The sequence below is a fragment of the Leucopleurus acutus genome (assembly GCF_964270905.1).
Source record: "Leucopleurus acutus genome assembly, chromosome: 8".
In the NCBI taxonomy this organism is placed as follows: domain Eukaryota; kingdom Metazoa; phylum Chordata; class Mammalia; order Artiodactyla; family Delphinidae; genus Leucopleurus; species Leucopleurus acutus.
In genome coordinates, this window is record NC_139151.1 from 40,944,868 (window position 1) to 41,069,661 (window position 124,794).

The 124,794-nt window shown below is 42.0% G+C and overlaps 1 protein-coding gene across 1 annotated transcript; it reads right to left on the reverse strand.

The window, feature by feature from the left end:
* Positions 1-57,865: 57,865 nt before the first annotated feature.
* On the reverse strand, positions 57,866-118,760 carry MTNR1B (melatonin receptor 1B; the record flags this gene model as incomplete). Its single annotated transcript, XM_082844061.1, is given in 8 exon segments — positions 57,866-58,024; positions 58,225-58,568; positions 58,571-58,612; positions 58,615-58,974; positions 70,809-71,154; positions 71,304-71,390; positions 85,909-85,948; positions 118,627-118,760. Coding segments are annotated over 8 exon segments (1,512 nt in total).
* Between the last annotated feature and the right edge of the window lie 6,034 nt (positions 118,761-124,794).

Consider the following 124,794-nt stretch of genomic DNA (forward strand, 5'->3'; position numbering starts at 1 on the left):
GTTTGTGGTACTTTGTTATGGCAGCCCTAGTAAACCAGGCAAAGAAATGAAATATATTTTGCCTTCCATCCACTTTTCAAATAGGTATTTCTTCTTTCCTCAGCTAAACTATAAGCTCCTTGAAGACGGGAACCTTGTATCCGCCCAGTGTCTATCACACAGTAGTGGCTCTTATCATTCTTGCCTGTGTGAGGGTTTAATTGGGTCCAACGGCAGCAGAAGAGTGGCTGGAGCCCTTTATAGAAAGCAGAAAAACTGCTGAGAACATCAAGATCTTTGTTCCATGCAAAACAGCTCTCAGGCATTCACATCATCCCCTGCCAGTGTGCTTGTGTTATAGGAATACTGGAACGTCTTATATGTGCACTGAATTTCTTTCACACATCATCTTTCCCCCCAGTCACCCACCTGCAAGATAGGCAAAGTGTGTATTTTTACCACCATTCTACAGCAGAGAAAGCAGGCCCAGAGAGAGGCAGAGACTAGCTTAAGGCAGGTCTGGGGCAAGGTCAGGGATTTAATTCAGGTTTCCTATATCCCTGCCTGAGTTCTTGGTAAAAAGGCTGATCCCTCAAGGGAACTCCAGGATCCGAGAAAGTATCACATTAAAAGTGTCTTCAAGAGTATAGGACAAAGAATTCTCCAGAGAACAAATAGCACATAAACCAAGGAAGGAAGAAACAATCTTTGTACCAAAGTCAGAAGTAAACAAGTTTGTATTATGCGTTATTCAGAAAAGACATTCCCTATCATGACCCAGAGTGTCATTTCACTTTACTAGGCTGGGAATTGATCATTTTAATAATAGACTCAGGGGTTCCAGAGGCAGGAACACTTCCTGTATTTGTAAATACAACCTAATTTCCTTTCTTCTAGAAATGACCAAAATGCAGGCTTTGGGTACCAACAAGGAAATTAATATAATTTGCTCATAATATGTTTCTCCAAGGACAAACCTAGAATACATATTCTGACACTCCTTCTAACTCATAATCTCTCCAGACTCTTCAAAGACTGGAGGCAGACGGATCTGTAGCACAATTATCTAGCATAAGTTGCTTTTTCATCTTTGTCTTTGCACAGGATGTAATCCTTACACAGCTGAAAAGCTTGCAAGTGCATATTTGCCCTGCCAACAAGTCCTCCAAGTGTCAGTGGTCCATTTCACAGGAAAGAACACCTAGCTACCTGCAAGCCACAGTTGGAAATTTTCTGCACATAAAACTGGTTGGACCATTTTAGAAAGAACTGACTGGTGCATTTACCTTTTTGCTTAGTGTTGTTTTTATTTTTATTTATTTATTAAAAATCCACATTAAGTTTAGTTTCATTTACTTGCAGCCAGATGCATCCCAAGAACAAACATAATTTGTAAATGTCTTCAGTCTTTTAGTCTATTACTTACGTCCATAACATGCTACTTTTTTCCCATATTTTCCATTTTGTATTGTGATAAAACACAACATAAAATTTACTATCTTAATCATTTTTAAGTGTACAGTTCGGTGGTATTAAGTGCATTCATATTGTTATGCAGCCATCACCACCCATTTATATACATTGTGTATTTTTATATTTTAAAAATATATTTTTATATTTCTAAAAATCATCAAATCAATCTCTTAATCAGAAAGTCACATCTGTGATCCACATAACAATCTATACACATCACAGACACAAGAAGGCAGGAAGAAGAAGCTGTCAGAGGGGAGCTGTTGGATGGGGAGAAAGTGGACTAGTGAAGGGATTAGAGTTCCCTGGGAGGCCTAGGAGTGTTTTGAGGAGGGAGGTAAAAAGAGAATGAGAAGGTCATAAATTGTGTTCAATTAGGAAGAGAATGTAGTTTGATACAACACAGAGGGAAGATTTCAGGAGAAAGTGGAGGCATGGAACTGAGGAAGTCAGGCAGCAAGTTGAAAAGATAGAAAAATGCTGACCTATCTGCTTTGGGTGAGTCATGGAGATGCGCCCCCACCCCCCCGCCGCAACCTTGTAGAGAAGCCCTTCCTAGGGTCCAGACTCAAAGCTCTATCAACGGGCCAGTTGCATCCATTCACTTGTGGTGATTAAAGGGCCAGTTGCATCCATTGACTTGTAGCCTTAAATCAGCAAACAATGCTCAGATTGCTAGTCCCACCAAGTGGTACCTCAGCTGTCCTTTTGGCTGAGCTCTGCTGAGTCGCCAGGAAGATGCAAGGTCTGGTGGAATCTTGATAAAAATGGCTCAAAGTGTAAAGAATTCATGTTTACATGCAATCAAGACACATGCTGCATCACATAGCGATTCCTGTAACAGTAGCAAGTACACCTAGTCTGAGGAGTCAGGGATCTTCCTCTGAGGAAATGACACTTAGGCTGATATCTGAAGGAAGAGTAGGTACTGAGTGTACCTGATGATGAACATTTGTACCCTTTTCAGTTTGGGGAAATATGAGAGTTCCAGTTGCTTTATATTCTCACCAACACTTGGGACTCTCAGACTTTTTAGTTTTAGTTATTGTGGTCAATGTTGTACCTTATCACGTTTAATTTGCATTTCTCAGAAAAGTCATGAGGCTGAGTCTCTTTTCATGTTTATCAGTTATTTGGATATCCTCTTCTTTGAAGAGCTTATGTCTTTGCCCTTTTTTTAATATTGAGTTCTTTGTCTTTTCCTTATTGACTTGGAGGAGTTCTTTCTGTATTCTGGTTGAGTCTTTTGTTGGATATTATTATTGCAAATATCTTCTCCAATAAATGGCTTGCCTTTTCACTTTAATGGTATTTTTTTAAGGAACAGAAGTTCTTAATTTTAATGAAGTTCTGTTAATAAATCTTTTTTTATGCTTAGTACTCTGAAGTATTATTTAAGAAAAATTCTTCTACCCTAAGGTCATGAAGATATTTACTTCCAAAATTTTCATTGTTTTACCTTTAGTATTTAGGACTATGATCCTTATGAAATTAATTTTTGTGTATAGTGTGAAGCATAGATCAAATTTTTTTGAAAAAAACATATGAATATGCAATTGCTCCAAAAACATTTATTTAAAAGACCATTCTTTCTCCTGAATTGTAGTAGTGCCTTTATTATAAAGTGACTATAAGTATAGATTTGTTTTTGAAGTCTCTATTCTATTTCATTGGTCTATTTGTCTACCCTTACAACAATATAAATTGTTTTGATTTTTATAGCTTTAAAATAAGTTTTGAAACCTGGTAGTTCAGTCCTTTATCTTTGTTTTTCTTTAAAGAATTCTTGGCAATTCTACATCTTTGAATTTCCATAAATATTTAAAAATCAACGTTTAAATTTCCAACAAAAAACCTGCTGGGATTTTGATTGAGACTGTATTGATTGAGACTGTATAGATCAATTTGAAGGTAATTGACATCTTAAAAATATTGAATTGTCCAACCCCTTAATACAGTTTATCTCTCCACTATTTAGAAATGTAGATTTCTCTCAGTATTGTTCAATAGTTTTCAGTACAGTGGTATTGCATATCTTTTGTTAGATTTACTTAATTATTTGGTGGTGTTTGACACTATTGTAAATTGCATTTTCATTTTCCAATTGTTCATTCCTAGTACATAGAAAAACAATTCATTTTTATATACTGTCCTATGATGATCATGCTAAAATCAGTATTTAATTTTAATCATTCATCTAATTAGATGTTAATTTTGGATTTTTTAATAAACAATTATTCCATCTGTGAATATGAAAGTTTTACTTTCTGCTTTCTGATATTTACAACTTTTATTTATTTTCCTTGCCTTATCCCACTGGCTAGGACTCCCAGGTCAATGCTGAATGGACAAACTTGTCTTTTTCTCATTTTCATTGTTTAGATGCACCTGTACCTCCTGAGACATGGGAATACTCAGGAGAAACAAATGGTTTTTTAAAAAGAGGACAAGAATTGGAAGCTGTAGCAAGGTTAAAGAGGACTTGTGTTGATTTGGGATGACTTCATGAAACTTCAGTGATGACTGGGACAAGGATGGAGATGAAGCTTCCCAGGCTTATTTTGAAAGGCTGTATCTCTTTTGAAAGAAATGTTGATATTTTTAGACCTTACATGAGGACAGTTATGAAGTATGACTGTGAGGGTGTTGAGGAATGTTAAAAGACTGTTCAGAAAAAATATGGTCAAAAAGTGGATGAGACTTCTACAGAATGTAAGAGGAAACTTAGAAGAGAACTTTCTAAAAAGTAAAAACTCAAACAACAATGCATTCATGGAAGGAAAAGGTGACAGTAAGAATTCCCACAGAGAACCATACCATCACTCCATAGATTTTTCTCAGAATGTTTTACACACACACACACACACACACTCACACACACAGACACAATAGTGACAATGGCTTTTAAATACATATTAAACACAGTAAATACATAGCTCAATGAATGAACCAAGTCACAGGGACCTTTTTGAGACAGCACACACATATATATATATACACTATGAAAAAAACTTCTGTGACAGGTTACACCTCCAGGAATATCTGATTCCCCCCTGCTTGAACTATATATAACTAGTAATGATGAAGGTTTATCTGCAATGAATATCTGTTCTTCCTGTCTTGTAAAATTAGAATAGAGGAGCTTCTGTGGACTAGTCAATAACCCCATCTCTTAATTAAATGTGAGTCTGATAGATCAGCCAAAGCAATTTACTATCCTTAAGGGACCTTTATTGAGTTGTCACTTAATAATAGTGATCATATATGACCAAGTCTGTTGAAGCACTGCTGGGGAGAGTGACACGAATGTCAATTTCTTCTATTTTTAATTTGTTAAGACTCTTGAAGTATTGAGATTTGATACAGCAGTTAAAACTTCAAGGTTAGTCCTTTTAAAAAAGTAAAACTTTAAGTTAACTTAAAAGAGAAAATGAAACCAGTGAAATTAATTTTAATAGGTTTCATTTAACTCATTCCCAAAATATTATCACTTAACATGTAATCAATATGAGATATTTTACACTCTACCATCTCCTACGAAGTCTTCAAAATTCAGTATATTACCTTATAGCACATCTCAATTCAGACGAGCCTCATTTCAGCTGCTCAACAGCCACATGTGCCTAATATGGGATACTATAGTTCTAGGCTTGATTGGATATAAACATTTTGGGCAAGAATACTTCATAGACAATGTTGTACACTTCATATCAGGAGGCCTAGGATGTCATGGTGTCTCACGATTAGTGATGTAAATTTTATCGTTTGATTAAGGGGGTGATCATCAGATTCCTTCATGACAAAGGTATACTTTCATTCGTACATCAGTGAGAAATCTGTAGGCTGATACTTTGGCACCATGCAAATATCCTGTTCCCCAATCAAATTTCACCTACAGATTTTAGCAACCAGTGCTGTTGTTTGCCTTACCGTAACAGAGGCTGGAATCTCCTGACTCTAGTTCCATTATTCTTTTATACTCATTAACTTTACATTTGTAAAGAAGAGCTTTATCTCATCCTTTCCCCCTTTTTCGAGGATCACTATGGCTTGTGGATTTTTATTTACTTGGTATGTTATGATTAAATCAGGTTTTAAAATATTCAAATTATTGTAAATTTTGGGGCCTTAAAGCTTATTTCTGTAAAGCAACTGGTAAATTTGTCTTTACTTAGACACTTGACTAAATAGTAGTTTTCCAAAAAACCTTATAATCTACTTCAAGGTAAAATACTGATAACATTTCAGAAGAGGAATATTCCATAGTCTGTAACATGGCTACATCACAGCTGTTTTTAAAGGTTCATGTCTTATACTAAAAGTGGCAGGGATTATCTGTTAGTCAGAATGTAAAAATGTATTCCACCATACTCTGTCTAAACAATGGGGTTATTTATTTTATAAATAAAACAACTGGTGCTGAGGCAATCATAGACTGCTACTGCTAATCTTTCACTCTCCACAGACGTGCATCTCCCGACAGGTGTTCCATCAATCGTGGTGATAAAGATTATGATGTCATTCATAAGCTGACTCGTGGTATTTTGTTTATTTTGTGTTACCTTATGGGTGATTTTTCACTCTTTCCCCAAACTCATACCTTCCCCCACGCTAATAAACTAAGAAATTTATTTCACATCATTTTAAAAGAACAAAAGCAGGAATCCTAAAAACTCTCTTTCCTTTTATAAAGTAAGCCAGGCTTTTCCTGTATGAGCAACTATCCTCATTCAACATCAGGATCATCTGTAGTTCCCCAGATTCACCAGACAAGCATGTTTGGGAAGCTGCACATCCTTCTATGCCTTCATGTTTCTTCAAGATAAACAGTGGAATTTGTCGTACGCTGAAGCGGTGATGGAAACATCCCTCCCTTGGGCTGGTGCTTCCCTGTGCCAGGTTGCATGGCAAAGTAGTCCAGGTTAGTAATAATACACAAAACATTACTCACTTACTTTTACTCCTATAGCCCTCTTCTGACCTCACGGCTACTTGCTTATGTTACTTCATCTTATTCAGCAGAAGTGCTGGATTTTCTCTGCAGCATCAATTCGCATTGTCCAATATTTCTGCATGTGGAATATGAGTTTGGTGCAGGGATGGTTCATTGACCCTCAGGAAAGACATGTCTAAGCATCTCTTCTTTTTGAACACACTCTTGGACCAGAGCTAGTATAGAGCACAGCTGCAGTCTTTGTCTTCCCCAGTCTATTTAATCAGAGCTGGATGAAAATTTGTCATTAGTACTGTCCAGTAAAAATATAACATAAGCTACAAATGCAAGCAAACTATGTGATTTAAAATTTGCTGAGGGGCTTCCCTGGTGGCGCAGTGGTTGAGAGTCCGCCTGCCGATGCAGGGGACACGGGTTCGTGCCCTGGCCTGGGAAGATCCCACATGCCGCGGAGCAGCTGGGCCTGTGAGCCATGGCCGCTGAGCCTGCACGTCCGGAGCCTGTGCTCCGCAACGGGAGAGGCCACAACAGTGAGAGGCCCGTGTACCGCAAAAATAAAATAAAATAAAATAAAATTTTCTGAGAGCCATATAGTAAAGGTATAATGAATAGGTGAAATTAAGTGCAATGATATAGTTTAATTAATACATGCACAAAAAATCATTTGAAGAGATAATAAATATTTTAAAAAATCATTAATGGAATTTTTACACTTTTTAGAAATGATACCTTTGAAATTTGGTGTGTATTTTATACTTACATCACATCTCACTTTGGGCCAGTCACACCTCAAGTGCTCAGTGACCCTGTGTGGCTAATGACTGCATTGAACAGCACAGGTCTAACCATATTTTCCTCTGAAAAGGAAATAAAAGCATATTCTTCATTTGTTCCATCTGATGACAGCTCACCAGATAAAACTTCTTGTTATATTCTGCTAACAACTGGTCAGAAGTCTCAGAACCAGAAAGATAACAGAACACGCTAGCATTTGAGGAATTTGACTGTCTCGACTACACTTTGCAGTGCAGATCTGGTTTGGGTGGATAGAGGGATTTTACCCTTAAGGGTATCAAGGGCCATTTCCGTGATGATAGGAAATAGATTGCAGTTTTGCTGTGTTTGGAGGATGCTCACGTAAGTAATTCCAACAGGCTCAGATTCCTTAGCCTGCCGTCAGACACTGCCAAGTCTGCATGGTGCAGAAGCATGCGGCCGGATTGCTGGAGGATTACCTTCCTTTCAGCCTCCCAGAATGAGCATTTCCTTGAGACACTCAGAAGCAGCTGATTGGGCGCAAAGACACCTGCTTTCAGCGGGAGTTCATCAGGGAGCCAAAACGTTGAGGAGCTTCCAGTGCATTTAATTTACCCAGAGGTCTCTGCAGGGACAACTAGGTGGCACTGTGGAGGGCTTCCAGGAGGAAGCACACATGGATGGAGTACATCTTTCTAGCCTATGTAGTTATCTGTAATTTGCCTTAGGCAGGTGCTAAAAATTTTGTGATTATATTGACAGCATGGTTTCCCTTGCCCTGGTCAGAACATATTTAGAATAAGGTTAAGGACCGTAATGGTAGCATGACATGCTTGGTGAGGCATTTAATGACTTTCCCTATTGCCCATACCAACAAGCTTACAGAGCTACCATTCTGCATCACTCAGTATTGCAGGAAGTTTCCATAGACCAGATGTGTGGGAGACAGTACTCTTCCTCACTGTGTAAAGACTACCAGCACCGGACAATTTCCTAAGAAACTTCTGATAACATTTTATCTCCATTTCCCACTAGTTTTGTCCCCTCTCATCCCACCCCCCACCCCCGACACACCCTCACATGCGTACACAAGTTTTTCCCAGAATTAAAGGGCCTGGCTCATATCACTGTCTGTCAAGGGATTCAGCAGCCATAAAGGCATGCTTTAAAGTCCTTAATAATCACACGCATAAGGTCCCCTTGCAGAGTTTCTTTTCCACATTTTCTTTATCCTTCACAGTCCTCCTTACAAATGATGGCCTACTGCTGCTTGACGACACTCGAGGGTTCATTTTCCCTTTTGGCAATAATCAAACCTGGGGTCCTTTAAGCCGTCAAAATTAACTTTGGCCACTCTACCCAGCATTCAGTGTGGATCATTATTTTGAGCACCGTCGTGTTTTAGAGCTATAATACTTGGGGTCTGCAGAAATAAATCCTCAATGTGATACCCAAGTGGTAATTCACTAGAATGTTCACCTAGATAATTACCTAGAGATGGGTTCCAGTCCTCCTCTGTGATGCTGAAAATCTCAGGGTCACACGTGCCAAAGACACCTGCTCTGTAATGCATGCTGTAGTAAAGTAGCCTCTGATGATGTCTGCTCTGGTCCACGTGGGGCCTTTGGCATCCTTCCAACCAAACAAAGCCATGTCAGCACCTCTGAGTTTTCAAGAGGACATATCCGAAGAAGATGAAGACTGACGGTTGCAAGCTCCCACGCTTCTCACTAAAGTGGTATTGGAGAGATTGGACCATACTTCAAATTTATTCCTCCAGCAGCAATCTCATTAATATGCTGGGGGTTCAAAGTAAACACTCTCTAAAGCAACTGTCCTCAATACAGGACCGCTGATGACCGCACCCCAGCTGGGAAAGTAATGCTTCCTGCTTATGACAAAGGTGATGAACAAAATCACCCAGAGGACTTTAAAACGCCAAGCTTCACACATCTCAGGAACATTATCTGTCACTTCCAGCACTGCATTTACTCCTACAGTACCCTACAGAATACCAAGTCACTGCTGTGGCTTTATATGCCTAGAGGGATGGGTTAGCTGATCTCAGCCTGGGTGCAGTAGAGCACAAATATTAGCTTTCCATCCATCCTGAGAACAGAGCAGAAAAACATGCCCATTAGCGTGAATACAATCGGGCCCTTTTCCAGATCAAAATGATGGTTTTCAGTATCTCAAAGGTATCATAATTAATCTGTGGGTGTATTTCATCTTACCCTGAAAGTGATATAAACTTACGCTATCAGAATGGCAGAATGGAGTGCCATCTCACCCGTCTTTGAACAGTGGTGTAAGCAGATAGCGTTCATTCAAACTCCTCTCCCCCAAAGGGATCCCTGGGTTGCAGAGGCAGGGGTCGACCGTGCAGCTTTCGAAAGCCCATCCTGAAGAGAGACCCTCTAGAGAAGGCAGTTGACCAGGGACCTAGAGGATGTCACCTCACAGGTTGCTCTAATCACAGCACTGCGCTCACTCCTCTGAAGCAGGTGAGGCAGCCAGAGAAGAAAACAAGCACTAAATTCACTGAACACTGACTCCAAGGATCGCTGCTCCCATCGCAGCAGGCGGGCCACGTGGAGATGTCCTACAGTACACTGGATACCCTAGCACTCGACAGCTAACCAGGATGGAAGGACCGTCCCACCCAGAGGTGGCCATCGGGGAGTCACCAAGTCAGCATGCGTGTATTGACAGTTGAGGCTGCTCAGCCATGCACACAGAATAGAGAGCGTCATGTCCACTGCACACATATTCGAAAAGATAGATTTGTCTGAGTACTATCTTTGCAGTATACCAGCCGTGATCAGAACCTGTACATTCTTCTTCCAGCAATGCCATCACTCTCTCTACGGATCAAACAACTTATTCTCTTCGTTCCACTGTAAAAGCTCTTCTCTGTCAACTGGTATCATCTGGCTGACCTCTAATATTTCAGAGCTCTCATGGACCTACATATTTTCGATTCTGAAGCATTTTTGTAAAATGGGGGTGTTGTCCCATATTCCCCAGGAAGCCCAAGGCTCAGAGTGGTCTCTTCCCAAGTGATCGTCTGCTGTGATGCACTCACGCTAAGTCTTGAATTGTGGGTGATAAACAGTCTCAAAGATCAGCACTGGGGCTTCCCTGGTGGCGCAGTGGTTGAGAGTCCGCCTGCCGATGCAGGGGACACGGGTTCGTGCCCCAGTCCAGGAAGATCCCACGTGACGCGGAGCTGCTCGGCCCGTGAGCCACTGGGCCTGCGCAGCCACAACAGTGAGAGGCCCGAGTACCGCAAAAAAAAAAAGATCAGCACTGATAAATTTGTTTAAACATTATTAAAATTGGTTCTCAAGTTCTCCCTTTAACTTATTCTGAACATGTGTGCTACATAATTTAATATGAGTTGTGTAGCCTGGGTTCTTATATATATTCTAAGTATTTTGGGGATCCAAAAACACATAGATATTTACCCTTCATAAAAGTCCTCCACTTATGCCATAGCAGAGCCTCACATTCATATTTCTTTGAGGAAACACATCAAAACTCTGACCATTCAGTGTCTTTCTTGAAAGTTAATCTGTGTGGTAGTGTCTTTCCGTTGTGCCATTCTGAAAGCTTAGGAGGCGAGGAGCGGGGAATGCGGTGTGGAATAATTCTCATGCTATGATGATAGACAGCTGTGAGAAAAATATGTGTGCAGTTGCGTTGGTGTTTATTCTTACAAGTTACATGGCATTGGCCACAGATGTGAGTCAACCCAGAAACATCCTATTTGTCATTCTGTTATAACAATCAGAGTACAAATGTATAAAAACAAATTGGGGGCATCACTGACCCCCCAGAAACAAGATGTTCCCATTCACCATGGTCACATATTAGCCACATTTAAATGTTCCTCAAACAATTCCCCACCTCTCTGCTGTGTCATTGTTTGAAAGGAAGACCCCCAGGCCTTATGAAGCACCCCTACCTGGGGCACCAGCAGCATCTTGCTTTTCTCTGGGAATTGCATCAGAGCAGCAGCAAAAAATAGGAGTGAGCCTCCAAGGGATTAAAACTCACAAGGTGTGAACATTATAATGAATCCACCTGAGTACAAAGAACAGATTTTAAATTTCTCTGTGCCCTTCCCTCTGATTATTTACCACCATCATGTTATCCTCCTCAATCTCTCATCAATAAGCTTGCTTTACTCTGCAACAAGGAAGCCCACAGCCTGCTGGACTCACATGAGGCCCAGGGCTATTCACACTTCTCTTGATTATCGGAGATTATCATTATTAACCTCGAGGTCCACCTCTTCCAATGAGTCTCTGCAAACTCTCGATGGCTTCTATAAATTATAGTGTCTGGTTTCCATTCCCAAAATGGAATTTGTGGTCATAGTCAATACTATGAAAATTTCACATAGAAATTCTCAGTTTCTTTAAAAAAAATCTTTTTGACCTCCCCATTGTGGCCTCTCCCCTTGCGGAGCACAGGCTCCGGACGCGCAGGCTCAGCGGCCATGGCTCACGGGCTCAGCCTCTCCGCGGCATGTGGGATCTTCCCGGATCAGGGCACGAACCCCTGTCCCCTGCATCGGCAGGCAGCCTCTCAATCACTGCGTCACCAGGGAAGCCCCTGCCATATTCTTAATAATCTGTGTTTCTAACTTCAATTCCGTTATTGTAAGCAGCTAAGCATTTCCATCAAGATGGATGAGAGCTTGCTATTTTAACCCCACAGTGGTTTATTTGCTTCCAGCCAGACTACATAATATTATAATCTATATACATACAAAATATATGTATATATTATATATACATATTTGTAATATTAAAATTTTCAATAGCACACACCTGTGTCACAATTTCCAACTCTTAGCAGACTTATCACTGGCACGTTTTTGTGCATCCAGGGGAGGGCTAGGGGTGGTATTTGAAACTGTTTTCAAATACCACCATTTTTATTGCAGCTTCTCTCATATTCATATAACAAAAGCCATCACCATTATATAGAAGACGGAATATGTGTTCAAAAAAAGCCACACATTTCCTTAAAAAAAAAGTTATATACAACCAATTTTAAACATACTTTCCTACTAACCCTCAAAAAGGAAATGTTTTCACTTACCTTGTGTTGTAGGTATAACTGGACACATGAGGTGAAAAGGTATCAATACAACAAACCAGCCTCCCACCATTTGCCACCATAATTTATTCAAATGGGTAAGAACTGCCCCATATTCACTCCCAAAATGTTTGCTTCAAATTACTGGCAGGTGAGATTCAGGGATCAATCAAAGTGACTTGGTGGGATTAGCAGGTGGGCACGCAGCCTCTAACGTGGAGAGAAAAGAGTGGGCTCAGATTACCCCTTTATTTTTGTTCATGAAGGCAAAAATACAGCACAAATTGAGAGGAACATCTTTCCTTCCAAAAACCAGGTTAGTTACTACACAGACCGTCTATATTTTTGAGTCTTTTCTAGATTGTCAGGAAAGGACTCTTTCCACAGCCTGAGGAATAAAGAGGCATTTGAGCCATTTCAAGTCAACAAAGTGTCCTTTTTTCTAATGTCCCCAAATAAGATCACCAGCCCCACTCCAGGGATTTGTTTGCTTCAGATGTCTTTCTGGAGACTTGAATCCTCCTGGAGTTACATGGTTGGTCCAGAGATAGCCCACTCACAAAACTTCTTTCTTAAATACTGCTGGGGAGATCAACATTATACCATCTGACAGGAAAATTTATGATCCTGATGACAAGATCATGCCCTTACTAAGTGGTTAATGAGACATACTTTTGGAACTACTCCATCCATGTTGGTGCTGGCAAACCTTTATCCATTATTTTTCAAATGAAAGGATGCTATGCTCATATGCAGACAAGATACCTCTACATATCATTGACAAAATGTGTCAATAAAATTACTACTCATTTCTACAAAAAGTTATAAAAATACTACTTAAAGTAGCAGAAATGAGTCTTTTGGGAATTATTTTAGCCCCTCCCACAGTAACCTTGGGAGTTGATGGAGTGCCAGGATCTATAGATCCAAGTCCTTTCATTCCAAAGTCATGTCTAAAATGAGTGATATGCATGTCGATGGAATGTTTTGTTTTAGGTCTCATTGTCTCTTTTTTGGAAACATTTAAGTTTTCAGTGCTATAGGAATAGGGGAGTGTGTTTTTGTATTGCTAGCAATTGCCAGAATCATCAAAGGTCAATGGTGAGAATTTTTGAGTCTGACTTTGTGAGAATTTTATACTTTTAGAAAATATGATCTATTTTCTATATAGTAATTTATTTAAAAATACTTTAGTAGTAAAAGTGTGGTATAAATCCCTGTTCAGGTTAACCTTATATTATTCAGAAAGATTTGTTTAACTGAGAGTGTCACTCCCCCACACCAGCCCTGCCCACCCCCCGGGAGAACATTTTCAGAAACCCTAGCCAAAGAGTGAAGTTGATTCCCTCTCTCAGACACACAGCATCGCTGGTTGCTGGTTTACACGTCTTCTGGTGTTTGAAGGCAGCTGTTCTCATTAGTACTCTCTAGCTGTGAATGGGAGTTAGAGACCACCACTTCACCTGTTTGCTCACGCCCCGGGAATAAAAGAGGAGTGGCTTCATGTTTCCAAAGGAGAGAGGTACCTTCCAGTATGCTTCATAGGGCAACAAGAAGCATTTTTCAGAATAGGTCACTCTGTCACCATTACATAGGACTGGAACAGCACAGGTGGGCTGTGCACATGGACTCTGTGCTCAGAGAGAAGAGAAACGTTCAGCTGCTTTGTGGGCCTTTCCATTCACCAAGGGCTTTAATTACCTTTAGAATAATGGCAGCTCCAGATCTATTCTCTCCAGCCAGGAATTCTTACCTGAGCTCCAGATAGACAGATCCATCCAGCTGTCCACTGGCTCTAGTGTCCCACACATGATCATTATTCTCTCTCCAAAACCTGTCCCTTGCTGCTGTTCCTCCTCTGTATCTATGCCACCCAGTGTGTCCTCACATCACCCGCCATCCAGAACCCTGTGTGTGTGTCCATAGTTCTGAAAGGTGAACAGCTTAATTCAATAGAATTTTGCTTTTCATTCATGGTGGGGGAGTCTGTCTCCTTTCTGTCCAGCTGAAAGATGCCATTTTCATGTGTGGTTCCCAAGGTCACTCTGGACAAGGACACCCAGGCATATGACAAGGGCAGAGAGAGTACATTTGGCCTGCAGCCTGTAGTTTGCTGACCCTTGATTGAGAATGTCAGCTCCATAGAACCAGGAGCCTTGCCTGTCTCATTTATATTTCCCGTGTGCTCAAACATATTTGACCTTCTTGGGGAAGAATCTTCATATTGTGTTTGAACTGAAATCTGCTGGGGTGCTCTTTAGTTCAAGCAGGATGCAGAGGGAAAAATCTTTACTAGATTCTGATGTTTTCTCGCTAATGAAAGAAAGCACTCAGCATATATAAAATAATGTGTTAATTAAGAGTAGACTTGATGTGTGCATTTAAGGCTTGTGAGCAAAATCAGTTTCCTTTAACAAGTGTATTTGACCATCTAAATGAACAAATAAAGTTTCCTAGAATAAATGTTAAACAAGTTTTGTGGTTCTAACAAATGTATGGCTAAAATTTACAGTGCTGTGAAAGTAAATGAAGTTTTTGTAGTTAAATAACTGAATATCTTGGAGAACTGTCAACTTGCTTTTCAACACCCTGGAATTATTGGTGGGAGAGAAAGAGAAATTTTAATCAAGAGAGAGATATGTAACCAAGATTCATTGGATATCAGTAGGCACTGAAAAAGGGAACATAATACAGACAGGGATTACTTGGGCCAACTTTCCTCCTGAAAACAACTGCAAATACTATATTTAAAAAATACCTCCTCTGTCTGACTTATTTCACTTTATATGATAATCTCTAGGTCCATCCATGTTGCTGTAAATGGCGTTATTTCATTCTTTTTTTATGACTAATATTCTATTGTGTATATATACCACATTTTCTTTATCATATAAAATATTATATGATATCACTTATATGTGGAATCTATTGATTTAAAATGGTACAAATGAACTTATTTACAAAACAGAAATAGACTCAGACATAGACTACAAACTTATGGTTGCCAAAGGCGAAAGAGGGCAGGAATAAATTAGGAGTTTGGGATTAACAGATACACACTGCTATATATAAAATAGATAACCAACAAGGACCTACTGTATAGCACAAGGAACTATATGTAATGTCTTTTAATAACCTATAATGGAAAAGAATCTGAAAAAGCTGAATCACTCTGCTGACACCTGAAATTGACACAACATTGTAAATCAAGGATACTTCAATTAAAAAAAAAAAACCTCCTTAAAAACATTGAAGAGTTGACAAGTATGCTAGTTATCAGGGATGTTTAGCACTATTTCAAGTTCTCTTCCTGCCCATAGTAGCTTTGCACTTCCCTACCCTCTTGAAGCTGATGCAGCCTTGTGACTTGCTTTGGACAGTGAAATATGAGCAGAGGTAAAAGATTTGTACTCCTCTTGGCAGACCTTCAAGATCAATGTGTGATTCACCATGACACCTTCCTCCCACCATGACAGCCAACAACACTGCAGACGATCATGCCTCTGTCAGCCCGCATGGATCCGTGAGAAGGGAAAGTGTGGAACACACCACTGCAAACTTGACACAGAGATGTATGTAATCAAGAATACCTCTGTGTTGTTTTAAGTCACTGATATTAGGGGGCTTTGTACTGCAGCATACATTAGTTTATTCTGACTTATGTATTAAGATTGTAAGAAATTACCAGACTAAATTGTAAGGGAGAATGTGAACCCAGATGGCTTAAGCAGGAATAGAGCACATAGAAGCTGCTTTTACCTTGGAGACACTTGCTGATCTGGTAAAATTTGAACTTGGTTTTGATGGTCTTGTGGTGCTGGGGATAGAGGTCAAAGTCCAGGGACTGTCAAAGGAGACCCCTATCATTTTATCCTCGAATCCTAAAGGAACTACACATTAGGGTAAGGTTGAGTCAGAAGGAAACTCACTCTCTGCGCAAGAGACTTCAAAGAAAGTTACCTTAGCATAGAGTACAGCCAGGAAGGGATTAAAAACAAAAACCAAAACTCATCCTTGCAAAATTGAAACCAAAATCTAGCCCTGTAATGGATTTATAGTCCAAATTCTCATCACATCACCTGGTGGCACTAGCCTGGAAATGCCTCCTTAGATGCTTTACAGAAGAAAACACAAATTCTTCCTACAGGAAGGATCTTTTATCCTAGACCTAAAAGAACACCACAAGTAATATTTCCAGGACAGTGATCGGTGGTATACAGTAAGATCAACTTTACTAAGTACACAAGGAAGCAAAGCACTACAAGTGAGAGCCAGCAAAAAACAAGAATTAGCAGACAGAGAATTATGAGGACTTCAGATATTAGAATCATCAGAAGCATTTTTGGTTTTGCTTTTAAAGAGGTTTATTTTGTTTAAATAGAGACAAACGTGAAAATAACTGCAGGGAAGAATGCAGTGATGTAGAAGATTACAAAATTAATCAAATAGAACTTCTAAACATGAAAAATGCATTTCCCTATTGCAGAATATTAATGACCTACCAGACAGTTTTAAAAGCCAATTAGACAATAGATGAAAAGAGAGAGCTAAAAGAGAGGCCAGCAAAAAAGTCATATGCAGCACAGACAGGTAAAATAATAGAAAACATGGAAGTGAGGTTAAGAGATTGAAGGACACAGTGAGACCTTCTAATATATGTTTAATCTGAGTGCTAGAAGGAAGAAGGAATGGATGGGGCAGAGGCAATATTTGGTTAGATAATGGTTGAGAGTCTCCCAGAACTGATGGAAAAATACCAATTCACAGATCTGAAATTATGATTCCCAAGTAGGATAAGCATAAAGAAATCCCATCCAATACACCATAGTAAAAGTGCATACAGTTTTGCATGCAAAGAATAAATCTTAAAAGCAGCAAGGGAAAAAAAAAGGTAGTTTCCTTTCAAAGGAGCAATTTAGTTAGATCACCAGCTGACTGCTGAAGATCTTCTGTGGGAGTGTCAGGAGACAGGAAAGCATTATCTTCAATGAGCTGAGAGAATGTAAACTTCCCTTCTCAAATCTATAAAAATAATTTTTTAAATGAGAGTAAAATTGACGTTTTTTCCAGACAAACCGACACAGAGAGAGTTCACCAAAATCAGTCCTGATTAGAATGAAATTCTATGGATGTACTTTAAGTACAGGTGGAAGTCTGAGGTACCAGATGGAAGGAAGAGCTAAGAAATGGTAGATCTGTGGGTAATTCGAAATGGACGTGGACTGTATAAAACAATATCAATGGTTTGTAGGATTTTAAAAATAGAATGAAACCAATAATCTAGGAATTATTAGAGGTGTAAATGAAGTAAGTGCTCTAATGTCCCTGTATGATCCAGAAGGAGGGTATAAGATTTGATTAACTCCAGAGGTCTGTTAAATATGCATGTTTAATTTCTAGGGTAACCACTAAAAGAAAAGAAGCTTCCAAACTACTGGAATTAAAAGGAAATTACCAAAAAAAAATTGAGCCCACCCCCCAAATAAAACCAGCAAGAAAGAAGAGACAAGGAATATAGAATAAGCAGGACAAATAGAAAGTACAGAATGTATACTGGTAGACTTAAACCCGAGTAAGTCAGTAATCATATTAAATATAAATGGATTAAATGTCTCAGCTAAACAATTAAAAATTGAGAAACCAGGGGATTGATCTTGCTTAAATGAGGACAGAAAAAGTTGAAATTAAGAAAATAGAAAGATACACAATGCAAATATTAACCAAAAGAAATATAACTACGTTAATATCAGTTAAAATAGCTTTAGAGGGTTTCCCTGGTGGCGCAGTGGTTGAGAGTCCGCCTGCCAATGCAGGGGACACGAGTTCGTGCCCCGGTCCGGGAAGATCCCACTTGCTGCGGAGCGGCTGGGCCCGTGAGCCATGGCCGCTGAGCCTGCGCGTCTAAGCCTGCGCGTCCAGAGCCTGTGCTCCGTCCGCAATGGGAGAGGCCACAACAGTGAGAGGCCCGCATACTGAAAAAGAAAAAGAAAAAAAAAAAAAGCTTTAGAGCAAAAAGCCTTAATTAATGATAAAAAGATCATTTTTAATGATAAAGCATTAATTTACCAGGAAACATAACAATTATAAAATCCTATTCACCAATAATGTCACCTCAAAATGTATAAATCAAAAATTTATAATACAAGGATAAATAAATCTAAAATATGGCAACAGATTGTAACATAATTCTGTTAGTAATTTGTAGAAGAAGCAGAAAAATGATTTCTAACCATATACAAAATTTTAACAAGTTAACAATCCTGAATTAATAGATGTATACATGCTCTATCTGACAAATGCAGAATACATACTATTTTCAAGACTACATAGAATGTTTTTATAAATTGACCAAAATAGGTCCATAGTGTATGACCAATGTATTTCAAAGGTTTGCACTCATTCAGAGCATATTCCCTGACCACAATGAAATAAAACTAAAAATATAACTAGAACATATCTATATTTTGGAGATCATAAATACTTTACATAACTCATGAATCAAAGAAGAAATTATAACCGAACTTAGAAAACATTTTACACTAAAATTAACAAACTATGACATATCAAACTTGAGATGCAGCTAAAGACAGACTCAAAGGAAAATTTATCTTTTCAGTGTGCATAATAGAAAAGAAGGGAAGTTAAAAAATTAAAGAGCTAAGCATTCAAACAGCAAAATGAATGCAATGAAATTTTTAAATGAGACAATAAAAATTAAAAAAGAAAACAAACATAGAACAGAAACGTTCTTTGTAAAATTAAGAAAACTAACAAATTCTTAGCAAGATTCGTAAAGTAAGAGAGAGAATTTACAAAAGAGAGAAATCTCTCATTTGCAGCAACACGAATGTACCTTGAGGACATTATGCTAAGTGAAATAAGTCAGACAGAGAGAGACAAAAACATATGATCTCATTTACATGTGTAATCTAAAAAAAAAAAACTGAACCCTTAGATGCAGAGAACAGATTGGTGATTGTGGGGGTAGGGGGCGGGGCATGGGAGAAATGGGAAAGAGTGTTCAAAGGTACAAACTTCCAGTTCTAAAATAAGTGTGTCATGGAGATATAATGTACAGCTTGGTGACTATAGTTAATAATATTGTATTACATATTTGAAAGTTGTTAAGAGAGTAGATCTTAAAAGTTCTCATCACAAGGAAAACATTGTAACTGTGTGGTGTGTTGTGATGATGGATGTTGACTAGAATTATTGTGGTGATCATTTCACAGTTTATATAAATATTGAATTATTATCTAGTACACCTAAACTAATATGTCAATTATATTCAATTAAGAAAGAGAGAGAAGGTACAAATAATCAATGATAGAAATATAAAGAAATATTACTACAGATGTTGCAGATATTAAAATATAGTATTATTATAAACAATTTTAGGGCAAAATCTTTAAAAATTTATATGAAATAGACAAATTTATAAAGAAATGCAATTTATCAAAACTGACAAGGAGAAATAAAAACTTTGAATCAGGTGAAAATCATCTAACAAATTGAAATCAGGTAGCAAAGAACTTCCCACACAGAATACAAGCCCAGCTTATTCCAAATGCAAATTCTATATATTTTTTAAAGAAAAAGGAGAAAAGGGAGGAAGGGAAGAGAAAGGAGGAAGATGCGAGAAAGGAGAGAGAGAGTATAAATATTGGAAAGGAAGAAATAAACATCATTATATGAAGATAATGCATATATTTATTTAAAATCTAAATGAAATCTATTGAAATTGATAAAAGAATTTAGCAGGGTTGCCACATTTTAAAAAATCAATATACAAGAGTGAGCTATATTTCTACATATTAACAAGAAAATTCTAGAAATGACATTTTAAAAAGTATTCCATTTACAATAGGATCAGCATTGTTAGTTGCAAACAATGGAACTGACTCCAGCGATTGGGTAGCTCATGTTGATGCTAAGCTTCTAGGAACAATGGTTTAAAATCACACAGCAGAACTGCCCTGAAAAGGAGAGGAATTCAACGACTCCTGCCCTGACTGATGCCTTCTCTGCTCTGGAACTCAACCTTGTGACTGCCCTTCAAAGCTGAATAATTCTGTCAGAGTCCTCACCTGTGAAGACTTTCCCACAGGGGGACGCCTTCCTCAAGTTGCTCACTTCTAAATTGAAATCTCATGTGGGTGAACCTGGTTGGTAAAACAGGTGCAAAGGACACTGTGGAACAGAACTTTCTGGGTTCACTTACTTTAAAAATATGAAGTATCTTGAAAAACATCTAATAAAATGTGTTCAAGAACTTACAGAGAAATTTATTGGGCTTCCCTGGTGGCGCAGTGGTTAAGAATCTTCCTGCCAATGCAGGGACATGGGTTCAAGCCCTGGTCCAAGAAGATCCCATATGCTGCGGAGCAGCTAAGCCCGTGCACCACAACTACTGAGCCTGCGCTCTAGGGCCCGCGAGCCACAGCTATGGAGCCCACATGCCACAACTACTGAAGCCTGTGCACCTAGAGCCCCTGCTCTGCAACAAGAGAAGCCACCACAATGAGAAGCCTGTCGACACAACTAGAGAAAGTCCATGTGCAGCAACGAAGACAGAACACAGCCAAAAATAAATAAATAAATAAAAAGAACTTACAGAGAAATTTATAAATGTTACTGAAATAAATTAAAACAGGCCTAGATAAATTGAGTAGTATACTACAATCATAGAATCAAAGACTCAATATTGTTAAAATGTAAATTTTTCCCCAAATTTATGTACAGATTTTTATAATTCCAATCAAAATCCTAACTTTTCTGTGGATTCAACAAGATGATTCTAAGATTTTTTTTAATAGAAATTGCAAGAATGGCGTAGAGATTTTGGTCTACAGGAAATCAAGTCTCATTTAAAAGTTACAGTAATTAAGAACATGTGGCTTAGTTCAGGGATAGATAAATAGATCAACGAAACAAAGTAAAGAGTCCTGGAATAAATCGATTAATATATAGGCTGAGACACATGATAGAAGTGGCACTGCAGAATAATGGAGCAAGGTCAGTCTTTACGTAACAGGGAAGAACAAATCTGACTCCATATTAGATTTTTTTCCTGCACTTTAACCTTTGCATTCTATTGCTTTTGCTACCAGTTAATCACTAAAGTGATGTTGCCTACAGTTTAAAATATACATAATGGCCTATCCCCTGGAACCCTGCCTCCCATGCCTGAGTTGAAGCTAAAATACGTTTGTTTAGCTCACAGGAAACGTCCTGACCAGGCCCACCTGTGAGTGGCTGCAGGAAAGAAGAAATTAACACATCTCTTCAGGAGTCTGGCTGGAACCAGGAAATATTTGCAACGACTTATCAGCTTTTTTACTTTACTTCCACACCCCCTCTCTTTGCTCCGTAAAAGAAACCAGCATCCAAACCTGAGCAAGATGATTCTTTGCGACATTAGTCTACCATCTTCTTTGTCTGCTGGACTTCTGAAAAAATTCGCTATTCCTTGCCCCAATAACTTGTTTCTTGGTTGATTAGGCTGTTTTATGGTGAGCAGTATGAACTTGGACTCAGTAATTTTACCAGAAGTGGTGCTGAGACAAGTGGATATGGGTATGGATAAAAATGGAATTGCATTCCTACCTTATACCATACACAAAGTCAAGTCCATGTGGAAGGCCAGATTATAAAGGATAGAGGATGATTCTTTCAAATGGTAAAAGGTTAAAAAAAAAAGAAGAGAAAGAGTAGTAACAGAGGAAAAGTTTGATATGTTGGACCACACCAAAAAAATTATAAAGAGAATAAAAAGGTAAGGCACAGAGAGGGAAAAGGTATTCATATCACATAAAACCAACAAAATACTAGAATCCAGAATACAAAGCAAACTCCTACAAGTCAATAAGATAGAGATTAACCCAGTAGAAAAATAGACAAAAATTCTTGAACTGTGTACTTCACAAAAGAAGAGATCCAAATGCACAATAAACATATGAAATAGTGTTCAACATACCAGTCATCAAGGAAATGCAAATTAAGGAGATAACATTGCTTGTCCTCCTGACTGGCAAAATTTAAAACATCTTGTGCTACCCAACGGTGCCCAGGAAACGGAGTCTTAATAGGCACCATCACTCTGAAAAACAATTGGGTGTGTTAGTAAATTTGAAGATGCCCCACTCCTAGGAGTGTTCTCTAGCAAAACATGTGCACCAGGATACATGGCTGTTCATGGCATAAAAGAACACACACTGTATGATTCCTTTATACCAAATTCAAAAACAAGCAAAACTGACTGATGTTATTTAGGTCATAAAGTGATAAAGAAAAGCAAGGAAATGATTATGACTCAATTCAGGGCAGTGATTAACCCTTTGGGTGGAGAGGTTTGTGATGGGGAAGGGGTACAAAGGGGCTTCTGGGGTGTTGACAATATTCTCTTGCTTGACTACAGTGGTAGATATGTTAGTATTTGCTTTATAATTATCACTAAATAATCCTTACATACTATACATTATACACTATTTGCATGTGTTACATTTCACAATGAGAAAAGAAGCAGTGTTTTATTTTATTATTTGTTTGCTTTTAATTATTCTGTATTGTTTATAACATTATAAAGTTTCATGCATATAATATGATATTCTGACTTCTGTATACTCTACAGCCTGCTCACCACCAAAAGTTTAATTTCCATCCATCACCATTCTGTTCGTCCCCTTTACCAATTTTGTTCTCCCCCCACTCCCTTTCCCTCTGGTTACCACTACTCTGTTCTCTGTATCTATGTGTTTTTGTTTGTTTTATTCATATATTTTTTGTTTTTATTTATATTCCAAATATGAGTGAAATCATATGGTATTTTTTAAAAGTAAGACCTTTGTTTTACTTGCCTAATCCCCTGATGATGCTCCTTTTTCATTGTGCTCCTGTGATCATAAGAGTGCAAATATTCCCTGACTTTCTCTTTCTCATTTGCTGAGAATCCAACAGTTGGATTCTCCAAATACTTCCTTCAACAAAATTATTTTGTCTATGAAATATCATAGTAACATCGTTTCTTTTAATACTTGCGAAGTCTGATTTAAGTTTAAGCTTATCCTTGAATTCCACGTACAGTAGGTGCTTAAATTTGTCAAATGAATGCATATCCCATCCATACAATCCTTTTCAGTATAAAGAGTCTATCTCTTTTTTTCTCCTAGGAAATATCGCTTGATTTTAATTATAGTTGCACTGGAAGCCTCTGTGGGGACTTGTAAACTTGTTGAAAGTACTAGAAACCAGAGTTGAATTAATTCCATTTTGCGTAAAGAAGAAGAAAGCGGATTTTGCAAGTCTCTGACAGGTCAGGATGAGGTCAATTCAAAGCAAGATTCTGGGAAGGGTTGATTGTGATCATATAGATTTGATTTTAGCACTCTTAATAAAACAGGATGTGAACATTTTCTTGTAGAACTAAATAGCAGACAAAGCTTTTTTCCTGCTAGTAACCAGCGTGAATTTTTTTTCAATTTCGATAAGAATTATGTAGTGTACTGTCTCAAATTTTACTGTAAGCTCCTAGGAAATAGCTTTAGGCTCTACATATCAACTATGAAAACCTCTACAGTCTGCACAATTGCATTCTCTTTTCTGCCCTTGGTCAGTCTTCCTATTCTGATTTAGAGCTCCTTGGTCCTGCTTTATCTTGCTTATTTGTGCTCTACCATTACAATGTATGTTTTCCGTATAAGACACTTTCAAATCCTTAGTAAAACAACATAAAGGCAGCAGGAAGAGAGAGGAGGTGAGAAAGGAGGCCAGGGAATGTAAACCTGGTAGAGAAAACCATGACCGTAGGTTCCAGCATGGTTTCTTTGAGCAACAAATCATGGTGGACAAATCTAATTTCCTTCTTTAATAATAAAGAATTAGATTGGACAAATAGATAAGGAAGGTAGGGAGCATAGGCACCTCTGTTTGGGCAAGGTCTTACCTGAAGTGTCATGATACCCTTCTGGTCGGCGTGGAGAAATCTATAACAGAAAAGCACCAGGGAAATTTAGAACACTTGCCCTCAAGTCAAGAAGGTGACACAGAGGGAGTTTCTGAGTGGCAAGACTTGTGCTTGGACCCAGGCCCTGGCCACAGGCTCAGTATCTTCACCAGTGACTTGGGTACAGACCTAAACAGCATCCTCATCAAAGTTGCTAACATAGTAGATCACAATTGGGACCATGCATGGAATGCAGTATATCAAAACTGAACGAGGCACGGAGTAGGAGTGAAAAGATGCTGGTTTCAGATTCTACCTCTGCCCACCTATTAGGGTGTCATCTTGGGCAAGTCATTGATGAGCCTTTCTTTCATAACCTTTAAAATGGGAATGTTAATAATATTTACCTTGAGGCTTGTTATGAAAATTAAAAGCAGTATATACAGCACCTGGCATAGAGTAGCTACTCAATAAATGTCGAATATATTTGATTGCATAATTAGGATCAGAAAATATTCGGCAGACTGGAGACATGAATCAAATCTAATGAAATAACACGAGATGGTTTTATTTTATAATTCAGATTTGGTCAAAAACAAACAAATAAGAAAATACATCAAAACAGCTTGCAAAAGTTCAGGAAGAGAAAGCTGCGGGCATAGCTCTCTCTACAAAACTGTCTGCACTGGACTCTGACCGGGTCGCTTTGTGCAAACCTTTCAGCCAGAGCAGATCTTGTAAAGAAACTGGGAGCTTTTAGTCAAAAAGCAAAATCCCCGTATGTCAGTTGTGCGATCTGGTACCACTCCGACAACTAAAGCTGGTGGTTATTCTGCCCTAGGAGTCTGCATGGCAACCTTCCAATGATGGAGACCATAGATCCCACCACAGTCATTTACAGCCCCCAGGGCAGCACATGGAAAGCATTTGCTAAATTGCATCTCCCTCACTCTGCTTTTCCTAAATCCATCTCGTCCCTGCTTTGAGCACATTCCAGGAAAGCTCTGGCCCTCCTTAGAATTCAGAGGTAGGACTTATTCTTGGTAAGGACCAGAGATATATTGGATTAATATTTTATCTAGACAGATTCTTGACAGCTTCCAACTCATAGAGAATAAAAATAATCTCTTGAACTTCTTTATGCCTGAAAAGACCAGGAGGCTTAAGAGTTTCGCACAAATCCCCTTCACCAGGTCTGAGGAGAAATGTAAATCTGGCCTTTGTTTTTTGGCCCCATTTATTCAACAGAATTTGGTGTGTAGCCACCATGTGTCAGACACCACATTAGAAACATAAAAATTGTCCACCGAAATAATCAATGCCAATTTATGATAGAAATAGAAGAGTCTTATGTGAGCCAAACTGAGGAATATAGCCTGGGAGACACAGATTCAAGAAACACTTGAATTGTGTTCCGCCAGACTGCAAAATGGGGAAGTCTTATAAAGGTAAAACCCACAAAATTATCAATACCTAAGTTGTTTGTCAAGAATTATAACTGGAGGGGCAAGAAGTAAGGGTGCTTGTTAAACAAGGATTGATTGGGGTCTGAAATGGTCACATAGTTACAAGGGGAGACCTTGAGACCATAAGGTTGCAGTTGGCATCTGCTAACAGACACTGTTTTGAGAACAGGCTGGTGGCATCCTTGAATCTGATACAGTTCAGAAAGTTCAAGTTCTCAGTGATACAGGAACGTGCCTGAAACCATGTCCACGATGGCCTCTCAACTCTATATTAAATGAACCACAGTTATTCCATTTTCATTTTTTAAATGCATTCTTTTCTTTAATGGGTAAAGCAGATGTATAATGCAGGCTTAATAGGCCATAAACAGGCTGTTCTGGTTGGCCTAAAGTTCAAGTTAAATCATGTGTAAGCCAGAATGACTTCCCCATAACTCAATATGTGAAACTTTTCTTCGGTCAAAAAGAATAACACTGTCTCGTGTTGGTCCCTTAACTGGCCATGCCCAATCATGCCAGTGGTCATGGACACCCCGTGGAAAAGCAATAAGCTCATCCCTCAATTCTGGCTCAACTCCTCCAAGCTCGTACACCCTCCACCCACTGTGACAGTCAGTTCTCTGAAATCCCCAACCTGCTTGCTTGTTTAACACCTCATCTATTCTCATTTGACTTACACACTGGACTCAGACTCTTACCTTGGCTCTGGCCCAAAGTCCACCCCGGGCTGCATCCAGTGACAGCCTCCACATCCCACACCCTGTGCCACAGGCAAGTCGAGCCCAGGCCTGGGTCGCTGTAGGTTCGCCGGCAGCCTCCCCTGCTCCTTAACCACCCAGGAAGGGAGAAACAGCAAACTTCAGCGGATCTGTCAACTCACAAGGCCCTCCATACCTGCCTGTCCAACCCACGGCCAGCACAGCTTGAAGGCTTCCTCACAGACCCCCCCAGGCCCCCAAGTGCAGACCAGGTGGGCTCTCTGTATTCTCCTTGGGAAATAATCCATGCAAATGCACAGGTATTTAATACTGGTATTCACAGGGCTCCCAGGACCTGGAAGGGATAGCCAACCTGTTGGGTCTCTGCTTACCTTTAGCTGTTGCCTCACTGATGACAAGCCTGCACCTGCTTCAAAGCCAGCCGAGCCTCTGCTCTTGACATCCCACAGCTGATCTGCACAGCTAACTAATGGCCCGCACAGCTGGGTGCCCGGCTTCCAGGTGACTTCTGCCATGAGCAAATCTCAGCAGCATATGCTCATGCTAGAATCAAGGAGCCTTTCATCGGAACTCAAACTGTGGCAGCATTTCACAGGCAGGAACTCTTCTTTTCTGCCATTAACCTATCTCATCAAAAATGAATGTTATTCCCCAGGCTTGAAGGAGCTGGAATGTTTCTATTAAGAGAAATTGCACAGTGTAGCCAGAAGAAATCTGGACTAAGTAGAGAAAACTAAAATTTATTAAGCACCTACTATTTTCCAATACTTTAATCTTCATCACAGTTCAATTTGCTAAATATTTTTACCTCCACTCTACTGATAAGGAAACTTTGAGACTCAGGAAACTTCGAGACTTTGGAAAACGTGCCCAGTACCATGTGGTTGGTAAGTGGCAAGGTCAGAATTTGCACCCAGGTCTACCTGGAAAGCTTATCCACCTGCTCCACCACCAGCCTCCTTCAAGCCAGGAGCACTGGGGGGCCATCTTGGATGGTGGCTATCACATACCACATGGACCAGCCTCTTTCACTCACTTGCTGAGCCCACTGTCTCCTCTCTCAAAGGGGAATGGCCGACCTCACAGTACTTGTGATAATCAAATGTGAAGGCATTTTAACAACTCTGAAGCCCTGAGGCCTGAACTACACCCTTGAAGTAACAGCTGTTGACACCAGGGAATCTGCATGCGCCCTCAGTGGCTGGGACCTTAGGCCACAATTTAGAATGGAAAGGCAAGTTCCCCCGGGGTAGGCAAAGTGAGGGACACAGTCAGAAGATTCAGATGTCCCACTTCACTCGCCCTTGGACGTATCTCTACATGGGGACTGGAAGGCTGTGACTTAGAGTCCATCTTGTCTCAGCTCCTGGGCTAAAAACCTGGGTGATACCTAGTGCGATCCAGGTATAAGTATGAGTCTTAGGGAAAATGTGGGGTTTCTTCTTTCTGAGTAAGGGGGGAAAGAGGGTCCTGTAATCACTGAGAGTGAAAGCTAGTGGTATTAACAAGGCCAATGGGCAAGACCCAGAGGAGCCTCCTGCCTTCATGAGTGGGGATTACAGTTATTCAAGAGAGGCAACACCAGGATGAGGGCCTTCCAGGAGCAGCTACAGAGAGTGTGAGAGTAGGGGAAACCAAGGAATCCTCATAGGGACTCTCAGAAGGGGACCTTTGCCTCAGGCATCTGGGGCAAAGGGACAGGATGGATTATAGGGTCACCTTTGTATTGGACTGTCCAAATTAACCACAGAAAAGAAATTCAACTCCTTACGGTTGGTTAGGATACATCTGTATGTTAAGTTGTTGGGGAAACAGTGGATCTTTCCAACCTGACCAAGAGTCATATCATCTCTACAATTCATGCCTTCTACATGAAAGAGGTTAATCTGATTTTTCTTGCGAGGGTACCAGCCAATTTGCATATAAGTGTATGACACTAAAATGAAGGAGCATCTCCATCATTTTAAATCAGTGATAACATTTTCTCTCCCTTATATTCATGGAAGAAAATTAAAAGATGCAGACAAGTGAAAAGAAGGAAAAAATACCCATTCTCCTGTGACACAGAGATGGCCCCTTGGGGGAATCTCTTGAGGGATTACCCTTCCACATGCATTTTTACACAAATATTTTCTAGAAGTAAGGTCATGCTATCCCTGCTGATTTATGTGTCTTTTATTCACTCAACAATACGTTTTTAAAATATCAATAACTATTCGTCTTCAACATCATTTTTGATGATGGCATACTATTCCACAGCATTGATGTAACTTGATGATTCTTCTACTGGTTGAATATGTAGATAGTTGACAATTGAATTTTTAAATTTTGGGTGGCATATTTATTTATTTTTAAACATCTTTATTGGAGTATAATTGCTTTACAATGTTGTGTTAGTTTCTGCTGTATAACAAAGTGAATCAGCTACATGTATACATATATCCCCGTATCCCCTCCATCTTGCGTCTCCCTCCCACCCTCCCTATCCAACCATTCAAGGTGGTCACAAAGCACTGGGCTGATCTCCCTGTGTTATGCAGCTGCTTCCCACTAGGTATCTACTTTACATTTGGTAGTGTACATATGTCAATACTACTCTCTCACTTTGTCCCAGCTTCCCCTTCCCCTTCCCTGTGTCCTCAAGTCTATTTTCTATGTCTGTGTCTTTATTCCTGCCTTACCCCTAGGCTCATCAGAACCATTTTTTTTTTTAGATTCTATATATGTGTGTTAGTATATGGTATTTGATTTTCTCTTTCTGACTTACTTTACTCTGTATGACAGACTCTAGGTCCATCCACCTCACTACAAATAGCTCAACTTCATTTTTTATGGCTGAGTAATATTCCACTGTATATATGTACCACATCTTCTTTATCCATTCATCTGTCATTGGGCACTTAGGTTTCTTCCATGTTCTGGCTATTGTAAACAGTGCTGCAGTGAACATTGTGGTACATGACTCTTTTTGAATTATGGTTTTCTCAGGGTATATGCCCAGTAGTGGGATTGTTGGGTAGTATGGTAGTTCTATTTTTAGGTTTTTAAGGAACCTCCATACTGTTCTTCATAGAGGCTGTATCAGTTTACATTCCCACCAACAGTGTAAGAGGGTTCCCTTTTCTCCACACCCTCTCCAGTGTTTATTGTTTGTAGATTTTTTGATGATGGCCATTCTGACCGGTGTGAGATGATATCTCACTGTAGTTTTGATTTGCATTTCTCTAATGATTAGTGACTTTGACCATCCTTTAATGTGTTTGTTGGCAATCTGTATATCTTCTTTAGAGAAATGTCTATTTAGGTCTTCTGCCCATTTTTGGATTGGGTTTTTTGTTTTATTGATATTGAGCTGGATGAACTGCTTATATATTTTGGAGATTAACCCTTTGTCCGTTGCTTCATTTGCAAATAGTTTCTCCCATTGTGAGGGTTGTCTTTTCTTCTCATTTATGGTTTCCATTGCTGTGCAAAAGCTTTTAAGTTTCATTAGGTCCCATTTGTTTATTTTTGTTTTTATTTCCATTTCTCTAGGAAGTAGGTCAAAAAGGATCTTGCTGTGATTTGCAGCATAGAGTGTTCTGCCTATGTTTTCCTATAAGAGTTTTATAGTGTCTGGCCTTATATTTAGGTATTTAATCCATTCTGAGTTTATTTTTGTGTATGGTGTTAGGGAGTGTTCTAATTTCATTCTTTTACATGTAGCTGCCAGTTTCCCCAGCACCACTTCTTGATGAGACTGTCTTTTCTCCATTGTATATTCTTACCTCCTTTATCAAAGATAAGGTGACCATATGTGTGTGGGTTTATCTCTGGACTTTCTATCCTGTTCCATTGATCTATATTTCTGTTTTTGTGCCAGTACCATACTGTCTTGATTACTGTAGCTTTGTAGTATAGTCTGAAGTCAGGGAGCCTGATTCCTCAAGCTCTGTTTTTCTATCTCAAGATTGTTTTAGCTATTCGAGGTCTTTTGTTTTACCATACAAATTGTGAAATTTTTTGTTTTGGTTCTGTGAAAAATGCCATTGGTAGTTTGATAGGGATTGCATTGAATCTGTAGATTGCTTTGGGTAGTATAGTCATTTTCACGATGTTGATTCTTCCAGTCCAAGAACGTGGTATATCTCATCATCTGTTTGTATCGTCTTTAATTTCTTTCATCAGTGTCTTATAATTTTCTGCATACAGGTCTTTTGTCTCCTTAGGTAGGTTTATTCCTAGGTATTTTATTCCTTTTGTTGCAGTGGTAAATGGGAGTGTTTCCTTAATTTCTCTTTCAGATATTTCATCATCAGTGTATAGGAATACAAGAGATTTCTGTGCATTAATTTTGTATCTTGCTACTTTACCAGATTCATTGATTAGCTCTAGTAGTTTTCTGGTAACATCTTTAGGATTCTCTATGTATAATATCATGTCATCTGCAAACAGTGACAGTTTTTCTTCTTCTTTTCTGATTTGGATTTCTTTCATTTCTTTTTCTTCTTTGATTGCCATGGCTAAAACTTCCAAAACTATGTTAAATAATAGTGGTGAGAGTGGGCAATCTTGTCTTTTTCCTGATTTTAGAGGAAATGGTTTCAGTTTTTTATCATTGAGAACAATGTTGGCTGTGAGTTTGTCATATATGGCCTTTATTATGTTGAGGTAGGTTCCCTCTATGCCCACTTTCTGGAGAGTTTTTATCATAAATGGGTGTTGAATTTTGTCAAAAGCTTTTTCTGAATCTATTGAGTTGACCATATGGTTTTTATCCTTCAGTTTGTTAATATGGTGTATCACATTGATTGATCTGTGTATATTGAAGAATCCTTGCATTCCTGGAATAAACCACACTTGATCATGGTGTATGATCCTTTTAATGTGCTATTGGATGCTGTTTGCTAGTATTTTGTTGAGGATTTTAGTATGTACGTTAATCAGTGATATTGGCCTGTTGTTTTCTTTTTTTGTGACATCTTTGTCTCGTTTTGATATCAGGCTGATGGTGGCCTCGTAGAATGAGCTTGGGAGTGTTCCTCCCTCTGCTATATTTTGGAAGAGTTTGAGAAGGGTAGGTGTTAGCTCTTCTCTAAATATTTGATAGAATTCTCCTGTGAAGCCATCTGGTCTGGGCTTTTGTTTGTTGGAAGATTTTTTGTTTTAATAAATTTATTCATTTATGTATTTATTTTTGGCTGTGTTGGGTCTTTGTTGTTGCACGCGGGCTTTCTCTAGTTGTGGCAAGTGGGGACTACTTTGCTGTGGTGTGCAGTCTTCTCATTGCGGTGGCTTATCTTGTTGTGGAGCACAGCTCTAGGCGTGTGGGCTTCAGTACTTGTGGCATGCGGGCTCAGTAGTTGTGGCTCACAGGCTCTAGAGCGCAGGCTCAGTTGTTGTGGCACACGGGCTTAGTTGCTCTGCGGCATGTGGGATCTTTCCGGACCAGGGATCAAAGCCGTGTCCCCTGCATTGGCAGGTGGATTCTTAACCACTGTGCAACCAGGGAAGTCCCTGTTGGAAGATTTTAAATCATAGTTTCAATTTCAGTGCTTGTGATTGGTCTGTTTAAATTTTCTATTTCTTCCTCGTTCAGTCTTGGAAGGTTGTGCTTTTCTACGAATTTGTCCATTTCTTCCAAGGTGTCCATTTTATTGGCATACAGTTGCTTTTAACAATCTCTCATGATCCTTTGTATTTCTGCAGTGTCAGTTATTACTTCTCCTTTTCCATTTCTAATTCTGTTGATTTGTGTCTTCTCCCTTTTTTTCTTGATGAGTCTGACTAAAGGTTCAATTTTGTTTATCTTCTCAAAGAACCAACTTTTAGTTTTATTGATCTTTGCTCTTGTTTCCTTCATTTCTTTTTCATTTATTTGTGATCTGATCTTTATGATTTCTTTCCTTCTGCTAACTTGGGGGTTTTTTGCTCTTCCTTCTCTAATTGCTTTAGGTGTAAAGTTAGATTGTTTATTGGAACTTTTTCTTGTTTCTTTAGTTAGGATTGTATTGTTATAAACTTTCCTCTTAGAGCATCCCTTAGGATGTTCTAAGCATCCCTTTGGTTTGAGGTTGTCATGTTTTCATTGTCATGTGTTTCTAGGTATGTTTTGATTTCCTCTTTGATTTCTTCATTATTCTCTTGGTTATTTAGAAGTGTATTGTTTAGCCTCCATGTGGTTGTATTTTTTACCGTTTTTTTCCTGTAATTGATATCTATCTAGTCTCATAGCATTGTGGTTGGAAAAAATACTTGATATGCTTTCAATCTTCTTAAATTTACCAAGGCTTGATTTGTGACCCAAGATATGATCTATCCTGGAGCATGTTCCATGAGCATTTGAGGAGAAAATGTATTCTTTTGTTTTTGGATAGAATGTCCTATAAATATCAATTAAGTCTATCTTGTCTAATGTGTCATTTAAAGCTTGTGTTTCTTTACTTACTTTCATTTTTGATGATATGTCCATTGGTGAAAGTGGAGTGTTAAAGTCCCCTATTATTGTGTTACTGTCGATTTCCCCTTTTATGGCTGTTAGCATTTGCCTTATATATTGAGGTGCTCCTACGTTGGGTGCATAAATATTTACAATTGTTATATCTTCTTGTTGGATTGATCCCTTGATCACTATGTAGTGTCCTTCTTTTCTCTTGTAATAGTCTTTATTTTAAAGTCTATTTTCTCTGATATGAGAATTGCTACTCCAGCTTTCTTTTGATTTCTATTTGCATGGAATATCTTTTTCCATCCCGTCACTTTCAGTCTGTATGTGTCCCTAGGTCTGAAGTGTGTCCTGTAGACAGCATATATATGGGTCTTGTTTTTGTGTCCTTCAGCCAGTCTATGTCTTTTGGTTGGAGCATTTACATTTAAGGTAATTATCAGTGTGTATGTTCCTGTTACCAGTTTCTTAATTGTTTTGGGTTTGTTTTTGTAGGTCTTTTCCTTTTCTTGTGTTTCCTGCCTAGAGAAGTTCCTTTAGCATTTGTTGTAAAGCTGCTTTGGTGGTGCTGAATTCTCTTAACTTTTGCTTGTCTGTAAAGGTTTTAATTTCTCTGTTGAATCTTAATGAGATCCTTGCTGGGTAGAGTAATCTTGGTTGTAGGTTTTCCCCTTTCATCACTTTAAATATGTCCTGTCACTCCCTTCTGGCTTGCAGAGTTTCTGCTGAAGTTCACCTGTTAACCTTATGGGGATTCCCTTGTATGTTATTTGTTGCTTTTACCTTGCTGCTTTTAATAATTTTTCTTTGAATTTAATTTTTGATAGTTTGATTAATATGTGTCTTGCCATGTTTCTCCTTGGATTTATCCTGTATGGGACTCTCTGTGCTTCCTGGACTTGATTGACTATTTCCTTTCCCATATTAGGGAATTTTTCAACTATAATCTCTTCAAGTATTTTCTCAGACACTTTCTTTTTCTCTTCTTCTTCTGGGACCCCTATAGTTCGAATGTTTGTGCATTTAATGTTGTCCCAGAGGTGTCTGAGACTGTCCTCAATTCTTTTCATTCTTTTTTCTTTATTGTGTGGTAGTTATTTCCACTATTTTATCTTCCAGGTCACTTATCCATTCTTCTGCCTCAGTCATTCTGCTATTGATTCCTTCTAGAGAGTTTTTAATTTCATTAATTTTGTTGTTCATCATTATTTGTTTGCTCTTTAGTTCTTCTAGGTCCTTGTCAAAAATTTCTTTTATTTTCTCCATTCTATTTCCAAGATTTTGGATCATTTTCACTATATTACTCTGAATTCTTTTTCAGGTAGACTGCCTATTTCCTCTTCATTTGTTTGGTCTGGTGGGTTTTACCTTGCTCCTTCATCTGCTGCATATTTCTCTGGCTTCTCATTTTGTTTAACTTACGTTGTTTGGGGTCTCTTTTTCACAGGCTGCACTTTCATAGCTCCTGTTTTTTTTCGTGTCTGCCCCTAGCGGGTGAGGCTCATTCAATGGCTTGTGTAGGCTTCCTGGTAGAGGGGAGTGGTGCCTGTGTTCTGGTAGATGGGGCTGGATCTTGTCTTTCTGGTGGGCAGAGCCACATCTTGTGGTGTGTTTTGGGGTGTCTGTGAACTTAGTATGATTTTAGGTAGCCTCTCTGCTAATGGGTGAGGCAGTGTTCCTGTCTTGCTAGTTGTTGGCATGGGGTGTCCATTGCTGTTGCTTGCTGGCCGTTGGGTGGAGCTGGGTCTTTGTGTTGAGATGGAGATCTCTGGGAGAGCTCTCGCCAATTGATATTACGAGGTTTTGGGAGGTCTCTTGTGGTCCAATGTCCTGAACTCAGCTCTTCCACCTCAGAGGTTCAGGCCTGACACCAGGCAGAAGCACCAAGACCCTGTCAGCCATAAAGCTCAGAAGAAAAGGAAGAAAAAAAGAAAGAAAAAAGTTATTAAAATAAAAAAATAATATTTAAAAAAAAGAGGAGAGCAACCAAACCAATAAACAAATCCATCATTGATAACAAGCACTAAAAACAGTAGTACTAAGATAAACATAAATATCAGAAACTCTTCTGTCGCACACAGTAAACCCCAAGTCTACAGTTACTCCCAAAGTCCACTGCCTCAATTTTGTTGTCTATTCAGGTATTCCACAGATGCAGGGTACATCAAGTTGATTGTGGGAATTTAATCCACTGCTCCTGAGGCTTCACGGAGAAATTTCCCTTTCTCTTCTTTATTCGCACAGCTCCTGCAGTTCAGCTTTGGTTTGGGCCCCTCTGCATGTAGGTTGCCCATAGGCATCTGTTTCCCGCCCAGACAGGAGGGGGTTAAAGCAGCACCTGATTAGGGATCTCTTGCTCACTAATGCCAGGGAGAGGGAGGGGTACAGTAGTCGTAATTGGAACACGGGGCAAGCCTGCGGTGGCAGAGCCCAGGGTGATGTTACAACAGCCTGAGGCACACCGTGCGTTCTTCCAGGGAAGTTGTCCCTGGATCATGGTACCGTGGCAGTGGCGGGCTGCACAGGCTCCCAGGGGGGTGTGGATAGTGACCTGAGCTTGCACACAGGATTTTTGGTGACAGCGGCCAGAGCGTTAGCATTTCATGCCCATCTCTGGGGTCCGAGCTGATAGTTGCGGCTGTTGCCCATCTCTGGAGCTCACTTAGGCGGTGCTCTGCCTTCTGTGGGCATACGGTGAAGGAATCCCCTTTCCTTGCACACCCCGAAACAATGGTCTCTTGCCTCTTCGGCAGTTCCAGACTTTCCCGGATTCCCTCCCAGCTGGCTGTGGCGCGCTAGCCTCCTTCAGGCTGTGTTCACACAGTCAACCGCAGTTCTCTCCCTGGGATCTGACCTCCAAAGCCCGAGCCTCAGCTCCCAGCCCCCACCTTCCCTAGCGGGTGAGCAGACAAGCCTCTCAGGCTGGTGAGTGCTGGTCGGCAGCGATCCTCTGTGCAGGAATGTCTCCGCTTTGCCCTCTGCACCCCTGTTGCTGCATTCTCCTCCATGGCTCCAAAGCTTCCCCCCTGCACCTCCTGTCTCCGCCACTGAAGGGGCTTCCTAGTGTGTGGAAACTTTTCCTCCTTCACAGTTCCCTCCCAGAGATGCAGGTCCTGTCCCTATTCTTTTGTCTCTGTTTCTTTTTCTTTTTTGTTTTACCCTAGCTAGGTACATGGGGAGTTTTTTGCCTTTTGGGAAATCTGAGGTCTTCTGCCAGCATTCAGTAGGTGTCCTGTAGGAGTTGTTCCACACATAGATGTATTTCTGATGCATATGTGAGGAGGAAGGTGATCTCTACATCTTACTCCTCCACTATCTTGAAGGTCCCCCTGGAGCATATTTAAAATAGACCTAACAATATTTTAAAAATTGCACAAAAATATCCATGTGAAAATTGCATTTTGACTACTATAAAATAGATCAAAATTCTTGTAGTTAAATCTTTGTGCTTATCTTTAATTACATCACTAGTATAAATTCTTGGAAGTTAACTACTGTCTCAAGTTGTGTGCACATTTTCTCCCAAATTTTTATTTTTAAAATATTCAAGTGTAGAGAAAAAACAAAAGAATAGTACAATAAACATATAACTTTCACCAAATTCATTTCACCACATTTGCTTTATCTCTCCCTATAATTTTATTTTGGAAAGTATTAAATACTACAAACATGACGTTTCACCCTTGTCTACTCTAGTTCACATCTCCTAAGAACAAAAGTCACTAACCCTTTAACCACAACACTAGTAGCATGCCCCAACTTTTGACATTGATTCAGAAATGTTACCCAAATTTCCCCAATTATCCTCCAAATTCCTGTTAGCTGTCACCCGCATTTCCAGGATTCAATGACAAGTTATGTGTTACATTTGGTTGCCATGTTCTTTTTGTCTCCTTTAATTTGGAATAATTCCTTTGCTTTTTATTTTCTTTCACAATGTATTCGTTATCTACTGCTATATAATAAATTACCCCAAACGTAGTGATTTAACTCTAAACACTTGTTAACTCACATTTTCTGTGTGTTAGGAATTTGAGAATGACTTAGCCATGCAGTTCTGATTTGGGGTTGGTCATGAGACTGCAGTCATAAGTCACTTGAGGATGCAGTCATCTGAAGGCTTGAGGCTGGGGGCTCACTTCCAAGGTGGCTTATTCACATGGTGGACAAGATGGTCTGGCTGTTGGCAAGAGGTCTCAGTTCCTCCCTACATGGACCTCTCCACAGGACTATTTAGGTGTCTTTCACATGACATGGTGATTACTTTCCTCCAGAACAACTAAGAATATACAAGGCAGAAGCCACGAAGTCTTTTATGACCTAGCTTTGGAAGCCTTACATAGTCAATTCTGCAATACCCTATTATTTACACAAGTCAGCCCTAGTCAGTGTGAGAGGAGACTATACAAGGGCATGGATACCAAAAACCTAGGATCACTGTGGAGGGGGGGGCATCTTAGATTGTGGCTATCACACATGACACTGACATTTTGAAAAGTCCATGCCAACTGTCTTATAGGATAGCACACGTTCTAGAGCTGTCTGATTGTTTTCTTCTAACTAGATTCAGATAATGTGTATTTCCCATTGTATTACATCTGGAGATGCATAATGCAGTTTGTTCTCTTACCGGTCATGCTAAGTTTGGCTACATAGTCGAGATATGCACACTAAGTTTTTGACTCACTATTACCTTCTTGACCATCTCTCTTGGCAAAGCATCAAAATCACACATGCCAATGTCTGGGTTGATTTCTCCACCAAAAAATGGAAAGTTTCCTTGTATTTTGGTTACTGAACCAAACTTTGGTCTGCTTACCCAAGCAGCACAGAAAAGCCAATCTACTGACACTGGGTTGTGGTGAAGGAAAGTAAAGCATTTATTACAAGGTACCAAGCAAGGAGCATGGGCAGCAAATGCTCAAAAGGCCCAAACTCCTGAATGGCTTTTGGGGAAGGGTTTTTAAAGGCAAGATGAGGGAGAGGGTTGCAGGGTGCCTGATCAGCTCATGGATATTGCTTCTTCTAATTGGTTGGTGGTGAGGTCACTAGATGGTATTTGGGGAATCTTAATTATCAACCTTCTAAACTGGTCTGGGATCTATGGTGGGCAGCAGTTAAGTTCTTCCACCTGGTGGGGCTTTTTAGTATATGCAACACAACTCAAGGATATGGCTCAGGATTTTACCCATAGCTCATGAGGAGGAACTAAATGTCCTTGACTTTGTTTTATGGCTAAACAATTATTATTTTGTCTTGACTGTTTTCCTTTGTTTCTGCATTTTCTCACTTCTCTGATTAAATTTGTCTTTGGAACTTGGGGGAGGCCTAGGAGGCTAAAGTTTTTCTACAAAGAAGAAGCAGGGGAAAGGGGTGGGGGAGGGAATGTCTGTCCCCAGGAAGTTCCCACAGGGTCATGCTCAGTTTCATTTTTACACTACTTATCTTTTAGTTAGCAACAAGCTGTGTGTGTGTGTGTGTGTGTGTGTGTGTGTGTGTGCGCTGTGGGGAGTAGGGTGTTTGATGTTGATATCGATGGACATTCTGAACTGAAGAATGCCATTTCAGTAGGGAAGAGGTGAAGGGGCACACCAAGGAGTGAACTTTGTTTTATTTTTCCTTGTATTCTGATTGCCTTATACAATGTTAGACAAATAAGGTAATAGGCACTTAACAAACATGTGTTGAATAAATGCAAAAACAAACAAGAAAGGAAAGAAACCAGGAGAAGTAGAAAGGCACTTTCTAATTTATAAAATTGTAGAAACCAAAATATTACTTTCCACCAAAATAAATGATTCAGTCCCTCAGAAGTGCAGCCCCTCCCATTCCCATCTCAGGGTGGTTTCAGTCTTCCGTCCCTCCTGTCCTCAGGCCCCTGCCATCATGAGGGCTCTGACTTCTGACAGTCCAGGTCTACAGTCTCCATGCTTCATTAGAAAGCACACTACATTCATCATAATAAAATAACTTTAAATGAGAAAAAAAAAAGAATACATATGTGTATTTGCACAAAGCATTTCTGGAAAGAAAGAAGAAAAACTTCATACCAGTTACCTATAGGATGGAGCTGCTAACATATCACTGTGTGCTCTTTTGTGCTCTTCATATTCTTTAGCATGTGTCTGCTTTCCTCTTGTTTAAATAAATGGCCAAAAGAAAAAATAAAAAAGCACACTACATTCTAAAGCCACTTTTCCTTTTCTGTACCATGATGACAAACTGCTCGCATTGCATCTTGAGTCTTGCCTGACCACTTAGTCACCCCAGGAAGGAAGTAAAGTACTGAGTAATGATATTTTCCTAATGGTGAGAGCCACGGTAAATGGAATTGCCTGAGCTAATCTGAATGCACTTCTGTGTTCAGAATTACCCTCTCACATTCAATTCCATTTTCAATTCATTTTCTCTGTGCCATATTGATTCATGAGACCTTTCTGTTAGTTGCATAAAACTGTAGTAATGTGTCCCATGCTGAACAAAATAATTAAAATGGAAGGTCTCAGTTTGTAACAGCCTTTTCTATTATAGAAAAAGAACATGGAAAAGCACTAGGTACCATGGAGTTAAATGCCCCCTCTTCAAGCCTACCTCATTCAATTCCCTATTACCAAGCTAAGCTGGGTCAGTGGAGGATGACCTTCTCAAACATTTTCTTTCTCTGATCCATTTATATAAATGCAAGAACTGAGAAGCCAGAACATAGCAGAAAGAAGAAAGGAAAGGAAGGAAGGAGAGATTTACCCAGACTACTGTGTCCAGGCACCATCACACAAGCTATTAACACCTCACTTGAGAGATGAGGGCTGAAGGGCATTAATAACTTGCTCAAGGCCACAGGTAGTCAGGAAGTGTCAGGTGGAATTCCAAAACTAGGTTCTCTCTGCTGCCAAAGCCAGTGCCCTGAACATCACACCATCACACTATTATGCCTTTTTCACAATTGGGATAAAAAACCCTACACCTCCAACTTTTGGGGGCTTATCTCCCATACCTCCACCCGCCCAACACAGTCATACACATCCTGAACTTCAGTCATAGTAGACGATTCTCTAAATACACGATACACTTTAAAGTTATCTAAGGGTGTATATATCCAAAGGAAATGAAATGAGGATCTCAAAGAGATATCTGTGTTCCCATGTTCATCACAGCATTATTCACAATAGCCAAGATATGGAAACAACCTACCTGTCTGTTGACAGGTGAATGGATAAAGAAAATGTTGTATACGTGCACAATGGAATATTATCTAGCATTTAAAAAGAAGGAAGCCTTGACATTTGCAACAACAAGGATGAACCTGGAAAGCATTGTGCTAAGTGAAATAAGTCAGGCATAGAAAGACAATATTGCATATCTCACTTATATGTAATTAACCTAAATGTCAAATTCATAGTAGCAGAGAATAGAATGGTGATTACCAGGGCTTGTGGGGAAGAAGGAATGGGGAGATGTTGGTCAAAGGGTATAAAGTTTCAGTTATGCTAGAAAACTATGTTCTGGAGATTTAGTGTACAGCAAGGTGACTACAGTAAACAACACTGTAATTTATACTTGAAATTTGCCAAGAAGGTACATTATAAGTGTTCTCACTACAAAAATAAAAATGGTAACTATGTGAGATGACAGATATGTTATTTAGTTTGATTGTGGTGATTATTTTTTACATTATATATATCTATGTCAAAATATCAAATTGTACACCTAAATTGTATGCAATTTTATCTGTCAATTACAGTTCATTAAAACTGGGGAAAATTTATCTGACGATGTTTGACAGGTAATATGGTTACATTCAAAAAGTATATCATGAACATCCTCCTGTCCACTTCTGCACCCCACCTCCCAGTTTCCCTCCTCTGAGTCTACACATTTCGTTTCTTGTTCCTTTTCAGAGACATCTTATGCATACATTGCTGAATACTTCTGTTTATTCTTTATTCTATTTTGTCCACTTTATTTACATAAATAGTGGTCTTCCCTACCTGCTGTTCTGCACCTTGTGCTTTTCCTTTATACTATATCTTGGAGATCATCCCATATCGAATTATAAGGAGACTTGTCATTCTTTTATGGTGCCATACTGTTGCATTGTAGGACTACACTGATGTTTCTTTTCACAGTCCCCTGTGACATACATTTAAATTGTTTCCAATCTTTTGCAACTACAAGCAATGTTGCAATAATTAACCTAGTATGTTTTGCACAAGGATGAGTGTGTCTCTAGGACAACTCCCTAGAAGAGGAATTGCTAGATGACACGTCAGTGCCTTTGTAATCATGAGAGATCTGCCAAACTGTCCTCAGTAGGGCTCAGCCCAGCTTACGCTGCAACCAGCAACACACAAGAGGGTTTTTTTCCAGCACTGCTGATCGCACGGTAGCATACACATTTTTTAATCACTGGCAATCTGATAGGTAAAGAAATCAGACTATACATCTCAGGCATCTGTGCCATTGCTTTCGTAGTTTCCTCTGCCTCTCACACCCAGCGCTCTCTGACCGGTGGCCTATCTACTCTGAGCAAGGCCCAAAGGCCAGTCTCTATAAATCCCACAAGCAGAGGACATGTTCCCACAGCACGTTGTCCTTTCTGTTATTACATGTTCTACATTATTTGTTTAGGTGTCTATCTTCCTGACTATTAATTTCTCTAAGACAGGAGCCTTAATCACCTTGGGGTCCTCAGCACCCAACACCAGGCCTAGCCCATATGTACTTGTTTAATGAACACTAAAAATATTTTGGTTGCATGTGAGTTGGTGACAAAATTAGCACACTAGATTTTCGTAGTTTGAAGTACTTTCTCCTCTCTGATATACTTGGGTGATGCCCTGCCATACTGGAGCCTTTCTGCGTCAGGAGCCTCCCCTGCTTTGCCTCTTAGTACCCATTCCGTGCAGACAACATGGAGATGGTGACTGGAAAAGAACTGTAGAGTCCATCATCAGACCTGACTCCATACTTCCTGGAAATGGTCTGGCTTTGACTTCTGAATGCATGTGAGCAAATCTGGAAAAATACTAAATCCTTTCTGCTGTCATGAGTGCCAGGCTTCAAGGGAACTCACCCCATCCAAGACTTAACTAGAAAGGTGTTATAGCTTTAATATTTCAGCCATGGAAAATTTCTTCCAATTTTCCTTGCAAATGTTCATCACTTAAATAAAGGGTTATGTTATTGCCAGATAGAACAAGGCAGATTTCTTTTAACTGCAACCGTGGAACTAGTTTATACACTAAATATGAATGTGAGGTTCATGAGAACCACTCCTGACTACCCTGAAAAGGAAATGAATGTGACTTTATCACCAACTGTGCCCATTTTTCTCATTATGCAATGTGTCTTCCTCCTAGCCTACTTCTAAGCTAGGTTAAATGAAGAGAAATGATGATGTATCACATCTATTTCCCTTAATTTCATTGTTTCTCATCATAAGCCATTTGTATGAGAACTGACATTAATTAATTCCACCTTCATCTATCATGTAGTTCAACATTTAATCTAGTCCCATGTATCAGATAAAAATATAGTATTTTAATTCTGGAGTTTTTATCTTGAGTGAAACAGGAGGTCATAAATCTAAGACAGCACTTGTGTCTCTTCCTTTTGCCTGCCACTCCATCAACTGTAAGTAGCTACTGGCTTCAGGAAAGTTCAGGAGACAGAGCCATCAAGATTGATGGACTTAATGTGGAGGTGTGTATTACTGTGACCAGACTCTCAGTTCCTAATGATTCTCAAAATATGAAGTCTATTCTGAGGAATATTATCAGCAATTCTAGAAGCCTTCACTTTGAGTCAATTCTATTTCTAATATTTCTTTATTGTTGTGGATTCCTTTTTTTGAGCCGCAGTCCAGACCCAGCACATTCTGACTCTACAGCTTTGGAGAGCCAACCAAGAGGTTAAGGTCTACAGCACTTTCTCAATCACCTGGAATGGCACCAACATCTGCCCATGTTCCCTCCCTACAGCCTTCTTACCCAGAGCTCAGAACATTTGACCCTCAAGTGTAGGCTTGGACCTACCCCTCACACTGCTCAGTGGTCATGTTATAAGTGAGTGGATCTCTTATCTCTGTTCTAAAACTGGGCTCTGACTCTTCCTTTACAGGTCCATGGCTGTGGCCCTGTCATTCTCCCTGACTCAAGTTTATGTGTCCTCTGAAGGTTCTCATTTGCTCTTGTCACCTCCCTCTGCTCCACCCTAAGGGCTGAGACCCTTCCCTTGCACTTGAAGCTTTGGCTAGTCCTCTGATTTCTGCTGCCAAGCACATTCCAGCCTACACTCCTAGCTAGCCACCCAGGGGTAAGGATATCCTGTACATCTCTGAGACCACAGAAACTGGCGGTTTGCCTCAACCTGTTACCTCTCACCATTGTCCTTGAATACCTGATTCTAGGTGTTGGATGTGCTTCTTCCCAGTCTTATCAATGCAACAACATCTCCCTCACCCCATTGCTCTGTTAGTACATGCAGATCCAAAGAGTTCATCCAGACCCTGCTCTGTCTGTCCTCTTTTGCTGTGGTTAAGCTATCCTTGCCCAGTGATATCATGATAGATGACAAGTCCTAGCCATGTAGTAGACTTAAAAATATTTTTGGGGAATTTCCTGGTGGTCCAGCGGTTAGGACTCTGTGCTTCCACTGCAGCGGGCACTGGTTTGATCCCTGGTCAGGGAACTAAGATCCTGCATGTCGTGCAGCATGCCCCCCCCCTCAAAAAAGTTTTTAAATCTTTAATTGTTATTAAATAAGACAGCCTCACATTGAAAAAACCAATAAAGAAGTAAAGTGTAAACTGAGGGTCCCTCTCCTTCAACCACAGTCCATCCTTTTCTCCAAAGGTAAAAATTTGGTAAATATATCTCGAGACTTTTTATTGTGTGAAACACATTATAAGCAGATGAACACACATAAAAAAGATATATTTGAGGGGGGGAAATGATACCATACTATACATGATTATCTTCAATTTGTTGTTGTTTTTCATAATGGACACAATTCCATGTTGGTATGTAAATCGATCCTTGAACACCTACATAGTATTCCATAGTTTTTATGTACTATTTTCTAGTTAACCATAATTCTGTTGATATAGAATCCAATTTTTCAGCGCTACAAATAATGAGGTGATATACATTCTCATACCAAATGGTACAAATCGTCCCACAAGTTAAATTGTTAAGTACGTACATTTACAAGAGAAAGAGACAATGGAGCAGCTGATCATGCAGTTGGAGAGAAAGGCAAGGAAAAAATCATGAAGAGCTTGTGAAATTCATAAATGTGAAGACATACAAGAATGATTTTCATAGGAGGATGAAATAACCATTTGTACATTTTGGAAAAATCACTTTGGTTGGATTATGAAAAACAGATTAGAAGGGAGTGAGATTAGAGCCACAGCAATATTAAAAGATTGTTGCCACATAACATCCAGGCTATTGTGATATGTATATACGTGGAGGAGGGGTTGTTCACACATCATTCAATAGGTTAAATAGCCTTTCAAGCTACATTAATAATGATTCATCATTTTAAAAGGCAAAATAATGAATTCACAAATACACTGCTAGCATATTGATTTTTATCGGTAATGAGGTAAAGCAGTCAACAAAGTATGTACATAAACAGGAAACTGGGCAATAAAAGTTGCCTACAAATAAGCTCCTAGAAAGATTTTTCTGAGTCACCAAAATAAAGGAGACTTAATCTCAGGCTACATTTTAAATTCCATCCAACCTAATCTTCTCCCTGGATGAAATTTTGAGAGGGGACATCGATCTTTTTGAGGTCTAAAACACGACTTTAGATCCAATCAGTTCTAAACAATGATTCTGGCTATGGTATTGGGATAACTGGTGAGGCAGGCAGTACCCTTCAAGGGCTCTTGAAAGGGGCTCCAATCAGATTGGGGTAGGGGGTGTTCCCCACTTAAGCAGCAGGGATCTGAAAGCCAATATGCTTAGAAAATAGTTCATCTCCACTTGGCCCTCAGGATAGAGCCCATTGTCCCTCTGCATTTTCTTACAGACTAAGAAAGAACACGGGCATTTCCTTTTGCGTTAGAAATGTTCACCATTGTCTTTACCCACAGTTTTATTTTATATTCATTTAATATCAATCGATCAGTTAATATTTGGCGAGAATCAAAGAAACACCCCTGAACTGGTTCTAACCTCCAGCTGGAAAGTTTTCAGTAACTCATGAGCAGATATCATCTATCTCAAGACACTAAAAGCTCAAGGGAAGAGAATTAGACAGGAAATCTGAGGCTGAACAAAACGGGAGTCATCGGGCAGGTTTGCATCGTCTATCTTTCCTGATAATGGTTCTGCTACTTGTCATAGGATGTGGTTGTTATAGTGACAGCATAGAGGAGTGGGGGGAGTAGAGAGGGCAAACTTGGACAGCAGAGTGAAATGTAGCAAGGTAAAAGAGCTGTGGGCATATTTGCTTCTTCTCATTTAACCTTTGCTCAAGTCTTAAGACATCCATAGCCTGCTGACATGATGAGGCCAAGAAGACCTTGGATTGGCTCCTTTATCCTCCCTGACACTGACATGCAGGCATTCATGCGGGTTGTGTCCCACTGCGCCTGACGCCTTCCACTCAGTTTTGATGATTTTTCTGTCATTCCCCCCACCCGTGCTATCTTGCTTCCATCACAACAACTTCAGCAGTACATCAACCCTTGTCTGTTTATGTTTAAGCTTTCATTAGAAACAATGGGTCTAGATACTGTGTGATGTGCTGTCACCTGTTTTCCCCCAGCAGCATATCCGAACCTGAGCTCCATTCAGGCAGGATCCCCACTACATAAGGCGCCCAACACAGTGCCTGGGACACATTTCAAGGGAGATTTATAATAAGGGGAAGAAGTAGATAAATGTTTCAACACACTAAACCAAAGGTACAAAAGATAGAAAAGAGAAAGACAGCTATAACAACAGTACAGGACTATCCCAGGATACCTAAGCTGATGAGCTTTGGTGTGTGGATTTTGTGTGTGTGTGTGTGTGTGTGTGTGTGTGTGTGTGTGTAAAGAATACAAAACAGACTAAAAAAGAATCACCAAAGACTTTGAAAAGAACTGGAAGAAGCCAATCTGGTAAAGCCAAATGCAATTCTGAATTTTAACAGAGGTCTAGCTTTTATACTTTTTGCCTAAAAGGAAAAAACTAAGGATTTTACATTCCCTTTGACTTATTCTCCTTAAACATTTTGGAAATCTTTCAAAGCACTTTTAGAATGAGCTTGTTGTGCCCTGGTCATGTGCAAGGCCCAATGTTGGCATCTTCAATTGAAATACAGGTGGCACTGCAGACAGTGACAAAATAAATATATAAACAGCTCTAATATGAGGCAAAGTAAAGGAGGTAACAGCAAGAATGTGTGTGTCCAGGGGGACGGCATTTCAGAGAAGGGAGAGCCTCGGAGCTCGAGGGAAACATGCATAACCATGTGTGATCATGGTCTCTGAGAAAGACAGGATTCAAGCAGGCAGTGCGGGCAAAACACAGGGAATCCTGTCTAGTGGTGGACCTCGGATGGCTGGGTTTGGCTTGATGCTTGTCAACTCGGCAGAAGATCACCAGAAAGCCTCTTGGTCAAAGCTAAGTTCATGCAGCTGGCTGCAGGAAGGGAGAACACCACATTGATGGACTTAGTAGTATCTCAGAAGGGGGAGGCCAGGGAGGGCATTTGTAAGGTTTGCGGGGGGGTCTGCGTTTAAGTGGTTTAAGGTGAGTCTTTCACGGTGGGTAATTAATTTGAGGTAACAAGTTTTGTGACATAATAGTTTAGGAATAGCAAGTCTTGATAAGTAAACTGTTGCCTACTAGGAAGCTTTCTAAGGGGCTCAATATATTAAAAAATAATACCCTAGTTTCAGGAAAAGGTTTGTAAAGCACGTGAGTTTTCTCTCACTCATGCTTACCGTCGTTTCTCCTGCATTATATATGAAGTTCTAGGGATGGGACAACTACTTTGCTGAACAAACTGGTGCCAGGCCCTTGACTACATGCAGTCATCAATTCTCCCCGTGAGCGTTGCAGGCGGTTATTAACCTCCACATTTCACAGATTAGGAGCCTGAGGACCCTCTGACGCAGGTCAGAGAATTTAGACAATGAGTAAGTTCTCACTGCTGGTAAATGGCAGGTCAGTATTGAATTCCACATCTGTTTGATCGCCAGCCCATGCTGCCTTTCAGAGGCTCAGTGCACAAACCCAAAGTGCAAAGGGTCCCTCGGCACCTCCACCTCCAGAGCAACGTGGCTTCATCCTTCTGCTGCTTCCTCAAGGGACAGGCTGCTCCTGGTGGCCAGCTAAGTCCCCCCATTGGAGAGGCCTCTGCCCACACCTCTTCTCTTGCAGCACAACGATCCTGCTCTTTATTGCTGTTACTGTCACAACCCCTGACACTCTCCGCCCACTCTCCACCACCACCTTTGGCTACCTTCATGAGCACTTTCTCTGGATCAGGCTTGTCTAAGCGCTCTGCAAACATTGTTACGTTGGGTTCTCACAGAAAGCCTTGCAGGGGGATGGGGAGTGAGGCATTTAAAGGACTATTTCAATTTAAACCTTTAATGGGTTGAATTCTTCCATTTCTCTTGCAAGCATTTGACTTCAGGTGGACAGAAGCTAGCATGACTGGTTCTGACAGATCCACCGTATCAGTTTTCTTGCAGTTTTCCCTTGTATCAGTGGATTTTCTCTAAACCTAGAGACCATAGTTTCCACGTTACCCGGGATAGTCTGATTTGGACATATTGTCTTTACAGAATCATTAACAGTTCCTCTTTCATTTCCAAAAGCATTTGGTCATCCTACCTAAATCTGCCTTTGCACCTAAGGAGAAAGAGTACATGTTTTGCAAGGCTGTATGGCTCACTGCAGTCTGTAAGTTCGCACTGGTCTCAGAAAGCCTTGCCCAGTGGCAGCATCTTCGCAACCAGCAGGTACATCCCAGCTGTTTTCTTCTCCTGGCCCAGGCCAGGCTTTGTTCAGATGAGTGATGCTGACTGTGTGTGCACGGTGGCTATCTCCGCACCGGATGGGTCACGTTAGCCCAGGAGTGGGCTAGAATTCCTCTTCGCATGATGAAGATGAAAATGACGTGATTTGCAATCCATGCTAAGGAAAACAGATAGCCAAGGAAACACGAGGGCTGGGGAATTTTCATGCCCCGCATCAAGACGGATTTCCCGGTTTCTTTAGAATGCATTCATCATCAACAGCGGTGTACGGGCTCAGGCTGTGGGCTGTTGGCGGTACAGAGCCTGATTTGGAAATTGCAACTTGGTCCAACGTTAAAGTTCTGCTTTTTTAAACTTCCGTACACAATCAGAAAAATGTGTTACCATAGCTATTAAAGAGAATTTAGCCCCTGAGAAGGGGGTTATTGGGAACAAGGAGCCCCCTCAGAGATACTGTGGATAATGAAGCAAAGTTAAGAATACTTTGAAGAAAAAAGATGCTTGCTTAGAGATAATCTAAATTGACACCTGTGTCAGTGTGCCTGCCAAACAAATAGGTACCTTATGAGATATTTACACAGTGGGGCTTTCCATGATATGGACCTTATTTTCAGCAATCACATGACATGTCTAACTAGTCTAGTCTTACATTACTCCTGTGGTGGTGGGCAGAAGTGATTGTCCGGTTTTATAGATGGGGAGACTGAGGCTTGGAGAGTGCCCTGGATTCTTCCATGTGAACTGACACCTCCTGCTGGGGTCCACCTCCTCCATCCCCCCCCTTTACTGCCCCTCTCTACCACAGAGGTGTGGAGACCAAAAGAGTCAGGGGTTTAGAAGGAAAGCCTAGAAGAGTTTTCTCCTTGCTTTTGAAGTCCCTCCCATAGAACTGTGAGCTGCTCAGAGGGACGAGACCATCTGCACCTCCTTCTGCTGACCAAACAGTGCCAAGCACAGGTAAGGCAGTCCACAGGTAAGAATCACTGAGTGCAGCTGACTTGGCATGTGGCAAATCAACGCCACCATCCCTCTCTCACACCAGGCATGTCTGGCGGTGCACAGCGGCCATCTGAAGCAGGTTATCGACAAATTGCTTCATTCCACTAGGCCCTTTGGGTTTTTAAATTTAATTTAATTTTATTATTTTTTAAATTAAAAAGAATTTTTATTTTATATTGGAGTATAGCTGATTAACCATGTTGTGTTAGTTTCAGGTGTACAGCAAAATGATTCAGTTATACATATACATGTATCTATTTGGCCCTTTGCTGACCTAGCTTCAGGGTGGGGTCCGCTGGCAAGCAGATGTGGGCCTCGTCTGTGAGCATTGCAGGTGGCTTGCTGACCTCCAAGCTTCCACCTTACTACCATAAAAGAAATGGCACTGCTGCTCTATGAGTGTACTCAGAGCTGATCATAACTTGTCAGCATGGGATTTTCTAAAGAGAAGAAATAGAGAACTGTATTACTACTTGTAATCTTTTTCATTGCCCCAAACTGAAAAAACAAAGAATAGTGTTACTTAGTTTACCCTAGTAAAACAAAAATGCGTTTTGGAAAATTTTACGTTTAACCGTTTGAATTTATTCGCTAAGGGCATTAGGCCAGTCAATAGATCTTTCACATTTAGTCTCCCTCCATTGGGTCGTTGGGTCTTAAAGAGGCAAAATATGTGTTTGAAAACACACTAAGATTCATACATCCAAATGTGTGTTGTTCTTCACGACGGTCCTCTTGGGGCATTGTACACATGTTCCTACAGTGCTGTGGTCCCAGGGGACGTGTGGAAATTCCTCTTTGGGAACCACCTTTAGATGTCAGTCTATAAACTGCACAAGAAAATCGAGCTCAGCTTCCAGGTGTAGTTTCCAACGCTGGCTGCACTTTAGACTCACCTCATGGGGCTTTAAACAAGACTCATGACCGGCCTCCCATAAGCCAATAAGTTAGAATAGCTGAGCATTCTTGATTATTTCAAACTTCTCCAACCATTCTAATGTGCAGCAAGGACTGAGAATTACTCCTCTTTCTTTAACAGATACACCCAATTTCTCTTTGAATGATTTTTGACTGCTTGCAAATTTTAAATCTATCATCAAAAGGCAGGAATGTAGGGCTTCCCTGGTGGCGCAGTGGTTGAGAGTCCGCCTGCCGATGCAGGGGACGCGGGCTCGTGCCCCACTCCGGGAAGATCCCACATGCCGCGGAGCGGCTGGGCCCGTGAGCCATGGCCGCTGAGCCTGCGCGTCCGGAGCCTGTGCTCCGCAACGGGAGAGGCCACGGCAGTGAGAGGCCCTCCTACCGCAAAAAAAAAAAAAAAAATATATATATATATATATATGCTATAGAAATGGAATTATACAGTACGTAACCTTCAGGGATTTTTTTTCACTTAGCAAAAATCTCTGGAGAGTTTTCCAAGTTCTTTGTATCAATAGTTTGTTCCTGTTTACTGTTAGTAGTATTACATGGTCTAGATGTACCACAGCGTGCTTAAGCATTTACTCACTGAGAGACATTTGGGTTGTTTTCAGGCTTTTCACTATTATGAATAAAGCTACTATGATCATTTGTGTACAGGCTTTTGTGTGACATTAGTTTGCATTTCTCTGGGATAAATGCCCAGGAGTACAATTATTGGGTCATATGATAACAGCATGGTTAGTTTATAAGGAACTGCAAACTGTTTTCCAGAATGGTGGTACCATTTTACATTCCCACCAGCAATGTATACATGATCCAGTTTCTCTGCACACTAACCAACATTCGGTGCTAACTATTTTTTATTTTAACCATTCTAATAGGTATGTGGTGGTATATCACTGTGGTTTTAATTTCATTTCTCTAATGGCTAATAATCTTGAACATATTTTCATGTGCTTATTTGCCATCTATATATCCTCTTTGGTGAGATTTCTGGGTTTTTTTCCACATCCTAATTAAAATGTTTAGTGTTTTGCTGTTGAGTTTTGAAAATTCTTTATATATGCTCTAAATACTAGTCCTCTGTCAGATATGTCATTTGCAAATATTTTCTCCCAGTCTATAGCTTGTCCTTTTATCCTCTTAACAGGGTCTTTCATGGAGCAAAACTTTTCATTTTGATGAGGTCTAATTTACCTATTTTTTCTTTTATGTATTGTGCTTTTAGTGTCAAGTCTAAGAACTCTTTGCCTAGCCCCAAATCTCAAAAATTTTCTCCTATTTTTTCCTAAAACTTTTATAGTTTTATATTTTACATTTAAATCTGTGTTCAATTTTGACTTGATTTTTCTATAAAGAATGAGATTTATGTCGATTCATTATTTTTTTTTGTCCATTTTTAATTGGACTGTTTGTCTTTTTATGTTGAATAGTAGGTGTTCTTTATTATTCTATATTATTTATTCTTTATTATGTATATAATCTCTCTGTCAGGTATATGTATTTTAAATATAAAAATATATAAAAATATATATATATATTTATTTTAATATATATAATATATATTAATAAATATATATTATATATAAATATATATTTAATATATTTATAAATATTAAATATATTTTTTAAATTAAATATATTTATTATTTATTATTATTTATTTATATATTTATTATTATATATATTATTTATTTATTATTAAAATATATTAATTAAATATATTTATTAAAAATAAATATATTTATTAAAAATATTAAATATATTTATAAATATATATAATATATATTAATAAATATATATATTTAATATATACATAATATATATTTATATATATTATATTATATATATATTTTTATATATCTTTATATATATTTATAAAATATATAAATATATTTTTAAATATATTTTTAAATATATTTTAAATATTTTTCCCAATCTATTTATTTTCTTAATAGTATCTTTTGATAAGCAGACATTTTTAATTTTGATAAAGTCTGATGTATTGTAATGAAGACTATAGTTAGTTCTTTTATGTCTTGGCTAAGAAAACTTTGCCTACCCCAAAGGCATAAAGATATTCTCCTGTGTAGTGTTCTAGAATCTTTATCATTATATCTTTTACAGTTCAGGCTCTAATCTATCTTGAATTATTTTTGTGTACTGAGTAAGGGAGAGATTGAAGTTTTGTTTGCTCTTTCCTTACTAATAATATCCAGTTGTTCTGTCACCATTTGTTAAAAAGAGTCTACTTTCCTATTGAACAGACTTGGTGGTTTGGTTGAAAATCAATTGACCATGTATGGATGAGTTTATTTCTTGATTCTATTCTGTTCTGTTGATCTATTTGCTTATCGTATGCCAAAACCACACTGAATTTATTAATGTCGCTTTATAACACAACTTGAAATTGGATAATGTTAGTTGATTGTTTTGGTTATTCTACATCATCTGCATTTAAATATAAATTTTAGAATCAGATTGCTAATATTTTCCAAAAATCTTGCTAGGATTTAGATTGGGATTTCATTGAATCTGTAGAAGAATTTTTTAAATAGGTATTTTAACAATATTTTTCTAATCCAAGAACATGGTATATCTCTCCATTGATTTAGGTCTTCCTTACTTTTGCTCTGCAGTATTTTGTAGTGCTGTATAGAGGCTTTGTACATATTTTGTTTGATGAATTCTGTTTATTTTTGTGTTATTACAAATAGTATTGTTTTAAAATTTTATTTTAAATTTATCATTGGTAGTCTACAGAAAAACTATAGATTTAAAAAATATTTACCCTGTATCATGTGACCTTACTAAATTCACTTACTAATTATGGTAGCTTTTTTTTTTTTAAGTTTCCATAGGGTTTTCGACATATACAATTATGTAATCTGAGAATAAAGACAGTTTTACTTCTTTTTACAATATGTGTGACTTTTCTTTTTCTTGACTTATTGTAATGTTAGGACTTCCAGCAAAACAATGAAAGAGTAGATATCCTTGTTCTGTCTTAGGGGAAAAACATTCATGGTTTCACCACAAAGTATGCTATTAGTTGTAGGCTTTTCAAAGATACCCTTTACCAGATTGAGGAAATTCCCTTCTACTCCTAGTTTTCCAAAAGTTGTTATCATGAATGAAGGTTGAATGGTGTAAAATGAATTTTTGCATCTTTTGAGATAATTTTCTCTTTTGTTCTATTAATATTATAAATTATCAATAGTTTGATTTTCAAATGTAAAAATCAACTTTATATTCCTGGAGAACCCCACCACCACCACCACGATCATGATGTATTATCTTTTTTTGTATATGTTTGGAATCAATTTGCTAATATATTATTATGGATTTTTGCATCTTTGTTTATGCAGGATATAATTTTTCTTTTCTTCACGTAATTTTTTCTCTTTTTCTAATGACATTGTATGCTATAAGGGTTATGATGGTTTCACAATATACATTGGGAAACGCTTTCTCTTCCACTATTTTATGTGTGTGTAAGGTTAGTATTATTTCTTTCTTAAATGTTTGATAGAATTCACAGATTAAATTATGTGGGCCAGTAGTTTTCTATGTGGGAAGATTTTTTTAATTGCAAATTCAATTTCTTTAATAGATGCAGAGCTTTTCAAATTTTCTATTCCATTATTTATCAGTTTTGGTAATCTGTGGCTTTCATTGAATTTATCCATTATTTCTAAGCTGTTAAATCTATTGGCATAATATTATTCATAATTGCCTTAATATCTTTTAATGTCTTTAGAATGTATAGTAATTCTCGCTCTTTTGTTCTTGATATTTGTAACTTGTTTATTTCTCTGTCCTCTTTCACTCTCTTTTTCTTAATAGGTCTCACTAAGGGTGAAAACTCAGGTTATTGATTTCGTATCTTTTTTCTTTTATGATATAGGCCTTTAAAGTCGCAATCACTCTAAGTGTTGCTTTAGCTTCATTCCACAAATTCTGTTACGTTACTTTCTACATTACCATTCAGTTCAAAATACTTTATTTCCCTTGTGATTTTTCTTTGGCCTATGGTTTTTTAGACGTATGTGCTTAATTTGCAATTAGGGAATGTGCAGAAAAGAGTTAACATAGCAGGTCTGAGACTGTCATCCTTAGAAAGGTCTGTTTGTGAGGTTGGCCCTTGACCCCCATCTGGGAACTTGGATTCCGAGAGGGTTCTCACCATTTGATAATTGAAAGAGTGGCTCATTGTACTGAAATTGTTTATACAAATAATGTTTCTAGTGATGAACACCAGCTTCCTTTTGGGGAATCTGGAGTTTTGGTCCATGCTAAGCACAGGGTGCCTATGTGCCTGAGCTCCAATAAAAACCCTGAACACCTTAGCTCAGGCAAGGTTCCCTGGGAGACAACGCTTCATGTGTGTTATAATAAGTTTTTTTTTTTTTGGCCGTGTCATGTGGCATGCAGGATCTTAGTTCCCCCACCAGGGATTGAACCTGTGCTCCCTGCAGTGGAAGCACAGAGTCTTAACCACTGGACCACCAGGGAAGTCCTGTGTTATAGTAACTTGTTGCTGGAATAATTGTTTCCTGTGTGGTTCTACCGGGAGAGGACTCCTGGAAGACAGCACCTGTTCTCCTCCAGATTTCCCTCAGGTCCCCTTTTCCTTTGCCAGTTTTGCTTTGTTTCCTTTACTCTGCTCTGTCCAGTTCTCTGTTAAACCCTTCAAATAAACTTTTCGTACCTGTTATCACCGTTTTTATTTCAACATTCCATTTTTAAACATAATTTTCATTTCTGTGCTAAAATTCCCCTTCACACATGTTGTCCACCTTTTCTACTACATCCTTTAACATACTTTTTACAGTTATTTTCAAGTTTTTATCTTCCAATCCCAACATTTGCACCATCTCTGGGTTTCCTTCTATGGGTGATTCTTCTCTCGTCCAGGGGTTGAATTTTCTTTCCTCTTTGCGTGTCTCATATTTTTTTGGTTTGTGGTATGCCAGCTATTTTGTGAAAAGAGCAGTTAAAACTGGAATAAAAACAACTTATTCCCAGAAAAGGGCACATCTGTTCTGTCAGGCTTCTGGTATGTGTGTGCATGTGGCGGGGGCAGTGGTGGGGGGGCGGGTCCTGCCTCAGTCTAACCTGTAGTTACCCAGGTCTAGTCTTGCAGCTTTAGTTAGATTCTGTTCAACACTAGCCTCAAACATTCTGAGGGTAGGAACAGGGTTTTCTTGGGATTAAGCCACCTGCTCTGTGGTACTTCCTCATGCTAGCCCCAGCAAACTAACACAGATGGGAAGGAAGGTTGCAAGGTGGTATCTTTGACAAGATTGTCCAGCATCAAAGAGGTAGAGGATGAACAGAGTTCCCACACTATTGCAGCAAAATTGTCTTTATTTAAAATCAGAGTCCACAGTGTGAAGCCATTCCGCGTGAGTACGTACGTGCCCGATGCCATGGGTTTTCCGTATGCCCCTTCATTCTCTCGGCTCCTGGACCATCACCACCGAAACCTATGGAAATGAGAAAAGGTCTCAGTTAGTGGACTGTCAGTGCTGAGCCCTGGCAAACCAGGTGACAGCTGCAGGCCCAGCAAACTGAAGCGAGTTTTTGTTCCTTCAATTGTATTCATTGATCCTGTGCCATACACTCAACCTGGAGCTAAAAGATAGGGCTAAGGGGAGCAGCTGGGGGACACCTCATTGCCTCCATGTCAGGAGTGATGGGCCAACCCCTGTAGTTGGTGCCAGGGGGTAGGAGACTGGGAGAACAGAGAGCAAACCCATGCCAGACCCGGTCAGCCCAGGCTCCACCCAGAGACAAGAAAAGTGGCTGCAGCCCAGGGAGAAGCCTTAGGCTCTTGGTTTTTCTCTCAGCCTGAGGTCTGAAGTGGGAGGCCTCCTTGGACGGGGCTCTCCACACCAGGTAGATGGATCCCAACCTGCAGGTAACCAGGGCTGGAACACCTACATTCCTAACAGTCTGGTTGAAGACCACCAGGGTCAGAATCAGATTCCCAGACCCTTCCCAAGATCTCCGCAGTCGACACGTTTTGGGTGGAGCCCGGAGCATATTCCTGTTTAACAAGCTCCTAGGTGGTGACCCAGTGACTAGGCACAGCCCCCATCCTAATTCCTCACATTATAAGGGGAGTGAGAACATCTAGCCTGACACTGAGGTCAGCATTCTGGGCTCTTCGTCTGCAAAGCAGCGGCTGCCTGAGGCAACTTTTCTGTCTCCCTGGATGCCCCAGTTACCTCCTCCATTTGGGCACTTAGCCCACTCTGCTTTGCTCCTGCCACACATTCTGAGGTGTGTGTCTGGGGGGTCAGGCAGAAGGGGGTGCTACTGCCAGACAGACCGGGGCTCCACACCTACCTTTGAACTCAATAGCTCTGAACTCGGGAAATCACGTCACTTCTTTAAGGTTCAGTTTCTTAGTATAAACATGGATAATATCTTTTCAAAGAGTTTTGTAAGAACTAAATGAGGTAATGCATATCCAGCACTTACTACCCCGCCTGATACAAGCAAACACCCCATGAATGTTAGCTGACCTGAAAACCTTCGCAAACACTGACCATGCAGAGGGCGGCCAACAGGCCTTTTGCTCCCCACTCTGGGCCTGCCAGCAAAGGGCACTCAGTTCATGCTTTGTGGAATTGAAGAAGGAGGCTAAATCCACTGGTGCCAAATGAGGACCTGAGATGTCTACAGATAGAAAGTCTGATTGCTGAGCACCTGAAACTAACACAACATTGTAAATCCACTATACTTCAATAAAAATAAGTAAGTAAATTAAAGAAAATGAAGAAAAGAAGGCGTTAGAAAAGATAAGCAATCACCCTCGCGATGTTTTGCTTCTCTACCAATCTCAATTTTTCACTTGAAAAGTGAGCATCTACCTGGTATCCCAGATGTGTGCTTTACTGACTGCTAGAACAATCTAGCAGCTACAATGAAGACTAACTGTCCCTCCTCCGAAATGTCAGATGTTTAAATATGATTACTGAATGTTTAATAATAATATTCCAATGTTATTAAGTTTTGGAAAAAGAAAAAGAAAACCCGGGAGTACACAGCCTGAGGAAGGAACTGGGATGCAGCCGCTCCCACCTCCACACGCACCTTCCCATCCTCTTCCCTCCCTCCCTGTCTTTGGGTGTCACTTCTCCTCTCCTTCAAGGTTACCTTTCATTTTAAGTAGTTAGGATAATAATAAGAGGGAATGATAACTGAGTGCCAGCCACGGTCCTCAGCTCTTAAACAGTATCATCGCAGCGACTCCTCACACAACCCCAGGAGGCAGGCAGCAGCATGGTCTCCGTTTTAAGGGCTGTAAACTGAGGAAAACAGAGGTTAGGGGACCTCTCCCAGTCACACAGCTTGAACAGGGTGGAACCAAGAAAGGGAGCCTGGCAGACTCCAGATGCCTGAGGAGTGTGTGTGTGTGTGTGTGTGTGTGTGTGTGTGTCTGTGTGTCTGTGTGTGTGTGTGTGTGTGTGTGTGTGCTTACAGGGTGACACGGGGTGGTGTGTAGACTGTGTAGAGCGTGTGTGGTGTGTGTGTAGAGTGTGATGTGGGTGGTGTGTACAGTGCATATAGGGTGGTAGGTGCGTGTGTGCGTGTGTACATGCCTACACGTGCGCACACACGTATATGTAGGGAAGGTCAGCGGCGGAGAGTGCACGGCGCTTACCCTCTGCACCACGCCAGCCCCCAGAGGCCCTGCAGAGCTACCCACCTTCCAGCACTGCAGAGCTTGATCTTCTGTCCTTGCTAACAGAGGAGATACCCACTGTCAGGGGAAAGGGCAAAAGCAGCAAGGAGGCCAAAGCAGGAGGACAAGAGGGCAGTCCGTGGGGAGGAACTGGCCTCTTCCACCCCAGGCCCCTCCGCATTCAGTTCCTTCCTTGGCCGTTGTCTGTGCTAAGCCCCAGCACACCCGGGAGAGCGGGTCTGCCAGGTCCATAGCTGTGCTTGCTGGGACATGGCCCCCAGTACCTGCAGGTGTCTCTGACCAACCTGAACCAAGGGTGTTGAAGGGCTTCTTGTCCACAGGATGAAGTTCCACAAACCGTGTGCTGTCCCGTGAATGGCTGGCATGGTCCAGGAGGCCGTCCGATCTCACCCTTGGAGCAGATTCACTCCCATCATTTCATGAGTTTGTCGCCCGGCCGGGGATCAGGCAAGAGAGCATCTGCCTGGACAGGGGGCTGGATGTTAACCACTGTGGGAGCTTGGCTTTCTGGCCCCTCTGCCTGGCTGCCCTTGGAGGAGTCCTGCCATGGGTTCCAGAGGGCAGAAACCATCTTCTTTTTTTTTTTTTTTGCGGTACGCGGGCCTCTCACTGTTGCGGCCTCTCCCGTTGCGGAGCACAGGCTCCGGATGCACAGGCTCAGTGGCCATGGCTCACGGGCCCAGCCGCTCCGCGGCATGTGGGATCTTCCCGGACCGGGGCACGAACCCGTGTCCCCTGCATCGGCAGGCAGACTCTCAACCACTGCGCCACTAGGGAAGCCCCAGAGACGATCTTCTTGTATTCCCTGCAGAAGTTCTGGTTCAGGATCCCATAGATGATGGCATTAAGGCAGCTGTTGAAATAAGCCAGGAAGTAGCTAGTGACAAAGAGGCCCTCTGGGACCTGGGGAGCCACTTCTGGGTCAATGGCCACAGCAAGGCTGATGCAGTTCAGTGGTGCCCAGCAGATGGCGAAGATCACAAACACCACGAACGTGGTCAGAAAGCTCCAGATGTTACTGGACCACAGGCATGGATTGCTCTCCGACTTGACCTTCCTGCAGGCCCAGAGCACCAGCACCCAGGTGCGCAGGTGACAGAAGCACACAACAGCCATGGGAGGAGGAAGTGGACGACCACCACTGCCACCGTGTACCGGCACTGGCCGTCTGGATGAAGGTGCAGGAGTAGATGCATGGGTCATACTCCAGGAACCCCACGAAGAAGCTGGGTACCAGGGCCAGCAGGGTGAGGAGACAGACAAGGCAGATGTAGAAGGGGGTGTGCCAGTGGCAGCAGGTGTGGTGGAAGGTCACGCTGTGGCAGACGTAGCAGTAGCGGTTAATGGTGACAGCGGTGATGTCGAAGACGGAGCTGATGACGCTCAGGCCCATCACAAAGGCGCTGGCCTTGCAGCGCGCCTCCCCCAGGGCCCAGCCGTCGTGGAAGATGGCCAAGAGGATTAGCGGGTAGGGGCACAAGGCCAGGTCAGCCGATGCCAGACTCACCAAGAACAAATTACCTGGAGCGGGGAAACAGGAAGCAAGAGTCGTCAGGACGAAACCCCACGATCTCTATTCTGCAGAATATTCTAGCCTTTGTCCCTCACAGGAGGGACTCTCCCAGGACACTGATGCGCCACCGTCACCACCACCATACGTCTGTGGGTACTCTGCGGAGGCTGCTGTGACCACCTCAGGGGTCCAAAGCGTCAGGCAGAGGGAAGGGATCCAGAAGACACAGCAACCAGAAAACTCACGCTGTGGTCTGGCTTCAAGGGGGTTTGGAAAAAGGGAGCTTCAGAGCCACTCAGCGGGGAGTTCCCCTGAGTCAGTCCCTCAGGTGAAGCAGACTCTGTACTTGCAGCTACATGCAAACCCACAAGGTAGAGAAAGGGCGTTCCCAGCCCTCTCTGTCCTGACACACAGTCTCAACCCATCTCAGGGAAGACTCCATAGGACGTGCCTGGGAAGCTGGAAGACCCACAAGCAGCCTTCTTGAAGTGCCCATTTTGGCCTCAGATGCTTGGGGTAACTCCACTTAGAACTGACCGAAAAGACATCTGTTAGCTCCCTGGGAGTTCTCAGGACCCAACTGCTCCTGAGTCCAGAGCTAGTTTAGGGCCCGAGGGAGACAGGATGTAACTGAATAGAAAGGAGATGATTTGGATACTTAAAGTGCTTTCCAGGTAGTGAGCTTCCCTGTCTCTCGAGGTATTCAAGTACAAGTTGGATGGTAAAGGAGAAGCCTGCCTCAGATTGAACTGTGAGATTCCTTCCTATTCTACTATCTCAGGGATCTATTTACTTAATGGGAGAAAAGCCCCCTCAAATTCTGTATGGTTGGTACTACAAGGCAAGAAACATACATCTTAGTACCTGCTTGGGATGTGGGGGAGTCTCCTTCTTGTTCATTTAATTCTCAGCCTTGTTCTCTGTCTCCACTGGTGGATTTCAGGTTTTGACTCCACTACTGAGAACTTACTTGGTCTCAAGAAAGAGAGAGACTTCCTCTCTCGAATTTCTTGTTTTCAGCTGAATCAGGAGCCCTTGTCTCTTTCTAGAATTTTAAGTGTTCTTTTTGGTTAATTAAAGTATAGCTGGTTTACAATATTGTATTAGTTTCAGGTGTACAACATAGTGATTCAGTATTATTGTTTTCATTCAACAAACATTTATTGATTAACTGGGAGGAAAGTGATACAGACACAAGACATAATTCCTGCCTTCAAAAAGCTGCAGAGACAGAAAAAGCAGATGAAAAATCAGATAGTATTAATGAAAGCACAGAGGTGACTCAGTGTTTTTATAGATTATACTCCATTTAAGGTTATTATAAAATATTGGCTATATTCCCTTGCAGTACTTGTAGTTTATTTATTTTGTACATAGTATTTTGTCTCTCTAAATCCCTTATCACTATGTTGCCCCTCTGCCTTCCCTCTCCCCACTGATAACTGCTAGTTTGTTCTCTATATCTGTGAATCTGCTACTTTTTTGTTATATTCACTAGTTTGTTGTAGTTTTTAGATTTCACATATAAGTGATAACATACAGTATTTGCCTTTCTCTGTCTGACTTATTCTACCAGGCATAATACCCTCCAGGTCCATCCATGTTGTTGCAAATGGCAAAATGTCATTCTTTGTTATGGCTGAGTAATATTCCAGTGTGTGTGTGTGTGTGTGTGTGTGTGTGTGTGTGTGTGTATACACCACATCTTTTTTATCCTTTCATCTGTTGATAGACACATAGGTTACTTCCATACCTTGGTAACTGTAAATAAGGCTGCTATGAACATTGAGGTGCATGTATCTTTTTAAATTAGTGTTTTCTTTTCGGGGGGATATATACCCAGCAGTGGAACTGCTGGATCTTACGGGCAGCCTACTGAATGGGAGAAAATTATTTGCAAATGATATGTCCGATAAGGGGTTAATATCCAAAATATAAATAGCTCATGCAACTCAATATCAAAAAAACAAACAGCCTGATCAAAAAATGGGCAGAAGACCTGAATAGACGTTTTTCCAAAGAAGACATCCAAATGGCCAACAGGCACATGAAAAGATGCTCAACATCACTAACCATCAGGGAAATGCAAATCAAAACCACAATGAGATATCACCTCACACTTGTCAGAATGGCTATGATTAAAAAGAACACAAATAGCAAATGCTGGCGAGGGCGTGGAGAAAAGGGAACTCTCGTACACTGTTGGTGGGAATGTGAACTGAAGCAGTCATTGTGGAAAACAGTATGGAGACTTCTCAAAAAAAAATTAGGGCTTCCCTGGTGGCGCAGTGGTTGAGAGTCCGCCTGCCGATGCAGGGGACACGGGTTCGTGCCCCGGTCCGTGAAGATCCCACATGCCGCGGAGCGGCTGGGCCCGTGAGCCATGGCCGCTGAGCCTGCACGTCCGGAGCCTGTGCTCCGCAACGGGAGAGGCCGCAACAGTGAGAGGCCCGCGTACAGTAAAAAAAAAAAAAAAATTAAATGTTGTTTTGACATTGGGAAGTGGTGCTGGAAGTTGGAGTGATCTGGGGTAATCTCAGTCCTGCCACTTTGAACTTGACCTAGTCACTGAACTTCTTTTCTCTGTGACTATTGTTTCTTCCGTTCCCTTCTTTTCTTTTGGAGCCCTCCTTCCCCCTCCTCACACACTCCACATGATTCTTTCTGTGAAGAAAATCCCTTCTTTCCCATGTGGGAATACTGGTCTCTGCAGCGCCCACTGGCTTCCTGGCTGAGTGGCAAAGAAGGTTTTGGCCCTTGCAAGCACATGTGGAGAGAGTCAAGAGCGGCTGTGGGCGGGTGCTAGCTCAGCCAGCTGTTCCCGGGAAAGCAAGTCAAGCTCTGCCGTGTTCATGTGGCTCGTCCCCTAATAATGCCCCAGAAGCTGGCAAACAGCTAGTGGGAAGAACACATTCAACTCCACGGGGAAAGTGTTTCAATTACTCTCCCCCGTTACTCCTGGGGTTCCTGGAGTAACGGTAGATCCATCTGCCCTCAGACGTCATACCATCTCCCGACATTCTTGACACAATTCCAACTTAGACGAATAAAATTCTTGCTTTGTCTCCCATCTGTAAGAAGCCAGACCCTGTCTAGATGACAGTCAAAGGGAGAGCGAGTTCTCTATTCATGTTTTCTCCAGACAGGTGAGAAATCAACCAGGACACACAGCACTGCTTAACATCGGTGCACAGGTTTCTAATGAATATTTATATCACGAGTCTTGGCGTGACTTATTTCCATCTGCCTCTATCAGACAGGGCGTATTAGTGGAGACAGACCTCAACAACAAGGTTTTGTACTAATATGGAACTCCCTTCCCTTTGCATTCGTATACAAAGCACGTCCCTTCACACATACAGCCACCATAATCCCCTCCCCCCGGCCCACTTTCTCCTTCTCTTTGGGAAATCTAGTCCTTAATGGGAATCTGGAAATCTGAGAAGGAGCCAGCAGATGTTCAGCTATCTAGTTTTCATCAGATAGGAGAATTCTGGAAGATAAAGCTCTTCCCTGTACCCACCCTATTTTCCTAGAGGAATTTCTTGGTTTTAAATTGTCTCTGGCCATTGAGCTAAAATTGGCAATGTAGAAATAGATAGTCATTGAGTCATTTGCTCAACAAATACTGCAGAGTGTTTACTAGGTATTGGCTCTGGCCTATGCTGGGGCATGGTGAGCGAGAGAGACACATCCCCTCCTCTTACAAAGCTCGTGGTCTCATAGAAGAGACAATTCAATAAAATCAAGACGTGATGAGGGTTACGATAGGGAAGTAAACAGATGATCTATCATTTCTAACAGGGTTAAACTTTCCATGCCTTGAGGTCCTCTTCCATCCTCCATTTGTTCAAACGTGTAATATATTTATTGAGCACCTATCACACCTGGGTAGGGTGCAGTGATGGGTGAAAGACACGCCCCTGCCATTGAGATGCTGACAGTGCTGTTGGGGAAAGAGACACAGAAACAGTGGCTCTTCAGTGTGGTGAGAGTGGGTTGGAGGCTAGCACGAGGTGGTGGGAACAGTGGGGAAGAACTAAGTCGTCTTGGGGCTGAGGGCAGTAATGGAGGATGGGGCTGGTTAAGCAGGACAATTCAGCAAGGGGCCGGACAAAACCACAAAGGCCTGCCTCCATCCCAGGATGGCTGTTCACCTCAAATGGGATCCTGCATGGGAAAAAATTTAAGACATAATAACAGTCTCCAAACGAATGTGAGATATTCTTGTTAGTTATATTCTGGGATAGTCATTTGAAATAACTGAACAGATAATTTATTAAAAATGTAACTTCCTCACAAATACTAAAACAATGCACTTTTATATTCACATAAGCTCCTAATTAGATTCCCAAATTCTTTGAGGGTGGAGATTGTTTTCTTCCCAAATCACATTGTTTGTGAAAACCCTGGAGCGTGTGGATGACTCATACAAGGGCTGAGTTGAAATCTAACATCACGTTAATTTAAAAAGAAAAGGATTACTAAGCAAGCTAATCATATAAAAAAATAGGATGGGGGTATTTTAACCACTTAAAAGAATAAAATATATTTAAGAGCATATGCACCCATTTCAATAATTAACTGAGACGCTTATTACAAAATCATATTCCATAACCATCGAGGCATTGCTTGGAAACTCTTATGGAGTCATTTTATTACTTTAATTATAACAACAACAAAAAAACCACCACAATTGGTCTAGTACCTTGACGTTTATAATGTGCATTTACGTAAACGGACTCAATTGTTTGTCACAAGAATCCTTTAAGGTTGATTGCATGATTTCCATTTTACAGATCAAGAAACCAACACCCAGAATATGTGAACAGAGAAAGAGGGAGAAAAAGCAAAAAGAGGCACAAGAGGAAACCAGGAAAAAGAAATGTCAAAGGGATTAAGGGTGTAGAGTGTTTGGTCATCCACAAGAATGAGAAAAAGCAGAAAAGTGCCCATGTCACCTGCCAGTTAGGAGATCAGCAGTGATGTTAGCAAGGGTGAATTCTGTTGAGTGTTGGAGGATAAACTTTTGCACTGGAGGCTGCCCTCCCAACCAGCTTTGCCTTCAAGAGAAATGGAGAGAAATGGATGGTACTTGGAAAGGGCTATCCTTGGATGGAGAGATTGTGTAAGATATTTCTTTTCTCTTCTCTTTCTCTCTCTTTTAAATGAGAGAGGCTTGTATCTGACGCATAATAAGCACATAGCAATCTTTTTCTCATTGGAGTATAGTTGATTTACAATGTTGTGTTAATGTCTGCTATACAGCAAAGCGATTCAGTTATACATCTATATACGTCCTTTTTTATATTCTTTTCTATTATGGTTTAATCACAGGATATTGAATATAGTTCCCTGTGCTATACAGTAGGACCTTGTTGTTGATCCATTCTATATATAATAGTCTGCATCTGCTAACCCTACACATAACAATCGTAGCTATTATTTATTATTGTAATTTTTATATTATCAGCTGCATTATTATTTATATTATTATTAGTTTTTATATTATTATAATTATATACAATTATAACAGTTTTATATTATTATTACAAAGAACAAGAAAGAGGCTCAGAAGGTTGGACTAAGCTCCCTGGGAGATAAGACGTGAGAAGTCCTATAGGGTGAGGACGATGAAGAAATTAGGACATTGCATCTAGAGTGTAAATACCCTCAGAACTGCAACTTTACTTCCCAACCCCCTAACTTTTCCTCTTTCAGCCGTAAGTATTTTAAACTGTAAGACCTCACAGCAGCATCAGGATCTTCTGAGTTTTGCCGCATATCATGCTAAATACAGACTCCGACTTTGTGCGGGGGGAGGAAAAAGGCAGCCTAACATGAAAGTGCTCACACGCGGGGCTGCTAAGGACTCTATGGGAGGAATTATCGAGGATTATGAGCTTTCCTGATTATTTGGCTAAAGACATAATTAAGAGGTTTAAAATGCTTTCATTTTTGCCTGGTAAAGAGAAAATAAGTATTCAGAGCCGAAATGTGAAGTTGGAAAGTTCAGGCAATACCAGGGACAGAGTCCAATGGAGCCCAGTTTGGTTTTCAGCTGATAAGAAGCCCTCCGAACCCCAAAAGCTCAGCAGGTTAAAAGACGCCTGTCACCAAGGGGCATCTCCAGGCGTATTCAGTGGTAGGATAGAGCCTGGATGAAGTGGGCTCCACCTTACCTTGTAACACCTGAAGGGCAGGGGCTGTGGGTCTATTAAATATTTCCTCCAGGCCTTTCAAGAGCTTTTGCCTAGGGCCAGCCTGCTTATTCGATCATCCTTTACCTCCTCGATCAACAAGTGGGAGGAAAAGGGGCCGCATGGCAGGTTCCGCTCTAATGTAACTGGGGATGCCAACACGTGCCAGGCTGAAAAGCCCCATCAGGAAGTCTGCAATGCAGTCACCGGTTCTGGATACGAGATGATGCAGACTCTACGCATCGCTGGGCATCCAGAGGACAGAGTGGATTCCGGACAAGGACCTGGGTGTTCGGCAAGCAAATCCTCCATATTTTCTTTTTTTTTTTCTGTACGCGGGCCTCTCACTGTTGTGGCCTCTCGCGTTGCAGAGCACGGGCTCCAGACGCGCAGGCTCAGCGGCCATGGCTCACGGGCCCAGCCGCTCCGCGGCATGTGGGATCCTCCCGGACCGGGGCACAAACCCGTGTCCCCTGCATCGGCAGGCGGACTCTCAACCACTGCGCCACCAGGGAAGCCCCAAATCCTCCATGTTTTCCTGTCAAATAGTCCACATCCTTTTTCCTTACAAATCACAGGGATGTCCTAGGTATGGCTATGCCTCCGCTCGCTAATAACACCTCTCCGACAGCCTCTTAATCCATCTGCGGTACAAAAATCCAGTGTCCGACCATGGCTCTTATCGTCACCAGGGAAGTTAGGGTCCCTGTGCTGATGGGCCAAGGATCATGAACGCTGTTGTGTTCTCCCCTTGCTGATGGAGACTATCTCGATGTTACAGTAAGGACACGTTTCTCTCAGCTCTCTTCTGTGTGGCTGACAGTCAGGATGGCGCAGGTAAGGGCAGGAGGCTCGATTTTACAGGCAGTTTAAAGCGGGCAGCCTCCAGCCAGACGGGCAAGAGGCATATACACACTACTATATATAAAATAGATAACTAGTAAGAACCTGCTGTATAGCACAGGGAACTCTACTCAATACTCTGTGATGACCTATATGGGAAAAATCTTAAAAAAAAAAGAGTGGAGATATATATATATATATATATATATATATATATATATATATATATATATATGTATAACTAATGCACTTTGCTGTATACCTGAAACTAACACAACATTGTAAATCAACTCTACTGCAATCAAAATTGAAAAAAAAGACAAACTCCCTAAGGAGTCACTGGGGCACAATTTTACGGAGCCCACTGGCCACACAGGAACAGCAGGGATCAAGATACACCCTAGTGCAGGTGCCACTCAGTGTCTGAGGACAAGAGTCAGGTGTATTTTGGGCTTTCAGTGCTCAGAGCAATTCAGTTCCATGAGAATTGTACTGATGGCGTGAGCGGTGCTGAGTAGACCTCACCTCATGAAGCAAAATGAATAGCTTCTGTCTCACGGCCTTCCTGGCATCTTGTCCACTTCAATTTGTTTCAGCAAGTCTATATTCAGTTTTAGAAATGGAATAAAAGTCTCTGCTCTCAAGGATCTCACAGTCCAGTGGGGAGAGAAAAAAAACTAAGAGCAATACAGTGAGGGAGGTGTTGTATGGGGAGGGCATGCAGGATCCTGGGCTGGGCTGGGGAGGGGGAAGACAGTAACCACACCTTTTATGCTATTAATGATAAAATCAACAACCCGCAGGGGAGCTGAGGAAGGGGTTTGAAAGAGATATTCGATAGCTGAAAAGAGGCAGAGAGCTTCCCAAGATGATAGAGCATCAACCTAGGTGGGTGGGATGGCGGGGGGCAGGGAGGTCCAAGAGGGAGGGGATATATGCATAAATATAGCTGATTCACTTCATTGTGCAGCAGAAACTGACACAACATTGTAAAACTATACCCCAATTTAAAAAAAGAAGAAGAACACAGACCGTGTGGGAGAGACAGCAGCTCATGTCGCATTGAGTGGGAGAAGTGAGACAAGTTTGTGACATTGAGGGGGTTAGGCAAGTCCCAGAGGCTTGTCCCAGCCATGTTCTGGAGCTGGACACCGTTCTGTAGATGGAAGGTGATCCCTGGAGGCAGGGGTGACCCTGGCCGTGGTAACAGGGAGGGTAGAGGAGGGGGAAAGCTGTCTGGTGGCTGTGGACATGGTTTGCTCAAGGAAGGATGAGGGTGTAAATTGGGGCAGTAGGAGTAGGGGGGCAGGAAAGGGGGAAATGGGGAGATGCTATGAGACAAAAGTCAGGAGGGCTTGGGGAATGAAGGAACCAAAGAGGACTCCCAGGGGTCAGGTGCCCGAGAGAGGAAGAGAGGAAGGAGGTCCAAAAACTAGCATCGGGTAAGCCGAGGGAATGGAAGGTCTCAAGGAGGGAGTGGCCCTCAGTGTCACACACAGCACAGAGGGGCATTTTCCACGAGGGAAGACCCCAGGGGGCTGAGGAGGAAATGGGAAGCAATGAGGTGATTAATGGATGCAAACTGTTATATTAAGATGTCTGGCTGAAAAGAGGAGAAAGGTAGCCCCGAAGTTAGAAGGAGACATAAGACCAAGGAAGGATTTTTTTCTCTTAAACAAAGGAGCCCCTTGTGTGTGTGTGTGTGTGTGTGTGTGTGTGTGTGTGTAAGCTAAAGGGAAAGAGACAGAAATGGAAAATACAGAAGAGAGAGAAGGAACTTGATGGAGGAAAGTTCTGTGAGAGCAGGAGAGGAAGAGAGAGAAAATACACGGATGAACATTGGTGAGGTCTGGGCTGGGGATGAGTGACAGGGGCGGGCACAAGGAGAAGTCCTCAGAGCCTGAAGTGTGGCGGGCCCCAGAAAGCACACACCGAGAAATATGAAATGCCACCAGTGCCACGCAATGTGTGAGGCTCTGGAAACATAGCAAAGAGTGTAACACACACCTGGCCTTACCTTCTAAGTTGGGGCAGTGCGCTGAATCTGCCCCCCATCTTCCCTCCATCCCTTCCTGTCTGCCCTGCTCTAGCGCCATCTCTAAAAACGTCAACCCAAAGCACGAGCAACAGAACCTGAAGACAGGGGAGTCCCTCCCTCAAAAAGGACAGTTAATCTAACCACCTACCCCACTGTCAGGAACATCTCTGTTATGAATGATGAGAATCTGCTGCACAGAGAAACTGGGTTTGTAATAGTCAAGTAGAGGATACTGACACCTGCTAAGAATGCTGCTGTGACTTTAATATGGGCTGTGTGCCTTAGTCATTGGAAATACACACGTTCTCATTGTCACAGCCCTATTTTCTTAATAACGATGAATCAAGGAACCAGACTCAATTACAGAAAGTTCTAAGATAAATGTTTCTTAAAGTAAGTCCATACCCTTCAGTAAGAGAAGACCTGATTAATAGTGGAATGGGTGCTAACTATTCAAACTGCTGTAGGTTTTCAGGCATCTTCTGAAATCTCAATCTGCCAAAGTTATTTAGTTTACATTAATACTATGATTTTTCATAGTATGTATAACGATCATCAATAAAGCCATGGGTCAAATAAAAATTGGTTGTGTGACCGGAACAGCCTTTAATGAATGTGTCAGGAATTAATATCATTTAGATAAAGTGTGAAAATTTTTTCTGGTGCCGGGCTGTAGCAGACTGAAAGGGAGTTAGGAAGGATAGGACATACGGCGTGCCAGCAACTTAACATGCTCATTACCCACCGAGGCCAAATCAATAAGGTTTCCATGAACTTCGCTAGGACAGCAGAAGAGGCCAGCCCTCCTCGGGACGGAGGAGGGGAGAATAAGCTTGTCTCCTTCAGGCAAAAGGAAGAAGCACCCTCAACCTTCAGCCACCCCGCCCGTCGTAGGCAGCCCACCGGGTCTCCTCTAAACACCCTGCTAGTCAGGAAGAGAGGCCCTGCCTCCTCCTTGCCTCCCTGGGCAGGAAATGAATTCCTGTGGCTGCTACAAAAGGGCGATAGGATGGAAATACTAAATACAGCTTTCTGAGAGTAACCTGCTCTTTCCTAGGAGATAAGCCTCTACTCAAAGGACACAATCCTATCTTGAAAAAGTTACTGCAGATAATACGAGCATCCACTACTGAAATGACTGAGTTAGAAAGCTTACTTTTTCCTTCCAGTTTTATTGAGATATAACTGACATCCAGCTCTGTATAAGCTTAAGGTGCACAGCATGATGATCTGACTCATATACACCATGAAATGATTACTGCGGTAAGTTTAGTGAACATCCGTCATCTCATATAGATACAAAAAGAAATAGAAAAAAAGACATTTTTCCTTGTCATGAGATCTTGGATCTACTCTCTTAACAAGTTTCATACGTAACACGCAGCCGAGTGAGTTATATGTGGCCTGTTGTACATTACATCCCTAGTACTTAGTTATCTTGTAAGCGGAAGTTTGCGCCTTTTGACTGCCTTCTCTCAGCTCCCTCTCCCCTCAGCTCCTGCCTCTGGTAACCACAAATCCACTCTTTGTCTATGAGTTTCTTTCTTTGTTTTTGAAGTATAATTAACCTATAACAATATGTTAGTTCCTAGGGCACAATACAGGGATTCGATTCTTCTTAACATTTCAAAATGATCGCTATGATAAGTCTAGCAACCATCTGTCACCATACAGTTACTTCTTCTTAATAATATGAAGTTTCCAATATTATGCACAGAAGCTCACATTTTAATTTTTTGTTTGTTCTTTAGATAAAAATCATGGAGTCACAGGGCCACATAAAATATATATAACAATTTGTTTAAAATAGCCTTTCTGAATGGTCAGCCTCCTTAGAAAAGCATGTTTAAGCTATATAGTTGGCTTTCTGCTATCTTTTCATTTTAATTCACTCTAATATTTGAGTTGCCTCCAAGACCCAAACTGGGCAATGACAAATTGACAAACAGGTCATTGAGCTTCTCCCCAAGCTGGAATGGTCAGTGTGCTCCAGTGACCCTCAGGGCCAGAGTTTAGAGACTCCCTCCCTCTGGTTTTGTTCCCTGGCACACCTGAATATGGGAAACTTGAAATGAGAGTGGACTGAAAGGGGAAAAATATTCTCAGGATTGCAACACTATTTTGCCAAATCACTATTTTAATCTTCGTTTAGTCCTACGAATTCCCTGTCTTCATTAAAGACCACGGTTATCACAAAACAATTTAGTTCCATCCAAGTAGAGGCTGCAGATGTCTGCTTTTGGCACTCTCTTGTTTGGAACCAAGATGAGGAGATAAGTCTAGGACGAAAATTCACTGGAGCGTTTCCATTCATTCACTCATTGTCTCAGCAAATATTTCCTAAGCACCTGCTGTGTGAACCACAGTGCTTGGCAGGCGATGGAGGTGTTGAAGATGGTGAGATTTCTGTGGCCAGGGAGGGGCACCATGGGGACCCGCACACATTGGAGCGCCTTGGAGAGCTATGGCTTCCAGCTGCTTGGATTTCCACAGCGCCCCGGTCTGCCAAAAAGTGCGCAAGAAAAACTTCGCGCGATTCACGCTGGCACTGATGCACCAAGTGCTTCCTGGTCCACTTGCTAGAGCCGCAAGTCGGGGAAAGGCAGCAACTCACCCTAACTTTTGAGTTCAAGACCAAACTCGGGGACTGGTGAGAGAGAAGGGAACGCGGCGCGGGGCCCTGACGAGGGACAGGATCAGGGTCAGGGGCAAGACCAGACACCAGAGAGGGGCCCGACGCAGCAGCGGGCGTGGCGCTCACCTGCGTTCCGGAGCTTGCGGTTCCCGAGCACCGAGGGGATGACCAGGAGGTTGCCCACGATGGCCACCGCGGTGGTGACAATGAGCCCGGCGGACAGCGCGGGCGCCACCCAGGGCGGCCGGGGGGTCCCAGAGGGCCGCGCGCCTCCTGCCCCAGTCCAGACCCGGCTCTCCGCTCGGCCGCCCGCCTCGCAGCAGTTGGCGAAGGAGCCCGCCTCGCAGCAGTTGGCGAAGGAGCCGTTCTCGGGTATCGTGGATCCTCCCGCACCGCGCCAGCCACCACGCACCCGGTCTCTCCTCAGGCTGGGTGCGCAGTGCCAAGTCCGGCGCTCCTGCCGCCCCCTTCCCTACCCAGGTCGCGCGGGCCAGGGAGAAGGCCGGTGGGGAGGGGCCTGGAAGAGATAAACATGGGCAACGGACAGAGAAAAAACGTAGGGACGGGAGGAGGATTTGGGGTGCAGGCGTTGCCCAAGGAGCGCGTCCCCCGCCCCCCCACCGCTAGTTCAGGAGCAGCTGCGGCGGCGCCGCCCCGCACTGCCACCCGGAGCCCAGCACATGCCTGGCCCAGTTCGGGCCTCAGTGCCTGAGCGCACCGTCAGAGAAGCTGTGTTTAGGGACACCCATATTTTCGGACTAGAAAAGGTGCAGTTCGTCGGGGACCTGCTGATTGGTTGTCAGAAGGAAACCATAAACAAGACCAAAAGACAACCCTCAGAATGGGAGAAAATATTTGCAAATGAAGCAACTGACAAAGGATTAATCTCCAAAATTTACAAGCAGCTCATGCAGCTCAATAACAAAAAAACAAAAAACCCAATCCAAAAATGGGCAGAAGACCTAAATAGACATTTCTCCAAAGAAGATATACAGATTGCCAACAAACACATGAAAGGATGCTCAACATCATTAATTGTTAGAGAAATGCAAATCAAAACTACTATGAGAAATCATCTTACACCCGTCAGAATGGCCATCATCAAAAAGGCTAGAAACAGTAAATGTTGGAGGGGGTGTGGAGAAAAGGGAACCCTCTTGCATTGCTGGTGGGAATGTAAATTGATACAGCCACTATGGAAAACAGTATGGGGTTCCTTAAAAAAACTACAAATACAATTACCATATGACCCAGCAATCCCACTACTGGGCATATACCCTGAGAAAACCATAATTCAAAAAGAGTCATGTACCAAAATGTTCATTGCAGCTCTATTTACAATAGCCAGGAGATGGAAGCAACCTAAGTGTCCATCATCAGATGAATGGATAAAGATGTGGCACATATATATAATGGAATATTACTCAGCCATAAAAAGAAACGAAATTGAGTTATTTGTAGTGAGGTGGATGGACCTACAGTCTGTCATACAGAGTGAAGTAAGTCAGAAAGAGAAAAATAAAACAAAGTGAGGTAAGTCAGAAAGAGAAAAACAGACCTACTAGAGAATGGACCTGAGGATATGGGGAGGGGGAAGGGTGAGCTGTGACAAAGTGAGAGGGTGGCATGGACATATATACACTACCAAACGTAAAATAGATAGCTAGTGGGAAGCAGCCGCATGGCTCAGGGAGATCAGCTCGGTACTTTGTGACCACCTAGAGGGGTGGGATAGGGAGGGTGGGAGGGAGGGAGACGCAAGAGGGAAGAGATATGGGAACATATGTATATGTATAACTGATTCACTTTGTTATAAAGCAGAAACTAACACACCATTGTAAAGCAATTATACTCCAATAATGATGTTAAAAAAAAAAAAAAAAAGAAGGGCAGGGTTTGAGGTCCCCATGGGGCTGTACAGCCCCAAAGAGGTGGTGACTCCAGGCTATGGGGACAGATCCCAGAGCAAAATAAGGGAGAGGGTTACACTCTAGGCAGCTGCAGGAGAAAGACGAACCTGTGCTATTTATTGAGCACTTGCTGTTTATGTGGGAAGTATTGGTGACGTCTCTGCCCCGTCCTCCTTAAAAAGCCATGACAATACTTAAATAAATTTAGGAACATCTATTTAAACATAATAATACTTAAATAGATGTATGGTCAATACTGGGGGTTATTATAATGTGGTTTTTGGAGGGGTTAGAACAAGAAGAAGAGTGCACTATGGTTATAGGAAAGAAGGAACTTAGATGCCCTTCCTTTAAAATGCTTGAACACTTTTACTCTGATAATAACAACTGCTCATCTCTCTTGAGGGTAAATTTATGCCAAGCACTGTCTTAAGCTCTGTTTGCATCACTAGAATCAAAATGACTGATTATCTATCCGGCGAAGAAGTAAAGTACCTGGAGCTCTCATACATCGCTTTTATGAGAATGCAGAATGGTACAGCCACTTTAAAGTGCTTGGTAGTTTGATAGAATTCTTAATTTGTTTTATAGAATTAAAACATAATTTTTATGTTTTCATGTTTTAAGACATATAGAATCTATGTCTTATAGAATTAAACATATACCATCCTATGACCAGAAATGAAAAGAAAATGAAATATATGCCCACAAAAAGATCTGTGCACGAATTATCCAGAGCAGCCTTACTTACAGTAACCCAGACATGGAAACAGCCCAAAGGTCCCTTGAGAGATGAACGGGTAAACAAATTGTGGTAATTGTGAATACCACCCAGCAATAAAAACTACTGATATACACAACAACATGGATTAATCTAAAAAAAATTTTATTGAGCAAAAGAAGCCAGATACGAAAGGGTACATTCTATACAATTCCAACTATAGAATGGCCAAAAGGAGGAACGTATCATCTATGGTCATAGTAATCAGAGCAATGGTTGCCCATGGGGGTGAGGATTGACTGGAACAGAACATGAAATGAATTTCTGGGATGTTATTTGTATGTATGTTATTCTATGTAAATTATACTCTCCCACCGCCCCCTCCCCCAGATAAAAACAAAAACAAAAAAGAATGCAGTGGAGAGGAGGGACTCTAATGGCATGATGATGCGGGAGAAGATCATAATTAAAGCAATAAACTCCTTGAGAGGTGAGCCCATCCGGAGCCCAAGGAAGGTAGATTATTGTTAGGAGAGAGAGGCTTTCTTCCCTACAGTAGAAATGAAGCAGAAGCCAGTACAAATTCAGAAGTGTTTCTAGATTGGCATGAGATGAGGGAGTTCCTCTCCGGCTGCTGTATTCTCAGGGTGTTCGACGCTACCTCATTAGATTCAGGGGAAAAGAGTGTGGAAGATTTGAAGACAGGAGAAGGTCTGAAATGTCATTACAGAAAAGAGAAACTTTAACTAGGAAAGCATGGCAGGTGTGTCAGGAGAGCATGCGCCACTGTACAGCTTAAGATGATGGTTTGAATGAAGCCAGTCAGCCTTGCTGTATTAAGCAGTAACTTGGAGCCGCTCAGGATAGACACAGAGAAGGCAGAGTGAACTTCGCCCAGGATTTCGATTTTCCGGTGAGGAGTAACTAACAAAAGGAAGTGTGAGGGTGTGATGGGAAGATGGACCCTAGGAGGACATTAGACAAGAGAAGTTGAGAAAATGGGGCGGTGGGGGGGGGCTGGTGGGTCATGGGAAAGAGGCGGGATCAAGGGATGGGAGGGGTTGAATTCAAAGAGTTGTGGTGGATGAATCGGAAAACATAAATTGTGGGATTGAGAGAGTGACTTGTTTGAAACTGACGTTTCTGAGTGTGGATTTTATTGATATGAGGGCTCTGAGGTGCTGATGGGAGTGGGTTGCTGGACGAAGCTTGTTTGAAATGAGAAGGTCGAGGACCCAAGTCACGGGCTGAATGTTATGCTGGTGAGAGTAAAGGAAACCCATGATTTGGGGGCGAATCCCCAATGAACAAGGAGGAATGAGCAGCCAGTGTGTAGGAGAGCAACAGGAATGAGGAAGAGACACAGTTGGATGGTGTCTAGGGCCATTTTCAAAGAAGGGACAGCCATGCTCTCCCTGTTCTTACAAGTGCACATGTAGCAAACATAGAGTAGCACTTCTCTGGCTGTCAGTGGCCCTCAGAGCAATAGGTAAGTTAAATACAATATATGTTGTCCCAGTTCAGACACACCAATAACACACAATTGGTTAACTGTGTATGAAACACAGGGTATTTGCCCTGTGCTGCCCTGGTCTGGGATCATGCACATAGCCACAACTACCTCAAGACCTTTGGACATTGGAATTGGGGTGCTTGCCGCCAAGAAGTCCATGCTGTCTCCTGGCACAGCTGACCAGGCTGTGCCTTAAAAGGTCAGAAGAATGGTATAGCCAATTTGAAAGACAGTTTGGGACTTCTCTGGCGGCGCAGTGGTTAAGAATCCGCCTGCCAATGCAGGGGACACGGGTTTGATCCCTGGTCTGGGAAGATCCCACATGCCGCGGAGCAACTAAGCCTGTGTGCCACAACTACTGAGCCTGCACTCTAGAGCCCATGAGCCACAACTACTGAAGCCCACGCTCTGCAACAAGAGAAGCCACTGCAATGAGAAGCTGACACACCGCAACCAGAGTAGGCCCCGCTTGACGCAACTAGAGAAAGCCCGCACACAGCAACGAAGAACGCAGCCAAAAAATAAATAAATAACAAATAAATTTTTTAAAAAAGACAATTCAGCCGTTTCTAACAAAACTAAACACACGCTTATCACATGATCCATAAATTGTACTCCTTGACATTTCTCCAAAGAAGTTGAAAACTCATCTCCACACAAAAGCCTCCACAAGGATGTTTATAGCAGCTTTATTCATAATTTCCCAGAACTGGAAACTACCAAGATGACCGTCAATAGGTAAATGGATAAATAAACTGTGGTACATTCGTACAATGAAATGTTTTCCAGCACTAATAAGAAATGAGATATTAAGTCATTAAAGGACATGGAAGAACCTTAAATGCATATTACTAAGTGAAAGAAGCCAATCTGAAAAGGCTAGTATGTTTCCAAATATATGACATTCTAGAAAAGGCAAAACTATGCAGGCACTAAAAAGATCAGTGGTTGCCCGGGGTTAGGGGAGAAAGAGAGATGAATAAACAGAGCACAGAGGATTTTTAGGGCAGTGAAACTACTCTGTGTGATACCACAATGGTGTATACATTTCATTACATTTGTCCAAACCCATAGAACATACAACACCAAAAGTGAGCTCTAACGTAAACTATGGACTTTGGGTGATTCATACATCTTCTGGCAAAACAGAATCCACCCTACTATCAACAAGACAAACTAAAGCAAATCTAGGGAGAGAAGTCATGACGATGGGGAGATTGGAGCTATGACATCCAAGGTGATGGACAGGAGTGCCCAGATTTAAGAGAGAGGGTATCACATTCAAGGAACTGAAAAGACATCCCGAAAGAAGTAAGTTCAGGCCTGAGAATCAGGCTAGAGAATAGGGCAGGAACTGGTCCAGGGAGGCCTCAAGTTCACCTTGAGGACTCTGGACTTGATCCCAAGCACAGTAGAATCTGTTGAAGGGTTTGCTGGGCATCTGCATCCTGCCCCACTCCGGCAGCTTTCCCTTCCAATGCAGAGAGGATGTCTGCCACAGAAAGCAATTCCCATGTTGACGTCCAAGTGTAGAACGGTGGTGACTGCTTCCAGTGTTCCAGGCTCATGGTCTCTTAACATAAGAGGATTCTTTTCATCATAGGTGAGACCAACAGTGACTGCCAACAGTGAAATTAAATTATATGGGAAGAAAATTCAAACCCGAGAGAAGGGAAAGGAGAGAGCCAAAGGAGAGAGGTTCAAGATTCTTAGATGGTTTCTTTAACAAGTAAATCAACATTTTGAACACCTATGGAGTGTCCTCGGGCTACAAAAATGAGCAGTACTGGCGTTCTTTATGCCTGACCCCCAAGTTCAAACGCAAATCAAAATATGCTCACAGAAGCTCAGCTTCCCACATCCCAACAATAATATCTTTCACTCTGAATTGTACTTGAAACCTTTTCCAAACCGCTTTTACCCAGGCCATCTTGTATCTCCTTTCAACAGCTCTGTGAGGCCTGGGGGGGCAGGTATGATTGGCCCAGCTGGAAAAGAAAGGAACAGACTCTTGGAGATAAATAATGTGCCAAGGTTGGTGGCTGATGAATGGCCAAGATGAGTCTGTAACCCAGCTGTCTAACAAAATCCAATTCTTCTTCTTTTTTTTGAATAATTAATTAATTAGGTGGCACCAGGTCTTAGTTGCAGCGGGTGGGCTCCTTAGTTGCAGCTCGCGGGTTGCTGAGTTGCAGCTTGCTGGCTTCTGTTGTGGCATATGAACTCATAGTTGCAGCATGCATGCCGGCCCCATGCGTTGGGAGCACAGAGTTTTAACCACTGAGCCACCAGGGAAGTCCCAGAATCCAATTCTTTGATTGAATGTATAATGGCTTATATTCCCCCATATGAAATATACAAAGCATATAATCAAAACTTGCTTTAGGTAATCAGTTTGCAACATGGTTGAAAGAGCCACTTGCCCTTTTAGTAATACCAGAAGAAATAATCATAGCAGCCCCAGCTAACAATGAGTGTTTTCTGTGTGCTAGGAGACATATGGATACTTTCATTTAACCCTCCCATCTCTATGGGATGGGTAGGATTACTGTCTACTGTGAAGAAACTGAGATTCAGCTGGTAGGTCTCAGAGCTAGGATGAGTCCAAAACCTGGTACACTTTTTCCCTTGCATCGGGGAATATTAAAACCTCTGGGCTCTTTTTCACCTCAAGAGAAGGGGAGCTCGATGATGTTGGGCAGGTTGAACCCTGGAAGAAAAAGCTTGTGTGAGTTTTGAAAACGATGGCTTTTATTTAGATAACTTAGAAGATATACCACTGCTTAGCATCGAGAAGCTGCCCTAATCTTTTCCTGAGGTGTAATCTGGAAAGAGGGATATTGTACGAGAAAGGAGTGAAAACAAGACAAAACAACGAAAACAACAAAAGCCCCACCTCTGGACAGTCTTCCTCCTGTTGCCCAGCACGTGCTCATGGCAGAAACCAGCAGAGTGATCCAGGGACCCAGCTGGGCCAGGCAAGGTCAGAGCAGCAAATTCTCTCCGCTGCTGGTTGCATGATCTTTACCTTTTCTGACTTTTCTTTCCCTTCAGAGGAGGCATCAGCCTAAGAGTTACTGTCCTGGTTACTTCAGATTTGAATCAAATCTAACAGCTCAATGTTCAAGCAGCAGGGCTTGACCCTTGCCTTGGAATCCAGTGAACTCCAGATCAGTGTTTATTATCCCACACTATCTAGGATGAATTATTTAGCATATATGTATCTTTTATGTATTTATCTAAATAATTTAAATTGTTTAATTCTTGCTTTATTGGAAGATTTTTTTGTTTATAGTTTACAATTAACCAGAACAGTATGTTTTCCTAGTAAAAATAAATTGAAGCAGAAAATCGTAAGCAACAAGATTCCAGTGAAAGGGCTACACCAAATGTGGGAGGGTTTTGACTTCTGCAGAAGGAAGTTTATCTTGGAATCTTAATGCTTTCCAGTCACAGGGAAATTTCCCAGTCACAGGGAAATTCATTCAAGGGACAAGCTGTTAGGGAAGAGAGGTCTCCGAGCTATTAGGGAAGTATCATCCAAAGGCTAATGTGGATTCTATTTCCGGGGACAGAGGGTGCTGGTGTACCCTCCTGGAGCCTCAGCTGGGTGGGGTGTGTAACCACCCTCCCGTCTCGTGGGGGCATGTTTATTTTAGGAGAATACCCCTGTGTTCCTGCAGAGATGCTGTTAGCAGACCAGGCCTCTTCCCCAGAGACTGGCTCTTATCAGCCCCCAAGGGCCTCAGTCAGTAGTGTCCTACCTTTGCCTCCAAGGCCAGTGAATGGGACACTCAGCCTGGGGCAGAATTTTAAACATGAGTGACTTGCTCTATGTTCTCCCTGTGATTGCTTAATTCATGCTATTATTTTCCAGCCAAGTTAATTTGCCAAGGCCTGGCCTGGTCCCCAAACTAATATCCACAGCCAGCTGAAGCCTTCTAGGTTATAGAGAGTTGAGTCTGTGCCTGTATTTGGAGAAGCAGCCCTCCATAATGCATGGCAGTGCCTGTATCTTTGGCCTAAAAGTCACCTAGACCAGACAAGCCTGGTTGTCATTAAAGAACATATGGATTAAACATGGAAAACCAGCTTGTTTGGAAGGGCCTGTCATCACCTGTGCTACCAGACAGGGGGCAGAGTACTGCCAGCCACCACTTGATTGACTTCCTGTGATCTGTTGTTGAGGACATGAATGATTTGATCTGGAAAGTGGCCTGTCCTAAGAGGAGACTGGATTCTTCATCCTGTGCCCAGGAACATCATGGGAATAGATGGGCACTTGGCTGAGGTTCCTGGGAATTCACTGTCCACTGTTCCACCCAGCACACACCTATCCCCACTTTTGGTCCCCACCTCCACTCCCTATACACAGGATCCTCTGGCATTCAGGATATACCTTCATCAACAGGAGAAAGCAAAATAAGCTTGGTCCTCTTGTGGGGTCTATATCCCCCGGCCTCTCATTGTCACCCTTTACTCCTACACCTCTTCTTTTTACTTCTGCACCTACATTCCCTAGCCAGGGCTGCATCTAGTAATAATAGTTGTTTATCGAGCATATTTAGATAATGTGTTACCACTTCCTGTGCATTACTAAACAACAACTCTCTGATGTAGGTAAGTTTATTATCCATGTTTTACAGATGAGGAAACTGAGGCACAGAGACATTAACTAATTTTACCAAGGCCATGGAGCTAAGAACTGGCAGGCCCAGGCTTGTCTGATTCCAAAGCCACTTGTCTTCTTGGTTAATAGTATCTCTGAGTTATAGAGTGTAGTAGTTAACCCTAGAGCCAGACCACTAGCTGTGTGACCCTGGACAAGCTGTTTAACCTCTCTGTGCCTTAGTTTCTTCATGTAATATATAAAAATGAAAAATATATAAAATGTAAAATCTTCACACGCAGATCCAGAAATGTCCTCATTTGACATTGAAGTCCTGGAGGATTTTGCAGCTGGTGGGGAAGCCAGGCCAGAGGCACCTTCTGGATCCCTGCGCTGGACCTCTCCTCTCTCACTCTGTAAGCATACTGAGACAGGTGGCCCAACCCGGGTTCGAAGACATCTCCTCAGTAGCCAACCTCGTGAGTTTGCTGTGTGCAGGCTCACACAGACAACTGACTCAGCAGAACTGGCTAGTTCTGAATGTCTAGACCCAGATCCTACAGGCAGGAAAAAATATAACCGGTGAAGTTACAAGTGCCCATTGCACGCATACAAATGTTTCTAAGATCCGAACCTTGGAGTGACTGTCTGACAGCCTGGTCTCTAAGGATGTGATGTTGAGGGTCTTACCTACAGTCCTTCGACGCTCTGAGGGTAAGGGAGCAAAGCTTGGAGCCTCGACTAAATTAAAGCTAACCTACAGCTGATGATGACTCAGGCCCCACCCTCCTAACATGAAAATGAGACATATCCTGGGCATAAGGCTTCTGCTTACCCCCATCCTCAGGATGCACCAGGCACCTCTTCACCTCCCCTGCCCTCTGCTTTCATATCTTCCCTTTTTAACGAGCCTTCTTTTTTGGTTACCATAGCCAATCCTAGAACCTCGACTCTTTATGACATTCCTTTATGGTCAAATATCTCATTCTGTTGTCAGACCTTGGGTTCCTCCCATTCTTGGTTGGAAAATGCAGGCAGCACACTTTTGTCACCTTTAGTCATGACCACTCTTTGTGGCACGGGCTTAGGTAACCCTGGCTGTGTTTCATTCTCATCTCAGAGAAAACGCAAGTAGGACTACAAACGCATTGAAGAGGACCGTAGATTATTTTTTAAATGTCTTGGGTGTACAGGGGATTATGTACATACCACACGGCAAAATATGTCAAGGTCCCTTTAAGCTTTGCCTTTTCTTTTCCTGAAGTTGTTTTCCCTTCATCAGCTGGATCTCTTTGCTGCTGCTTACTGTCCCCCTTTGCCCCAGCCTTTCTCTTCCTCTCCAGATTCTCCGGCCCTGAGTCCATTCTAGAGAAATATAGGTCTCTACTAACCTCCTTAACCCGTCACCCTCGTTAGCAAAACAAACTCTCAGTGTTTCTTTTCTTGCCCACTTTCCGTCTCCAACTGGAGGAAGGGATTTCACCCTTCTTAGAAAGCAGTAGGAAAGATATGAAAAAATATTGTTTCATAATGAGAAAGAGGAAGAGGTTGAACATATATCACGCAACCATTATATGCCAGAGATATTCTCATTTCCTGCCCAAGTTAGTATGTGTTATTCATCCAGGGATACAGCAACTTGCTTAAGGACAGAGTCCATTTCTTCAGGGAGTGAAACCGGGTTGGCTTGGCCACAGAATTATGGCTCCAAAGGTGTTTTCTAAATATTTTAAGTAGATGCCAACCATTAGAAATAAGATCTGGAGCTTCCCTGGTGGCGCAGTGCTTGGGAGTCCGCCTGCCGATGCAGGGGACACGGGTTCGTGCCTCGGTCTGGAAGGATCCCACATGCCGCGGAGCGGCTGGGCCCGTGAGCTATGACCGTTGAGCCTACGCGTCCGGAGCCTGTGCTCCGCAACGGGAGAGGCCGCAACAGTGAGAGGCCCGCGTACTGCAAAAAAATAAATAAATAAGATCTGAGCCAAAAAAAATGACATCTGGCTTCGCTTGAAAAATTGGAGTTTTGGCATGCCTGGCCTGACTATAGTCGAGCTTCATTGGAGCTGCCACTCCCACCTTCCTTAGCTGGGGCCTGCATGCCACAGGGAGCCGCCACTCTCTACTGTGGTCTTCATACCAAAGGAGAATCCACTGCCATCTATCAGCATGCTTGTACTATTTCCTTATGGTAAATAGTTAAAGTTAAACATAGGTACATAAGAGGTCTCGGGGGTTGTGCCCCTTGCTCCTACCCACTAGTTCACTGACCTCACCTGCCTGGCTCCTGCAAGCACTCAAGGTTGGGAGCCTACATAACCAAGTGCTTCTTTCCTAGCTTCTCGTGGTTCTGGTGCCGATGTGTGGCAGACATCCCACAATTCTCGATGGACTGAATGACCAGATTAAGTCCCACAGGCCAGGGGACAGCCTCGCTGTCTAATGTCTGCTCTCCTGCATCCTCCCTCCCTCTTTCCTGCTGCTGCCCAAGAGAAGTAGCCCCTCCTCGGTCCCTTGACAAACCTTGGAGTGCCCTTTTGGGCCAGCTAGTCCAAAATCTTCTGAAACACCTATGGCTATGTAAGCAGGAGAAATATTTCAAAAATATCTTAGCAGCACGATATCAGTAAACCATGGCAGGGAGTTCCCAATTGCTGGGTTGTTACAAGCCAAGTCTAAGTTAGATATAAATAGCTCACAGTTTTATGAATCAGCCAATTTAGTCCAGAGATTGATTTATAATCTATTAAATCACTCAGCTTAGGCTCCCTTTCTCAAAGAGAATTGGCCAAGTAGGGGTGGGGTGGGCAGGAGAGACACTGACAAAGCAACAAATAATATTATAGGGCATCTGTTCTAGATTTTCCAGTACCCCTAATTATGCCTTTTTAAATAAGGATAATCTATTAATTGGGCAATCAAATGTGATCTAATTCTTATGCCTTTATAAATATTTTCATATAAATAATTTTAATAATTAGGGAGAAAAAGTCATTGTCACACTATCTGTCTAGATTTTATATGATAGTTAAACTATACAGTTCCTTTCCCAATAAAACTGATACTTGCTGAGGAAACACAAAGAATTCTGAGGCTAAGGTCACCGGGTGACGTTAGGGCTGGGGAAATAAGATATGTATTCCTCAAGCATCCTCGGAAAAATGATGATTTTATTTCTTATTTGTGCCTACCTCTCTCTCTAGTCTACTTCACCTTTATTTTATACCCCATTTAACTCCCTACTGGTTTCTAATAAATGTACCCGCTCCCTCTCATTAGACCAGAGCAATCTGAGGATGGAGTGTACCTTCTTTTCCTTTTTTAGCCCCATTAGTTCCTCACGTGGTACGCAACATGCAATAAGCTGAAAATTGCTCCGCGAATGAATGAAAATATTTTTCTGCTGAGTAGAAACTCTCACATGTTCCGTCACTGTCCCCTCTCACAGCTATTCCTCACTGCTCCCTCCTCATGTGGAGGGAGACCCTGAGTGGGGTGGGGACACTGGAAGAAAGAAGCCAGAACCAAACCCACCTGCAGTTTTTCCCACTTCTGAAGGAAGTGAGGTATGCAGGAGCATCATGACTGTGATGCTCGTGTGAGCTGGGGGTATGGGCTCACAGGAAGGGGTGGCCAGCTGGACACCTGGTCCCTCACTGCTGTGCGCCCACTGTGAGGACTAACCCAGCTATTTTAATGGATGCCCTCAAATAGCCTCATGCCTTCCTCAAACTAGTCCACTGGCATCTTATCCTTAATGCTTTAAAAATGAAGTTACCACAGCCATCCCCAAACCTGATGGTTCTCTTTCATCTCCTTGTAAGAAGACCTCCCATATTCATCCAATTCTTTCCATTCGCTGCCACCATTCTATAGGTGTTACTGAACTCAGGTTCTGCTGCTCAACAATCTAATACTGAGAGACAAGTGTTGCGTAAAAGGAAAGATAGTTTTATTGAGGAAGCCAGCAATCTTGGGAAGAAGGTGGACTCATGTCCCAAAGAACCAACTCCCCACTGCCCAGGTTTTTTTCAGAGATAATAGAGTAAGTCCTCTACATACGAACAATTTCTGTTGCGAGAGCGCGTTCATAAGTCCAATTTGTTTGTGAGTCCAACAAAGTTAGCCTAGGTACCCAACTAACACAATCGGCTATATAGTACTGTACTGTAATAGGTTTATAATACTTTTCACACAAATAATACATAAAAAACAAACAAACACAAAAAATAAAGAAAACATTTTTAATCTTACAGTATAGTACCTTGTAAAGTACAGTAGTGCAGTACAACAGCTGGCACACAGGGGCTGGCATCTAGTGAACAGGCAAGAAGTGTTACTGACTGGAGGAGGGAGAGGAGGTGGGAGATGGTAGAGCTGAAGGATCGTCAGCAACAGGAGACGGAGGCCAGGCTGCAAGTTCACTCCTGCCTGACATTGATGGTACAGGTTCTGGTTCCTTGCTGGATTCAACTCTATCTCCCCTCTTGAAAAAACGATCCAGTGATGTCTGGGTAGTAGCTCTTCCTTCCTCATCATAGGTGACACGGTAGCACTGGATTGCTTCTGAACGGCTGCTGCAACCTTTGTGTACCATTCTATGTTTGGGTCCTGTGCCTCAAAAACCAACAGTGTCTCCTCAAATAAAGAAAATCCCCTTGCCATTTCCAGCTACATCACTGCTGCTTTTACTCTTGCTTCCAGACATCCTGGGCTTGAAATAAAGTTACTGTACTACTGTACTCTGTACAGTACTGTGCAGTACAGTACACAAAAACACAACCACTTGTAGAGGATGCACGCACATGACAATGTACGGCAGGCACGTGAACTAACTTATGTGATTAGACATGTGAATGCATGTTCGCATCTTTGGAAGTTGCCAACTAGAAGGTTCATATGTAGGGGACTTACTGTATAGGGAAAAGAGGAAAATGACTACTCACTGAGGAGAGGGGTGAGGGGTGAGTGATTGGCTTGAGGACATTCTTCTGATTGGTTGGTGGTGAGGTAACCAGGAGTCAACATCATCACCCTTTTGGTTCTAACTGGTCTGGGGTCTACATGCATATAGTAGACTTGGTGGGAGTTTCAGTATCTGCAAAACAGCTCAAAGGATGTGGCTCAGAATATTATCTAGAGGAGGAATCAAAGGTCCTTGACTTTGTTTAATGGCTAAACTATTATTATTTTTTCTTGTCTATTTTCCCATGTTTTTGCATTTTCTCACTTACCGATTAAATTTATTCTTTGGAACTCAGGAAAGGCTTAGGAGGCTAAATGTTTTCTATAAACAAGAGGCAGGCAGAAGACTTGGAGGGGATCTGTCCAGGGGAGGCCCCACTGGATCCTGCTCGGTGACAATAAGGATAGGGTGACAACTCAAGAGCCCCAGATTAGTCAGTCTCTCTACTCCTACCTTGCCTGTCTCCAACCCTTTTTCCATTTAGTAGGCAGGACTATTTTGTTTTTTAATGTAAATCAGCTAATTCCCCAGCTCAGTACCCTTCAATGGTTTCCTCTCACACTTAGAATGAAAACTCCAGGCTCCTTCCCCTGGTTGCATGATTTGACCTCATTTGCTACCAGTGTCCCCTTCTCCCCATCATTCTAGCCTCCTGGCCTCCTCATGGGCAGGGTCTCTGCTCTCTCTGCACCTTCTCTCTGAAATGATTCCCTTTCACCCTGTCTTTGGAGACTCCTTCCTAAGAGACGAAGCCCCCTTGCCACCCCCAAGCACCACCACACTGCCCTGCTTCATTTTCCTCCTGGCACTTAGTATTAACTGCAATTATCTATTCCACTTATTTCTTTACTTGTTTATTACAAACCTCCTCCATGTTGCAAGATGTTAACAGCACACAGATTTTCAAAGACATTGTTTGGGGTCTTGCCTTGCCTTTGGTGAGAGGATTCCTGAAACTGTAGTTGCATACATGAACTCGTTCATTTTAGTCAGCAAAAAGATTAAAGAATTATTGCTAACTTTTTCAAGGAATGACAATGGTATTGTGATCATATATCTAAAAAGTCTTGATCTTTCAGAAATATATATTAAAATATTTAATACTTATATACTGACATGAGATAATGTCTGAGAATTGCTTTAAAATACATCAGAACAGGGCAATGGGGGATGGAAATGGATAGGAGTGTTGATGAATTGGCTGTAAGTTGATAATTACGAAAGTTGAGTAATACATGCATGGGAGTTCATTACACTAGTCTTTCTACTTTTGTATATGTTTGAAATGTTTCAAAATGAAAAGTAAGAAAGAAAAAAATTCTTACAACATTTTCTGAAACCTGTCATAGACGTAAAGGCTCTTTCATTTAGACAGAGACACACTGTCTGCACTTCAGATCATGCCAACTCAAGTTCATCCTTGGATTGGGCTATGCACATCTCATTTTAACAGCTGGCAGAGGTCCACGGTGCACTTCCAGAATGTAAGCCCTGAGAACAGGGAACTTACATGGTGCTCCTGGATGTACTCCAAGCCTCCGGACCGGTGCCTGGAAAAAAACAGGCACTCAGTAAACATTGTTAAACACATAAATAAAGTACCCGTCTCAGTTCATGTCATCCTTATCTTCCCAGTCACTCAGATGACAACTTCGAAATCACCACTGCCTTCCTTCTCTGAACCGCCTCTCTCACATGCGGCCCTTTGGTTCATCACAGTGTCAATGTCCTTCATCACCACTCACCTCCACCATTGCAACAGTCCAAACTGGTCTCTTTATTCCAGCCCTTCCCCTCTCGAGAGCATGCTTTGAATGTTACCAGAGAGTTCTTTCTGAAGCACATTGAAAAATCTACTTGAAAACTTTCCCTGGTTCCCCAATCTGGCCCCTTATTAGTAATAAATATATTTTATATTCTCACAATGTCTTATAGATGGCAAAGCTCTCTCACATGTCTTTTGATTGAATCCTCATGGTCCTCTGAGGCAGAAATCTCTCTCCCCATTTTACAGATGAAGAAACTGAGACTCAAAGACTCAAAATTAAACAGTGATGGAGTATAGACAAGAATTCAGTGCTCTACAGAATAAGGAGTTAATGGGAAGGAATGTGACTTTGTTGTGGGTTGGAGCAGGATGTAGACAGGGTGTATTGTTAGGTTGTTCACATCTTTTGTGGATTCTTGTAGTGTGTGTGTGTGTGTGTGTTTTATTATAATGAAGTAGAAATTTTCACTTGAGTTTACTTGTGAACAAGGAGGGCTTGTTCTTTTAGCAAAGCTGCCAGGTAGGAGGTGAAGCACACTTTCCTACAGGTGGGCTGGCAGGGCTGAAAGAGGCTGGGAGGGAGAGCTTTCTAGCAGTGGCTGAGCGTGGACCTCTCAGCCGGGAGTTGTGTCTACACAGGCCCTCCAGAGGCTTGCTGTGTGGTATGCTAAGCTAAGGTAGTTCTCTCATGGCTCCTTCAAAGAACCTGCAGTGAAGACTAGCGGGTCACAAACTGGGGGCTGTGAGCCAGGTGCTAGTGGCAGCTGTGATTTTTCAGAAGTGTAAAAAAATTTCTGAGCCAACATTTACAGATGCCCAGAGGCTACGTGGCTTAAAAAGCAGAAGATCTGGTGTCCGAGGCCCGTCTTCCAGCACACCCGCCCTGGGCTGAGCCACGTGACAGCTGCCCTCTGAGGAAGAGCTGAGTCTCAAGCCCAGACTAAGCTGGTCAACTTTTCCATCATGCCTTCCGGCTCCTGCAAGCATCTGAGTTTGGGACCCTAAAGCTTCATTAGCTTTAAGACGTTTGGAGCAAATGCTACCCTCACGTTAGGTGCGGCCAGAAGGTTGCAGAGGTCTTTGGGTTATTGCATCTTTTCAATGAGAGTATATTATCTGTATGTAAAATCCACGTGGATAAAGAGAGAAATAATCGTCAAGTACTCTTCCTGCCAGTCCACAGCTGCCTAACTCATACTTCTACCTTATGATCCGGCACACTTCCCTGTGACTCAGGCATTCGGGGTGTGCCCATCTACCCGGGTCCCTGTCTCTGAGCTCATGCTGTCAACAGGAACATCCTTCCTGCGTCCTGGAAGCCCATGTCAGATTCATCTTTATATCCTTCAAGTCATTTTCTACTCATTTGCGAACATATCCATATGTGATTCTTTTTAACCTAAACGAGGTCATACTTTAAACACTGATCTTCAACTAGAATGCAAACTCTTGAGGACAGGAGTTTTGCCCGAATTGTTCATTGTTATATCTCATGTACCTATATCACTGCTCGACATATAAGTGCTAAATAAATATTTGTTCCATGAGTAAAGTGAAAAAGTAAACTTGTTTTCTTGCTCATAATGTCTGAGAGATCTTTCCATGCCAGTAGATATACGGATCTATTGAATTCTTCTGAATGGCTGCATACCAGTCCATGTTATCAGTTACTGTAAATAAACACCTTGGTGGCATTTATATTCTTTCCGAATTTTCATTATTTTTAATGGAATTGGGAATGATTGTTTCTCCTTATGCATAATATGACTTGCGCAAGTAATTTTTGTAGAAATAATTCCTGGAAGTGAACTTTTGGGGTCAAATTGTAAACTTTTCGGGTCAAAATTTAAAAATTTTGAAATATAGCCACTTGATGCTCTTAAAAGGCCAGGCCAATCTATAGTTCCATCGGCAGAGTATGAAAAGTGTCTTCTTCTCTATTGCCTTGCTAACCCTAATTATTACCTATCTGCTTTATTTGGCCAAATGGATTTTAGCACCTTTATTTTCCAGGGGAAGAAAAGGAGGGAAGACAGAAGGAAAGTGGGAAAAGAGGAAATGAGGTGGGTGCATGTGAAGGAAGTGAAAATGTGCCTTGTTGGATTCCATTGACAAGAGGTATTTCATTTTGATTCTATAAATTTTATAAAATTAATGCTAAATCTGGAATATATTATTGGCCATTGGTGCTTATCTCTGAAATACTTCTGGGAAAGTTGTCAGAACATAGGAAATTGTCGTCAAGAAAAAAAGAAAGAAGGAAAATTATAATTAGATCTCTATAAACATTGCAAGGTTATCACCATACACGTGAGGAACAAAATTGTTTTCAAGGAAATTTTAGCTATTTTGCTGTATATGATATTCACAAGAACGTGTAGGTGTGTTTCTCCATTTTTATTGATTCTCTGAAGCACAGAAAATCCAAGCGATTAGCCTAGCATCACTCAGTCAAAGGCAAAGACAAGACTTAGAACCCTGCTTCTGACTCTCAGCCCAGTTCTCTTTCCTCTATGGTCTGTACAGTGATTAAACCACCTTTCAGTCAAATGTGGTCCACAGAAGCACATCAGAGATGTTTTTCAGCTCTTGCAACGTGACACCTTCAACATATTGTTTAGAGCTGGTCAGTGCTGACATGATATCGTGGCTCTGAGACGGAGAAAATGGTGAGTTACTAAGAACTTCTGTGTGTGTGCTTAACTCAAATCTATTATATCCCAAATGGTGTAGAGCCTCTGGAATGATCATTGCGCTCAATAAAATTAATACACGTAGCTTTCAGATGCAAGGACTCCTCAACTTGGGGTCCAGTTTTAAAACAAAAAATATAAATACACAAACAAACAAAATACTTGACTAGATTATGTTCTCGAGGGCCAAAATGATTTTATTCACCTTTGTCTTGCCAAGCATGAGCTTGGCATACAGAAGGAGTTCAAATATCTGTTGGATAGTTACAATAATAGCATGCCCATATTTAAAAACATGTAAAGGAATAACTTCTCTGGAGTTGCTGAAGAGGAAGACAAACAGTTGCATAAAGATTCTTGCATATGTGCAGAGTCTCTGCATTCTCTGAGATGTGTGGATGTATTAATATAATAATTAAGAGCAGAGGCTTTAAAGCCCAGACTTCTACAAAACTTCTGTTCAAGGCCATTTAGGATTTCTCTAACCCTCTCCTCAAAATCCTCCCAGCCTCCTTCCACTGCCTGCACTCCTACATTTTTAGATACTTATTTCAGCCACACTTCGTTTCCAGGTACCAAAATCTATATTAGTTACCTGTTGCTGCCTAATAATTTATCATAAAATTAGCCCCTTAAAATAACAAACGTTTACTGTCTCGCAGGTTCTGTGTGTCTGGAAACTGGTGTGATGAGCTGGGTGTCTCACACTCAGGGTTTCTCACAAGGATGCAGTCAAGATGTTGGTTGGAGCTGCAGTCGTGAAGGCTCACAGGGATGACCCGCTTCCAAGCTCACCCACTTGACTGTTGGCAGAAATCAGGCCTTCTCAAGTTGTTGACCAGACATCAAGACCTTGCCACACCATCCTCTTGATGGAGCAGCTCACAACTTGGAAGCTGGCTTCCCTCAGAGCCAGAGGCAGAGAGCAAGAAGGATGCTCAAGACAGAAGTGACAGCCTTTTCGTTACCTAATCTTGGCAGTGACACTCTACCACACTTGCCATATTCTGTTTATTAGAAGTGAGTCACTAGGACCAGCCCACACTCAGGGGAGGGTCACACAAGGGCACGGATACTGGAAGATGGAGTCACTGGGGGCCATCTGCCACTTATACCGGCTTAACATATGTACCTTCCATTCTTTCCTTCCCTCCTTTTCCCATCCTCCCTCGTTTCCTCTCTACTTTCTTCCAGCACTTGCTGTGAGTCTACCACCTCCAAGGAGCTACACCAGGCTCTGGGAACACAAAGCCTGAGAACATGGAGGTGCCCAGCCTAGAAAGAGCCAACAAAAATAACCATTTCCCAAGCTCAGTCCCTCACTCATTTGGCCATACACATGGACGTCCTAAACCTTTTCTTGCTTTCTTTCTTTTTTCAAATTGAAGTATAGTTGAGTCACAATATTGTGTTAGTTTCAGATGTACAGCAAAGTTTTTCAGTTACATAATACATATTTTTTTCAGATTATTTTCCATTATAGGTTATTACAAGATATTGAATATTGTTCTCTGTGTTATACGGTAAGTTCTTGTTGCTTATCTGTTTTACATATTGTAGTTTGTATCTGTTAATCCCATACTCCTAATTTATCCCTCCCCTCCTTCTCTTTCCCCTTTGTGGAATCTAAAAAGTATTACAAATGAATCTATGTACAAAACAGAAACAGACTCACAGACATAGAAAACAAACCTACGGTTACCTAAACATTTTCTTATTCAATGTTTTCTTTAAGTTGATTCGCCTCTAAACTCTGACCTCATCTAAGACAGTTCTTAACACTGGCTGTCCTTTAGCAACGCATCAGGGGGCTATTTAGCCTATGGGTGAAGGAGATGTGGTCCACATGGGGCAATTCTTCCCATCACCCCACAGCTGCTTTACCACCCACTTACTCCCACCTCACCCCGAGGGGTCACCAGCGGGGAGGTGGCGGCTTCCCTGGGAGGAGGCTGCTCTCCTGCCCTGCAGCTCCAAGCTCCGCCCCTCTTATTGCCCCTCCCCACCCGCTCTGTCCCCGCACTTGCCCCTTTCATCAGTGAAGGGGCAAAAGGACCTTGCTGCAGCCACACACAGCTCTCATTTACAAAAAAGAAACTCCTTTGCTTTCTTAGAAAGAGATGGAGCATTACTGTGGGCGCTTGTGCCCCCCGGTGGTAGAGAAGGGAAAATGCAAGCAGTGGAGTCTAGGAGGCTGGAAGGTCGCATCTGTCGCCTATGTCCTGGAGTCTCCACTGACACTGTGCACAACGGTGTCCACAGAGGGTGAAAGCAACACACACACAACGATGAAACACCCTGCCTTTCACCTCGTGTTAAGCAGCTTTATTCACTTCTAAGCAATCAGCACCTCCACTAGTACAAAAACGTCCAGAAGATACAAATGCCCCTATTGTATCTGCATTTTTGTCCCCAGTATTTTGGAGCAAGGTGTTGGAGGAGCTTCTCAAACTTCCCAGATACCCTACTGGCCAGGAGGACTAATCTATATCTCTGGGGGCCTGGGGGGATAGTCCTAAGCTGCAGTAGCCAAACGAAAATTGTTTTGTTTTTGTTTTTGTTTTGCGGTACGCGGGCCTCTCACTGTTGTGGCCTCTCCCGTTGCGGAGCACAGGGTCCAGACGTGCAGGCCCAGCGGCCATGGCTCACGGGCACAGCTGCTCCGCGGCATGTGGGATCCTCCCAGACCAGAGCACGAACCCGTGTCCCCTACATTGGCAGGCGGACTCTCAACCACTGCGCCACCAGGGAAGCCCCCAAAATTGTTTTGAAGTTTCATGATTTATTATAAAAAAAACTCATGTGAATGCTGCATTCCAATGCACTAATATATCACTATATTTAACATAAAATGATATTTTACCCAACTCTCTGAATAAAATCAACTCTGTAGAAGGATTCATCATCTTTATGCAAAGCACCTTACCCATGACCCATGGGCCTAAGGGTCCCCAGTGTGAAGGGCATAGAGGTCATGGTCCTCAAGGAGCCAGACTCCTCTGCGTCCAATCCCAGCTCTCCTGTTTCCTGTCCATGTCACGCTGGCAAAGTAACTCCGTGCTCTGAAACACAGTTTTCTTATCTGTAAGAGCCATGTGAAGCTCTGAGCTCTGGAGAGAGCCAGAACTGCCGAGAATGGTGATACCATTATCCATACAGTGTTTTACAAGTTACCAAGCATTTCCGTGTGTTACCTTATTTAGATCAGGCACCTCGATGTGGAAGGAAGCCAGAAACCTAGGCTTGTGCCCGCAGGGACTCTGTGCTCCCCGACAAGTGATTTAACACTTGAGAGCATCTATAGCCTCACGCATGAATGACCTGCGATAATGATGTTGCAGGTTCTTGGGATAATTAAGCATAATTTCCCCCCTACCCCTTCATGAGTTCTTTTGGCTGGCCTAATGATTAAACTGACACAAGACAGCTTAACGGGAGAAAAGAAAAACAGCACATTTAATTCATATGCACAGAGGCCTTATAGAAATAGGACAATAGGAAATGACCAAAGTATCATTTTCGGACAAAGAAACTGTTTGTGAAGATTTGACAGAACAAAGGGGCTTGTGCTTGGGGCAGCAGACTAAGGAAGAAGTAACAAAGTCTCTCTATACAGCTTTCTTAGCCTTGAATTCCCTGACTCTGGTGATAAGGTTGCTTTTTATCTTCCTGGTATGGGGAGGACACCTTTACACAGGAGATTTATTTCCTGCACTTGGGGGAAAGAGAGGGGTCAGGTGTTTTGGGTTTTGTTTTTTGTTTTTTGTTTTTGCGGTACACGGGCCTCTCACTGTTGTGGCCTCTCCCGTTGTGGAGCACAGGCTCTGGACGCGCAGGCCCAGCGGCCATGGCTCACGGGCCCAGCCGCTCCACAGCACGTGGGATCCTCCCGGACCAGGACACGAACCCGCGTCCCCTGCACCGGCAGGCGACTCTCAACCACTGCGCCACCAGGGAAGCCCTGGGTTTTGTTTTTTTAATCTCATTTTTTCCCCCACAGGCTCTTTCTCAAGTAACTTTAGTTCGAAATAATCAATATGACATTGAGGCATATTTGAGGGCAGCCTGCCCTGGGACCCAACAACATCTGTAACGTGGGCAAATCTCAGTAAGCAGTCAGTTTCCCTGGTGCCTGGAAGCAGCTGCAGAGTGTGGGTAAGCACACCAGCTCTGCAGCCAGAATGGCTCAGCTCCTACTAGCTGGGTGACCTTGGGCAAGTTACTTAACCTCTTCTGGTCTCAGTTTCCTCATCTGTCGGAGAAGTATGAGAACAGCATCCTCTCAGAGGGTTGCGAAGATAAATGGCTTGATAGAAGACACACTCACAATAGTGGCTGGCCCATAGAATGTTAAGGACTCCAGTAGGTATTTGTGTGTAGTTGATTGGCCATAGGGACACAGAGGCTCAGAGAGGTTCCCCTCAAAATCAACATGCCTTCCTTTCCCCAAGTGGAAGATACAGGATTTCAATCCAGATAAAGATGCCAGATCTAGTCATATTTCTGCTGTTCTCCAACAGGGTCTCCTGGGAGTAGGGGCTGTGCACTCTACATCAATTTATCCTCCACTGGAAGCCTCAACTCCCTGGAGTGGGCCCATGGAAGCCAGGGTTCACCCAGTATTCCCTAATATAAACAGCAAAGCTTCTCAGGCTAATTACTTCTAGTTCATGAAATAATGCATTATTGCTTCCTGGAGAGGTTGGAAGATAGACAAAAGCCCTGTGTTTAATGGAATTTCTTTCTGAGACTAAGCAGCCTTCCCAGTTACCTTAAGATACTATAGGGAGCCAACACCACTGTTCTGATACCTAATACCTGCCTGGGCTCAAAAGAGTTATAAAACGTAAAAGTAGAAAGAGACTGTAGGTCATTTCCTCCAAATATAGAAGGGGATTGGGGTCCATCGAACGTAGAGCCCTGACCCACACTCTTATATCTGTTTTGATCTATTCTATGTAATAACCAGAGACTTCCTCATCTGGGCTCCACCAAACACTTTCCCCCACCTATTAACGCTGCCTACACCCACCCTCTGTCATTCTGTGTCCAAATGTCTTCTCATTTCCCTGAAAGACTCCAAATCTCCCTCTGACCTTCCTTCTACTTACTACAGAGAGAAAGTAGAAGCCATGAGGGGAAATGCCTGTAACTTCCACGGATGCACCAGCCACTCCTTGCCTGTCCCTGGAGAAGAGGGGTCTCTTCCAGTGCAGTGTCTGGGTACCATGCCATCCTGCCTTCTTAAGGAACTTATACCATATTGGTTTCCTCGCTTTCTCATAAATCTCCCACATCGCCCTCTGCTGGTTCCTTCTACAGTAAGTCCCCTACATACGAACGAGTTCTGTTCCAAGAGCACGTTCGTAAATCCAATTTGTTCGTTAAGTCCAACAAAGTTAACCTAGGTACCCAACTAACACAATCGGCTATATAGTACTGTACTGTAATAGGTTTATAATACTTTTCACACAAATAATACATAAAAACAAACAAACACAAAAAACAAAGAAAATGTTTTTAATCTTACAGTACAGTACCTTGAAAAGTACAGTAGTACGGCACAACAGCTGTCATACAGAGGCCGGCATCGAGTGAACAGGCAAGAAGAGTTACTGACTGGAGGAGGGAGAGGAGGTGGGAGATGGTAGAGCTGAAGCATCGTCAGCAACAGGAGACGGAGGCCAGGCTGCAATTTCAGTCATGCCTGATGTTGTTGACACAGGTTCTGGTTCCTTGCTGGATTCAAGTCTATCTCCCCTTTTCAATTGAAAAAGCGATCCAGTGATGTATGGGTAGTAGCTCTTTTTCCTTGTCATAGATGACACAGTAACACTGGATTGTATTCTGAATGGCTGCTGCAATCTTTGTGTACTAACTGACGTGATTGGACATGCAAACGTTCGCATCTTTGGAAGTTCACAACTAGAAGATTTATATGTAGGGGACTTACTGTAATCAAAATTTGCACATGGTTCTGCCTCTCCCATCTTTAAGAACCAATGAAAATCTTCATTGATCTCACACCTCCCTCCAGCCACTTCCTCATCTTTCTCCTCTCCAGGTTTCAGCCAGTTTTCTCCAGGTTGTCCAAGCTCATGGCACTCCATTTCTTCACCTCTCATCCTTCACAAACCCCTCAGTCAGCCTCACACCCTCACTGCACAGCCAACAGGGCCATCACCAAGGTCACCAACAGATGACCGCTATGTCAATTTATTCATGAATTCAAAGTATGTATTTGAATATCTGCTGTGCTGTGGACACTGTCCCAGGCACTGAGAATACACTGTAAGCAAATAGCAAAGACCCCTGTCCTCATGTGGCTCACCAGTTGGTCATGTAGGAGTGCAAAGGTCACATTTCAGTCTTCATTTTCTTACCAAAACTCAGGTCTGGCTGCTCACCACTCGAAAGCCCATACTCGAGAGGCAAGTATTGGTAGAAAGGAAAGTCTGCTTTATTTTGGAGGCCGGCAACAGTGGGAGAGGCGGACTCATGTCCAGAAGCCAACTCCCCACAGTGGGCAGCCAAGATTGCCCACTGATCTTTTAAAAATGATCAAACTCTCTTTTAAAAGAGAGTTTCAGGAGCGTATAGGAAGAGGGAGGGGGCTACATGCAGAAACAGTAGAGTCAGCTCCGACAGACATCTTGAAGTTAATCATACAGTGGTCTGGTCAGTGTCGTCTTGATTGTTTTCGGTACAGTTAATCTTCTGTTCCATTTCTTTGGGGCCAGTTCTCAGAACAGTGTCAGCTTATGTAATGGTTACAATCTGGTCATCATGGAGTTAACTTCCACCTGGTGGGGGTTTCAGTATCTACCGAAGAGTTCAAAGGATATGGCTCAGAATATTATCTGTAGTGCTTGAGAGGAACTGAAGGTCGTTGACTTTGTTTAATGACTAAACTATTATTATTTTGTCCTGTTTGACTGCTTTTCTTTTGTTTCTGCATTTTCTCACTTCTCCGATTAAATTTATTCTTTGACTAAAGTTTTTCTACAGACAAAGGGCAGGCAGAGGACATGCAGGGGTGGTTCTGTTCTGGGAAGGCCCCATAGGGTCCTGCTCTGTTTCAATTTTACTTCATCTTCAATGGAATCTAATCCCTCACTTATTATTTTTTTTAATGTCTTGTGCTGGACATCACTTCTCTTAAATGGCTGATATAGCTCAGATTCCTTATCATCCTACCTGATTTTAAATTTTTTCATTCAACACACTTTTATTGACTACCAAGTATGTGCCAAGCACTCTTTCTGGGGCTGAGAAACAGCAGTGAACAATAGAAAGACGAAAATCTCAGCCTTCATGAGGCTTATGGTTTAGTGGGAAGGTAGAAGGAGAGTGCCAGGTGCAAGTGGGGCTAAATAGGGTGATCAGTGTCACTTCACTGATAAAGTGACATGGAACTAAGGAGACAAGCTATGCAGCATCTGAGGGAAAAGCATTCCAGGCAGAGGGAACAGCCAGTACAAATGCCCTAGTGCAGAGTAAGAGGGTGAAGAGCTGACAATAAGGTCAGAGAGGAAATCAGGTGGGGGAGTGTGTGTGTTCAATTGTGCAGGGCCTTGTGGTCCACCACCCTGAGTGAGCTGAGGGCTATTGGCGGGTTTTGTGCCAAGGAGAGAAATGATCTGACATGTGTTCTAAAAGGAACACCCTGACTGCCTTGTGGGGAACAGGGATGATGGTGGCTTGGACGAGAGTGATGGTGGTATAAGGGTGAGAAGTTATGGAATCCAACAGGGCACTGTGGAGCTCCGCAGGGCTCTTCTCCCTGAGGAGAACCCTGACCTTTTCTCCCTGAGGAGAAGAACCATGACTGCTTCTCCCTGAAGAGAAGAACCATGACCTTTTCCCCCTGAGGAGAGAGCCCTGTAGTGAGATGCCACTTGGGTGACCCCATCTCCTTCCACAGCTCCAACTGCCTTCTGCTCAATGACAGGTCCTACCCAGGCATCTTCTCTGAGCTTCTTCTCGGTGTTTCTATCTGGTTCTTAAAGTCACCTCCAAGTCTGCATGTCTTGCCCCTCTTAGACATGCCACCATCCACCCAGTTGCTAAGCCAGACATTTGGAAATTCACCTTTGATACCTCCCCCTGCTTCACCTCCACATTCACTTAGCTCCATGCCTTGGAGTCATCACTTCTCTCCACATCTTCTCTAGGCCACCATTGTGTTGGCGCTAGCCTCCCAACTGGACTCACAATGTCCATGCCTGTGCCTCCAACCCCCACCCCTTCCCTAAGCTGAGGCAAAGAGAACTTTTAAAAATACAGATTTCAACAGATCATACCCCTGCTTAAAATCCTTAAGTTCCTTCCCATGGCTCCTAGATAAATCCTTACTGAACAAAATCCTCACAAAACAAAATTCCAAACATACCCTGAAGCACCTCAACCCTTCCTGCGTCTCCAATCTTTCCCCATACCCTCTCCACCCTTCTCTGTACTCCAGACGTGTTAACCTTCTTCGGTTGCTTCCCACTTTAGGGCCTTTGCATGTGATGTTTCTCCTGCCTGGAAGACTCTCTCTCACCCTCTTTACTTTCTATAGCCTCTAGGTCTCAGCTCATGTAGCTTTCCCAGGAAGTCCTCCCACAAACCCTAGGTGATGTCAGAGCTCTCTCTCCATATACTCACAACACCTTGGATTTCTCTTTCACAGCATCATCACAATTGGAGGAAATTATTTAAGTAGCTGTTTAATGCTTATTCATATGCTATGCTCTGTATCCTGTCTGTCTTCTCATCATGGTATCTCCCAGGTCAAGGACAGTGTGGGCAACAAAGTAAAGGCCCTTAGACATAAGCAAGAAGGTCCCTGCCTGACTCCTGCTCCTGCCCTGCTCCAGTGATACCTCTTCTCATGGCACAGGGAGTCTACAGGACCAAGGGAATTGTCTATTCAAGGCTCTGGATGCCCAGGGCCCTGGAATTATTTACCTCAAAGGCCTGGGATCCACTTAGATTGCCCCCATAAACACCTCTTACCTGAGTTTCCCCTCACAATGGTAGATGATGCCATCAGAGGGAGCCCACCCCTAGGCCTGGGGTGGGTGAATCTGCACAGTGCAGTTGGGACACGCAAGCTAGAGCACCCATATGCCCGTGTGCAAGGACACAGTGTGCAGACCGAGCTGGGATGGGAAGAGAAGGTGTCAGGCCATGGGCGGGGTCGAGGTCAGCAGTCCTGCCACATTTGGGCACAGAACTCTGAGAATTCCAAGAATTCTAAATTCAAACCAGGCTTTCCAGGTCAGCTTGAAAGCAAATAAACCATTTTATGTAATGACTCGTTACCTCGATTTAGAATTGTTGAATGGACACATGCTATGCGGATCTCTATTTGTATTCTAGCCCAGAGCCTGATAATAAGTTCTGTTAAATGAATAGATTTTATCCCTGGATCTCAGCTCAGCTCATGGAGTGACTAGATGAAAAAATGGACGGACGGTTCATGCAAATCAGTCCCCTCAATAGCAAATGCATTTTATTTATTTAAAGTGAAGATCCGAGTATGATCCGAGCTGCCGCGTATGATCTGTCTACCGTGGGTGAGATACTTTTCTCGGCGCAGCTCTGACTTGGATGTGTCCTTTCCATGATTCAATGGCAAGCATGATTAATCACAATAGCTATCATGTATTGGGCCCTTATGTTCAGGCACTGTTTTAAGCTCTTTACATGAACTGATTCATTTAATAGTCACAATCCTATGCAATAGGTACTATTATCATCCTCTTTTTACAGATGAAAAATTGAGATTCAGAAATGTTAAGCGACTTGCCTAAGGTCACACAGCTAGTAAGTAGCAAAGCTAGAGTTAAGTTCCCAGCAGCCTGGGCTACGTATGTGCAGAAGCCCAAGTCTTCCTGTGCCTCTCCCTTGTTATGAATCCCTGGGAGCTCTTGGAGTCTAAGCCCGAATCTAAAGGTGTTAGGGCCGCACTCCCTAATGCTGAGCTGCCTTTGCAATGTGTGAGAAATAATAAGGGATTAAATATGGAGGTTAATTAGCCAGATGTCTAGTACCACCCCGACGAGGGAAGCATTCGGCACAATCTCTACATTCAGTCTCCTCTTGTAGCCTTATAGGAATGCAGAGGTAGAACGAAGAGCATCTCATTAGTTTTTAATAAAGTTATTGGATTTTCTTTTAATAATCGTGACATCAAGGGGCCTGGATGGGGGAAAAATCATAGTTCCTTAAAGGTGAATTTTTTACAGGCTGTAAACTTTAATTAGCAAATATACTGACTCCCTGAAAATGCTCTAGTCTCACCTGAGTGGGTATTTATTGTTAGGCTGGGAAAACCCAAATCCCAAAGTGAAAACAGAGAAACCCCTTCCTGTTCTCAGGCAATAGGATCACTGGTAGTAGCTCCAAGGACCCCCAGGGGTGGTCTAAGCTTCAGGGCTGGAGTAAGAGAAGTAGGATGGGGGAAAGAGAAGGGAGGCAGGACATAGACTCAAAGCTGTGGATCCTTCAGAGAATTATGTCCCCAGCTACATATTTTCAAAAGATGCTCACATTCTCTCCTGTGTGTTGAGGGGAATAGGGGAGAATGAGACCATTACCAAGGTCAGGCTCAGTATCAGATTGATATACGCCCTGCTCTCAGGGACATTAAGAAGCCCCTAGAGAAAATATAGGGGAGCTTCAGACAATGTCAATATTAATCAACAATTTAGATATTTTGCGTGACAAAAATGTTTTTATTTTAATGTTATTCTCTGCAGCGTTATTCATAACAGCAAAAAAATGAAAACACCTTTTGAACTCTGGGATTGGTGCTCAACGCATATCAATTCTCTTCCTCTTCACCTCTCATCCTGACCTTCCACTTCCAATTTTACAAACCTGTGTTTCACAGAGTCGTTCGTTATGAGAATAAAATGAAACAAAACCTTGCTTTGCTCAACACAATTGCCATTTACTAGTAACCATGATTTGTTGAAATGATGTAATGTAAAATTTCCTAACACATGGTAAACATTGAACACATTTGCTAAACAAAACAAAAATGGTTAGAAAATGGCTAGACTTAAAATGACAATGCTCTCCCCTTCCAAGCTTCTGTGGATACGTCCCAAACCAGAGTGATGGAAATAAACCAGACTGCAAGCTTGGGATGGTCCCAGTGATTTCAAAGCAGGTAACAAAATCCAGGCTTTGGCAGCAGTGTTCCTGAAATAAACTGCACATACTTCTCAGAGGAGAGTTACTTCTGGTCCAGAAATTGGTTACCTTCTCAAATGGTCATTCAGAACGTACATTTGTCTTGCACCAGCAAGCACTGGCTGTCTCCATGACTGAATCCAATCTACTCCTTTACACAGTCACCTCGTCTTCCCCTCTGCTTGGTCTCCCACCCTGCTACACAGACGGTTCTTCCCTTCTTGTCACACAGCCTGTTTTGGTAGGTAGATCGCACGGGCCTGGACTTGGGAAGCCTGGAAGTAGATTCTGGTCTTGTCCTGACCCTGCTTTAGCAATTGACCCTCAGCAAGCTGTCAGCCTCTCTCTGCTTCAGTATCTACATCTGCAAAATAGTAATGGTCTGGGACTTCCCTGACGGTCCAGTGGTTAAGACTCCACACTTCCACGGCAGGGAGCGTGCAGGTTCTATCTCTGGTCTGGGAACTAAGATCCCATGTGCCACATGCCACGCACAGCGCATCCGAGAAAAGAGTAACAGTCTGGTCACTGTGTGACTGTCATGTTTGAGAATCTCTCTCCTGAAACGTTTACTGAACCCTCCCACTCTCTCGCCTCCGGTCTGCGCTACCCTAGCTGTGTGTTACCTCTCTGTTAAAGCACTGTGGATGCTTTGGTTTCATCTTTCTTTTTCTGCATCCCTGGATCTCAGTCTCCTTAGTGCCTGGACAGAGCGATGCTCAAGAACGTTTGATGAATGGAAGAATGAATGAATGGGAAAACGCTAAAAAGCACAATGCTCTAAATGAGGCAAACTTATTTATAAAAGTCCAGAGTTTACAGCTCAGACTCTGTGGGTCTGTTGCAACCACTCAGTCGGCTGGTGTGTCCCAAAGCAGCCATTGACGTAGGTAAATGAATGGATGTGACTGTACTCCAATTGAATTTTATTTATGGACACTGAAATTGGAATGTCTGTCATCTGATTTTCACATACCATAAATCATCCTTCTTTTCTTTTTTACTCAATCATTTTAGAATGTAAAAGTCATTCTTTACACACGGACCACACAAAAGCTGGTGCAGGCCAGATTTGGCCCACGGGTCATAGTTGGTCAAGTTCTGCTCTAAAGTAATAGTAGATATTGTTTTTATTACAGGTGATGCTGAGACTGCCCATGGGTCCCTTTCCTTTCATGTGGATAGATACTGAGATCCGCCGAGTGTGTGACATCAGGCCTGTGTCTCCCCACCATCCGTAGGGAGGATCCTCCTGTCACCTGCTGCTTTTTCATCCTGAGGGTCTGACCAGCTACCTTTCTCCCTTCACTCTGTCCCTTCAAAGGATCTGTGACCCTCCTACCCCTGGGGTACCTGGGCTGGTTTTCAGCACACAAGTCGTCTTCCCAGCAGTGCGTCATATGTGAGCAGAACGAGGGTTATGGGGGTTCTGACATTCTTTGCACATGCAATTTGGTTAAGAATTGGGGTGAATTCACCTCTATCCTTGCTTATTCATTGTGCAATTATAAATAATGATTCATACTACAATTTTAAATAATGATTCATATTACTTTCTTATTCATTGTGCAATTATAAATAATGATTCATACTACAACACCCTTTATTTATTGAGCACTTACTATGTGCTCAGTCAACGCTGTGCTAAGGGATTTTTCACGTTGTACCTCATTTATAAAATGATTTCAAAGTAGAATTGGTTTCTTCATCACCACGATGGGCTTCTCTCTCTTTGAGGACCTATTTAACAGAGGAAGGTTGGTAGGAACCAGCTTTGGAAGTGTAACAGATTTGTTGAGAAGGGAGGCATAATAAAACTGTCAGTTACTGAGAGTCTAATATATACCAGGCACCATTCTATAGATCCTCCCATGAGAGGATCAAAGCAAATGTAAGAGGGTAGATAATATCATTATTTCAATTTTATGGTGCGAACCAAGGCTTACGAAGGTTTAACTGGTTGACAGTCATTTATCTATAGGAAGTAGTAGAGTGAGGTTTGGCCCAAGTGGTCTGACTCCAGATCCTCCTAACTTCTAACAGTTCTGCCGACAACCTTAAAGTCATAAGTGTATCTCATCATTTTCCACCATCAGCATAAAGTATTGGCAAAGTCCCCTCATCTCCTTCCTTTAAGTTATTTTTATATCATTCCATATTCTTTTAAAATATCCTGTTTCTTCCACCATCACCATTGTTTTCCCTATCTCTTGTTATGACCTTGAACTTGAAATCATTCTATCAATTCGGTGCCACGACTTGAAAAAGGTATTGGAGGGGAGAGGACCCTTCAGAAGCTTTCAAAAATGACCTAGTGACCTTTATTTCAAGCTCAAAGGATCATTTAAATCTCCTTTTGGTTAAGGTCCCAGCCTATTCATTATGATTGAAAATATCCAGTGTGCTCCCATAGGCCTACATGAAATGCCACTTCTACCATAAAGACCTGAGAATAACAAAATATACTTGCATTATATCAGGAAAGCAATATTCCAACGGGTTTTCTGTATCTCAGCAGCTGCAGCTGTAAAACAGGGATTGTAATAGTGTCCAGCTCATAGGGTTATAGTGAGGATGAGATGATGCAATGCATGAAGAGTGCTCAAAACCGTGTCAGAAGGTCAATACATACTCTTTTTTTAAAAGAATTTTGTTTATTTATTTTTGGCTGTGTTGGGTCTTCCTTGCGGTGCGCGGGCTTCTCATTGTGGTGGCTTCCCTTGTTGTGGAGCACGGCCTCTAGGCGCGTGGCCTTCAGTAGTTGTGGCTCGCAGGCTCTAGAGCGCAGACTCAGTAGCTGTTGTGCATGGGCTTAGTTGCTCCGCGACATGTGGGATATGCCCAGACCAGAGCTTGAACCCATGTCCCCTGCACTGGCAGGTGGATTCCCACCACTGCGCCACTAGGAAGGCCTGTACATACTCTTAATGATTCTTGTTATTTTACAGGTAACCCAGTCTTTGGGGTGACAAGTCTACTGGTGATCTTTGCAGTTTACAGTCAGGCTCTTGCTTTGTTCAACAATCATCAAAACAGGCTGGAGGTATGAGTCTTTTATCTTCCCAGTCCAGACCCAAGATGGGGATCTACGTGGATGCAATGGTCAGAGACAGGGCACTGTTTTGTGTTTTAATGGTGTGAAAAAAGGACAGAAATAGCTTACATTAAAAAAAACTTTATTCCCACATTTACAGAATCAATAGGGTTTGAAGGGGTCATTTCAATGTCCCAGTTATATTCATACTACATTACACAGAGGAAATGATAAGCATATATCCTATACGTACATACATTATATGTAGTATTCAGAAGTCTGAGGATTCAAGGTTTGGGGACATCTCTTGTGATTGTTAAGTGCCAAAGATGAACAGGAATGTGATTGTTTCTTTATATAAGAAATATGACCTCCATGGGGACTGCTCTTCTGTACTATTTTTCTAGGCTCTAAACCATTATTTTCCAAACTGTATTCCTTAGTACATTAGTTCCATGAGTGGTTAATTGTGTACCTCTAAAAAAGGGTTCCCCAATCAAATACATGGAGTGAACTTTAAAATGAGTTTTCTTTCAATGAAACAGGGTTCCTATAGAATCTAAAGCATGGATTGCTCTGTTCTCATCACTGATGAGGCTGCTGCTCTACCCTGTGCTAATGAAGACACAGTTCTCCCGCCACTACATTTTTATTGGCTTCTCAGGTACTTAAATTGTACAGATTTTTTTTTTGTTGTTTTTTTGAGTTTTTTTGCGGTATGCAGGCCTCTCACTGTTGTGGCCTCTCCCGTTGCGGAGCACAGGCTCCGGACATGCAGGCTCAGAGGCCATGGCTCACGGGCCCAGCCACTCCGCGGCATGTGGGATCTTCCCGGACCGGGGCACGAACCCGTGTCCCCCGCATCGGCAGGCGGATTCTCAATCACTGCGCCACCAGGGAAGCCCTGTACGGATTATTGTTCAGCTGGGGCACTTCTCCAGAACATTAACTTCACCAATTACTAATGAATTTTCTCATTGTTTCTTCTTTTTCAGTTTCATTTTCTGAGGGTTAGAAAAATAGATTTCCTCCGTATGCTGACAATAGCCTCAACTCACCTGCCTAACCTTACCCTCATTCTTTCTGTTTTCATTCCTTCTGTTCTTGCCAAGTCTTTCGACTACTTCCGTGCTTCACCAAAGGTGGCAACCTTGACCTTTTCTACTTCATGACATCCCCCTCTGCACCCTCATTCTTTGCATGAAGGCTACAAATGTTTATGGCCTTGTTAAAGTAACTCCTCATTCATTCGTTCACTTGTTAAACATTAAGGACCTACTATGCGCTGGGCAGTGTTGTAGGATCTGATTGAAAGGATCAATAAATGAATGGATTTCCTCCTGCTGGAATTTGGGAAGTTCTGTTAAGTAATGCATGGCTAGGTTATGTTTATCTTTTCGGGAGAAAAGTGCTCTATAAATCAGGGAACTATTATAACATTTACATATTGGTCCCATGAAAAATGATTTAAGCAGTTTCCCTATAATACACATCCTGATCATTTGCATTTATATAGCACATTATTGGCAAAACAACAACTTTGTCCCTCTGAGTAGCTTCACTTAAAGTGGCTTTCCTTTAATTATCTCTCACAGAGCAACTATAAAATGATTGTAAAACAATAGGCAAGTATGCGTGTTATCCATAAAGGCTAAATAACAGTTAAATTATAAACACTGTGCAGTGAACCTGACATTCCTCAGGATAATATTTTAGATGTTCACCTGATGTACTGTCAATTCTGGAGCATTAACATCTGGATTAGGACAGATGTGCATCTGGGGAGGTAAGGAAGAGAGTGTGTTTGCCTTAGGAGCAACCCAGAGGAAGGAGAACCTTGCTTTACCCTCTAATTTTTTTTTTGTCTGTATCTTACTGTCTCTCAGTAGACCAAATGAAATGATTTCCAAAGGAGACCAAGGTAGTCATAAAACATGTATGTGTTCAGGGGCTAACAGCATGATTTCAGATTTATAAGATGCTTTAAATATTAACTAACGAATCGACACAATAGATATCTGAGTACTCCCTTTGATCCTTCATTAGTGGACTCTATGCAAATCACTGTGAATGGCATCTTGGAGACAGCAATGAATAAGTTCGTCATGATCCCTGAGCACCCATCAAAAAAAGGAAGCGTCTGATGATATTTACATAATCACTTTTCTCCTCCAGTGCTCTGGAAGTAACATCTATTTTTTGCCAGCATTGCAGAATTAAGTTTAAAGTCCTCAATCTCTACTCACTTTGAGTACAGTTGCTCTGTGGATCCCTCATGGACCCTACAGTGTCACTACCAACCCATTGGCTGATTCTCTTAAGGACTGGTGGAGGGAAAAGCAGGAATGTGTATCAGTCCTATTCTATAGGTGAAGAGCCTGCGATTCAGAGTGTCAATAGCTCATGCCAATTCACACTGATAAATGAGAGAAAGAACCTGAACTTAGATTTCTAGAATCAAGGGAGGGAAGGGTGGTCACATATATGGGATATCCACAAAATGATTTTCCCTACCGCATGTGCTTCACAATGAAAAAAGTTAGAATTGGAAACATGTACTTTCACATTGCTACATGAATGGATGAAAGAATGAACGAATGGGCAGTTCTATGCTGACATCTTCCACTGACTTCTCAGACTCTTGCTGGCTTCAAAAGGAAATCCCCCGGGACATTAACTTTCCCTGTGTCTGTAGCATCTCTCTTCTAGCCATGCCACCACCACCCCTACCTCATCCTATTTCCTTCTCCATCCCTGTTGAACCACAGATGAAAGGAGCCCCTCCTTTGCCCCAGTTCTTCCTCTGGGACACTTCTCTGAGCAGGGCATGGGGCTGGAGAAGGGGGAGCCTTGAACAGTTTCAGTCTCCATCCTGTGCTGCCTCTGGGCTGAAGTTCAGAATTCACTTGCTTTTGGATTTATACTTCTATCTGGCTTATGACGCAAAGTGAGTAGAGATTGGGAGACTCCAAATTAACTGCAGTCTTGGCAGAGAGATGTCACCCCTAGAACATTGGGGAGGAAAAGCAATTATGTAAATAAATATGATGGGGAGCTTCCTTTGTTGGATGAATGTTCAATAGAGGCACCTGTGATCAAGTCTGTCAGCAGGGTCTACTGAAGGCTTCTGCTCCCACTGCCTGTGTACAGACCTCTGTATTGTGATAGCCTACTGTGTGTGGGTGTGAGTGCGTCACCCTAGCTGCCTGGGACTGTCACATTAGCTGCCCTGGGAATTCCTAGAGGTGCGGATCCTTCTTGAACCACACCTGACACGTAAATGTTTACGTATTCAAATCAGATTGAATAGGACTTGCCTGAGACTCAGTTTTTACATCTAGGATGAGGTGCTGCACTAGAATGATGCCTAGGGGACTTCCAGGAGGTAGCATGTCCTGACTGCGGTAAGTATGTTGTTTTTAGAAAGGAACATGTCTTGATTAAAATTCCACCCCTACTCCTGCCTACATGCTGGTTGTGTGGTCTGGACAACTCATTTTACTTTTCTGAGCCATATGTGAAATGGAGGTTAGGCAAAAACAGCTTTGGGGTGGGGATGCAGTAACACAAAATGCTCCGGAAATATTTGTTGAATGACTGATGCTCAGAGAGCTCATAGGAAAAGCTTTCCATTTTAATAGGGCTTGACTAGATCTTCCCACACTGCCCTTTCCCCTTAAAGTTGTCAAGTTCTGGAACTTGAAGGCCCTCTCCCTTTGTCTCTGTGTAAGGAGTTGTTGGAGTAGAAAATCACTAAGTTAGAGTCACTCCAATATCCAGTTCTTTGTCTCCTCCGGTGCTTGGACTCCAGCTCCTGGAGTGTGGGCTGGATGAGCCTGGTCTCGCTTCCCTCTCGCGCTGTTGAGTCAGGGAGAGCGGATATCCTAGTCTGCCTCATGCTTCAAGACCACCACGGGAAAGATGCTCTGTAAGTATTTGTGCAAAGAAATAACTCCTTCTTTCTTAGGATTTGATTTCCTATTTTTGCAGGTCTGCAAACTGGATATCTCCTTATTCAGGTGATCAGACCCTGGGAAAGTCAGCTTTCCCTTCTTCTCATACACACACTTGAAATTGGATTGAACTAAGTCAAAACATTTCTTTTTTAAAATTAATTAATTTTTAAATTAAAATACAATTTGTTTACAATGTTGTATTAACTTCTGCTGTACAGCAAAGCGATTTCAGTTATACATGTATCTACATTCTTTTTCATAGTCTTTTCCACTATAGTTTATCACAGGATATTGAATATGGTTCCCTGTGCTATATAGTGGGACCTTGTTCTTTATCCATTCTATATATAATAGTTTGCATCTGCTAACCCCAAACTCCCACTTCATCCCTCCCCCCACCTCTTCTCCCCGTTGGCAACCCTCAAGTCTGTTCTCTATGTCTGTGCATCTGTTTCTGTTTCATAGATAAGTTTACTTGTGTTGTATTTTAGATTCCACATATAAGTTTCAGGTGTACAGCACAGTGATTCAGATATATATATAAATATAACTGAAATATACATATTATTTTTCATATTCTTTTCCCTTTTAGGTTATTACAAAATGTTGAGTTCAGTTCCCTGTGCTATACGGTAGGTCCTTGTTGTTTATTTTATATATAGTAGTGTGTATCTGTTAATCTCAAACTTGTAATTTATTCCCCCCCTTTCCCCTTTAGTAACCATAAGTTTGTTTTCTACATCTGTGGGTCTATTTCTGTTTCGTAAACAAGATCATTTGTATCTTTTTTTTTTAGATTCCACATATAAGCAATATCATATAATATTTGTCTTTTGGCTGGCTTACTTTACTTAGAATGATAATCTCTAGGTCCATCTATGTTGTTGAAAATGGCATTATTTCATTCTTTTTTATGGCTGAGTAATATTCCATTGTATATATATATACCACATCTTCTTTATCCATTCCTCTGTCGATGGACATTTAGGTTGCTTCCATGTCCTGGCTATTGTATCAGTATTAGGTGTTGAACCTTTACCTTTAAAGTTCCCCATGACAAACTCCAGTTTGTTTCACTTTGTGGGTTTCTTCTAAAATTTACTGGTACTGTTGTGCAGACTTAGTCTATGTCTGCGATGGGTTCTGTCTCTAGAAACCTGAATAAACTGAGGAGATCTCATAGCTACACCTCTGCTCACTAACTCTAAAGACCAAGAGGCTTTGGTTAATAGTTACGTAGATAAATTAATTAATAGGTGTATTTAGTTCATATGCCAATATTGGTCACATTGTCTAGTTTTTTATGAATCAACCCTCTCTGGAGTAACTTTTCACTACAAAGTCACCTCTTCTTGTATTTATGCAGTTGCCCAACAAGCACATCTTGATCTTATAACTACATTTGTCTCAGTGAATTCTCATTGCACTCTGCTTGTCATTCTAAATGATTTTATTTCATCCCAACTCCTCTGAAGCCTGCATTACAGTCACTATAGATTCACTTCTAATTCTTAACTGTCCCAGTCCAGAAACCCTGATGACTTTCTGTTTATATATTGTAAATACTATTTCTAATAAAATGAAAATGAATTGCCAGGACCCTTCGAATTTTTAAATAATGGGAATATTTCCCTAGTGGCCGCCATTTACACTAGGCTGGGAAAGTCGTTCTATCAGGAGTACTTACCCTTCAGCTGATTCCAATGTCAGAAAACCTCTTCATTCTGATTATTCTTTCAGTTCTGAGTCAGCCAGGCCACAGAGATGTAATGTAAATGGCTTAAATGGAAGAAGTATAATAATAATAATTCTTAATGAGGAGACAGTCTGGCTCAGCAGAAGCCTGGAAACCCCGAGACTAAGGGGTATCCTCCTGTTTCTTCATTTATGTGTACCGTGACCTTGGGCAAATTGTTCGGTCTGTATGTGAGCACTTCACCTCTCAGTGAGTGGAGTCTGGCAGCACAAGACAGGGAAAGGAAGACAGGACCATAGTAGATACTGGTTACGGATCACTGGCCACGTGCCAGGCACTGTGCAGGATGATCAAGTTCAACCTCAAGCGAAGCAGGAGGTAAGTATTATCCCCATTTTACAGATGAGGCAACGGAAGCTCAGAGATAGAAAATTCACATAACTGGGAAGTAGAAGAGGCAGGATTTAGACTCAGGTCTACCTGGTTCCGAAGTGCAATTGTCTTACATTCTGAATTTGCCTTTGTGCTATTTCAAAGAGGCCAAAACGAGATGGTACTATAGTCTCATTGTAAGACTAGGGAATTTCAGATCCAGACCAGGGAGAGATCAGCTCAACTGCACCAGGTGGAAGTGCTGCAGAGTCAGGAAGGAGTCTAGACTCTGACCCTTTAGAATTCACTGCAGGGTCCTCTGGGTACTCTTTCAGGGGCTTGAGCTCGACTTTGGGATGAGGGAGAAGATGTTGACAAAGTCGTGTGTTCCTTATCTTGATGACACGGGGTCCCCCACTCTTTTCTGACCCCCCTCTATTTATGTGGCATACACGTCAGCTGCACCCCTCGGCTGAGGCCCCATTCCCCACTGCCAGGACTCCTGTGGTGGCCTCCTAAGGGGCTCCCTGCCTATAGCCTCAGTCTCTCTGAGCTTCTCATCACTGAAGGAAGAGTCATTTTTCCCCCGAGGGCAATAAAGGGTAATCAAGAGATTGAAGCAGGGGGATTACATAATTAGACTTACAGTTTAGGAAAACTAAACTCTGAGGAATTAATGCATAATGATATTCCCCCTTCATCTCTTTAGCCATTGTTTTCTTCCATCCACTTCCTGTCCTCCAGGCAAATTGAGTACAGAATTGTGTTCAACTGATTATTCTACCTGACCAGCGCCTCCCTCCTCTATGGACCTTGAGATGCCATGGTCTTGAAGACCTGTTAAAACTTCTCTGTGAAGAGGTCCTCATCACCCTACACACTTGGGAACTGTCCAAAGGAGCCTCCTTCTCAGCCCTCATGATGCACTCATTACATGGAAATAGTTTCTTTGTGGTCTGTCTCCCTTACTAAAGTGTGAACCCCTCAAAGACAGGGGGCTGCATCACTCGCATTGAATCCACAGCTCCCAAAGCAGAGCTAAGCAGTGGTCCCTCTTACGTGTTAGTGGAATGAATCAGTGGGCTCCGTAGCTCTGCTTCTTCTCTTCTAGAAAGTGACTGGGTGAGGGAAGTTGTTAATAGTGGGGGACCAAGGAGTTGCAGAACCTTTGGATAATCCTTTGAATATCTTAGACCTTGATTCTTCTATAAAATTGGGGAAGGGAAGGGAAGGGACAGATGTTTCCTGAGGACCCCACTTCTCTGATATTCTAGCTTTTTGGTTCTTTAGGGGTAAAGGTGGGGATGATGATTTAAGAATGAGACATGGGCAATGCTCAAGGAGGTGGGCCTCAATGGGATGGGGAACACTGAAAGTCTAGAGTGTTGGCCTCTTGCCATCCTGGGTCCAAGCTTGCGCTGGGGAGAGGGGCTGGAGAAACTCAGCGTTGACCGTGTGTGAGTGATGGAGCTCTGCTGAGAACTTTCCCCGGGAGGGAAGAGGACATGCTCAGCCTCGAAGAAAACTCCAAATAACCACAGCCAGCCTCAAAGCAGTCCCACAAGCTCTCCCTCAGCAATCCCAGACTGCTGACTTGACGGAGCCCCAGCTGGGATTGCTGTCCGTCATGCAGCCTGAGAGCTTTCCCGAAGTCAGGCCATGACTGCTTCCTAATTCGGAAGCCTCAGCCTCCGGCAGAGTGTTGAGCACTATACTTCTCAATAAACTGCTCAATGAATGAATGAATGGCCACAACCTCTCAGCACCTTAGTCTTGGAAAGTCGCATGCAAAGTCTGGCGCCATGCAGCATTCATTCCCGCCAAAATTATTTATTTCTCTTTCTTTCTATTTTTTTCCTATTTCCAAAATCTCCCCTTCCCCCACTCCACCCACACACCTTCTCACCCACCCTCTCTTCACCCCTATATTCAATCAGTCCAAGAAGTAGTCTGTGCAACTGGGCTTGGGGGTAGGGAGAGGCATTACTTAACCAGTTCCAGCTCTGGTATCAGATTTGGGTGGAACCAGAGGAGGGTCCAGTGCTAGGTTTAGAAAATCAGGAGGCACAGCTGCTGCAGCTCTTGCTGGATTAACTTTGTTTCTTTTACTCTGGAGGTAGGGACTTGCATGGGGCAGGAGAGAAGTTGCAAACTATGGCGTGTTGGGGTTTCTTGTACAGGTTTCTTGTTGGGGTTTCTTGTACAGAGTATCACCTCATGGCACTTAATAAGCTAAATTACATGCTCATTCATCATATACTGGGAATCAGGCCCCCGAGGTCTGCCTGTGGTGTATTCATCCATCCATCCATCAAATATTGGCAGAATTTGTGCCAGATGTTAGTGTGACCCCTTAGACGTACTTAGTGTGTAGAGACAAGTAAATATCAGGTGGTGATAAATGCATAAAGCAAGGGAGCAGTGAGAACGGTAGAGGTGGAAAGTGGACCATGAAAGATGAAAGGCAGTGAAGATTTCCAGTCACCCAAGCAAGATGGCAACTTGGACCAGGAGGATAGTCATGATGGAGATAAGCAGTGAGAAGTGCTGACTATATTTAGAAACTGACAAATATCTAAAAATTGGATGTGAGATATAAGGAAAGGGGGTTAAAGGTGACATTTACGTTCTTGGCCTGAGGAATTAGAAGGATGGAGCTTCTATGATGAGAGGTGGGGGTGGATCGCTAACTAAAAGAGATGCTGTTCTGGAGAGGGGAGAGGTCCAGGCTGAGATAATCAGGGGCGTAATTAAAACACGGAAGTTTGATCCCTTGCCCAGAAGCATCTGCTAGGAGGTGCTAGGACATGCACATACACCCAGCCTTCCTGGAAGTAAGTTAATCAGCTGCATGATAATTGCAATCAGTTCTCTATTGGAAAAGTCATTCATCTTCAAACACTGAGAATGCTATTAAAAAGTATCAAGGCCTAAGAGGGCTGTTGGAGTCATTTCTGTAGCCATGTTGGGAATGGGCAGGAAGTGATATTCCCAATCACTTTGGGACTTTGATGTCCAAGATTTAGACCAAGTGTGCAGTGATCTATTTTTTTTTCACTGATCAATAACATTACCTGTTCCTGCCTGTCAAGTTGGCTTCCTTTCATGTGCAAATCCCCAGGGAAACCCCACACCCAGCACAGACCTAGAAATAATAGTGGGATGACACATCAGAGCTGTCACTGTGCCAGGTATCAAAAAGCTCACCTGTCTCCAGTGCCTTGAAGCCCGTCAAATTCCAGCTGCTGTCAGCATGACTCTGCCTAATGGAACCTGGACCAGCTTTGGAGCACCTCAAGCCTGTCAATGTCAAAGGCTACCCAGACCCAGGCCAGTGCAGGAGCTGTGGCTGGGATAGAGTGCAAATTGCTCACCTGTTGGATTCCTCATGCCTCCTGGGGTCTGTGGAAAATGGCTAGTCCTTTTTGTCCTCAGAACACTTTATTTAAAATCCTCAAAATCATAACCACAGCTTTGCTTAAAATGATTGAGGAACTAAACTTCCAACTTAGATGTGTCCTTAATATATACTTGAAAAACGTTTGTTGATTCATGAGTGAACGTCAACCTACTTCTGTTGAAATAAGTGAATGTTTGAGTGCCAATTTACTCAATTTTCAAGAACACTCACGGCCTTGACCTCGTTTCTTAAAGATTCCTTAAATTCAATTTGAAAAGAAAATTTAAAAGTGTCATGGTTAATCCTCTAAGTACCATATTCTCTACTGAGTAATTCCACACTGGGTGGGAGTAATTCCACTGCTGGTAAGTGAGCGAATCTCATCTGATTAGAAACTCCAAGAGCCTATCTGGGCAGCACAGCAAAGAGCCACCAGAGTTTGGCACCAAACCGTGGCTATGGCAGTTCAGGCTTGTAGCGAGAGCTCCGGCATTTTACCTGAGAAGTCGTGTGTGCTGGCCCAGGCCCCCTCCTTTAGTCCTTAACATGATGTTGCAAATGGACCTAAGGCACCCTGTTCGTTCACAGTGATTAGGTTCTTGGTGGGCAGGTATTGGAGGCCTCTACTCGTTAGATATCACGCCCACCCCTGAGGCCAGTTAGTACAATGAACTGAGTCTCAGACAATTCCTTCACATATGCTTCTATTAGCAGGCATAAAACAATCACGTGTCTGTTGTAGAGTCTGATGAAGTCTCTGAGCCACCAGAGACCTTTCAGTCTCTGATGAGCACCTGGTATGCAGGTGGATGACATCCCAGCAGTAGGTTTCAGCTGGCCTTCTAGTGGAGGACAGAACCCCCTGAAAATGATTCAACACAGGATAGAATCCTTAGGTTCCGGCTGCCACTTCAAAGGGTCAAGGCCCCTAGGTTCACCTGTTCATCCAGGAAGATGCCCGTACAATAGTTCTAGTCAACCCACGTGTCAACTCTGCTCACTTCATCAGTGAACACTCTTTACTAATACCCATGACAACAAACAACACACCCTCCGGTGCTGATTGGAGATAAATACGGTTGAGACGTGTGATTATGCTGTCCCCTACACCTCTGAGGTCAGAGGGGCTTCTGATTACTCTTTCAAATGCTAAATAACCATCTCTAGAGTCTGTTGTCCCACTTAGGGAACTTCAAATATTAAACAACCACCCCTACTGTACAGAATAAAACTACCCTACCCTGTCACAACACGCCACCTTGGGCCCACTCTTTCCTGAGAGGTCATGTTGCCCCAACCCAGCCTCCTCTCTCACTTCCCGGGAGGCTTGACTCACTTTCCGGGCAGCTGTTTCCCTTCCAATCATGGATGGATGCTGGGGGAGCTTCCCTGCTGTCACTGGATCACCCAAAAGCCTCAGACCCAAAAGGAAGCACCCTGGCTCTGAAATTTCAGTCTGTGCCTGTGTCAGACTCCAGGGCTCTAAAAAGCTTCCTGTCAGGTCATCTGTAAGCTCGTCTCCTCAGGTCAAATAAGGAGGCTCTGCAGCTCCCAACTCACTCCTTGGGGTGGTTTGTGCTTTCGTGAAGGGAGCTCGTTCTGCACTGACACACAGCTCTCACCGGGTCCCAGCCACTCAGCACACCAGGCTGCAGCTGACAGCCCCCAATCCTGAAGACTCACTGCGGATGCCCTGCTTCCTCCACCTGAGTGAGGCCAGGAAGACACAAAGTCACTTATTCTTTCATTCATGCATCCCCTCTTTCACCAGATGTTCATTGATGGCAAATGGGGTTGAACTGGATTGTACACTTCATCCTGTTCACTGAGATCCCACCGTCTGGCAAGGGAGACAGACAAGTGAATAGAAAAGTATAACATGATATAAGAAATGCTGTGACAGGGCTAACTTCAGGATGCTATGGAGAACACAGGAGGAGCAACAAGAAAGCTTGAGGAATCAGAGAAAACTTACTGGAAATGTTGACCTCTTAAAAAAATACACGTACAAAGGCCCGGAGGGAGCCGAAGCCCGGAGGTCAGGATGGGGGGCCTGCGGATTGGAAATGTCAAGAATGAGCAGGTCTTTGAAGGGCTGTGATGTCAAGCTGGGGCGTCTGGACTTGGTGGTGAAGGCAGTGAGAAGCCAAGCTCAGATGAATAGTCTTTCTCTGCATGAGAAGTGTAAGCTTTGAGCCGCCTCGGAAACTTGTCTTGGGCTCTAATGCAAAGAGGACATGGTGACTAGATCTGATTTGACACTCCCCTCTTCTACTAGGGGGTCAGGGTACCCCTCTGCCCACTTTCATCAGGCCTGAGAGGGCCTACTAGTGAGGGCATCCATGTCATTGGCATGGAAATAAAGGAGCAAATCTACCAGACTGAGATAGTCCCTTCCCAGGGCAGAAGCTAAATTGGAATTCTAAAATGACTCTCTTGTCATTTGTCTGAATACAATGGATTTCTTCTTGTTATACTAAACCAAGTCCCAGATTCCAGAAACACAAATCCAAGCCGCCATTGCCCATTCATATAAACAATTGGTATTTTGGCCATGTAGGGAGATGCACCAGCTCATGTTTACAGAGTGGTTTGCATTTAATGATGACAACGTAACACAACTGAGAAAAGCCACCCTATGGAAAATCTGTTTTCCTTCTGCTCTGAAAAGAAAAATCCCACCACATCAGACAGAACAAACATGTCCAGCATTCACAGATAGCAGTAGACGAAGACCCTCAAAGAGAAATCTGCCCCCCTCCTCTTTACTTATAGGTCAACTTGAAGTTGGAAATATTTCCAGAGAAAAACTTCATACCTTACTCACTCACATTCCCGTAATTAGCCAAGCCCTAATTATTCCCTGTATTGTCTTTGGCACATTTCTTTTATGAGACAATGCCGTGTAAGACAATGGTTCATAACTCAAACACAGGGCCAATCTAAATGAGAAACTGGGGGAGGGCTCATGGGACGATTACATTATTCATGAAAAGACATCAGAACAATTGGAGGATAACATTAGGTTTTAAATCACAGCGGCAATTACAAGACAATTATCCAAAATGGTGTAATTGCCACAGCTACAGGGTGTGTGGCAGAACCTACACAGCGTTTGTGCCACTCTCTTTTAACACCATGATTAAAACTGGTCTGTTTATTGTAAGAGGAAATTCTACAGAAGCAAACATTTGTATTCCCTCCTTCTATGCCCCATAGAGCTGGCAACCTGAGCCTAAGTGAAAAATGGAACCAGAGGCCACGCTCAAGTCTTTCAGGCCCCCCTGCTTTGCTTACTCCAAAATGTGCCGCTCTCAGTTACTCTACCTTGTCCTTGAAGTTCAATCCAAGTATAGAACCTGAATTCCACTTTTTCTAGATGATTTCCCTCAGCCAAGGACACCCCATGTGGGGCAGTGGGAAGTCACTTACTTAGCAGGCAGCAAACTGGGGTGTACTCACTGTTTCAATACTTACTGACAACCCAATTTAGTATCTGCTCTTATAAAGGCAGCTACCATGCACTGAGTGCATACAACATGCAATATGCTTTTCATATCTTTTTATTTATTTATTTATATTGAGGTATAGTTGATTTACAATGTTGTGTTAGCTTCCGGTGTACAGCAAAGCGATTCACTTATATATACATACACACACACACACACATATATATATATATATTTTTAGATTCTTTTACATTATATGTTATTATAAGATGTTGAATAGAGTTTTCTGTGCTATACAGTAGGTCCTTGTTTTTTATCTATAGTAGCACTATTTACAACAGCCAAGACATGGAAGCTACCTAAGTGTCCATCAACAGATGATGGATAAAGATGTGAGATACACACACACACACACACACACACACACACACACACACACACTGGAATTTACTCAGCCATATAAAAGGATGAAATAATGTCATTTGCAGCAACATGGATGGACCTAGAGATTATCATACTAATTGAAATAAGACAGAGAAAGATAAATATTATATGACATCACTTATATGTGAAATCTAAAAAAAAAACGAACTTATTTACAAAACAGACTCACAGATGTAGAAAACAAACTTATGGTTAAGGGGGGAAGGGAAGGGATAAATTAGGAGTTTGGGATTAACAGATACACACTACTACATATCTTTTCTTATTTAACTTAACCTCCGTGGGTCTTGGTTTTCTTTGCATTATTTATTCAACAAGTATTTCTCTATCTAGGCTCTTCTTTTTAATCAGGCTCTGCTTTGTTTTTTGGGTTTATTTTTGCGGTACACGGGCCTCTCACTGTTGTGGCCTCTCCCATTGCGAAGCACAGGCTCCGGACGCGCAGGCTCAGCGGCCATGGCTCACGGGCTTAGGCGCTCCGCGGCATGTGGGATCTTCCCGGACCGGGGCACGAACCCCTGTCCCCTGCATCGGCAGGCGGACTCTCAACCACTGCGTCATCAGGGAAGCCCAATGAGGCTCTGTTTGAACAGCTTGGGTTGTATCAATGACAAAACGAAGCCCTGCCTTCTTAGAGCTTACCTCATGGGAGTCATTTTGCACAACCTCACGGATACAAAGTACTGTCTACAGCATGGGTAGAGCCAAACGCTGATTGGCTGCCAAACATTGTCCACCTTTTTCCTAATCTCCCTCTTTCCTTCCCTTTCCTTTTCTCTCTCCTTTCCTTCCAGGCTGGATTTGCTTCAGAACTCTGTGTCTTTTCAGATCAACTCAACAAACACTCCTTAAGCACCTGTCAATTTGATAAGGAAGGTCTAGCAATATTTAAAATGAGTATATCTTTGATCTTATAATTTTGCTATTAGATCTTTATTGTACAATATTCTTGCACAGGATTGCTAAAATGTGTTCAATGTCCCAAACTAGAAACAAAAATATCCATCAACAAGGGAACTGTTAAATAAATTAGGGTGCATCCTTGCAGCAGGATATTATGCAGCTGCTGAAAGAATGTACTGATTATAGGAAGATGTCCAGGGACTTCCACAAAGTGAAAAGGGCATGTTTCAGATCAGTGTGTACCATTGGGTCCCATATTTGTAAAACAAATTTCACACATTTACATTTCATTATTTTAAAAAGCCAGAGAATACGAATCAAATTATTAGATGGGGGTGCCTTTGGGGAGTGAGTTGAAGATAGGAAAGATTTTAGCTTTCTTCTCTATTTGTCTTCTGCTTTTAAATGTGTGTAGATAACTTTTATAGTTAAAATAAAAACATATGAAGAATTCAGAGATGACTAAGAGGACATGGCTTTCAGCCCTGGAGGAAGTTAACATTATGTGTCAATTTGGCTGGTCTATGGTGCCCAGATATTTGGTCAAACATTATTTATAGTGTTTGGTTAAACACTATTTTGGTCAAACAGTATTCTCTGAAGGTGCTTTTTTGGATGAGATTAACATTTAAATCAGTGGACTTCAAGTCAAGCAGATTATCCTCCATTATATGGGTGGGTCTCACCTAATCAGTTGAAGGCCTTAACAGAGCAAAGACTGATCTCTCCAGAGCAAGAAGAAATTCTGTCAGCAGACTGCCTTTGGACTTGAACTATAACTCTTCCCTGAGTCTCCACACTGCTCGCCTACCCTATCAGATTTTGGACCCACTAAATCACCACAATCACATGAGCCAATTCCGTAAAATAAATCTCTCTCTCTATGCATCCTATTGGTTCTGTTTTTCTGGATAACCCTGACTAATACAAGGAGCATATGGTTTAGTGGACTAATGACTCTCCCAGGGGAGGGGTGGATCCTCCAGGGAGTCCTTGAGCTAAACATGTGATCAGTGAGAACACCAACACAGTGACTTGGGGGTTGTTTAGAGCTCCATAATTTTCAGCCACCCCAAATAAATGTGAAACCTAAGAGTGTGCTTGGCCTGCAAAAGTAGCTTCAAGAAAGTCTTCATAGGACCTTGTGGAGATTGCCTCTGGAAAATAAGGCATGGAGTTTTAGAAAGCACCCATACCCATTCCTCATGACCAGCAGGGCCCTGGGCTTTGGTCTCTAGGTCTCCCAAGGCCTCATGGAAGCATCCATGTCTCCAAGGGGGCTCATCCTCAAACACAAGACCCTCCCAACCCAGTGGACAGGCTCACGATCCTGGAATGTCCAGAGAGAAGGGGGCCTCCTTCTTTCTGATACCAGCCTCAGAAGATTCAAGATTCTTCTCATTCTCCCCTCCTCTCAGTTTTCCCAGCTTGGAAGCTTCATTTTCCATGAATTCATCCATGACCCTCAAATATAAAGAAGGTAAATTATTATTATTTTTTTAACATCTTTATTGGGGTATAATTGCTTAACAATGGTGTGTTAGTTTCTGCTTTATAACAAAGTGAATCAGTTATACATATACATATGTTCCCATATGTCTTCCCTCTTGCGTCTCCCTCCCTCCCACCCTCCCTATCCCACCCCTCCAGGCGGTCACAAAGCACCGAGCCGATACCCCTGTGCCATGCGGCTGCTTCCCACTAGCTATCTACCTTACGTTTGTTAGTGTGTATATGTCCATGACTCTCTCTCGCCCTGTCACAGCTCACCCTTCCCCCTCCCCATATCCTCAAGTCCGTTCTCCAGTAGGTCTGTGTCTTTATTCCTGTCTTACCTCTAGGTTCTTCATGACATTTTTTTTCTTAAATTCCATATATATGTGTTAGCATACAGTATTTGTCTTTTTCTTTCTGACTTACTTCACTCTGTATGACAGACTCTAGGTCTATCCACCTCATTACAAATAGCTCCATTTCGTTTCTTTTTATGACTGAGTAATATTCCATTGTATATATGTGCCACATCTTCTTTATCCATTCATCCGACGATGGGCACTTAGGTTGTTTCCATCTCTGGGCTATTGTAAATAGAGCTGCAATGAACATTTTGGCACATGACTCTTTCTGAATTTTGGTTTTCTCAGGGTATATGCCCAGTAGTGGGATTGCTGGGTCATATGGTAGTTCTATTTGTAGTTTTTTAAGGAACCTCCATACTGTTCTCCATAGTGATGAACCAATTCACATTCCCACCAGCAGTGCAAGAGTGTTCCCTTTTCTCCACACCCTCTCCAGCATTTATTGTTTCTAGATTTTTTGATGATGGCCATTCTGACTGGTGTGAGATGATATCTCATTGTAGTTTTGATTTGCATTTCTCTAATGGTTAATGATGTTGAGCATTCTTTCATGTATTTGTTGGCAGTCTGTATATCTTCTTTGGAGAAATGTCCATTTAGGTCTTCTGCCCATTTTTGGATTGGGTTGTTTGTTTTTTTGTTATTGAGCTGCATGAGCTGCTTATAAATTTTGGAGATTAATCCTTTGTCGGTTGCTTCATTTGCAAATACTTTCTCCCATTCTGAGGGTTGTCTTTTGGTCTTGTTTATGGTTTCCTTTGCTGTGCAAAAGCTTTGAAGTTTCATTAGGTCCCATTTGTTTATTTTTGTTTTTATTTCCATTTCTTTAGGAGGTGGGTCAGAAAGGATCTTGCTGTGCTTTATGTCATAGAGTGTTCCACCTATGTTTTCCTCTAAGAGTTTGATAGTTTCTGGCCTTACATTTAGGTCTTTAATCCATTTTGAGCTTATTTTTGTGTATGGTGTTGGGGAGTGATCTAATCTCATACTTTTGCATGTATCTGTCCAGTTTTCCCAGCACCACTTATTGAAGAGGCTGTCCTTTCTCCACTGTACATTCCTGCCACCTTTATCAAAGATAAGGTGTCCATATGTGTGTGGGTTTATCTCTGGGCTTTCTATCCTGTTCCATTGATCTATCTTTCTGTTTTTGTGCCAGTACCATACTGTCTTGATTACTGTAGCTTTGTAGTATAGTCTGAAGTCAGGGAGCCTGATTCCTCCAGCTCCTTTTTTCGTTCCCAAGATTGCTTTGGCTATTCGGGGTCTTTAGTGTTTCCATACAAATTGCGAAATTTTTTGTTCTAGTTCTGTGAAAAATGCCAGTGGTAGTTTGATAGGGATTGCATTGAATCTGTAGATTGCTTTGGGTAGTAGAATCATTTTCACAATGTTGATTCTTCCAATCCAAGAACATGGTATATCTCTCCATCTATTTGTATCATCTTTAATTTCTTTCACCAGTGTCTTATAATTTTCTGTATACAGGTCTTTTGTCTCCTTAGGTAGGTTTATTCCTAGATATTTTATTCTTTTTGTTGCAATGGTAAATGGGAGTGTTTTCTTGATTTCACTTTCAGATATTTCATCATTAGTATATAGGAATGCCAGAGATTTCTGTGCATCAATTTTGTATCCTGCTACTTTACCAAATTCATTGATTAGCTCTAGTAGTTTTCTGGTAGCATCTTTAGGATTCTCTATGTATAGTATCATGTCATCTGCAAACAGTGACAGCTTTACTTCTTCTTTTCTGATTTGGATTCCTTTTATTTCCTTTTCTTCTCTGATTGCTCTGGCTAAAACTTCCAAAACTATGTTGAATAAGAGTGGTGAGAGTGGGCAACCTTGTCTTTTTCCTGATCTTAGTGGAAATGCTTTCAGTTTTTCACCATTGAGGATGATGTTGGCTGTGGGCTTGTCATATATGGCCTTTATTATGTTGAGGAAAGTTCCCTCTATGCCTACTTTCTGGAGGGTTTTTATCATAAATGGGTGTTGAATTTTGTCAAAATCTTTCTCTGCATCTATTGAGATGATCATATGGTTTTTCTCCTTCAATTTGTTAATATGGTTTATCACATTGATAGATTTGCGTATATTGAAGAATCCTTGCATTCCTGGAATAAACCCCACTTGATCATGGTGTATGATCCTTTTAATGTGCTGTTGGATTCTGTTTGTTAGTATTTTGTTGAGGATTTTTGCATCTATGTTCATCAGTGATATTGGCCTGTAGTTTTCTTTCTTTGTGGCATCCTTGTCTGGTTTTGGTATCAAGGTGATGGTGACCTCGTAGAAGGAATTTGGGAATGTTCCTCCCTCTGCTATATTTTGAAGAGTTTGAGAAGGATAGGTGTTAGTTCTTCTCTAAATGTTTGATAGAATTCGCCTGTGAAGCCATCTGGTCTGGGCTTTTGTTTGTTGGAAGATTTTTAATCACAGTTTCAATTTCAGTGCTTGTGATTGGTCTGTTCATATTTTCTATTTCTTCCTGATTCAGTCTTTGCAGGTTGTGCATTTCTAAGAATTTGTCCATTTCTTCCAGATTGTCCATTTTATTGGCATAGAGTTGCTTGTAGTAATCTCTTATGATCTTTTGTATTTCTGTAATGTCAGTTGTTACTTCTCCTTTTTCATTTCTAATTCTATTGATTTGAGTCTTCTCCCTTTTTTTCTTGATGAGTCTGGCTCGTGGTTTATCTATTTTGTTTATCTTCTCAAAGAACCAGCTTTTAGTTTTATTGATCTTTGCTATTGTTTCCTTCATTTCTTTTTCATTTATTTCTGATCTGATTTTTATGATTTCTTTCCTTCTGCTAGCTTTGGTTTTTTTTGTTCTTCTTTCTCTGATTGCTTGAGGTGCAAGATTATGTTGTTTATTCAAGATGTTTCCTGCTTCTTAAGGTGGGCTTGTATTGCTATAAACTTCCCCCTTAGAATGGCTTTTGCTGCATCCCATAGGTTTTGGGTCGTTGTGTCTCCATTGTCATTTGTTTCTAGGTATTTTTTGATTTACTCTTTGATTTCTTCAGTGATAACTTCATTATTAAGTAGTGTATTGTTTAGCCTCCATGTGTTTGTATTTTTTACAGATCTTTTCCTGTAATTGATATCTAGTCTCATGGCGTTGTTGTCGGAAAAGATACTTGATACAATTTCAATTTTCTTAAATTTACCAAGGCTCGATTTGTGACCCAAGATATGATCTATCCTGGAGAATGTTCCATGAGCACTTGAGAAAAATGTGTATTCTGTTGTTTTTGGATGGAGTGTCCTATAAATATCAATTAAGTCCATCTTTTTTAATGTATCATTTAAAGCTTGTGTTTCCTTTTCTATTTTCATTTTGGATGATCTGTCCATGGGTGAAAGTGGGGTGTTAAAGTCCCCTACTATGAATGTGTTACTGTCAATTTCCCCTTTTATGGCTGTTAGTATTTGCCTTATGTATTGAGGTGCTCCTATGTTGGGTGCATAAATATTTACAATTGTTATATCTTTTCTTGGATCGATCCCTTGATCATTATGTAGTGTCCTTCTTTGTCTCTTCTAGTAGTCCTTATTTTAAAGTCTATTTTTGTCTGATATGAGAATTGCTACTCCAGCTTTCTTTTGGTTTCCATTTGCATGGAATATCTTTTTCCATCCCCTTACTTTCAGTCTGTATGTGTCTCTAGGTCTGAAGTGGGTCTCTTGTAGGCAGCATATATAAGGGTCTTGTTTTTGTATCCATTCAGCCAATCTGTGTCTTTTGGTGGGAGCATTTAGTCCATTTACATTTAAGGTAATTATCGATATGTATGTTCCTATTCCCATTTTCTAAATTGTTTTGGGTTCGTTATTATAGGTCTTTTCCTTCTCTTGTGTTTCTTGTCTAGAGAAGTTCCTTTAGCATTTGTTGTAAAGCTGGTTTGGTGGTGCTGAACTCTCTCAGCTTTTGCTTGTCTGTAAAGGTTTTAATTTCTCCATCAAATCTGAATGAGATTCTTGCTGGGTAGAGTAGTCTTGGTTGCATGTTTTTCTCCTTCATCACTTTCAGTATGTCCTGCCACTCCCTTCTGGCTTGTAGGATTTCTGCTGAGAGATCAGCTGTTAACCTTATGGGGATTCCCTTGTGTGTTATTTGTTGTTTTTCCCTTGCTGCTTTTAATATGCTTTCTTTTTATTTAATTTTTGACAGTTTGATTAATATGTGTCTTGGCATATTTCTCCTTGGACTTAATCCTGTATGGGACTCTCTGTGCTTCCTGGAGTTGATTAACTATTTCCTTTCCCATATTAGGGAAGTTTTCAACTATAATCTCTTCAAATATTTTCTCAGTCCCTTTCTTTTCCTCTTCTTCTTCTGGAACCCCTATAATTCGAATGTTGGTGTGTTTAATGTTGTCCCAGAGGTCTCTGAGACTGTCCTCAGTTCTTTTCTTTCTTTTTTCTTTATTCTGCTCTGCAGTAGTTATTTCCACTATTTTATCTTCCAGGTCACTTATCTGTTCTTCTGCCTCAGTTATTCTGCTATTGATCCCATCTAGAGTACTTTTAATTTCATTTATTGTGTTGTTCATCATTGCTTGTTTCATCTTTATTTCTTCTAGGTCCTTGTTAACTGTTTCTTGCATTTTGTCCATTCTATTTCCAAGATTTTGGATCATCCTTACTATCATTATTCTGAATTCTTTTTCAGGTAGACTGCCTATTTCCTCTTCATTTGTTAGGTCTGGTGCATTTTTATCTTGCTCCTTTATCTGCTGTGTGTTTTTCTGTCTTCTCATTTTGCTTATCTTACTATGTCTGTGGTCTCCTTTTTGCAGGCTGCAGGTTCGTAGTTCCCACTGTTTTTGATGTCTGTCTCCAGTGGCTAAGGTTGGTTCAGTGGGTTGTGTAGGCTTCCTGGTGGAGGGGACTAGTGCCTGTGTTGTGGTGGATGAGGCTGGATCTTGTCTCTCTAGTGGGCAGGTTCATGTCTGGTGGTGTGTTTTGGGGTGTCTGTGGCCTTATTATGATTTTAGGCAGCCTCTCTGCTAATGGCTGGGGTTGTGTTCCTGTTTTGCTAGTTATTTGGCATAGGTTGTCCAGCACTGTAGCTTGCTGGTCGTTGAGTGAAGCTGGGTGCTGGTGTTAAGATGGAGGTCTCTGGGAGATTTTCGCCGTTTGATATTATGTGGAGGTGGGAGGCCTCTTGTTGACCAGTGTCCTGAAGTTGGCTCTCCTACCTCAGAGGCAGAGCCCTGACTCCTGGCTGGAGCACCAAGAACCTTTCATCCACATGGCTCAGAATAAAAGGGAGAAAAAGTAGAGAGAATCAGTAGAAGTATGAAGAAAGAAAGAAAGAAAGAAAGGAGGGAAGGAAGGAAGGAAGGAAGGAAGGAAGGAAGGAAGGAAGATAGAAAGAAAGAAAGAAGCAAAGAAGGAAAGAAGGCAAGAAGGAAAGAAAGGAGGGAGGGAGGGAGGGAGGAAGGAACGAAGGAGGGAAGGAAGGAAAAAAGACAGAAAGAAAGAAGATACAGTAAAATAAAATTAAGTATAATAAAGTTATTGAATTAAAAATTAATTATTTAGGAAAAAAAGGGACAGATAGAACCTTAGGACAAATGGTGGAAGCAAAGCTATACAGACAAAATCTTACACAGAATCA